Raw genomic sequence first — 110,752 nt, 5'->3', positions numbered from 1 at the left:
ATGTTTTTCTCCTCCCTTCAAGTGCTGATCACTTCAGTTAAAATAAAAATCCACCTTAAATTTACTGGTGAAATTTTATCTGATATTTTTCTTAACATTTCTACTGGAGTTGAATTAGAATGCAAAGCCAGTTGAACAAACACATTCCAAATTCATTATGAAACACACTTAAAGAAGGTTTTATTAAATTATATGTTATTCCATGCAAACTGACCGATTCAAAGGAAGGAAATAAATGCAAACATCTAAAAAAACCCTTCTATTATGCTATTGAAAGAAAAATGTGCTGTGGTGCTGTTTAAAAAAAGCTAAAGAACTAATTACCATCAAATAAGATGCAGTAGGAATATTTTTAGAATAATGGACTCTAATTAGTCCATTGCTCGTTGAAATAAATCTGAGGACATCATTAGCACATCTTATTGTATTAATTGTAGCTGCTCTGGGTTTGGTATAAGTGGGTTGTTATCTTGTGACAGTTGCATTGCAAATAATAATAATAATAATATAAAACCGAGAGTATTTTTATCTGGGGTAGTTGGCTGTATGTCTTCTGGGAGCCAAGGGGAGCAGTAATTACACCTTTTGAAAGAGAAATTTGGGCGTTGCAAGGAAGCCGCTGGTGCGGGGGAGGGGGTGTTCCTGCCCGCCAGGCCCCGCTCCGCGGAGAGGGCACAGCGAGTCCGGCCCGGGCTTTCCCGCCGCCCCCGGGCGCAGCGCTGCCGCGGCGGTCAGCTGCAAAGGCCGGAGCCGGATCGGGGCGGGGGGCGGCGCTCGGCACCCCGCCGGGGTCGCGGCCGGAGGCAGACCCGGTGGGGCGCTGTGCCTCGACTTGCGTCTCCCGCTGCCGAAACCCTGGAGACAAAATAATTAATACAAAAATAAATAAATAAAAATACCCCAAACGCCCCAGTAAAATACATGAATAAAGGAGGAGTGCAAAGCCCCCCGTGGCCCCTCAGCCGGCAGCCGCCCCGGGCCGCGCCCGGTGGGGCAGGGGGCGCTGGGGAGGGCCGGGCGGCGCTGGCCGCTCGCCCGCGGCGCTGCCTGTGCCTGCGCGGGGACCTAATAAAGCTATTTTGAAAGTGACCCCTCGGCCAGAGCGCGGGGAGGGAGCAGCGAGCCGGGCGCAGCTGTCCGGAATCATGACTGAAGATGACGGATTCCGTGGTGGTGGAGGGTCACGTCAAGTTGAGAGATGGAAAAAAGGTCCCCGCTCCTGGCGCCCCTTCGGCCCGGCCCCGCGGCGGGCAGGGGCCGGGGGTCCCCGACCGACACCCCCCTCCCCAGGAGGGAAGAGAGCCCGCTCTTCCCTCCTCCGGCCCTGGCTAACCCTCTCCTTTTGCCTCTCGTTGCAGTGGAAGAGTAGGTGGCTGGTGCTGCGCAAGCCCTCCCCGGTGGCAGGTAAGAGGGGGCCCGTCCCATGGGGGGCGGCAGCTGCGGGGGCGTCCCTCCGGCCACCCCGCGGTGGGGGGACAGGGTTTGGGGCCCCGGGGCAGGGACTTTACTAGGGCTCCCCTGGAGACTAGCTGCCGCCGGAGATCGCCCTCGGCGGGACGCCCCTTGAGCCGTCGCTGCTCTTTCAATTTTCTTTTTTTTTTTTTTTTTTTTTTTTACTTTTTTAAATCGGGGGAGCGGGCTGTAAATTATGTGGCAACGAACCAGGCGGCCTAATATAGGAGACGGCTGCTGCCTGAGCCCCCCGAGCGTAATGAGGGCGGAGGCGAGGGGAGAGCGCGGAGCGGAGCTGCGGCGTCTGCTCACGCCGGGGGCAGCTCTTCCCTCAGCGAGGCCGCGGGCGGGCGCGGACCCACCGCCCCCTCAGCGGCTGGCGGGAGCCTTGGGCCCGTGCCCCCGCGTAACGCCCGCCCTCGGTTTTTGAGTAGCTTCGTGTCAGGCGCTGACTAAAACCAAGGGGAAAGGTGACTCTTCAAGGCACAGCTAGTTGGCTCTGGCTTCCATTTAAAATGCATTTTTTTTTTAATATATATATTTTAAATTATTAGTATTTCTTCACGGTGATTGTTGGCTGTAAGAAAAGCTGGTGTTACAAGCTCAGTACTTATTTTTGATCAGTGTTTTGACATAAAATATCACTTCAATTTAAAAATAAAACGACATTTTGAATTAAAAAAAAAATCATTTCCATGCATCTGAAAGGGAAATTGAAAATGTAATTCAGAGTGATGGTTGTACTGCTGGAGAGGGAAAAGTAGGTTTCAGGTTTCCCCATCTATTCCTAACAGGGAAAACATTTGGGCCTAAAAGTATCTCTCTGCTGGGCAAAATGGTGCCTACTCTCAGAAAATGTGAATCTGCATAGCTGCAGAATGGATTATGGCATTTTTTCTACGTTGTTGCTGATAGATTGAAGGTTTCTTACTAATTGAAGCTCCTCAGACCTAACCCTTTGTTACCCGAGTTAGTTAGGTGTTGGCGTCTTAAATGCCTGTGCCTGGGCTGAATCTGTTAAACTGGGCGTGAACAGGTGTCTGTTCATCCTAGAGCTAGTGTCCAGACTTGTGAATGCAGGCCTGGATTTCTAACGTAAGACAGGTTTGAAGGGGCAAGGTGAGGGAGCTTGCTTTGAAAACTTACTGACTGATAATGTAGCTTACTCCTCAAAAATAGCACTTTTAATGTTGCTAAATTAGTCAGGTTTACCAGTGAAAGTGCCCAGTGATTTACTTTCCTTGGCCTGTCTGCCCTGTCTGTTCTTTCTTCAGATGCACAATTGTATTGCAGAATGCTTAAATATTGTAGTTGCAGCTGTTTTTGCTAACAGGTGCACAAAAACAATTGGGAGTCCACGCAAAGCTCTGCTTTAGTTAGCAGACGGTTCAGTCTTTCAGTCATTTTTCACCTCTTTGGAGTTTTGCCAGTTTTTTGCCCAGCTGAGAGCCACAGGGCACCTCGCCAGGGCTCTGAGCACCACACCCCGACATTCATAAAATGGTGCATAAGGGGGCTTTCTCCTTTGTGGTATGTAGGTCAGCCTAAGCGGTGGATCTTGCAGCTTTGATATTGACCATTAATTTCATTTAATGCTGAGTGCTGTGTAGTAAGATGGGAACCTGGAGGAAGAGGCGTGCTCTTGTTATAAACGCAAAAGGTGGGAGAGGGCTCTCCCCTTTTCCTTGAGTTTTGGGTTTGCTTGTGAAATTTGGTTTTCCCTTGGGACCCTGGCACTTGAATTACTTTCTTCTATTGCATAGTTACTGTGCAATAAGCACCTCTAGGCAGGTTTTAAAAACAAATGGTGATGCAAGCAAAATTAAAAAAAAAAGAAAAGAAAAGGTGTGGCACATAATGATTATTTAGCAATGGCTACTGTGTAACATCTAACTAGGAAACCTGAGCTGACGCTAACAATTTGGCAGTGCAGTCTGCTCGCCATTTAGTAGTTGAGTAATCTATGAACTACTGTAAGAATTTCATTTGTGGTTCAGTATGTTCTAATGGCACTATAGATGACAATAGCTGCTCCGTCTTTAGTGTTTGTAATGTGAACAGCTATCATAGTGTAACTTCTAATGCTCAGAATTAATGAGTCAGTCCCTTCCAGACTTGGGAGAGTATCTGAAAAACTACCAGATTTTTTAAAAGTAGAACAAGGAAAACTGTTTACTTACGTCCTTATTTCTGAGCCTGCAGACTACCCTTGAAACATGCCTTCAGTGTTTGCTCCTTGAAAACAAGGACTGCAAACTACCTGGGTGAAGGGTGGGAAAAGGAAACAGTTTTTACATTGACTTGATCAGACTGACCCTGCACCTTTGTATTGAAGCAGAGTACTGAGAAATGTGTTGTGTTCTATGTTCTGCCTCATCATCTCTGACAGTTTTGCTTCTTTTAGACTGTTTGCTCATGCTGGTGTACAAAGATAAATCTGAACGAGCAAAAGGGCATAAGGAGAGGAGCAGCATGACCTTAGAAGACATCTGTGGCTTGGATCCTGGGCTCTCCTATGAGGGCTTAAATCACACGCTTGCAATCATCTGTCTCTCTCAAGTTGTGATGCTGGGATTTGACAACAAGGAAACAATGTATGCGTGGGATGTTCGAATCCGCTACAGTTTGGGGGAAGGTAACCTTTGTCTTCTCACACTTTTTTTTTTTTTAATTTTTCTTTTTTCTTCTGGGGGGAAAAAAGGCAAAGAAAAGCATAGCTAAAATGCAAATAACACAGTACATTTAAGGAAAAGCCTGTCACTCGTTTGAGAATGAAGAGACTGGTCTTCCCCTTACATCTTAAAGCAGGTGTCCCTTATGATAGGTTTTGATTACAGTACTGCCCAGTATTGCTGGCTAACTATGAGACCTCTTAAGTCAGTTTTTTGTTTTGCCACTGAAGGCATGTAGCTTTGAAGCAATGTGATCAGACTTATACTTCTGGTCCTGCAATTTACTTGGGGATTTTGACAACATGATTCAGAGGGAGCCTGAATTAAGAGAAGCAGTGTCCTGAGTAGAACTTGGGTAGTTCAGTCCCAGTTTTCTGAGCTGCCTACTAGGTGTTGCATTGATAATGCTTATTGCTGCTAGTGTCCCTATTCAGGAAGAGATATCTTGCAATAAGGAGTGTCATCAGACACAGTCTTTCCAGCTAACTTCAGTCTTATGCGTCCTTTTATTTTCTTGGTTAGTAGCTCTAAAAGGTACAGTGGTGAACAAAGAGTGATAATACTGGTAATCCATAGTATCTGTCTTATGTTTGTTTAGTCATAACTAGGGAAGGAGGGTAACTGTGTGGGAGACACACACTAGCCATCCTAATCATTTGTTCAATATGCTTTGCCATCTGTTGCATTTGTGGACTTGTTCCTTTGCAGTACATATGTAGATGGCCTGGGAATTTATAGTAATGAATTGTAGACGTATCAGAAGAGAGAGGTATGGATGTACCACTTGGAGCTACCAAATATGAAACTTTACATAAGGGGAAAGGTTAGAGGGGGTTTCTGAACAATGTAGGCATGAGTAGCTGGAGTAGTTGGTACACTTTGATTAGCTGTATTGTGTTCCAGTTTTATTTCTTGACTAGGTTTGGGATCTATTTACAGCATAGACTTGTCCTAAAACCTGGAGGAGAATTTGAATTTGACAGGGTGGGTCCAGTTTTCATAATCTGGCACTGAGGCAGTGCTCTGGGATGGAGAGACTGTTTAATTTCAGTCTGGGTGTGAGGGTTATGGTTGTCGTAGGAGGAAATGATGAGCAATGAAAAGATTTTCTTTTAAAAAAAAAAGAAAGCTCTGAGTGGAGTAGGAATAGAGCCTATTGGATGATCATATGTGCAGCTATGGAGTAAAGATGGAGTGGGTAAGAATGTGTGTGAAGGTGAAGAAATGAAAAAAAAAATTGTAATTAGTTGAACTGGCAATAATTTGTAGAATGTTAATTGCAAAAAAGCTTAGGGGAAGGAGGATAGACCAGAGTATAGAAATTTATTTCAGGATTTTGGCTTCTTTCTACTAACAAAACTTGCACTGAAAGCTAAATGAAAATAACTCCAGTTTGAGTAGACAGAAAAGAAATAGAAAAGAGTGCAGACTTAGATGAAGACAGGATGGTGACTTTGTTTTTTCTTAAAGCATAGTAAGGGATTCTTTGTGTGCCTTGGAAGTAAGGTGACTGGATGATAAAAATAGATTATGGACAGATGACCTCAGAGTCTGGGAAGCAAAAAAAAAAAAAAAAAAAAAAAAAAAGAGTTGATGCTGTACTTGAGTGAGGACCAGAGAATGGAGGCATTTATTTGCACTGGAGTTCCCAGTGCTTTCTCCATTTTTAGCAGGTGAGGTGGATGTGATTCCTGGAATAAAAGAACCCAGATTAGATAAAAACAGGGGAATTGAGTGAGCTGAGGTATAGGTTAGGTGTGAGAAGAGTGCTTGAGCCCAGTACTCATTCTGAGGAAGTTAGCATACTGCAGGTCAGTAAGTAGCTGTGAGAGGAAGAGATTAGCTAAAGGAAATGAGGACCTTAAATAGTACCTTTCGTTCATAGGTATATTCAGCTCTGTATCTTATTATTTTTTTTCAGAATAAAGTAGATGGCTAGGGAGAATTTTGGAAAAAAAAATAAATATCCCAGTTTACCAGGAAAGCAGCTTATGGCAAAAGTTTCATGTCCAGATCTGGTTTTTCCTCTACTTTGGCTTTGTTCAGATTTGGATGTGCTGTTTTTTTAACAGTGATCTAGAATTTGAACTGCAGCTTTGTTTTTGGCAGCTGTTGTAATTTGCAACTGATTGTGTGAAGAGTGTGCTCCATTCCTCATTTATGAGGCAGAAAGAACCCTGATGCTTCTGGTCCCATGGTTTAATTGCCAGGAAAGTACCGAGCAGAGTTAATTGGGCAGAGCGGTCCAAATGGTATTAAAGATTTCTCATTGAAAGCTTTTCATCAAGTTGGTTTTGGTATCTTTTTTCATAGTTTATGTTTAAGCAGGTTGTGTAACAGCTGCGTGCCCAGAAGGGGACATTGTGTGACTATTGATTTGCTCCCTAGCAGGGACTACTGGCAAAGCTGTAAGTAGAGCTGTAGTTAGTTAGATCTATCTCTGTCTCCTTGCACATTTCACTCGAATGACTTTGTGGCTAATTCTGCTGGAGCCTAGGGACTTACAAACACACGTCATAGGTGAGGAGTTAGACTTACAGCTAAGATGGTAACTAAGAATATAGCAAGTATTTAGAAGAGAAGCAAGACTCAGACCTAGATGAAATTCATGATGCTTGAAGAAGCTTATGCAAGAAACTGGGAAGTGTGCTCCTAAGAAGTGAGACCATGAGGAAGCTAGCCTGTAGATTTCACAGGCAGGTAGCTGCTTGTATAATCTTTGATGGATAACCAAAAGCTAAATCTATGTGCTCCTGGATAAATGTTCCACTGAAAACCTCTGACTGGAAATGTAACAGTCCTGATGCTTCCCTGTGCCAAGGCAGACTCTTTTTTTTTTTCTTTTTTTTTTTTTTTTTTTTTTTTTTTGGTATGTGTCTAATCACAAAATGAAAGAAACTAGAGGAGTAGTGGAGGTCAACAGTTGTTTGAGAACGAGGTGCTTGCTCACTTAAGTTGCTCCCTTTGAGACACTGTGAGATCTGAGCCCTTGAAGTGCTCCCAATAGCTTATTATTCAAAATGCAGCAGCTTTGGAGGAGAAGATGGGAGACCAGCTTAGAACAGCTGCTACTTCAGGTAAGGACCCTTGCAAACCTGTAGATTTTGTAAATTTGAATGAGATAGGTGTTTCCTTTTTTCCTTCCACCCTTTTTAAAGCTTATGCTGTGAGATACAAAGAATTAAGTGAACATCTAAGCATGTTTATTACCTATGAATCACTTAATTTCCTAGTCATTTAAAAAGTCTGAGCATCTGCCATCGCTAACTCCCAAAAGATTCACAAAGGTGGGAAAATGTAGTTTTCCCCATTTTACTGCTAGGGAAAGAGTAAAGCAGTTTATTGAAGGTTACAGATGAGTCAGTAACAGCTCTGGTTAGAACTTGTCCGGTACTTTGAGCCTTGGCTTTTGGGCTCCTTGGGCACTGGTGTGTTTGTGTGTGTGTGTGTGTGTGCACGCATGTAGGAAAGGAGAGGCACAGGCTGTTTAGAGGAGGAGACAGACAAATCAATGTAGTGATGCAAGGATGGAAAAGGTAACTGAAGCGTGGGCTGGATAACTGACTAATTTGAGATAGGGAGTAGCCTGGAAGACTTAGTATAAATTAATATAATCTTACAACTTAATAATTTGTAGCATTAAGCCAAGATATGTTTTGTTTTCCAGTCCTAAACTGGCATAATAGAGTAATGAGCTTATAGCTACTTGCATGGGGTTGTGCAGGCACTACTGAAATCTTTATGTTAGAGCCTCGTGGTGTGGGCTGGGGCTGGTCCACATACCACAGCAGAACAGAATGACTTACGGAACATAAGTCATGGTACCTTATCTCTATTTTCTGTAGTAATTTTTTTTTCTTCCTTATCTGGTAGTTCATAGATTTCAAGTTTTTGTAGCACCTGGCACTAAACTAGAGAGTGGGCCTGCTACCCTGCATTTCTGCAATGACATTCTCGTCCTTGTAAAAGACCTTCCCCCTAGTGTCATGGGGCAGTGGAAGCTCTCAGATCTGCGTCGGTATGGAGCTGTCCCAAATGGATTCATCTTTGAAGGGGGTACCAGGTGCGGCTTCTGTAAGTACAAATGGAACCTGTCTTGTAAAAGTTGTTTGAAAAGTTTTGTAGAAATGCAAATGCTAGCCTCAAAGTGGAGTTTGCAGAACCAGCTGTGCTGCTTTGTCATACAGGCAGCCTCATATCAGAGGGTCTGCTCTACTGAGTACATTTCTGCAGGCTTCAACCTTGGTGTTCAGTAAAAATTTGACTCTGTGGAGTCCTGACTAAACATTGTCCTGTGGCTCTCCAGAAGATGTTTAGCCAGCTGTTGCTATTGGACTCAGAGCAAAAATAAGGTAATGAAATTTTATGGCTTGTGTCATGCAAGAGGTAAGGCAAAATGGTTCAATGTTCAGATTATTAAATTATGGTTATTTTATTGTTTGCAGAGGGAAAATGATATGAAGCTTTGACGTTACAGGTGGCATCGAGGCTCTTGTGTAAATGCTAATGTCTAAATCCCGTAGAGGACTTCTAACTCCTAAAAGATAGAAATTTCTGTCTGTTCCCTTCCCTGTTAGTAGCTTTGTTAATTTATAGGACCATGGGATTTGTGGGGTCAAAATGAGAGCAAGCAAGCTGAAGCTAGTTTCTGTAGCCTGGTAGCTTAGATAAACCTTTAGACAGGGAGAAGTTTCTTGTTCCAATGTTCAGTTTAGGACTTCTCCCATTCTCACTTCAGATAAAATGCAAAATACCCATGCAAGAGCTGAAAAGGAAAGTTAATTAATGGAGTGGTATAATATAATATACATAATTTAGAAAGGTTTTAACTTCAAAAGCAGAGTATGAAGCCATGCTGAATTGGTTATCTGTGAGTGCAAGTGGGCATGCAGATCACCAGTTCAGATGTGAAGTTGTTTGATTTGCATACTGAAATGTGACAATAATGGACTTCTTGAATTACCAAACTGAAAAAAATAGAAGGTTTCAGAGTTGATCCAAATCCAAAGATATTCTTCCTTGGGGCTTTTGAAAAAATTTGGTGAGGAAGGGGAAAGAAATTAACTGTTTTACTCTAGTGAGATATTTTTGTTTTGTCTGTTGAAAAGCACAGAGATGGTAAGTATGGACTCAACTATTATGTCCCAACTCCTAATTTAAGATGCTTGTCTCCAGTGTAGAAGATTCTGGTTCAAATCTTTCCCTGCCCAATGAAGAGGTTGGGGTTAACGAAGGGTTTCCACTGTCTGAAGGAATGAGTTATACGTATAGCCTGAGAAGAAACAAATCCATTTTCATTTAGGGATATTCTGTTTCAGTTAAAAAATGGTACAGGAACTGCAATGTGAGTGTCTTGTTTCTTAGTGGTGTGGTTTAGACTGAGTGCTAGATAATAGGTTATAGAGTATAGGGGGGAGTCAGCACAGTCATCTTTTACCCCTGTCTTGTAGATAGTGCACTTGATGCAGGCTAAACTTGAATCTGCAAGTTCGTGTAGGTCTGCTAACACCTGCAGTGTTGGTTTGAACAGGGCTTTTTCTATACAGAATAAAGCAATTGTTCATTTTTGTCACTGCAGGCAAGTACCACTTCAAATGCAAGCTGGGCTTCCACTGAATGTGTGCACTGCTATGCTATGCTGACATAATTTGGGTCTGTTTTTTGAATTGTTAACTGAAAATAGAAAACTTAAATTTGAATGAAACACTTCAGAATCAATACAGGGAGAAAATTTCCCAGAGTTGAACAACAGTGTGGGGTTTTTGTCTTTTAAAAAGCTGCTACACTTTCTGGAAAGCTTGTGTAGAGTATTAGTTTCTGAACTAATGAAATCTGAAATAATTGAACTATGGAAAACTTGTATTTAAAAAAAAAATACAGGGAGAAACCTGAATATAGCATCTCCAAAGGCACTCTTTTGAGGTCACCTAACTTCCAAGTATTCAGCATCAAGGCACTTCAGATGTAAGTGCCAAGAATGAAGGTCTGTTTCAGTAGGATCTAGTTAACATACTCAGTCCGAAATTATTGTGTTTAGTGAAACTTATCCGTTCTCTTCATATGCTTTTGTAATGAAATGGATCTATATTATCGACTATGTGCTGTTATGATCTGTATTTGTGACTGGAATGAAAAATATTAGATTATTAGTATATCACCCTGCATTTTCATGTATTGCTCATGTTACGTTGTTAAGGATGTATATTTCCCCAAATAAAATCAGACCAATAAGTAATATGAACTATTTTTATGTGATATAAAAATGTTCAGTAGCCCGTGTAGTGAAAATTATCACCTCAGTTTGTGCATTACACTTTCATTACCGTGTTTAGGGAATAACATTTTCAGTTGTTTTATTCTTAATTGAATTTTGTAGTAAATGCTAACATATGTTATAACATTACTAATACACTAGGAACTTCCATTTACTGTTAATTCATTTGAAAGAAAATTTTATGCTTTAATACATAGAGTATCACCAGTTCACAGTGATGCTCAAATTTTGAAAGCTAGCAAGTAAATGAACAAAAATATTAATCTGAAATAACTTTCTGTCAATTTTTGCTTAGTTGTTTGGTATTACAAATGAATGCTGTAATTTTATTTTGAAACATTAGTAGTGCTTTAGTATAGAGAATTTGTCGTAGTACTTGTGTTATTAAAGTGTTGAGACATTGCTGATCTGGTTATGCAGCATTGTTATAGAATGCTAATTAAGTTTCTACAATATAGTAAGAAGCTAATTTTTTAAGGAGATTGGAAAGAAACTTCCAGTTGGGATGTCCAAATGCTGAAATACCGCAGAATACTTGAGGTTGGGAGAGACTTTTGGAGGTTACCTTGTCCAAATCCCCTGCTCAAAGCAGGGCCAGCTACAGCAGATTGCCCAGGACCATATCCAATCAGGTTTTAAATATCTCCCAAGACAGAGCACTTCACAACCTCTGTGAGCAACTTCTTCCCTTATTCTGGTGTATCAGGTGCTCCTCCGGATTTTGTTTCTTCTGCAAACTTACTGAGGTTGCACCCTGTCCCACCGTGCAAGTCATTGATGAAGATGTTAAACAGCATTAGCCCCAAATCCTTGCATACACTAGTAGTGATTGGCCTCCAGCTGCACTTTGTGCTGCTGATCACAACCCTTTCAGCCTGGCAGTTCAGCCAGTTTTCAGTCCCCCTCACTGTTCATTTGTCTAGTTTGTAGTAGATCAGTTTGTCAATTTATATATTATAGGACATGACTTTAGAAAGAATTTCAGCACCAAAGCAAACAATATCTACTTGCTTCATCCACCAAACTGGTTGTTTTACCAGACTACCAGATTGATAAGGCATTATTTCCCTTCCGTAAATCCATAATAACTACTTCCAGTCAGCACCTTGAAAATGGCTTCTAGGGTTATTTGCACCTTCCATAGTTTGTGGCTCCCTGAATCCTCCTCCTTGAAGACAGAAGTGACATCTGCTTTTTTGTTGGTGTGTGGGTTTTTTTGTGTGTGTGTTGTTTTTTTTTGGTTTTTTTTTGCCAGACTTCAGGCATACTTTTCCACTTCCCAGTCTCCATGACCCTTCAAGGATAATAGAGAGTGTTCTTGTAATGACACTAACCAACTCCCTCAGCACCTGTGAATGCATTCCATAAGACCCTATGGGCCTGAATATGTTCTATTTGTTTAAATGTTCCTTAACGTGGTCCTATTCCACCAAGGGAAAGTTGTTGTTTTTCTAGACTTTTCTACAAGTATCAGGGGCCTGGGATTCCTGATGAGGGAATTGAATCTTGTCAGTAAAGACCAAGGTGAAGAAGACCTTGAGTACCTCAGTCTTTTTCACGTCCTTTGTCAAAAGGTCCACCATCTCATTCAGCAATAGGCTGAAGTTCTCCCTCGTTTTCCTTTTGCTGTTGATATACTTGCAGAAGCCCTTGTTGCCTTTCACGCCCCTCTCCAATTCCAGGCAGAGTTAGGCTTTCCTAACCCCATTCCTGTGTGCTTGTATTCCTGTGTCTGTATTCCTCCCGCAACATCTTGGTAACCCTGCTTCTTGCCCTATGTATGCTTTCTTTTTATGTTTGAGGTTTGTATGGAGTCCCATGTTCACCCATGCAGGCTTTCCTGCCACCTTTGCTTGGCTTGAACTTGCAGGAGGTGATCCTTGAAAATCAGCCAGCTTTCCTGGGTACGCTTCTCCCCAAGACTGTGTCGCATGGGGTTCTTCCTAAACTCCTGAACAGGCCAAAGTCTGCTACTGCAGACTGATTTTAGGAAGTGGGAGTGAAGATCTAATGGGTCCCTAGGAAAGCAGTTAAAAAATCCTAAACCAGATTCTTCTTTCACATGTGTGGCCTAACTGGAGAGAACACTCTAAAACATCACTAGAAAAGATGAAGTGGTGGTAGTGTTGCTCTGCATGTCTTTTCTGGTTGCCATACTTCTGTGGCATGGGAAACCCAGGTTCCTGGTCTCCTTCAGCCTGCAGGGCTTCAAATCTTTGGTTTCCTCCTGAGGAGTGGTTGGCACCCAAAGAAATAACAGTCCACTACAAGGCCTGAAAGTTGCCTCATTGTGTAACCAGGCATGCAAATGTCAATGGGATCAGAAGAGGAAAAATGGAGTATGTGTCTGTAGCCTTTAGACGGTGAGCGCAACTGCAGGGACAGACCCTAGATCTGGTTACTGCTTCTAAGTTAAGTGCTTAGTTGTCAGACTTAGATCTTAGTTGTATAAGAAAGCCCAGAAATAATGGGGTATATAAGTAAAGAACGTAAATTGAAGACTATTTAAATTGTGGCATTTCTTCTGTAATGTAACTTGTTCTAGATTTGATTTAGTTGCTGTGCTCCAAGAATTTAAACTGAATGGAGCTTACTGAGCGTTGCTGTATCTTATCTCCACATTGCAGAAAACCTGAATGGTACAATCCATAGGCCAAGGCACCAGACGCATAAGGAACATGTAGTATGAAATGTGGATGAATGATACAAAAATGTGAAACTGTAGGTGATAGAACCTGAAGTACCTGAATTACCTATATTATGCCCCCACTCCTCTTAAGCTTACACTAATTTCTGGTACAGGTATAAAAAGGAACAGATATGATTCCTTATCTTTCAAGGGGAACTGTTCTGCTTCCAGGAAGCAGTTGTGGTGAGGCATACACAAAGAATCTGAAACCTGCATGTCTGCCAGCTGTTTCTGAAGGTCCAGCACTGCTTTGAACACTGGTGTTGTAATGTCTCTGTAATGTTGTAATTAAAAAGAATTAAAGTGTGAATTAGGCTTAAAATGTGGTCTTGAGTTTTGTAGATCTCTTTGTATCTCTGATCTTTTTAATATTTTTAAAATTTCCAGCCTAAATTTGTGTTCTTTTACCCTAGATTGTTGTTGTACCAACGTTGTCCTTCAGTGTAATGTTGTTGTTGTAGTTGTGTGACCCACCCTGCTCCCTTACCTCCCTAAATATTGATAGAGCATTTATTTATGCTTTCTGTCACTTTTACTACATTAAAGAAACTCAGCTATATATCTTCCTGGTAAGATATAGGAGGTCTTCGGTAGCTCACCTACGTTCCTGATTTTTAAGTATGAATTAATTTTTTTTTGGTTACAGGTGACCAGAATTACAGATGAGTATTTTGGAAAGGGTCCCACTACATTGCTGAGCATTATATTAATGTGGTTTTTAAATGTGTGGTGGGTTTTTTTGTTTGTTTTTTTTTCCTTAAGAAATATCTGCTTTGATAGCTAAGAACCTTCAGTTGCCATGAAAGGGTGTTTTTTGCTTGTTCCCCTGTATGTGTGCAGTCGAAGGGAAGAAGGATGTGTTCATTTTGGTGCAAAATAGCCTGCCATGGTTGGAAACAGTTTTTCCATATTGAGCTGAAGCTTGTCCTGTTAAAGGAGCTGATGCCCTTAACTGAGTACTTAGACATATCTGCAGGCATAATGATATTTAAATATGTGTTTAGTCTAAATATTTAATGCTGCCACTAGAAGAAAATGCTTTTTGTAAATAGACACTAAATAAAAATATGACTCTGGTTATTTTTAACAGTAAAATGATGGTAAAGGAAAGATCATCTTTCTTCAGGTGTCTGACTTAGCTCATTGCTCTGAAATTCTTGAGAAATAGGACAAACAAATAGTGTTCAGGGAAAAAAACAGCAACTAACCAACCCTGGTATGTTATTACAGAAGTTTTGATTCTTAAACAAAAGCATTCTCCATTATCTTGTTATAGAAACATACAGTATTATGCAGACTATGATTAATGTTACTTTCCTACAGGTTAAACCATATCTTTCCTCATTTCTTCCTATGAAGCTCTGAATGCAGAGGATTAGTGAATTTCAATTTTAAATACCACTATATTAAATACTTCACTTAAAGGAACTGATGATCATGTGGCTAGATTGCCTTTTCTCTCCACAAAAACCCATGAAGCCCCAAACAGAAGCAGAGCTTAATTTTGGGTATTTCTGTGGTAGGACTAAGGTCTAAAAGGATATGAATCTGTTTTAGCTTGCTGTTTCTTGCTTCCTCACAATTCTTTACATAAATATAAAATACTTAATTATGTTTTTTAATTAGTTGCTCAGTACAGGTTTTGTTAACTCCAAAGGCTTTGGTGCTTAATCCAAGTAGAGGAAAATCATATGAGATAATGCTGAGATTTCAAACATTGTATCTAGGTGCATTTTCAAGCAGTTAACACCAGTTTATTCTAAAATAGAAAAAAAAAAAGCATTTATGTTTTGAATTTCTCTTGCTTTTAACATCACAATTGTACTGCTAGAGATTAGAAAATCCTTTCTTATGCTTCTGACAGCTGCAGATAAGTACATCTCTGGGGCCAAATTTGACTCCTCCAGCCTCTCAGTAGGTGAAGCTCAATCACACATACCATTTGCAAAAAACCACACATCTGGGCCTAGGAGTCGATTGAGAGGTTTACTTAAGAGGAACAGGCTGAAAAAAGGAGCCTCTCGCTTTCCTAAGTTGCTAGCTCAATTAGTGTGCACTGATTAAAATCACCAGTTGCCAGGAGGATCTTGACTTGGAGGGTAGTGTGAAAAAATTTCAGTAAGGTAATCAAAGGGTATGTTAATGCTGTGAGAATTCAGGCTCTCCAATGTTCAACTACTTCAGAATTAGCTTCCAGAACCCAATTTGAAGCTGCCTTCTGTTTTATAACAGCATCTCCTAGAAAAGAGGAACTTGTAGAACTCTTGGTGTCCTTGGAAAGAACAAATTATACTGCTGCTGCTATTGCAGGATAAGCAGGAGTAGTTCTGTGATTGTTTTATGAAATTAGGTGATTCTGTCTTTTTGTCTGTATGTCTGTGTTTCTGAGACTTCTGCAAGTGGCTTTTAAAAATTGTTCTGAAATAGTGGAAGTGGCTACCAGCATATCTGGAAGGTCGAAAGGAGAGGAGAAGCCCTATAGCAAATGGCAATTTATTTGAAAATTAGAAGTGGTAGAGGTGGTTGAACTGGGGCAATATCTGGAATTTCTTGAAAGATTCTGGGTTGCTGTCGTGGTTTAACCCCAGCTGGTAATTAAGTGCCACAGAGCCACTTGCTCACTCCCCCCTCACCTGGAGAGGTGAGCAGGAGAGTTGGAAAGGAATGCAAAACTTGAGGGTTGAAATAAGTACAATTTGATAATTGAAATAAAATAAAAGCTGACTGATGCCTAGCCCTAAGCAATGATCTGCTGGCCCCAGCCACCCCCTCCATCACCACCCCCCCCCCCTACCCCCCACCCCCCCATTTATATACTGAGCATGACGTCCCGTGGCATGGAATGCCTCTTTGGCTAGTTCAGGTCAGCTGGCCCAGCTGTGTGCTCTCCTAGCTTCCCATGGCCCTCCAGCCCTTTTGCTGGCAAGGCCTTTGAAACTAGGAAGTCCTTGACCTAGTACAAACACCACCCAGCAACAACCAAAAACATCAGTGTGTGCCATCAACATTGTCTTTACACCAAATCCAAAACGCAGCACTGCACCAGCTACTAAGAAGAAATTAATCCCAGCTGAAATCAGGACAGTTGCATAGGTTAAAACTTCTGTTTATGTGCAGATATTGTTCTGTTGCTGTCTCCTACTGCAGACAGCAAGTGTTCTTGTAGTTGTGCCCATGTCTTATTTGGCAGTAATAGGGACACCTATTGTCATTTTCAGCAGAGAGAAAAGCAGCCCGAGACACTTCCTAAAGGGGGTTGCTCAAGGTCAGGATTAAGACATACTGGTTGGACAACATGATGATTGCTGTGGTTCATACCTGTCCTGTAGCTCTAACTCTAGACTTCAGGCTCTAGTGTTGTCTGGCACCTGTTAGGAGTAATAATTCATGGGAAGGGACTGACTGTTCCTCCTTGCTTTCACACACAGTACAGAGATTGAAGTAATTTTTGGTTATTGTGCATTTTGAGGGTGTGTTTGCCCATGGGTTTGCTTTTTTAATATGTTGAGTGAAAATCAGCATTAGCAAGATTTAATAATACTTGGAAGTTTTATGAAATTGGCAACTTCTTTTAATGTTTGGGAGACGATACGATGCTCTACTTCTAACTGCCACAGAGGACTGGCTTAGTGTTTCAGCCTTGTGCAAGTGGCTGCAGGCTGCTTTTCCCCGTCTCTTACCCCATGGAGAGCATGAGTGAGTGAGCTCTTCAGTCTAGTAAACAGCTGCATGGTATTACAGTGATGCATACCACATATTCCTTGGCTTCCAAATGCTTGTGCACCGAATCTGTTCCAACACATGACTGAGATGTGTAATTTCTAGTAGTGAATTTCTCAGCTTTCTCGAGAAAGCAGAAAAATGTAATTGCTGACTTTTATGTATGCTTTAAAAACATAACTTAGTTAAGCCTTACCTATTAATTCATCTCATCTGATGTCTTTTGCAAGGACCCCCAGCCTTCTTCCTTCCCTTACAGTCTAATTCTACCTAGCGAAACAAGAAAGAAAATGTTTCTTGTGAGAGTCAATCAGCAATTATGGTGATCATGTGAATAACAGAATTCACAAAGAAATATTGTATGCATGTGGGTTTTTTGCATCCACTGTTTGCACTAGCTATTTAAAGGCTATCACATTTGTTTTTGGGATTTCCAAATGTGTGATAGTTCTTTGCAGAAATTAATCTTTGAGTTAAGCAGCCAGCTTGTGTGCATGCATTTACTTTTTTGTTTCCATTAAAGCAGGGGTCCTCAAACTACGGCCCGTGGGCTGGATATGCCCCCCCCCAGGGTCCTCAATCCGGCCCCCAGTATTTACAAACCCCCCCGCCGGGGGTTGGGGGGGGAAACCAAGCAGCCGCAGATGACTGCCTGCCACTGCATCCGCGCGCCAGCCCCCTGTTTAAAGAGTTTGAGGACCCCCGCATTAAAGTCAAAGGCTTGTAGAGCCTCTTAGGAGTTTAAGTAAGACTCTTCACAATGGTAAAAGAACAAAGCAGCCCAGATGTACTGTTCATGTACAGAAATATTTGAGGAATCCTCTTTTCCTGAATGGCAACATGGATGTGTAGGGTTCTGCTGAATTACCAAGCCACATAGTATATCACTGTGCCTGAGATATGATTGTCCTCCGTTATGTTGTCTCTATCCTGCTTACATATTGTCCATGGGATGGGAAGGTCATGTGTTCAGAGTCCAGCAAAGCCTTGTGCTGCCCTGCTCTGTCAAGAAAGGCGTGGCTTCTGGCATCAGTGTGATTCATGGGGGAAGAGTCATACCATCTAAGATTAGGCAAAGAGATTACCCTAGGTTCTTTCTGCTCTGTGGGGGGAGGAGGAGGCAGCTCAAAGGAAGAGCTGAATTTCAAATCATTCCTGAATAGATACTTAGCACCCAGCTTCTTCTAGTACAGTGTTCTCAGACTCTTTGGCATCTCCTGGGGAGGGGAAATGGGACAAGACTCTGAGTGAGTCACCACCAGAAACTTGCAGACCTGTCAGACTGTGTGATTAGTGTTGTAATCTCCTAGATGGTCTTTGATCCTGAAGCCAGGGGGTGTGTATGTGCCATGAGGAAATGTGGGACAAACTTGTTTTTAAAAACAGTAATAGAAAACAATACCATAGGAATGTAGAGTTAAGTAGGCTTTTCTGGTTTAAGTTTCATAAGCTGGTGTGTGGTCATTTTTTTCAGTTGCTTAAACATAGCTTCATGTTTTAATATTTGTCTAGCCCTAGTCTCAAGTAATATATTTGAGACCTTCTACTCCAGAAATGACTGGCAAGCCAGACCTTAAGTATGAATTTTGACTTGTAGTAGCGAGTGAATTCTAATTCCAGTTGAATTTATAGCAGTTCACCAAATGAAATAAACTGTACCAGGAAGAGGATTTATGAAGAAGTTTTGATCAGTAAGGTCTGAAGAGGAACAAACGTGGTGGAGTGACGAATCAAGTTACGAAGCTGCTGCTAACAATGTTGTCTTGACTAGATTTAAGCAGAGCAGGCAGAGACTTAGGTTTGACATAAATTGAGAATGAGAGAAGAGTGTGGACCAGAATATGCTTTTCCTGGAGTGGTTGGTTTACTACTTGCTGGCTAGATCTAATTTACTAAAACAGTTAATCTGGTTTGTGGTCCACTCTTTATTACCCCTTTTGTTTGAATCCCATAGCCCTTTGTCAAGCAGTCAGAAGTGTATCCATTGCTTAAGTAAATGTGAATATCCTGTTGGATATGGCAGGGAGTATGTATAGAAAGGGATGGGAATGCAGGTGTTCCGGTCAGGACTATTTTTGCTGCTTTGAATAAAACTGGCAAATATGTGTGTGACTCAGAATTGGCTAGAGACATGCAGAAGTCAATTTTGTCCAGTTTAGGGGCCCAGGTCCCTAAACTACTGCAGGTCTAAGGTTTGGTACTGGTTTTCTGGTGTGCATGGCTCTGGTGAACTGGCAGCACTTCTTAAGACCTATACACTAATTTAATTTCCTTTTGTGTATGGTTATTGTATTCTTTTTCCTGAAGTCACTAGTTACTGGGGTGGTCTTTTGCCTGGTGTTTTAAGATCTTTTTTTCTTTTTTTTTTTCTTTTTTTTCTTTTTTTCTTTTTTTTTTTCTGTTGTAAGTAGTATTTGGACTGAGAATTCTCAAATAAAATGTTCTGTGGAGCTCTTCTAGTCTTATGTGTTGTCCATGTAGCCATATATCATGCAGCTCAGAACTTGTTTGTTTATTTAGTGATTCTCATTCTAATTTTGCTTGGGGCTATTCTTAATGAATGGAAAGCAAAATATCAGAATAGAGCAAAGGGTAAAGATCTGATGACAACCTGTGGAGTTGTGTTACGTTCTGTTAATAATAGACACATAGGACTTAGTCTAGGAAAATGTATACTATAATCCAGCAATATAACCATATCCTAATTCATTGGGATATAAAAAGCTGCTCTTGCTTAAAATTACATAAAAGTAGAATGAACTTGGTTCATTTAGATGAAGACACTTTAAGTATCCCTGACACTTGCATAGCTAAGTTTTTTTCTAAAAAATTTTAGGGGTAAATAAGATTAAAATACCCAGACAACTATTGAGAATACGGCTTGTATTTTGCATTGCTCAAAGTGCCTGAATCTCAGAGAATTAGTATAAATTATTAGGTAGTTGTTGAGTTTATGTGTAAGGTTGTGATGGTGTGTGTGTGCTGACCTGAATTCTTTCTTTTTATTTCTTTTCTCTGAAGAGCGTGTCTTGTTGATATCTTTTCATGGCTTGCAATTAATACTCTTTTGGTTGCTATATTATAAATAGCTTCAGCTAAATATATTTCTAAAGTATCCAGGTGAACAATGCATATTTATGTTGTGCTTTCTTGCAGGGGCTGGTGTGTTTTTCCTTTCTTGTGCTGAAGGAGAGCAGATCAGCTTTCTCTTCGACTGTATCGTCCGTGGCATCTCCCCGACAAAAGGCCCTTTTGGTTTGCGTCCAGTTCTACCAGGTTAATATAGGAAGTATAGAGTAACCAAGCAAAGTAGGAACTTGCCATGTCTAGCACTTACTGCTGTGATTGTAAGAACAGCTTGCAGACACTAAGGGTGTAGAAAGTGCAAAGTTTTTTTCATGCTGAAATGTCACAGTGCAGATTTATCAGTTGAATGTACCGTGTTTCCCCCTGCTGCTCTAGCTCATTCATATTTCTGGTGATACTGCTAACTTTAGCCTTCTCTCATTTAACAGTACTAAAATATGGCAATTTGAATTGAAAGGAACCCTAATCATTAGTTTTAAACTTACACAGTTCAACTTGGATCCATGTCTGCATTACTATTTTAATAGCTTAATGGAAAACTAGCTTCTGGGACATTTTGAGTTCATCCAAATCACTTAGAACTAGGTCTTGCCAACCTTAGAAAACTTTATCAGATTCCACGTCATAATTCAGTTTTGCAGCTTGGGCTTCTTTTCTGATGTGCAAGGATTAAATTCCTTTTCCTATTCCATGGTAAACACTGCATGCGCTGTAATGTTCAGAGAAGAAATTAGATGGCATCCTACTAAGCTCTGTTACCTTTTGACTTTAGCAGAAAGAAAAACTGAGTCAGAATGATTGTCAAACAGGGCAAGAGTGTGGAAGTGAGGCTGCAGAAAAGTATCTGTGAATTGGCAGTGGGATATAGTGGGAATAGTCTGCAAGAATGGTGAAGGATGGGAAATAGAGTTTCTATTTAAGTGCTAAGCAGTTAATAGGTGTTTGACAGAGTTTTATTGCTGCTATAAGATTAAGGTAATTGTAGAAAGGAAATGTGATGGAAAAGATTAGATCTGGATGTGAAACTTGTGAAAATAAATTATGATGTTAGTTAAGGTAAATGCAGCAGACACAAGGCTCAGTTCATCTTTTCTTTCCCATAGTTATAAGACTGAAATAAATAAAATAATCAAGCAGAATAGTGGGAAATAAAACCTCATTCTGCTTATATGATGGTCTGTGTTTGCATTCAAACTAAGTGTAAAAAAAAAAAAGCAAACAATGAAAAAGCCAACAGAAACTCAAAAAACAGTGTCAACTTAAAGCTTTGCTATTGAATGCATATTTTTCTGCATATCTAAAACATTATACATATACAAGTCCTAAATCTTGCATTTAACAAAAATTTCTGTCCAGAAAAATTAAGCCTACTAGCAACTGTTCTGTTGTCTTTTTTTTTATTATTACTATTTTTTTAACTTTAATTTTAGATGGCACATTCTTTGAAAAATCTTTTTTTAGAGGCATATAGAAGTAAATCTGCTTTTGCATCTTCGTTACCATCTCTGGCATTTGTGGGTTGTTATACATAGCCACATACCTCATTTCCTTCCCTCCTTCAAGAGCTCTGACCTCACTGATGTGTAGAAAGTGGCTGTGGAGTATCTTGGGGATGATTTGGTATTGTTTTTGTAAGGGAAGACCTCTTTTCTGAGATCTTTTAATTTTTTTTTTCTGTGCTTGATGGGCTTGCTGATAAAATGAGGTGAAGATGTACTCAGCCATTTTATTTCACCTTGTTTCCCTAGACAGGAGCAGTGTCTGCAGGGAACTGTGCTCATACTCTTGCAGACTGCTCTGCAGCTCCTTTTTCATGCTATTTTGACCCCTTTGACTTATATTTCCCTGTATATTTACCCTTGTCTCTTCCAGTTTGTTGTCACCCCCTATGTACATGTCCCTTCATAGAACATTTTTATGGTTTATGTTCTTCATTTATTATCCTATGCAGAAGCTTGCACAGACCTGTTTAAGGCACGTGCACATGTACAATACTAGTGATTCACGCATAAATGGATTTCTGTATCAGGTATGCTGTTACACAGAATGTACTGTATTGCTTGAAAAGGTCAAGCCTTTACCAGCTGTAAAGTGTATCTGGTAAGAGTATTGAAATTCACTCAACCTTTTGAAAGGCTTAGTTATTAAATAGATTAATCATCTGCACACCTCAGGTAACTAGATCAAAAGCTCCAGATTGGGGATTCTACCTAGAAACATCTAGTCACTGTTACTCATATTTAATGCAATGCAGAATTCTACGCAGCCTCAGTTGTGCTTTATGTATGCAATGTTCTGCTTCTGTGTAATTTAAAATCATTTATAGGAAGCAGCCTTCTCTCCAGTTTGCTGCTCAAATTTGGCTTCTTGCTGTTGCCTGTACTTTTCCAACTTAAATATGCTTGAATAACTCTTTAGTATTTTCAAGAAAGGAAAATACACCAAGGGGAGCTGTACAGAGAAAAGAATGTAATGTGGTGAAAAAATGTCACATTGACAGTATTCTTGGATAACAGCACCCACAGCACAAATAGAATCCAGCGATGTTATGCTGTCAACATCTGCTTGGTCTGTTTTTGGAAAAAGGGTAATGAATGAAGCCAGTGGTTTCAGGTACAAACAGCTCAACCATATGGTTAAGTGGAGTGCTGAAATATTTAAGTGGTAGCATGAAATTAATAGGAAATGGTAGAGACTGGTTTGAAGAGGACGGAAAAACAACTAGTTTTCTTACTTCCCGTAGTGATTCTTTAAAAAATGTAAAATGCCCGGTGTCCAAAAGGAGCCTGTAAACTGCACGTGCAAGGGATATTTGCTCAAGTACTCAATATTCACACCTTTTTTTCAGGATTGTGGTTTTAAAAAATATACCTGACTTCCTTAAAAGTTTGGATATATGATTACTGTATGTATTTTATTATGTCATCTATAAAATATGTAGTGAAAATGCTGTGCAATGGAAGCATAAACTTGAGTGACCATTGCAAGGTATAATCTCTGGTCTAATCTCTTATAGTTGACCTGCTTTGAGCAGCGGGTTAGACTACAGAAGTCCTGAGATCCCTTCCAATCTGAATTATTCTGTGACTTTTTAGGAATAGATATCAAATGAATATGAATATTCTCATGATAAAAATAATTCTAGTATATGTATATCTGAAATAAAATGGAAAAAGACAATAACATTAGATGGTTTGCAGTCTATTACTGTGTGGTACTTACTTTGGGAGTCCATTAATTATGCAAAATTGTACCAAAATACTCATTGGTAGCTCCATTAGTAGAATGGAGGTTTTGATTTGTTAAAAGCTGCAGGATCAGGTCTCAAATTTAGGACATACGACACTGAGTGGGAATGCAAAGGTAGTGTAGGTATCTATATTTTTTCATGAGGTATATGTAGCATTTTAAATAAAGGACTTGAATGACAGAACGGCTTCTTTTCCCCAGCTACTAGTTGGAAAATAATTGCTGTAACTGACTACTTGCATAGTCTCTTCCACCCCCGGCCTTGAAAAGATATTTAGAAAACAGACCAAAGAATTTTATATTCTTGTCTTGACAGAAGTCTAGGTATTGACAACTAGTAATGGGTCACTGATTGCATGGTTTGTAATCTATACTGAATTTGCATGCATGTTATTTGAGAAATGTTTGTTTATCATGTGTGCTTTGAATTCCTTCTTTTTACTAGCAAGATTCATCTTGAATGCCAAACTTGAACATGGCAAAGGCCAATAGCTGATCGGTGGTGTCTTTGATCAGTGGGCAGATCAGTACTCTCTAAATCTGGCTAAGGCTACAGGACAGTCTAGTCCTGCAGGCTTGAAAGACCCAAAGTGTTATGTTCATAGTCTTGATGCTCTCTTTTAATTTTGGAAGCTTTTTCAGACTGCTTTGTGACTGATGAAAGTGTGCAGTGCTGCTTGCTGAGGATCTATCTGATGCTCTTTCTTTTTGTTGAAGCTTGATACACCTTTGGCCATTGCAAGACAGCTCTGTGGCTGCCTTCTGCAGTATCTGTACCAAGTGGATTCTCCTCAAACTTTTAGGACATCTTTTCATTCCTCCAGACATATTACAAGGTGTGGAGATGTTAGCATGAAGGTGAGGGTCCAGGCCTGATTTGCAAATGTGCCTAGAGTTACAGGAAGAAAGAAAGGAGAGATGTTCAGCCTAACTTACCTAACTTTGTTTAATGAAGTTATTAACCAATGCTGCATTTTAAAGATGCATATAATTAAGCATATCTTAGGTAGCTGCTGGCTTAACTTGATACAAAACACTTTTCTTGACAGGTGCTTACTGAACAAACCTAGAGATTTGAGTTACTGTGACACTTTATTTGTATGTTACCAAAGTATTCAAAATCTCCCACGATGAGCAGCTGATGTGGCTTAAATGCATATCCACCAATGTAATACAAAAATAAAATCTCCATCAGAGGCATTTTTAGTCCAGCCAGATTTCATGTAATCCTTCCCTTTTGCTCCAAAGCAGCGTTAAGAAGTTTTCAGTGACTGCCTTGCACAAAAGATTTCTCTTCATAGCAAGGGATCCATTGTTGTTTGGAAAATGATAAAACAATTCCATAATTGAAGGACCTGGGTGAATGCCTAGATTCCGTGGGAGTAAATCAAACAAGTAGCAGTAAATCACATTTGTTAGGAGTTTGGGAAATGAAGGTACTAATTGCTCTGAGAGTTGGAGATACTGATGGATGTTGCGTGGACAGTAGTTGTCTGAACTTCCTTGGACAGCTGCCTTGGTACTAGTCATGTTGCTTCTGTCCTCCTGAGTTAGTAATACCGCAAATTACTACACAGTTATTTAGAGGCTTTGTATTGTGCATGCTCAAGGTATAGGATCATGCCGACAAATCCAACTTTACTGTTGAAAACCCTTTGTTTTTATCATTTTTTAGGCCATATTTCTACAGTCATATGACAGGAAGTCATAGGTTAAGCCCTCCAATAAGGACTGGTCTCTATAAGGTGGCTGCCAATGACTTCAGTCCTTAGTCTGATCTTGTAGCAAAACCTGATTAGTGCATGGTAGTCTGTAACCAAACATACTGGTATAAGAATCTGCTGCTTCTGGGGCATAGTATTGTGTGTGTTTTCCATAGAAGTCTTGCTTATTAGCAGAGAAGATTAAGGGCAAACCAAAGATTTCAGTAAGATTGATGGACAGTTATTTTTTTTAAGCCTAAGACTTAAAGTTTATATATGTTTGGCAAGTTTTGAAGCTGTTTCTGTAGATATTTCCTAGTACTTGCTGAGAAAGGGTTCTAATCAATCTTCCACAAAATGCCAATGAGAGGTCCCAGCACATAACTATGAACCCAGTTTTATACATATCTCTTGTACACAGGCATTCCTTAAGGGGAAGTTTAAGTAAAAAATTGTCAATCCTGTGTCTAGAGATTTCATGTTGTTGCGTGAAACCTGTTGTGTTCTGTAGCTGTGTAGCTGATAGGGAATTTGGCTTCTAGAAGCAAGTGAACATGTGAAATGCAAACTGCCTCCCGATCTTGTATTCTATTACAGGCCATTTTTGCAAGATCAGTTGTTTGACCAGTTTGTTGGGGTTTTTTTAATTATATCTTTTGCTGTCTGTAAGAGGGATATTAGTTACTAAAAACCTAATAGTTCTGGATTTGCCCTAGTAACAGTCTGAAAATCTGTATTTATGAAGTAATCATATTCAGAGGAAAGTGGGAAGTCTCTTTCCTACAGGTAGTTCTTTGCTCTGGGAAGGGTTAGTGTCTGTCACATCTTGGTTTGACTAATTTGCTCATCTGTTATGCCAACTTTGTACGCAAAGTCCTTGTAGAACATCTTTGATGAACCTTTTTGGGCATAAGGGCATTTAACTACATACAGCAGAGTAACTGGAGCAGAGGACATTAAAAAATAGATTCAGGCAGCAGCCTGTAACACTATGTGCTACTGAGCAGATAGTTGCACAGACCTGTCTGGGTTGCACCATAGGTACTGGTGGCCAAATTTTGTGTTTCTTTTGGCAGAGGTCCATATGGAAGCATTGGGGGTTTTGTCTGAGTTCCACAGGTTTGAACAAGTCGGTGCTTAATATGAGTTATATTGCATCAGAAATAGGAATGGAGACCTAACAAAATAATCCATACCAAACAGCCCTCTTTTCTGTTCCTAAGCTGGGGAGGTGTCAGACACTGACACCAAGCACTGAGCACTGTTTGAGCTGGGAGACACAGAGGTCACAGACTCTGTTTGTCACAGGTGTTGTTGCCTTGTCCCTGTTAGAACATCTTTGCCTTCCAATATATGCTGTTATAGAAGGAATGTGTGTTTCTGGCTTGTTCGGCTAATCTTATCCAGATCCAGATCGCAGACTGCTAGAAGGAAACCCCCTCCACATGGGAAAGAAGGTTCAGCATTGTCATTTCTGTTCCTGTGATGCACTTGGACCTATCCAGGGCAGATCAGAAAGTTAATATGGTTAGGAGAGATGTAGCAGCTGGTTTCTCAGGTAGTTAATAACGTAGGGACTCCTGTGGAGCTTCAGCTCACCTGGTAATGCTCCTTCCCCTGGTGTGAGCTTGCTTTGACTGCTGTCTTGACAACATCAAACCCAAGTCTTTTAAAACTGGGATGAAAATGAAACTTTTCTTTCATCATTTCAACTGTTTTTTATCTTACTAACTCAACCACAGCAATATATAGCCCTTTTCATCGTTTCCCCCCCCTTATTAAATTATTCAATAATCACATGTTTTTGTGGTGTGCTACTACTACTTGGTTGATGAGATATACAAGAACAGCAGTCTTGAGGAAGCTAATCTGTTTTATCTGTCATTAATTACCTTCCCTATGCAATTAATACAAGCTACTGAAACTTCTGATGAGGAACAAGTTAGCAGACCATATCCTTTGCAACTGCTGGGCATGACACACTTGTCAGTGCTGTTTGAAAACACCTGTAAGATTTCTCTTGGGGTAATGGTTATGATTACTTGCAACATCTGGTTTTATTGTTGTGCCTGGCTGGAAAAAAAATGGTTTAGAGGAAACTGGCCTGTTTTACTGATGAAAGTTCTTCCACATTCTGTATAACTCCTGGTATTTCTCCTTTTATTGGAATAGAATGAGACTTCTTCTGTGAAGTAATTTCAGCTGGAATGGCAAACTGACTAAAATGTATGGGCAAAATCCCTGACAGTACATTTTAGTAGTGGTTTTTATAATTTTAACTTGTCTTGTATTAAACATGAAGACAGAGAGCCACCAGGCTGCTTATTTTATCTCTGACTTCTGAACATGAAGCTTGAAAGTAATGTCTTTGTAAATAGGTGATCTGGATTGCAAGGTGTCAGGTAGTTTTATCACTATGACTCTTGAGTTTATGATGTAGATTTGTAAATTTGTAGCATAAAAAGTTTGGTCTTTCTTGATGATAAAATTCCCAATGAGTTCAGTGAAGTCAGGACACGTTTTACTGGTCACATTACTTTTCAACTGCTCTAGACCTGCAACGTGCTAATTATCTTTCTAGCTATTGCCTTTGGCGCTGTGCTTTTCAGGGTTCTGTCCCTGGTGGTAACTCTTACAGACACTGGATATAATCTCTGAAAGTCTTTGAAGCTTAAAATTATAACTTATGTAGCATTTCTCTAGGATGTGCTTGAAGGCAGATTGTCCCATACATTTTCCAATCAGTGTTTTCCCTTCCTGTAGTAGTAGATCAAACAGGAACATAAGAATATCTAACAAAATAATGTGGTTTTTTTCTTTCCTTCTTTTTATATATTTTCCATGCTGCTTCTTTGTTATTTATTTTGTATTTCTTTTCAAAGATCCAAGTACAAATCCAGCCTATTCAGAAGAAAGATTGGCTCATGAAGCTTTGCAGTTAGAAAAGCGCTTGAGCTTGCTGTCCCATACAAGTCGCCAGGGCAGTGGAGGTAAGAAATTTAGCTAAGTAAAATTAATGGCGTTCCTTCCTTTCCAGGCTTTAGAAATAAGCACATGTAGATAATTATAAGATGGTGAACTTAAAAGAAAAATAATAGAGAAATGGTCAAGACATTTGATTTGGCTGCTGTTGCTTGTGGGGCAGTTCTTTAACAGTATTGCCTAAAGTCCATTGATGTAGACTGGAGTTTTTCAACTGACCAGTGCAAGTTTTGGGTCAAACATTGTTAATGCAGGAAGATCCTTTGGTATGCTGAGTCCTACTGAATTTGTGCATGTGCTACTTCAAAAGAACTGGCTGCATCAGGTTTGGTATCTGCTTATGTACTTCAGCCCATGAGATGGACTAACTTGTATAGTTCACCCATCAGGCTTACAGCACATTTTTTGTACTAAAACCTAGAACTCCTCTGCTTTGGTTCTAACTATTATTCTTGTTAATATTCTTGCTCTTTGTGGTACTATCTATGCATGTCCCTTCTGGAGTTATGTATCAAAGTAGAATTGCTCTCTAGCACTGGAGTGTAAAAGGGCCTCTGCCCTGAACTGCCATTTGAATTGTTTAGTAGCAGAAGTTATGTCCTCAAAACATGTGCCTTGCTTTTGACTCTAAAGCCTAAAAATGCCCCTGTGGAGATCCTCAGGAGCTTAATTATGTGCTTCTGTATATGTCCATGGCTACTTTAGTCTTGACACTGCTGAGTAATGTGGTTTGTGACTAAATTCTGCTGAGACTTCCTGAGGTTTTTCTTAGTTAGTATACAACTATTGGACTTGACTGGAGTGATGGAAAACAAATGAGACTTGATGGGGAAGCATGCCTGTTTGCTTTATCCACTGTGGTTAGAAAACGTGGGCCAACTTCATATACATGCCCTGCCTGAGATTGCTTGAATGGATGCCCTTATTCTCCTAAGAATGTTACAATCCTCAGAGAATGAGGAATCCTAGGTTTTCCTATTGTTTGGGTTTTGCATATGAAAATTAAATATTTGTGTTTATGGGAAATATTATAACAACAAGATTGTTCCTGTAGGTTTGGTCAGAGGACATTTGCCTAAATCTGGAGATGTAGGTTCTGCCACCGTCTTGGAGAACATGTAGCTCTACAGGGAGGACTTTCCTTCCAGAGTTTTGAAGTGCCTGAAATAGTTGTCTAAGAGAAGTGATTTCAAATAAATTCAACAATCTTATTTTTGAAATAAAAAAGATGTTTTTGTAAGCAGAAGAACTTTTATTTAACAAGTATATTTCTTCTGGGAATGCTGCTGAGAACTACACATATTTTTATAATTTGTGCCTTCTGTCTAGACAGCTGTATAATTTAATCTCAGGAGTTGCTCAGGGATCATGAGCCAGTGTCATGCAGTGGGGCACTGGGGAAAAAGAAAGAATTAGATTTCACAGGATAAACATAGCTATTTTGTGATAGTATGTATCAAGAATTACTCCATGAAGAGCAGGAGAATTGTTCTAAAATTTTCCCTCAACAGCTGAGAATAGAAATAGCTTAGTAACATCAGAAGCTCAGGTGACAATTTGCAGTGGACCCTTCCCCTTTCTACCCCATCTGGCAACTTAATGCCCATGGTTTAAAACTAATTAAATCAATGAAGATTAATACCTACAAAATTATGCTGCTGTCAACCTTTGTTTTCACATTGGTTTTATTAAGAAGGAAGGAAATATCATTGTGGACTGTGTGTCACTACAAGAACGTGGTTTTGTTTGCTTGTTTGTTTTTGTGCATTTGTTTGTCTGACATTTGTGTTTGTCCTTATGGCCTTTCATGCCAATGTTTGATTTTTTTCTTCCATATTCTGTCTTGATAGCAGTAGTTACCTGTAAAAGTGTCCTTCTTGCAAGTATCGGTGAGAAAAAAAAATATTCTTGCAATAGATGCATAAATGAATTATGGAAGATCTTTTTGTATGTAGTTATGTAAACATTTTTATAATAGTAGTATTCTCATTTTTTTGTTACAGTGATGTGTGGTTGCATTTTGGTATGGATATTATGCAGAAGTGCAAAAGAGCTGAGGAGAGAACAGGACAGTCTTAAGTTTGATTTTTATTTTTGTGGTCTCTACACATTCACTTTGGTGTCGTTCAAAGAAGATGTAGATAGAGAAAAAAGTACAAATAGGTTAATAATTTGTTTGATTCAGATCAAATTAAAACATGGAAATGTTTTATATGGCTTTGGGTTACAATAACAAGGTTTTCTTCAGAGCATCCTCAGCTATCTTGAGCATGGGACTTTCTGAATATTCCCTGTAATATAAGATAAAAGTATCTAAAATAAAACAAATGAACTGTATGGAAGTAAAATGTCATTGAAAAGGGGAGAACTTAGTGCATAAACTCTAAAAGTTTAGCCCTGAATGCATTATGTTCCACAGCGTGGTAGGGTTATGGCAAGGTAACATACTATTGGCATTTAATTTTTCCTGTGGGGAATATAAATTATTGCAGGAATTCTGGCTTTCTGACAGATGTTCCCCTTACAAAAAGCAGGTGGTATCTCAGGGTCCTTTCTGTTTGTACATACTTGCCATGCTTCAGTCTGTGTTTTAAACATAGGTCGATGTGTTTTCTTTTCTAGGAGATGATAGAAGTCTTTCAAGCTCATCTTCAGATACCAGCCACTCGGATGTTAGTGTTGGGAGCAGACTGACAATTTGGCCTGAACAGTCTTCAGCCAGCACTTCTCAAGAGAGTCATGGACTGGCAGCAGCAAAGGGCATTCATCTTGGGGAAGAAAAGACCCTTCCAGAAGGGGCACGTGGCACCACTAAACTGCCTCCAAAGCCCCTCCGATCAAGACAGCTACAGGAAATAGGTCGTCAGAGTTCTTCTGACAGTGGAATAGCTACTGGTAGTCACTCTTCTTACTCTGGAAGCTTCTCTTCCTATGCTGGCAGCTTGGACATTTGCCATGGTGATGAGTTTGGATCATTGCTAAGCTTGCCATTGAACTTTCCTTCGGATCAGAATTTATGTACTTGTCCTCACAGTGAGCTCCAGAGAGGTGTGGGATCAGAGTATCAGGTTCCCAGCTCTCTAAGACATGTTTATGATATACCCAGGAGTTTGTTACAGGCAGCTTCTAAAGATGTGCAACCAAAGAGTGCAGATTCCACGCTACCCAAGGACCAGGCCCTGTCAACTCAAGGTGCTAGTGACCCAAAACTGCGACTACCACACTTGGAAGCATGGAGGGTACCCGAGCGCAGCCAGGACAGAGGGAGGCCTTCATCCTTACTCACAGAAAGCAGCAAGGACTCAAGTGATGAGACATATGTGGATTTTGTTTCGAGGTGGTCAGACACAAAACCACAAGGACAGGTGTCAGACTCCAAAAGTAGTGAGTTGTCACCACCTAGGGGGCCCTCAGCTGACCCCTGTGATACATGTAGCCCCCACCCTGGGATGACAAGAGCTCTTTTTTCAGCTTGTCCAATCTGTGGTGGACTAAAGGTAAATACCTAACACTGAGCAGATGCTAACAAGCCTTACTTAATATAGCATGATTAATTTGAAATGGCTAAAGTTGCAGGTTATAAGTACTACTGTTTCCTTTATAATTTGAACAGGTAATAACTTCTGTGTTGTTTATGCTTAAGCTGAGAGGTTTAGCACACGGTTCCTCAAAATGTGTGCCTGATCAGGAAAACACTGAACAATATAGGCCGTCAATCATTACTTGTAAATTGGCCAATTTTGGCTTTGGATATATGTGGGTGGCTTACAGTGACAGAGCTAGAAGCTTTACAGGCACTGAGAGGGCTGAATTTGTCATATAGTTGTAATCTAGCATGAAGGACATCGATCTGTTTTACTGCTGGTATTTTAAAAGAAGGAAGAAGGGAGGTCAAATAGTGTGTACTTCTCTTTAAGGTGACCACAGTGCATATTTTTATTTTATTGATGTTTTTCTTTTCTTTACCATTGTAGTTTGAGCATGTCTTGCACAGGAAGCCAGATTAGCAAAGCTTCTCACTGGGGCAAGAGAAGATAGTCAAGTCAGCATGGCAATCCATAGCGGATTAACTAATGCAGTATTATGACTGGCCAATGACAGATACTTTAGAGGAGGTATACAATAACTCTTAGTGGTCTACTACCAGGACACCATATTTGCAGGAAAAATTATTTTTTATCAGCAGTCATGTAAAGACTTAAAACCCAAAGTATGGAGATTCATACGCTTTTCTAAACACATTTGCCAGTATCTGTTACTATGATTTTGATATTCTCATAAATTCTTTTTGAACTCTGCTGAATTCTTAGCTTTTTATAGGAGTAAGATATATACATTAATTGTACATTGCATGAAGAAAATGTATCTGTTTTTATCCATTCTGGAGAGGAATTTTTTTTGTGAATGTGTTTGCTAAACTTAGATGGTAAAGCTGCTTGTGTTGGTGAGCTGTTGAAAGGCTGGAAAAGTTAAGAGGGAGTGCTCAAATTACGGAATGTGTGAAGTAGGGATTCAGCAAGAGAGACTTTTGTTTGAGGAATTAAATACTGCCATTGAAGTGTGTGCATTTTAATTGAGCGTGTGAGATTACATAAATCACTGCTACGAAAAGGGTTCAAGTGTACAGTAAGTTACAAAAGAAAAATTAGAAGGTTATAAACTCGAGGGATTATTTTCTTCTCATGAGGTGTTTCATGCATTTGCATCATTGACTGCCTTCACCTTCACATCTAAAACTAGAAAATGCTGTCTGCCTGAGGCGCTTGTATAGCCTCCGTAACAGCACCGGAGATGTTACTTTGTCATGTACTTGCAGCATTAGGAGGTAGGGAGACACTGATGTGACAGGCCTCATAAGGTTGTGTCTACACTGATCATTAGGACCAGTGTTCTTCCATGACCATCCTTGCCAGCCATCTGTACCAAAGGCCCTCACTCGAACTTTAGCCTAAATCTGAAAACTTGGCTGGATGCGGAGGGCTGAGATTTAGCCTCCCACTTCTGTTCTTTCTGCAGCGCAGGCGGCAGGGTGCACAGCAGTGTATCTGCTGCTGGCTTCCTGCTGACTATAGTTAGAAAGGAGTTAGGAAAAATGCACAAGACTGATTCCTAGGAGGGCTCTCCTCTGGGATCAGAAAGCTCCAAGATGGCTTTGTCTTAAGCAGCAAGGAAATAATTAGTTAAGGTACAGTTAGTTAGCTTATGTGGTCTAAATGTTTCTGGGTGATCTGAATTGTCAGTTCAGACATGAATTTATCAAAGTTTACCCTAGGTATTTGTTGCAGACAGGAAGCTGAAAGTGAGTATTCTGTTGTGTATCTTCAAAGCCATTAAAGGCTAATTTATGTCACTTTTTTAACTGCCCGTTGACTCCAGCAACATACACACCCAAATCTTTTATTGCAAAATGTTATCAGGTTTCATGGTGTTTCTAGTTGCCTTAATAATATAGTTGGAAGGAATTTCAGGAACTGTAAATATTTAAACAAATTTAGTGAGAGAAACACTGGTGCAATCCTCTTAATAACTCTGTTTTAGCATGAGATATGCACATCTGTTTCTTATCCTTCCCCACCTGCACCCCCTGCCATTTGTAAGCAGTTGGGAAGGAAGTCTTACTAAATGGAATGATTCATGGGTTTATTTTTACTTTTGAAAGAAAAAAATAACCTTTTGATACATTGTCCTGAATTGTCAAGATGAGTTATTTTAGATGGACACCATTTTTGGCTTTTCTCATAATGAATACAGTGAAAGCTCAAATTCATATGCTGTAACTAAAAAATAATTTGTATTCCTTGTGCTATGAGCAGAATACATTTAAGATGCAGTTAAGGCCAGGAGGAGCTGATTTATGGATTAATGAAGACATCAGATTTTCATGTTTATTCCAATTCCGGTTCAAAATGCTTTAGCATGCCAGTGTTTGGAGTTCCTTTGCAATTTCAAGTTAACCTGTTAGTTAAATTGTGTTGATGGTTTTTAAATGCCTACTAATTAAACTGAGTGAGTGACCTGAGTAGAGGAAAGTCTACAGCAATAATAAAGGGTGTAAGCACTGGGTTTTTTTCTGCCTTGTATGTAAACTTTGGCAAATTGAGGTTAGATTTGGGCATGTTGTCTGTGTGTGTTGGAGTTCAGCATGTGAAGAGCTGGAGACATTGCAGGATGAAGACATGCATATGTGGAAAGCATGGTGGCATTTGTGATTGGGATTGACTTGGTTAAGAACCACCTGCTCCGCTAATGACAAGGATGATGATGAACATAGGGAGAACATACCCTGGGGAAGTGCCAAGGTTCAAACAGAAAATAGGGCAAGGAAGCCTTTCTGTTTCACTCTGGATGAAGAATAGAACCAGCCTGAAGAAAGTTACTAAAAATTGCTTCTCTTATTTCTCTATTGTATTTCATATTAGACACTGGGGATTAATAAGCAAGCATGCAGGGTGTTTTGCTTTCTGTTGTATGTTATTGTAGTGTGCTCAAGATGTCTTCCTTTACAAACTTCGCAAGGTGTGCCTTTGCTATGTAATTTTTTGCCTAGGTGATTTCAGTCTTATGGATGATTGCAGAGATGAATCCATTGTGTATTCTCAGTATATTTTAAGCTCAGAATGTTGGATTGTTACAGGATTTCTGAGTAAGCTGTAGAGCTATATTATTAGACTTGCTACGTTTTCAACTACTTAGCTGATAGTAATTTGATGAACAGACTTTCACTGTATGCTTATTGCTCTGTAACTTCATTTGATGCTATAGTTTGAGAAATTATGTCAAACTTTTTTATAGGGTGTCTTTTTTTTTTTTTTACACCACCATTGTTTGTAAATTTTCATAGAAGTCTGAAAAATAAAATTATTTTCCAACTGGTTTTGTCCTTTTCCATCTCACAAGTACTGGCTTTAGTTTTGCTTTGCTTTTTATCCCCTGACCTTCATCTTCTTGCAAGTTGAATTAATATGGAATGACTAGGGCTGTCTCTTTCACACTACTTAGTGTTATACTCAAATCACTGTTGACAGCTTGAAATATCTATTAGTTGGAATGACTTTTATGTACGTTTAGCCAACCGTAAATTCATATTTATGGCAGTGGGAGGTATTATGTATGTAGAAATACAGTCTTGGCTACTGCTTTGGTAGTTACCTTGCTATGATAGAGGAGGAAAGAAAGTGTCAGTTTTTGTGTGACTGTTATCATCAATCCAGTATTGGTATTCAGACACTCACTTTAGCTGATCATTTAAAATACCAAAACCTCCCTGGAGACATAGGTCCCAAATTCGGAGCCAGTCTATGCAAATCCTTTGTGACGTATTTGTGTAGTTCCTACTACTGCACTAACTGTATGCCTCAAACTTTGAATCTCCCGGATTATCTGTAGTAAGCAGAAATAAAGGAATGCTGTACTCACAATGTACAAAAGAGTTTAGGGGTTTTGTCAGGTAGCAGGATCCACACTGCCGAGTGAAGAACCCTTCCTAGGGTTCCAAGGATGCTTCCCTACACAATATAGGGAGATCTGGTACCTGCCTTGGGGGGATGTGGATCTTGGTTCAAGTGGGGAGTTGTTTTGATTGGCTGATAGCAACTTTACCTCATTTAGTCTGTTCCGTAGGAACTGCTTTATTTTGTGTTACAGCTTTAAAGGAAGACATGTGCATGTCTGTACTGTGATCCTTGAGCAGGCACTTTACTCAGTATATTTAGTCATGCAGCACCATGTCTTTGCAGGGCTTGTTAATTACACACAGCCTTTTATGAGTGCACAGTCTCTGGGTAGATCTAGAACTACTATGATTATCTGTGTTTCCACCGTGCGTTGTAGACCACGGAAAGACTAAGCTAAGAGAGAAGCAAGGCTCGTGTGTTCCTTAGAGAAGGGGCTTGGACTCTAAAAAACATAGTGCACTGAGGTCTGTTTTGTGGTCTTGCCTGGACTGGTTTAACTAAGGTCATGAACAGCCTGTTACTGGGTTGGGAATATAGCCTTGGCCTTCCAAATCCTGTACCAAACCCTTAATCCTGGGTTTAGCTGGTTTGTCTCCTTTCATTGTAGATGCTGCTTTTGCAAGTGGTAAAAGAGAGGGCCTATAAGGTGTAAATTTGTGTAGTGAGATTCGAGAAATAGCTGCGGACTACATTGTCACATCCATTTAACTGAGAATTATTTTTTTTTTGCTTTTAGTCAGGTACTTTTCTAATGTAGTATTAAAATAGATAGTGAAGAAATCACAGTATGTTGTTATATACAACTTCAGTGTAGCTTTTTCTTACTGTTGGAGCCATTACCTCCTTCCCCATGAGACTGAACACCTTATGTGTTTATCTCGTAGTGTGTTTATTTCCCTGCTTTCTCTGAAAGTATAGGAACATGATTATTCATAATTACACACCTTTTACAGCTCTTTTAAAAGATTGATTTTTTACTTCCTTTTTTTTTTTTTTTTTTTTTACAGTATTGATGTGTGATGCTGTAACATTTTATGCGTCTTCCTACCTTCAGAAAAGCTACAGGTTGTCTGAATCCTCAGTTGAGAAGGACACATTTGTCATCTTCTGCAGTGTTGGTTCTACTTGTACTTCTGCTCTCATCTCAGAGCTCTGGGCAGTTAGGCAGCACACACTGTCAAAACTGTAACAGGAACAGTTGGCACCTCAGAGGAATCTGGTAGTCAGTTGTCAGTATTATTGACCTGAATGACAAAGTGTTTGTGAAGCTCTTGTATGCTTTGATGACCATTGATTTTGGGTATTACTGGCTTTTGGCATGAATTAGAAAACTTGCATTTGTGCTCTCTTCTTTTAAGATTTAATTCCAATTGTTGTTCTTTCAGTCCTGACTGTGATACATTAACCTGCAGTGAGATGGATCTTCCATAACATGTATCACCGCTAAATGAGGTGACTGCACCGGACAATGATTTGGCAATCTGGCATTTTACTTACATTACAGTTATTGTAAAAGGCTCTGACATTTTTACAATAAAGTAGTGTTATTTTGGGGGCTTTTCACAGGTTCAAAGACATCTTTAAAAACACCAATTTCCCCACAACATCATTCTGAAAGAGAAGAAATCTATGACCATTGCTGTCCTTGACAATGAAACACAGTCATTTCTGGAGGTGGTTGTGCTGACAAAAGCACACAGCACTGTGCAAGTCAATGATTGGAGCAAAAATGTGTTCTCCAGTTGAAACTGGTAGAGGAAAGGGGCATAAAACAGATGGCTGTAGTGTCAGGGTTAGAGCTTGATTTGTTTTGTTTTCTTTTTTGTAGTTTTGGCCAGGACCCCAAGTCTATCACAGAGTTAACTCCCATCCTCTTACTAAGGTGCTGTTGGGTCTGCTTATACACTGTGTTGAAGTGTTGTTTATCAGCAGTTCACAGGCAAATAGAAGATATGGTTTTTTTCTTCTCAGTGTACCACTGTTATTTTATACAATATTATAATGCTTCTTGGCAATAGGCTTCACTCCCAAGTAATCAAGAAGAGAACCCAGCTCCCTTTCCCTTTGCTGTTGCTGGTAGGGGCTCATATAAGTGACCCAGCTCTTCCAAAGCTTTGCTTGGAGGAGGTCACTTCATGGGTATGACTTTGGATTTGAGATGTCATACTAAAATACAAGACATACTGATCCTACCAGAACTGTGCAGATCTGACTTGCTTTTGGCCCTGTAGGAGGCTGCCTTACCTCATACCTAAAAAGTAATACTGAAGATGCTCTCCATCTATCAGGAAAGAATCCCCGCCAGGATTTGCACTAGGAATAAAGTTTCTCACCTGGATTCAGAATAATAAGAATTAAGCTCTCAGCATTTCTTGGGATCAGGCACTAAGAACAGATAGCCTGTGGTCTCTAATGGGAAAACTGCTTGCCGCAGAAGCACTGGTAAGTGAAATGATACTAATAATGTCAAGAGAAGAGAGTGTCTTTCCTACCTGAGGGAATGTAGACAACATAGGTCAGCAGAATTCGTTCTTCTGTACTAAATAGAAGTGTTGCTGGATCACTTTTCTGTCAGAGAGCCAGTGAAGATATTGATAAAACGTGCCGTTGACCTTTTATACCCACCAGAATGAACAAATGGGAAAAACTACTTCCTCCCCTAAATATAATCAAGCTGGATAATAGCTTTTATTATTACTACAACTGATGGCTACTTCTTCCTCTGTTGGGAGCAATAGCTTTTCTGAAGAGAGAGAAAGAAATATTTTAAAGGAGGAGGAGTCTGATAATAAAAGCTGGAAAAAATTACTCCCTTTGGAATGTAGGGTTTGTGGTGTTTTTGGTTTTGATCCAGTTGTAAAGAGACTCATCAGATTGTTTGGAATGGGGCCAAAATGGGAAAATGGAAGGCTTTTTTCTGTCTGTCTTTTTTTCTAAATAGAAATCCATTTTTTCTGGAAGAATTCTACAGAATTCTGTAAAGTTTTACCACACTTTCTATCTTCATTTTCTAAAACGGAGAAAAGTAGAATTCACCTGCAGAGGAAGAAACCCTGAAAAGACATTAGGAAGGCATGGATTACATTAAGCTGAACTCAGAGGCAAGCAAATAATTCCGGTGACAGCCCTGGATTAAGATTCCTAGGCTTTATTCCCAGGTGGTTCATCTCCTTCTGCAAAATCATAAACAGTTACTTTAAAAAAACCTCAATTCCTGGACTTGCATTTCTGCAAAATGCTTGTGGTGTCTACCACCATTATATTTTTAAGACCATGGATTCAAGCAGCCTATGCAGAAAATATTCTGTTTTAACAGTCACCGATATCGAAGTAATTCTGTGGCTCAGAAGGAATTGGCAAGTGTCAGTAGGATAGCAATCATTTGGATGGGGTGTCTGGAGGGTTGACAGCAGCTCACTGCGAGTAGATGAGAGGACTGAAAATAGATGTTCAGTAGTTCCAACAAAATTACACAAACTGTGCTTATACTTGTCCACAACCCGTGACAAGACATATAAATGGAGTTAGTTTTGGTAGTTCAAGATGCTCAGTATTCTTATTACTTCAAGATATCTATGGAAATACTTTCAGTCTGGCTAGTAGCCCACATAGATTTGCAATCAGATTAGATCCTTAAGGTATTAGTTGTGTAGAGGTTGTGATGTAGGCAAATTCCTGTTTCCAGTATAACTGTGCAACCCTATACCAAGTTGTATTACTTTGTTTGTAAAAAGCAAATATTTTTTCTTAATATTGGCCTAGTAAAGTTTGATAGTAGGGTAACATCTTCATACAGGTAATGCGATTTTGGCATTTGTTAGCAAGAAAACGGCAAGTGTGGCAACAAATCCACTGAATAGAAAATTGTTTATTACCTGCTCCACAAAAAATTACACTGAAACCAATCTGAGGAATGAATCATTGAAGAATATTTATGTGTTCAGAACTGAATGAATACTTCCTTTAGGCTAAAAAGTCAGAAAATGTGGCTAAACCATTCTGGTATAGAAATGCCTGCCAAACAGTTTTCAAGGCATAGTGTTCTAAAGCTCCTCTTGCAATTTTGTCTATCGCTTTATTGTGCATAGTTATGAACGCTTCTGCTGAAATGCTACAGAACTTGTCTAGAGAACAAAAGAAAGGGCATTCTTTAAAAGTGTGTATAGTAGATGGGACTGCCAGCTTTACCTCCCATGCAATTGTACAGTCCTGGTGAAGGTCCCAGTGAGGTCAGCAGAACCTTGTTGCAGACTTCAGCAGGCTTTCCTCTGACTCTTAAAAACAGGGCCACTGAAATCAGTGTGATTAAAATGTTTGGATCGTAAGAGAATTGGGCTGGATGTGAGTTAAATAAAATGGATCTTTGATATCTATGACAGATTTCAATCCCTGTCCCATAGTAGAAGGAGTGGGGTTGATTGCTGTGGACCTCAGGAAATACAGAAAGAATGCTTATTAAACTTTGGTTTTCTTGCCTGTCAGATCCATTTTACAAACCTGCGTGATACGCTATAAAGCTAGTTGTCTGCTGCAGACTCCTGGCAGGAATTTGTGACAGCAAAGTGCAGGTGATGGTGTTTTGGAAACCCATCAATAGGAGGGGAAAGGATTCGCAGGGTGTGCAAGAGAGGTAAAAAGCTCGAGATCTGCACTGATGTAGGAATTTTGTGTTATGGTTTTATTATTGTGGCTCTGACCAGGTTACCTCAGTCTACCTAGTTATATAATATCTGTATCTGGAGAATGTTTACTTCCCAAGGCTATTGTTAGGACTGATGGGATGGTGTTTCTACAGTACTTTGGATGTGGACAATTCTATCCAAGTGCTAAAGATTATATTAAATGTGATGTTTTCCAGGCTGCAGTGAGAGAGACAGGAAGTTGTTTGCCTTTCAAGTGAACTGTGGACAGAAAAGGAACTCAATAAGAGTCACTAAAGAAGAAAATCAGCCTGCCAGGTTGGAGCAGCTACTCTACAATTTCTATTTATTTATTAATTTATTTATGTATTTATTTATTTAAATGCTGGGAATTCTATCACAACTTTATGATTTCAACAAATAGTTCAAAGCCATTTTCTACTTAATGAAGGATCAGAGAGCAGTGGCACTGAATACATGATTTCAACAGTTGTTTTTTTTTAATTGTGTGAAATTGAGCTTGATGAATGGTGTCTTTAAAGAACGGCAGAGTTACTGGAAAGAAGTTATTAACGCAGGAAGCTTTACACTTAGTGGATTCAGAAAATCTACAACTGCAGACATAGCAGTTGAAAATCAGCTCTTTCTAAGCATGGGATTAGCCTGAGGGTTGAGCAATTTTGTAGCAGTTAGAAAGGAGCAAGATACCAAGAACATGCTTGAAGATATGACTGAAATTCAAGTCAAGTTGTAACAACAGAGGAAAAGAAAAACATGAATGTATTATGTTTTTTAATGTATCCTTTTCTTAAATCCTTATTTAGGAGAGGCATATTGCACCAAATCAAATTTAGCAGATTTTTTTGATGCAATGAATTTTTTTTCCCCCTTTAATTCGTTTTTTAGGTCAAAAGCTATTTTGGCTGAATAGGGATTAGGTAAAACTCAGAGTTTTTTCCCTGTAAGAGGTTTGAGAGCAGATGACCCGTTCAAGCTGTCTAAGGATCTGCAGTTACGTATTTCAGCTAGTCAGTTGTCCCATCTTAAGTAGACACTCTTGAGTTTTCTTGGTGCTGGCTAAACTGAGCTCAAAGTATAGGAACGCTGGGTCAGAACCAAGGTGACACAATGAACCATTAAAGTTACTGCACCTGACTGAGCAAATCTTTTTTACAGTGTTAAAAATGCTCTTTATGCCACTTTTTACCAGTTGCACAAAATCTTTTCTGTTCCATTCCTAAATGACATTTTGGAAGGAAGGACTTCTTTGCATTCAAGCCATCCTTGCTAGTGTAATAACATTTTGAATCTTGAAGGGTCGCTTGAGAAACTCATAACTTGCTTCAGGGAGTAATTCAAACCGTGGGTGTAGGACAGAAGCATGGGGAAAAATGTTATGTGGAGCTACTCTTTCCAACCCCTCTGCTTCATCTCTAGTGAAGTTCAATGCATCAACAGGACTGTAACAACACAAAATTTTTGTGTGTGTGCAAAAGTTAGACTGAGTTTCCTCGGGTGGGATGGGGATGTTAAGATCAAAACAAGTGACTGTTAATATGATCCATGTGATAAATGACAGCCAGGATTGGGTGACTGAATACCAGAGTCTTACATACAGATTCTAGGCTGTAGTAAAAGTGCCTTTACTGCATACAAGCTCTGCTTGTATGTCTTCCTCAGCATTACCTTTTATGTATTTCCATGTTCCTTTCCTAAAACAGGACAGATGAAAGAAGGCAGTCCTTGAGACTTTCTCTGAAGCAGTTTGATCCTACACAAGTCCACAGGGTAGACTGAAAAGGGGCTTTTGGCTTTGTGCTCCTAGTCTTGTCACATGAAGATATTGGGCTATTCACAGTGTAAACTGCAGCAGCCAGCTGTCAATCAACTAAAATGACTGTTTCAACAGCTGGGAATCAGTGGGACATGAACTCTGGCTGTGTTCCCTCTCCCCTAGCCACATCCTCTGCAGTAGTCTGGATTCTGTGGAATCCTCTGCTAATTCAATGCTGATTGGAAGCAATTTTGAATGTACAAGAAATCTGAGCCTGGAAAATATTAAGGGAATAGAAACCTTTCCCAGATCTGGTTTATTACAAGGACAGAGAAGTGCTAAGTGGGCTATATCAGGGCTAGTAACTATATACTTGAATCCTCTGTAGCACGAGGAAAACATTTCCAGGTGAAGTCTGCCAATTCATCTCATTCCTTGAGACACGAAGTCAAGCAGAACACATGTGCTATGGAGGTGACTATTACATAAAGCTTTGAAAAACTACAGAAGTAATTATACATAATAATTTATAGCAAGTCTCTCCAATACAGGAGAAGCCTGTGAACACCCCCCGTGAATAGTTAAGTATCTGTATCCTTTGAAGCTTAATTATAGTTGCATTGCCTTTGACAAGCCATAATTTCAGTGATGGGCTGGGGATAAAGGAAAATCCTTGTCTTAAACTTACTATTTTGAGCTTACTCTCCCTTATTTGTCCTTCTAGTTCCACCCATTTCTTTCTAATGACGATAACTGATTATCTTGTTAATAACTTTTTTTCTGGGAGAAGTTGACTACTATTAGCTGTAAATGTGAGGTTGAAAAAGAAGGAAAACGGATGTGAAGATGATATTGCAAGATGTTCATTTTTATTCTTCATACGCTCATAATTAAGCCTACTCTAGTTCTCTCTCTGTGTGGAGCAGGATGCACAGGTTATAACAAGGATTCTTTTCTTCGTGTCTTTATGTGGAACGGGCTGGAAGGAAGGAATCAAATAACTAGTCTAATGTAAATTGGCATAGCTCCATCAGCTACAAAACAGGCCCAAGTGTATTTTTAGTGCAAGCACAAGCTAAACTCACACTGTGGAACAACACTCTTTGGGGGAAGTAGAAGAAGGAAAAGACTTAGGGCAGTCCATAGGTGAATGCTTCAAAATGGTAATTACCGCTTAACAAAAACTTTCTCCATCTCTGAGAATCTGTAGAGGTGGATTTAATTTGACTCTAACATCTGATATTTCACTTTGTCAGCTTTTGCAATATCTTCACATTTGAGTCCTTCCCTATTTACTGTTTGTCACTGTAGCTGTAGAGTTGTAGTTAAACTCTTTATATGCAAAACAGAATCCCTGTTCTTCCTGAACAGATGACTTGGATTTTAAATATCGTTGCAAGCAGAAAACTTGAGTGAAAGGGATACTTCATGCACTTTTGGTGGAATGGTGGAATTAATTTTCTGTTAAATGGTGGAATTAATTTTCTGTTAATCAGAAGCTTTTTGACAAGAACAATTGTGATAAGTTAGGCTACTTCTCAGCACAGTGGCATAAAAGCTGTTTTTCACTGAGAAGTGTAAAATGTCTCTTATGTATGTTGATTGAAGCTCATCCCCTTTTCCTCATCAGGGAAGGATTGTCTGTGTCAGGAAATGAATGGATTATTGGACCTTTTGTCTTACATGTCTCTTCCCGGTGTAAATTTGCTGTAAATTGCTCCTTTGCTAATCAAAAGAGCGAGACTATTTGAATCCCTTTGTGAGTACATGTGTGCATATGTGTATATGTTAATGATTGCCTTTTTCATTTATTTTCAGTCTCTCCAAGTTTCCTGCTAAACAGTACTTTATGTTGACTTAAAAACTTGAAATGGGCTGATGCTCCTACTGCAGCAGAACTCTGCTGTATCTACCGGGATGTGCTATTTTAAGAAAATGTATAACACCACTTCCCATTTGTCAAGCCCTCCTAATTTCACAGGTACTTGTGCAGTGCTGAGATGCTCAGTGGTGGCACAGTTACTCTTGTGAACTTTAAAATGCAAAAGAAATGGATCGTGTGAGATGTTGCATCCAGTGTACGTGCACTTTGCCTCTCCTGTTTCTTTTATGTGCTGAGCAAGAATGAGATGAGAACTCCACCCTGCTTATTATCTGTACAGTAGAGTCAAGTCTGCTGTTACGCATATGTGTTTGGGCTCCATTTGAGCCTTATTTTCAGTGGTACAGTAGTTTTGCTGGAGTCTCTGCCTTGAGTGGTTTTCACTTGGTGCAGAATGAGTGGAAATTAACAGATCTCTTGTACAAGGAAGCTCAGACTAGCAAATGTGGGGAAACTGAGTGTATTTTAAATATCAGCTGTTCTTGTAGTAGTGTAATGCTACCCCCTGTTGGAAATTGGAATACATGGAATATAAACCAGAATACATGGAATTGAAGCCTCTTTGTGTACATTACTTTGTTTCTGTTGCACTTGATAGGACTTCAGAAGTGCCGGTATTTATTTAAAAAAGAAAGAAAAAAAATTTTTTGGCGTAAATAGGAAAGATGTTTTCCCCAGTTATTGGAGCTAATTTAGTTTAAAATAGTCTTTTCATGTTAAAATAAGTTTATAGGCACAGATGTCTGCAATTTTACTGTCTTTCTGTAAGAACACAAATATATAACCTATTACAGTTAATGTTGATTTTTAGTCTACGTAAACATGTATCTATTCATAAAGGCCTTACCATTTCTAAAACAGAAACACAGCTAAAGCTGCTGTATACACTATTATACATGTGTTCACCTGTGAAAATGTGATTGGTTAAAGCAATGCTGTGGGTGCACTGCTGAACCTTCAACAGTCAGGAGGAATGTTTGTTTGAACTCTTCTGCTTAAGCACTATAACTGGAGTTTCTGTATGTACCTTAGGAGAGGTGGTTTAACTAAAAGGAGCCTAGCTGAATAAGGCTCGGAAAAGGGAATGTAATGTTGCAATGAAGACATCTCTAAAAAGTTGGCAACGCTATCTTGAATCATAAAATCTGCTGGATATCTTATGCTTAAGTTAAAAATTGTTCCTTTTCATAAAATTCCAGAACAGACCTTCTGCTACTCTAAATCATGACAGCTCAGCCAAGGAGTTAGGGGAAACAATGTAGCCGCTTCTTATTACCTGGACAAACTGGCCATCTTTATTTTGGCCCTAAGAATATGTGATATGCAGAACTTCAGATTATATCAGGGGTATCTGCCTTGGATCTTAGACCTCTCATTGGAGAAAAAAGGGTTTTATTTCTGATGGTGTATTTTAATGGCAATTGTGTAAGGACTCTTTCATCTCCTGAATGACAGAATGATTGTTATGAGATACATTTGGTGAAAGAAGAGGCAGTGAAGGCTAGTGTTAATACATTTTATTGTGTATCTAGCACCAGTTCACAGGTGTATTTGTTCAGGGTTCTGTGCTCTGAAATCAGGAGATGCTGTGCCCTAGTTGTTCAAGTTTGATGAATATACCCTATGACATTTGCATATGGTGTTTCTATTTTTCATGAAGAATTGTTTTTAGTTCTTCCCTTCTAACTCCTGCACTATTTATGCCCGTGTTTATCAAATATGTTGAATTAAAACTGGTCTTGGAGCCAATTTGCTACGTCTGCTAGGCATTTCTTCTGACTAGCTGAATTCCTCAGCCTGGTCCTGGCTCCTGCTATGGAAGACCTCCTGTATCATCAACTGGGAGTGAAATGTGTTCTGATTATGTTCCAGCGTCTTTGTGCTGTGAGGTCTCTCAGGAAGCTTAATGAGATCATCTGTTCAGCAATATTCATAATAATTCACGTCCGCCTTTTCATTTGAGTTGCTTATACAGATCTACCTAGAGGGTTTGCAATGGCAGTATCTCTCTCCACAGCTCATCACTGTATCTATCCTTACAAAACATCCATGCAATAATGAAGTGCTTCTCCCTGTACGGAAAACAGTACTGCTAATTTTTACCTGTGGTTAAGTAGGACAGATTTTCAAATTCACAGATGCATCTTGTTGGTCTGGAACAATCATAGCAATTTTTTGAAGACCCATGAAAAACTGAAACCTTATGAAATTAGTTTAAAAAATTGTAAGACAAACCCAAAATCTATGTTTGAGGGAGGTGGCAGATGTTTCTTAAGTTGTTGTGGTTTTGGGCATTTCTCTGTAACCACAAGCTGTCTGGCTGATACTGGTGTTAGTACAGTTTACAATGGCTTGGTGTTGTGTGCCTTCAGACTTTGCTGTCTACTTGGAATGAGTCTTATTGCTTTGTGCCTGTTGTACGTGCTCTTGGCTTTTTTTTTTTGTCTAGGAAGTATGCAAACTTGACTTGCAGTAGTGCTTCAGAACAAACACATCACTGATGTGTTTACACCGGGTATTTTATATGCATTGGATGGTATTGCATAGCTGTTTCCTCTAGAATTCTGTCTCAATACTTTTGTACATAATGAGATATGTATGTGATGTTAAAAGGATGTTATTTAGGTTGAAAAGTTAAGCCCCTCACTGTTAAGGAATTGACAGATTTACAGTTGCTCATGCCATCTTGATTTCACCCACACATGTCCCTCTCATGCAGTGAATGAGGCAGATGTCCTGTGGAAAAAATGATATGTGACCATGTAATTGCATTACAGCCCAGTTGTTCAGCACACTCCTAGTGTGGCTCTTTGGTATGAAGTCATTCTAGAGCAATTTTTGGTTTTGAAAAGCAAAGGACAAGAGCAAATCATGTGCCTTGTTGCTGTGTCAGCTTCCCCATGCCCATATGTTATTCATCGCAGAGCTTGAAAATTGACCCTTCAGCATTGTTACTGAGCCTCCCACCACCCGAATTGCAGGGCCGTCACTGCTAGCTGGCAGCTGGAGATGGCTTTTATCTCAGGGTGGAGGCTGTGCAGCTGGATCCAGGTACTGGCTTTTGTGGTAGCTGTGGCAGAGGACTCAGCCCAGCTTTTCTTTCTCTTCTTTGAGTGGACACTTTCAGAGCATGCTAAAGGCAAGGTGTGTCATTTTCAGAACTAATGGTTGTGTTCTGATGCCAGTGGTCATGTTCGGGATTGGGTGACAAAGGGCTCGTGGCTGCAGGTGGCTGGGAAGTCCACAGCAAGAAGCAGGAGGGCCTCTCTCAACAGAAGCATGCCAAAATCATAGCAGAAGAGTTCCTCTGTAAAAACATGAGAGAGAAGATGGGTACACAAATCTGGACTGGAACTAAACAATGCTTTTGATTCTTGTTTAAATAACGCCTGCAGCTTGTATGTGAGTTGAGCTGTGATTATCCCACAGGTTTTAGGACGTGTATTTTAATGTGAGGCAGAGCATGGCTTGCTAGTGCCACTGAAATCACCAGCTTCATGCTTAGAAAAATAGCTGATGTTTGGGGTTGGCTGAGCAAACCGAGATGTTTCTGAACTGACTTCAGCAATCTTTCTGTAAGCCGCCAGTTGGCTTGCAACAGATGAAGCTGAGTAATCAGAAGTTTGTGGCTGAAATTGGAGCCCCACACCTGAAGCATGCCATGGACAGGAGATTGTTTCGTTTGGAGATGTTACAAAGGATGGCAGAGTTGAATAGTTTTGTATCTTTTGTTCAGGACTTGATCAACTAACTACTAGGCGTTGTGAACCAGCCCATCAAAGCAGATGACCTTTAAAGGTTGCTCCATGTATCTGTATTTCTTGACCTTTCCTGGGAACTTGGATTTATTTTTTTTTGGTTGTTGTGGGTTTTTTTTTTATTTGTTTGTTGTTTGTTTGGGTTTTTTTGTGGTTTTTTTTTTCATTTGTTTGTTTTTGGTTTTGTTTTTGTGGTTTTTTTTTCCCCCTGTGGCAGCCTAAGCATTCCAGCTTTAAACTTCTTTGGTTATTTGCACCAAGAATAAGTCATAGTTTTTAATCCTCATGAGGAAAGTACCTTAGCTGTCAGTTTCATTAGGGACTGTTTTCTTTTTGCTTAAATATCTGGGCTTTGCATAACTTTGGACATGTTCAAGACTTTTCCATTTTCTAAAGGCAATTCACACTTCTGGTTTTGTGATGCTGATTTCAAAATCTTTATTCATGATTTCTCATTGGGTCCTTTGCTCCTTTGTGAAGTTTCTGACAGTTCAAGATACTATTGTTATAAACTATATAATGTAACTGTAATTTGCTGCCTCCCTCTACATACAAACTGCATGAAGCAGTCGGAAGGATTGTGATGAAGGGCCACCAGCTGTCTATAGCAGGCATGAGAGTGTTTGCTCGTTGTTAGTCTGCTTCACAGTTTCTGCTTTTCAGGGACCATCCTCTGGATATTGAGTCATGATTTTGATGGTTTTCTCTTGAAAAACGGGGTGTTTTGCATGACCTTGATACTGCATAATAGCCCTAAAATAAACAGAGAGGAGAAAAAAAATCTAGATCATATTCTCCGTGAATATTAAGCAGCCAACCAATGCTGCAATCCATCCTCTCTGTTTCTGAGTGCATTTCTGGTATGTGCTGAATAAAAATCTCACAGTGCAAATAGTTGCTTCTATTACTGTTGAGTATGAATTCCTCTTTCATAACAAGAAGAATCTGGGAGCCTCTCATTTAAGTTGAGCCTTTCTTCCTGTCTGAGCACCCAGACTGTGGCAAAATTTCATGCATGTGCTTAGCCCAAAGCAAATGACACCTAAAAGTCACAGAATCATAGAATAGTTGGGGTTGCAAGGGATCTTTAAAGGTCATCTAGTCCACCTCCCCTGCAATAAGCAGGGACATCTTCCACTAGATCAGGTTGCTCAGAGGTCTGTCCAACTTGACCTCGAATGTTTCCAAGGATGGACACCTACTGCTTCTCTGGGGAACCTGTTCCAGCGTTTCACCACCCTCACTGTAAGCATTTGTCTCTTAATCCAGTCTGAATCTACCCTCTTTTAGTTTAAAACATTACTTGTGATCATACCACAACAAGCCCTGCTAAAAAGTCTGTCCCCATCTTTTTTATAAGCCCCCTTTACGTATTGAAAGGCCTTATATATAAGGCCTTATTATAAGGTCTCTTCCTATATATATATCTATATATATATGTATATATAAGAAATGCAGCCTTCTCTTCTCCAAGCTGAACAACCCCAACTCTCTCAGCCTTTCCTCACCGGAGAGGTGCTCCAGCCCTCTGATCATCTTCGTGGCCCCTCTCTGGACTCGCTCCCACAAGTCTATGTCTTTCCTGTGCTGAGAACTCTAACTCTTACTAGGTTCAGAATAACGAAGCTATAAAAAGCTGGCAAACTTAGATGAGCAGAAAGAAAAGCTTTCTTTCTAAAGATACACAAAGAGAATTACATAAGCTGTGACTGATGAGGTGTGTCTGAAATGTTGACAGTTATCAGGCAAATGGCATTTCATTCCTCTTGCCAGTGATGATGGAGCCCAGCTTAGCCTTACAATCTACAGAAGGTGATCTATTTTTTCTTGGAAGCGTGGTTTCCTCCTTTTTAGGAGGAAAGATACAAAACAAAATTTTTTTGGTTCTTTGAAAATACACGTTTTCTATGGAACAGTTATATATCAGTTCCTACCCTTAGAGTCAGTAATGGGAGGGATTAGTCTTCAGACAATATTTTTCTTCTTTCTTATCTGTCCATCTGACTTGCAAGCTCCTGGTTCCTTTTTACAGCACAGAGATGAGCGTACAAGGCAGTTGTGATGCCTTTTGTTACTGTGAATCTGGCAAAACTTCTTCCAAAACCAGGAAATGGAGCAGTACAGAATCTTTGCTTCTTGATGTGCAGCTTATACTGGAAAATCTGGACTTTGGGGCTGATCTTGTGCCCAACGACTAAAACTGCCATTAGCAGCAGCAGAGCAGGGTTGGGTCTGTAGTCCACAGGAAGTGATTTGAGTATATAGAGAAACGTAGGCATAGTTTTCTTAATGCGGGACAGTACTTGTGTCTGATAATTTTTTGAAAATGAGAACTGATCTGATAAATCGTATGTTTCATGAAATTTAAAGTGAATGAAACTTTGAATGAAATAAGATTAAACTTAAAGGTGAAAGACAATGATATACCAAATATATATAGGGGGCGAGGGGGAAAATCCCATTTTGATTGTAAAAAGGATTATGCACTACGATGATTATTTGCACACACAGAAATAAATGCCAAGTCTTAGCTTCTGTTTAGCTGTTTAGGGCAACAGAGCTAATCCATGAATAATGATCCAGTGTATCAGACTAGTGGGTTCTCCTAACATCTATCATTGAAACCCTGCTCAGGATATTTGGAAGCAGAAAATAAAAAATGAATGCCATCTGACAGCAGCCAGATCACTACCAGAGTTAAAATAGCCCTGGACACATACTTCATGATGTGTGATATACAAGTGGTACATATCCGTTTACTGTGGGTGTTCTAGTGGTGAGGTTGTTTGAACTAACAACCATGCATCACATACTTCAGCACTCAGCTCTTGGGTCACAGATAAAAGAACCTACATTATTTTTATTAATTATTATTTTATTTTAATTGTATTTTAATTATATGAAATTTATAGAAATATTAGATATAAATATAGATATGAAAATAAATATTAAAATATATTTAACTTATATTCATGAGTAATATTATGAGATACACAGGATTTAGATACTCTGTTAGTTATAGCCTGAATATCATAGCAGGCATAAGAAAAGCATGTTGAGTGGGGTCACTTACTCTGTTTTTTCTTTGATGTAATCATAGAGTAGGTTGAGATATGTATTATACTTTGCATTTGAAAACCATACGTTTTACATTTGTACATTATGCCATAATAATTTAAAAAGTTTCTCCTACAGACAAAAGCATATTTGACAAAAGCAGTCTGGCAGAATTAAAAAAAAAAGCTTTTAAGTCTCTGGTACCTTTCTTTCCACTGAATTGCCTTAGTAGTAGCCATTGCATTAGCGAAGCCTCTGCCTTAGAGAGGATTGCAGCAGGAGGCCTCAGAGTTGCAGAAAGAATAGAATATGATTTATTGAAATGGAAATGAAGACAACAATCTTACAGACTAGAAAAACTACTTGATAACAAAAGACTGATTTTATTTTTTTTATTGTCTCAGACTGATTTTTTTATGTAATCACACTGATTCTTTTAGTTATTTGTTGTCCTTCATCTAGTCCCTATAACTTCGACAATATTTTATCAGTGTCCCACATCTGATGTAATGTCACACATCAAACTTCTGTTGGCCTTTTTGCATCTTTCTTTGTCAATTATAATCTAATCCTCAAACAATTATTTTGAAAGTATATTTATTTGATACTGTCTAGCCTTTATAAATTTTCTCATCTTACCTAACTTGTACATTTTTATGAAAAACATTTTAGAATTTATTTTATAAAAATGACTAGGAGTTCCAGGCATGGAATAGGACTCCACTGTTGAACAAACTGTACCTATGTTAACAAAATTATTTGTCTTTATTTTTCAGTTATTTCCATACATATATGATGCATAAAAGGCAAATGATGGTTTAAATTCTCACTCATATTCAGAGATCAGAAAGCCATGGTGACTGATTTTAACTTGCATTAAGTAGCATATCACCAAAAAAAATTATCTGCGACTGAAATGTTTTTAACTGTTTGGCATTGCTGACTTTTCAGTCCTCACTCTTGCAGAAGAGCTGTACTTGTGCAATGCTGAGACAGGGAAAAACAGCAAAACGTGATTTGCAAGTAAATCAGGTAGTTATAGCTTGAATTTACATGGGGAGCAGAGCTGTGTAGCTAGGAGGACCGTATGCTATTTTGCAGATAACAACTTTACTATGAGGTGAGAAGAAAACCAATCAGTATAAAACTATGCAGTTTATTCTTTGTTTCTTTGCATTACTGTTGCTTGTAACCTCTGTAATGATGAAAGAGGACTTCTTTGTGGGGGATTATGTATAAACAAAGAACCAAAATGCCATTTTTTCTTCAAAGAGCTTCCGGTCTCCTTTAGGGTTTTCTGCTTTCTACCCTTTATTTCTATCCGTGTTTTTCCCACAATTTCAGATATTCTGATGTGTAATGCATTTATGGAAAGAGAGTTAAAAATATTTTTCCAACTTGCTATCTAGTTTCATGCAACAAGCCTATGCCCTGAATGACAGCCAGGCTGTGCAGATTAATGAATCTAGAGGCAAAGGTGAGGAGGATAATTATTTTTCCCCTCCCAAACCAATTTTTGTTTGACTTTGTGAACTAAGTAATACACAGTTTGGCCCCCATACCGCAAAAGTTACAAAAAAGCCCCCCCAAACTTTTTGGTTTTGGAAGCAAAAAAGTTGCCAGAAAATGGTGAGATTCTTTCTTATTAGCAAGAGCTGATTTTTATGCGTTTCGACACTGAAGTCTGCCACTTTCTATTGCATTAAGTAAGCTAGTAGATGCTACCTTCAGAGGCAGCATAATGTGCTTTACATCCATAGACATAACGAGTCAGGGAAATTATTTTTTGGTATTCTATATCAGTAAACTCCTAACAAGTTACTGGGGGCATGAAAAAGCATTTTCCAATTCTGCTATAAACAGTAGTTGCAAAAAATTCGTAGAAATTCTACTGTAATGGAAAAATATTGTTACCTAAATATACAGAATGCTGCTTGTAATGGACTCCAAAGTCCTCTGTCCTTTATCTGTGCAGAAACTTCTGCGTATTCCCCAAATGAAAGCAGCAACTTCTGTGGTGTCACACAGTAACTATAGAAACAAATAACATTCACTATGGTTAAATTAATACAATAATCTATTTTTGAAATGCTGTGGGATGTTTTTTCTCTTCCATGAAATCTTGGTCATGTTTCTGATTTCCTCCCCCTCTGTTCTACTTTAAACAGTTGCTCAAATTCAGTGTATTATATATTAAAATATACAGCTAGCACAAAAGCTCAAGGAAATACTGAAGCTGTAGATTCCATGTTTGCAATAGGATCTGTTATTCCCCTATTGAAAGTTATTCTGTGTTGCAGATTTTAAAACAGTATATAAAAAAAGCCAACTTGCTCTTCCGCAATTGATCCAAGTAAACTATTTTAATGTATGTTTTATTGGCTGAAACAGAATCAGTCTAATCTTTCCTAATCTTTTTCTGGTTCATTTCAAGGTACAGGAAAGCCAAAAAAAGCCTTTCCATATAACTTTAACTCAAGTTGGATCTAGTTGCTAGCTCTGACAATTTTTTGTGAGGGTCACTTGTAATGAGCTTTATATCATAATAAGTTTGCCTGTAGTATGACTTGAACTTCTACATGGATAATCTACATAAATAATCTATTTTGGCTTCTATTGAAAAATTTTGGGAAGTCAACACGCTGCCTGTATAAGGGGAAGATATATGTAATGTATATATAAAGTTTTAAGTGTGTCTGAAAAGCCACCACTTTGTCAGAAGGCGCAGGAAACAGGCAGTTATCACAGGTCACAAGTCTGTGCCTTTAGGTGAAGAAAATTACTGTCAGGTGTCAATACAAAATGGAATTTTATTGTTTTGGAACTGAGCAGTATTATTGCTCAGCTCCAACAGGTATATAATGTTTTTCCACTTCAAAGTCCAGAAGACATGTTTCTTTATGAAAAAGAAAGGATCATGATGATGAATTCTTCTTCTCACCAAGATTGCAGAAATAAAAGAGATCTCTTTAGGAGAGTGGTGGTCAGTAGCACAGACCAGACTGACTGCAGCATAACTTGATGTTGATGTGCAGGAGCAGTGTTGATACCATCTGGAGATGGAAAAGCCAGAGTGTCGCCCAGACCAGCTTTGAATGACATAGATAGTATAAGCTGGGCAGAAACTTGGCCTGCAGCGTGTTTTGGAACACACTTACGCTTAAGTGTGAATGGGCACTGGTATTTATGCCTGACTGCTTTGATGTGCCCCAGCTGCCATTGTACCACTGTGGTACAAAAACCCATGAAACATCTGAGATGGCAAAAAGCTCTTCTAGAAATACCCTGATGTACAGGTGATATTTGAGGCAGTCTGGAGTCAATTTAAGCTCTATCTCGGTTTATGGAGCTGAGTCAAAAGCACACCAGGCTTCAGTCCATTCAAAGCATCTATCATTTTAAGCAAATATAGGCTTTTAATATACATCTGTTAGTCCTGTTATTCCAACTTGATATCATCTTCCTCTGAATATTGAATTTTCTTGCTTTTTGCTGCTTAATTCAGGATGGCTTCAATAGGGCTAAGCTTCACTGTGCCTGCTACAGTTGTTGCAAAGCTTCCAAAGCCAAGTTAGTTAACTTTTATAAGGTGCACAAATGTTTTGCAACTTACACGTTTTGAACACCTTTGTGTCTGAGCACCATTGCGTCTGTCCTGGATTTTAAAACCATTTGTTAAGTTTTTGTGATGATGATTTCTTTGCCATTCTCCTTATATGTTTTGAAGTTTCTATTTCTTATGAAGTTTTTTCATTCTAAAATTTTCTGTTTTCTTTAGGGAACAGCAATATTACAGTCTGGAGTCTTACCAGCTATACCAGGTAGGAGCCATTTAGTTACTTGATTTGTTAAAGAATAATGTTTAAGTCTCAAATTGTGACAAAAGAAACAGAAGATTTATGGAAGCTGAACTAAAGACTATGTTGAGAAGTACCTTGTTTGTGGTTGGTTTTGCTGCTGCAATTCATGAATGAAAATTATGGAATACATTGTAATCTGTAGCATTTTAAGTTGCAAAGATTAATATATTTATTTTTCCCTTTTGTAATTTGAAGAGGTTCAAAGTTGTCACTTTCTATACAAAGTTGTTTAGTGCCTTTTCTACTTACATAGTTGAAGAACGTCAAGAAAGTGTTCTTCCTAGGCTATACTAACATGAAGGGAAAATTTGATTTGTATGTTCAGTGTGTGCACCTAGTTTTTTAAATAACACAAAACCACTGGAATGGATTCTTACCAGAGCCAACATGGAGATGCTTCTGTCTTGTCAGTGGAACTAGTTAATGACCAACAAAATCAGTAACGGGAGGAAGCTGAGTATCTGGTCTGGAAAGATTATAGGCAAAAGTAATATGCTGACTATCTTTTCATTGTGCAAATAAGTTGTTTAGTATCTTCAAAATCTTTATATTCCTTAAATTATTTGCCTGATAATTCAGCAGATCCATTACATTCCTCAGGTTGCCTGCTTCCAATAGACACAGTACAGCTCTTTGTGCCTGGGTTTCATTATTACTTTTAAAAATCTTGGCGAATAATGTGAAGTATACCTGATAGATACTTGTGTGAACAAATCCAGTATGATACTTAGGATCAGGAGGTATATCTGGAGAAGGTTATAAGTAATGCTACTCCTTTGCCTGTCCTAGCAGGAGAAAAATCTGGAATCATTTAGCAGATCTTGTTCCTACTTATTCCACTAGAGTCAGCAGAATTGCTTTTGATTTGTAGAGGTGTAAGTAGAAGCACAAATTGGACCATTAACTCTAATTTTATCTTTCCTTCTGGTGCTCAACTTTCTAGTACTCTAATCAACCCAGGGAAACCAGAGCATTTATGATTCACATGTGTATAAATACAGGGGAACTTGGGTTTATAGCTGTGTTGTGGTCACAACATAATTGCTGTGTTAATTTCAGTGGCAAATTAATTGTGGATGCAAACAATACCTGGCAAAAGCTTAATCTCAGGCTATTCATGCAGATGAATGAGTTAGCTGTTTTGAAAAAAGCTATCATTAAGCAAATTGGGAATGTAGAAATACAGGACAGAAAGGGAAGATACAGGACTGGGGAAATTTGAGTGACTGGGTTTTCATGTCTGGTACGCTAGGAAATACTGTTGATGAAAAGAACTGAATACTTGTTGGAATAAGTATAAATGCTTCACGCAAATACAGCATCTAAAGCCAGTGACTGAAGTTTTTAGTTTTTATCTTTGTGGGGTTTCATCTCTCAAATGTTCTTGCATACCTTCGAACTTTATTCTTCAATACTACACTATTTTTCAGAATACAAAAGAAACCCATGTTTTCTCTGTCTCATTGCACTTTTATTATCCTCAGATATTTCATGTTAAAGTATTGTTTTCTGTATAAGTGAACATTTCAAGTATAATTGAACTTGATGTTGCAAAGCTTTCAAAATAACACTGTAGCCTTTGAGTACTTTGCTTCCACCATGTTTAATCCAAGCCATTAACTAAAGGTCCTTGGGTGCTGAGCAGTTACTCAAATAGTTCTGTTGGACTGAAGGAACAGCATTAGAAGCTTTCTGTTGGACTAAAGGAACAGTATTATAAGTTTTCTATGTTTTTCTATTATGATCTTTTAATCCATTGTTAAGGATAATATAAGGGCACACTAATTTGAGGTTACTTTCAAAACCTGTCTTGCACATGTACATGGCAAGATACCTCTACTAGCATGAATGATTATACAATGACCCAATATACAGTTATAATGCTTGCTAGTGTGGTGGTCCACTTAGTCATAAACACTTTTCTTTTTTTATCACAGAAAGTATTGCATTGTATTTTCATTCAAATACACTGTACGAATGCAAACTCACTTCTTCCAGTGCTATAGGTGCCCACATTTCCTGTGCAATGTTTTTGCTTTTGAATGCCTCAGTTCTGCAGCAAGAACTGGATTTAAAGAGTCAGGATCAATTATTTAAATACTTTTCAGTTTATTGGTAGTGAATGTGGGTGATGATATTCTTTTTCTACTGTTACTTGTGTATGCTGTGCAATAGACTCAGCAACTTCAGAGCAATGTGTCCATTTCTAATGGCAAGCTGAAAGTGTTCATAAATGTGGCAACAATTCCGAATTGTATTACTAGGTGGAAAAAAACAAGTTGGGGTGAATCATTTAATTCTCCTTTAAATAAGTTGGTTGCATTTGTTATAAATAGCTTTGTAAAGTTTGTTTGGGAAGAGAGACTGAATAGAATACTTGCATTTGTAGGAGGAAAGTTCCTATTGTTACCATAGTTTTGTACTACAGATCAAGGTAAGGGATTTTTTGGAGTTATATGATGTGGGGATGCCTGCTCTTAAGCATAGCAGACTGCATTTATGGTTATTATGGGCCAAAATACCAAGACAGGTCAGAGGTTCAAAAATCTGATTCAGATTTCCTGATTTCTGAGACTGCTGGATTCTGGAGGCAGAGTGTAGGTTTAGTACATTTAGTCTGAGAAGTTCTCCTGGGACTGTCCTGGTTTTGGCTGGGATGGAGTTAACTTCCTTCTTCGTAGCTGGTGCAGCGCTGTGTTTTGTTTTGGTGTGAGAACAATGCTGATAGCACATGGATGTTTTTGGTTGTTGCTGGGTAATGCTTATGCTAAGTCAAGGACTTTTCAGTTTCTCAGGCCCTGTCAGTGAAAGGGCTGGAGGGGCACAACAAACTGGGAGGGGACACAGCCAGGACAGCTGACCTGAACCAGCCACAGAGGTATTCCATACCATGGGATGGCATGTTCGGTATATAAATTTGGGTGTTTAGCCTGGGCCCGGGGGTTGTTGCTCAAGAACTGCCTGGGCATTGGTCAGTGGGTGGTGAGCAGCTGTCTTGTGCATAATTTTCTTTTCCTTTTTCCCTTCCCTTTGGATTTCCTTCCTCTCCCCTTCTCCTTCTGCTTCATTATAACTGTTATTATTATTGGGTTTTGTTTTATTTCAATTATTAAACTATTCTAATCTCAACCCTTGAGTTTTACATTCCTTTCCGATTCTCCTCCCCATCTCTCTGGGTGAGGGAGGGAGGGAGTGAGCAGCAGCGATGCCCAGCCAGTCTCCGAGCCATGACCCTTAGGAATACCTCTTTGGCTGGTTCAGGTCAGCTGTCGTGGCTGTGTCGCCTCCCAGTTTCTTGGCCCCCCCCAGCCATTTGGCTGGCAGAGCCTGAGGAGCTGAAAAGTCCTTGACTTAGTGTAAACATTACCCAGCAACAACTAAGAACATCGGTGTGCTATCAACATTGTTCTCACACCAAACCCAAAACACAGCACTGCACCAGCTACTAAGAAGAAAATTAGCTTTGTCCCAGCTGTAACCAGGACAGTAAGTCTAACAGGTGTTTGTTTATCTTGTTCTGCAATGAAAGTCCTTAATCCACCTTAAATCATCTGAAGTCTTTTGTTATTCTTACATTTAGAATGTATTTCCTAACAGTTGTGGTATTTCTTGCTGTAATTTAGGCATTTTATTTAAATCTTGTGTTTCTTTCTAACGTGTTGCAACAGCTTAGGTAAGAACCTCCAGCTCTTACTTGTAATGTCTTCATTCTCTCCATCAAAATATTTGAATTTTCTTGGTTGATTAGGACTCCGTCACAGCTCACCTGTTTTATGAATGTTATGTAAACCATGAGGTTGTTTTGTAGGGGGGAAAAATACCACTATTTCCTTAGTTGCCAACCCTTCCAAGTGAACTGAGCAGTCTGAAACCCAAGACTCCGATTTAGAGAAGCTAAGTTGAGAGCTGGAATGGGTTTGTAGAACTGCTTAGGGATGCTCTGCAATCCCTGGAAGGCATTTCATGCAGACTGTATGCACCATATTTCAGAAATTTGTGTCACTTCCTATTAGCTACAGGGAAGCTGATTGCCTAGGCATTCCCAGGAGCCAGACCTGACCTTGGGCATTTTCAATAATCAAATTAAACTTCTATAGTGGGAGGTCTGATCTCCCTGTACTTCTGTGCTACAGGCTTTGGCATTACAAAAATCAATAGCTGAATGGGAAAATAAGTTAACAAATATCCTCCCATGGAAGCAGCATACTTTAATATTAATAATTTTTGTGACTCTTAAATTATCTTTTTCTTTTTCTGTCTGTTCAGTTCCATTTTTCTGTATTCCACAGGAACAAATTCATCAGCATTGCAACAGACACTCTTGCTATCTGACAGCCTCTTTGCTTGTAATACCAAACCTACACAACGCTTGATGGAAAATGTTCTGAGAAGTTGAATTAAGGAATAAGCATAAAACAATGCTGTGGATTGGAATTCAGCTGAAATGTCAGCTTAATGCTGATTATGAACATTTTATCTCTATTAAATTGTTCTTAGGTAGATAGGGAGTCAAGGTAGAGAGATAGAATAAAGTTAAGTATATAACAGGTGATGGGTGCTGAAATTGAACTCTGCTGTCTGACAGCTTAGCTTTTGTGATAGAAAAATAGACTTTTTTTCATGCATTTTTAGAATTTTTATTGCAAACCCGTGCAGCCTGATGGTTCTGTTCCAGGCTTAGGAGTAAGCTTTCAAGGAATTAATTGAGAGCAGTAGGAAAGAAGAATCTGGGGTGTGCTGCATTGGTTGTTATTGTTTAGGCTGAAAATAATTTAGAATTCACAATTTTTTTCCCAGGAAGTATTCTGTCAGCTCTTCAGATGTAGAAAGACCAAGTACACAATGGTACTTTCATTGAGCCAGTAAAGGATTGTGCGCTGAGCCGTGTCCACCATAAATATGTAATATCTCATAGAGCTAAATGCTGTAATAGAAGAGCATTATTTTAATGAGAAACTGATGAATAGAACTCTGCCATAATATGGCATTCTCTTTCTTGATTGTGCTTTATTTTATAAGTACACTCAAAATAATTCTGTAGGGGAAGAAGTGTAGGAGCTTGGAAAAAGTAAGCCGATTAAAATACGTATTGCATTTACAAGGTAAACCTTGGCCTTGGTGACTACCTGAATTATTAGGGGCCTGACAGGAAGGGGGGAGGGGGAAAGTCACTGCAGTGAAACCAGGTGTTAGTGAATGATCCAAATGCTGTTGTTTCATCCTCTGGGCTGAGTAAATCCAGCAGGTTCTTGTTGCCTGTTTTGGGGGTGACAGAAGGTGGTAAGTCCATGTTACAGTGACTCTCTAGTCCTGTCTTTTCTGTATGCCTGAGCTGCTTCCCCATGGCTTCTCTGACACTGAAATGTGGGGGAATTACATATCCCAGCCTTCTAGAACAAAAAGGTGAGAAACTTTATTTGCAAACACAGTGATTGTTTAAACTTTTTTTCTATTAAAGAAACCCATTAACTGACCTTCATTTTTGGCCAGTGTAGATCCTGAGCTTCAGATGCATCAAGATTTTTGGAGTAAATTGTATGTAAAGCATCTTTGAAGGTATATTTTTCAAAAAACAGACACTGAGCTTCCTTGTACAGGAAAATGGTAATGATTATAGCTTAACACTTGCATTTTTTGGGGTGGGAGGCTAAGCAGGACTGGCCCTGCAGCATGGGAACATGAATAATAGCTAGAGGTAGATGTTCTTTTAGACACACTAAACAGGCATCTTTGTGGAGCAATATTTGAACAGTCAGGGTGCTTGAATGGATTTCTAGTTTTTTGTACTACTTTTGAAGTTGGCTGTTAGACAGGAGGCATTTCTGAATATGGTGAAATCTGTCAAGCATGTAAGGGTTTTTAAGCATCCCCTTCAGCTTTTATGTATTGCAGATAATGCCATTTGTATAGCAGAAAATATAAGAAATCACTTTGAAAATTGAAGAGTAACAAACTTAGGGAAGTTTTATAAGGCGGTTATACAACACCAGGAAGTCTCTTATTACATTTACACAAAAACCAAACCCCTCCTGGTGTGCTTGCAGCATTTCTCCTGTCAGTAGCTCTAGCCTTTGGATACAGTTTTAAGCAAGGTATCTGTTTTCAAAGGAGGAGATGGAAATGTTGCTTGGCTGAATGGATTAAAGTACTTCATAATGAAAGTTTTAATTCAACAGGAAGCAAGAATTAATCATAGAGCATAGTGTTTTCTTCTGTCCTGACTCTGTCAGCAAGTTTAATAGCCCAGATCTGCAAAGTTTGTGACTTGCTGTGTGAAGGCAAAGTAGAGGCTGAGCAGTAAGAAGTGATCACTTGGTAAATGCAGTGTAGTGTTGCATGGCCACGTAATGATAGGTGACAGGATTTGAAAATGTGAACTGTCTGGGCTCAGTTTATAGCATGTATACCAGCTTCCCTCTAGTTTTTTAATTTTTTTTCATGGCTTTTTCTTGTGGCACATGTGCTGTAAACAGTGCTTATTTTTGAAGAGTGGGCATAAAGAAATGACTATGAAGTTAGAAAAATGTTTCAAATAGTGGTTGTCTTCATTGAGCTACATCAGGCATTTGAGTCTAATCATATGTAGGAATGCAAAATATTCTGCAGCTTATTTTCATTTTGTCACATTTTCCATATCTTCTTCCTCTTACACATTGAGGAATGTAGAACAGAAATAACTTCTGATGAGCTACTCAGTTTTAACAAAGACTTGAGCGAGTCAGCCACACAGAACTGGATGGCAGGGTAAAATGAAAAAAATATTCTGAACAATCCCTTGTAAAACAAAAAGAATGATGAAAGGGAGTATCTGTCTCCTGCTGGATGCTTTATATACTCAGAAATTTATCTCGCTAACTTGCTTTTTCCATTCCTGCAAGTGTTATCTTAGGATTCATAAATGAGAAATGAGCCAGTTTACATCGTAGCTGTAAAGAAGAAGAACGAACATATCTAGGTCAATCCCTGCTGACATGTGTTTTCATGACATAGTTCAAAGCTTCAAAAAAAAAAAAAATCCACGTGAGATTTGACTATGTAAATATTTGTTAGCTGCCAAGTTTGAAAATGAGAAAAATGCAACAGGTCAAATCCTGAAGGATTAACATAGCTCTTTAAATGAGCTCCAAATGGGAAAACTTCAACTTGACCATAAAAGCGTTGGCGTATCTTACTTTAAATCTCCTTTCCTGTCCTGTGTGTTTTTCACAAATCCTAAAAATGTTGTGTAAAAATCTGTGTTTCCTCTGGAATGATTTCTGCTGATTTACATTAGGATTTTGAGGGAGAGAAAAAAACAAACCCAAAACATACTGGTTTTGTGATGAAGCTGCAATTGGCATAAAGCCGTAGTCTTTCTTCAAAGTAAGGTAAGGCTTTCAGCTGCATAAAGTGTATTCTGATATTCTTAATAATACAGAGACAGGCTGCCCTGAGCTGAAAAAAAGGAAAATCAGTTACAGTGAAAATATAAGTAGATCAGCTAGTCCAGGGCTGTCCTATTTTTGCATTTATTTTTGTCAGCAGTCTGGTTAAAATCAAAATTTCAAATAATGTTTTTAGTGGTTAAGTCCTCACCAGAGTATGTAAAGGTTCTACAACCTGATCTCAGTTGTTAAAATACCAAGTAAGTTTCTCAGTGTGGTATGCTTGAAAATTGTTTTCGTAGCCTTGGGTTGCCCTATATATGCTTTTCTGTACACAAAGACCACAAAACTAAAGGTTTTAGTTCAGTTGTGCACTTCTGAAATAGGTGTTTATTATTTTTTTAATCCATTCTCATCATTATGTGAAATAATCTGTGGTTTTTATTTAGATTTATTTTATAAAAGCATAACAATAATGTTATAAACTTGGAAATTAATAATTCAGGGGAAAAATGTACAAATATATACTTTATACAGGGGAAAAGTAAGAAACTGCTATTTTCTGTAGGCTTCTATGTCAGCAGTTTTCTTAAGTATTTGAGACTGCTATTTATCTTACAGAATTTCTTCATGTTGCATAAGAATTACAGTAATTTTTGGGCGCTCTTTTAAAAAAAATTCGCAGACAAATGCCTCACCTACTCAGAGACTATCCATCAGTTTAGAAAAGAGTGTTAATTTTATACCTGATCCCCAACACCCAGCAGTACATGGACAGCTGCCCTGTCACCAGTGGCAGGGTTACTCCTAAGCACAGCTTCCTACCTTATTTCTGTGAAGCACCATTTACTTGCACAAGAAGTTCCCTCAAAATGATTCATGTGAGGAAATATATGCCACTTATCTTGATTAAGGTGCCCACAGTGACAACACTAGAGGCAAGACATTCACAGCTGGATAGCAATAGTGCTAACTGAACAGGTAAGGATAATACTCATTAGTATGCTGATTAAATAAAGAAGGGATGTGTGTATGTAGACCAGCCACACTACGTGTGTACTACTCCATAGGTTTCTGAGCTGCTGGCTCTTGTTTCCTCAAACTTCCGTATCTAATAGTGTACCTGGGACAGCCTCCTGCTGCTCTGCGTGGGGCTGGGGAAAGGAGACTGACTGTGCCTCCTGACATACCCTTGGTAAACCTTTCTCGGCTGTAACCCTTGGAATGTTGCTTCCAAAGAACCAGCTATGCCCTGGATTCAAAGCCAATGGAAGGTAGATCCTTCACCTGCCCTTCACCCTGCCCCAGTTTGCACGTGGCTAAAACCGGACGGTGGACTACTGAAGTGCGATACAGTTCTTCCCGTTAACTTTAATAGGTTTTGGATCCGATCTAATGAGATTTTAATGAACACTTCAAACTTTTTGTTTCCAAAGCTCTTATGGATTGCAAAGGCAACTCCCCACTCATTTTTCATTGCCATTTTACTTCTCAGTTTAACAAAACTGTCTCTGTTAGGAAGGTAGTACTCACCACAAATGGGGAGGCCAGTATCCTCAACTTTTATAGAAGGCATCCTTTCTTTCTGAAGAAAGACAACAGCAGAATTAGATTATAATGCCATAACCTTGGGCTAAGAATTTGGGGGGTGGGGGTGGGGGGAAGGAATATTGCTTAAATGAAGAACAATGAGAAGAATTACAGTTACTGAAATTTTTCTTGATGTTTCAGAAACATTACTAAAATCGCTGATGCACAGCAGGTATTTAATAATAGCAACAGGTATTTAGATTTAATGTGATTATCTCTCTTTGAAAACAGGTAGTACTTCTGTCATGGCAGTTTCTGGATCTTTGAAAATGCATAGAGGGCACAGTCTCCAAGCTGGTAAGTATCAGTGGTTATGAGGTATGTGAGTGCATGTAAATTTAAACTAATTTAAACTGAAATTATTTTAAAGTTCAGAAGGTGTTAAAGGTAACGTATGACTTGATTCCCTATTGAAAGACTTACATATTTCTTTGGGTTTCTTGCTTTGCAGGGTTTTTGTTAGAAAGGCATTGACAGATGGGATAAGTTTAGAAGAGGCAGTGACAGATGAGATAAGTGTCAGAGCATAGACAGTAATCTTATTCACAGCAGTAAAATGCTGCCAGCACTTCAACAAAGGGCACCCAGCAAAAACATCGCACCTCAGGCCATGAGAAATCCTGTACCTCAGCAATGATATGTTGGGACCCCCCCTCCCACCCCCCCACCCCCCTTTAAAGGTACTTCTTCATGCTAACAGAGCAAAAACTCAACACCAGCAGATAAAATTATGTTTGTCATTCCAAATTATTCCCAATATATGCATCCTATGGACAGAACATTTTTACTTACCTTGTTTAAACTGGGGTGGAGTCAGATCACGAGGGAACCGGAGCATCTTTTTTCAGCTTAGTGTTTAGAAAGGACTAATGATGTTGTGCAACCTGACTTCTTGCAAAGATGATGATTTGCACTTGGAAAGCAAAGTTATCTTTGGAAGGGCTAGCTTAAGCATTTTCTGCAGAGCTTTGTCAGAAAACAAGAAGTTACCCATCATGCTGGAGGTGGAATTTTAACAAGAGTCTTCCAGATGCTCCCAAGATCACCCACACACTTCTCCCTGATTCATGCATTCAAGACAGCTTTGCTCCCACATTGATGTACAGCAAAACATACCGTTGACTCCAGTGGCCTTCAGTTTGAATACCTGTAGAAGTGTCCCAACGTTTATTTCCTTGGTGTTATACTCATTAGGAAAAGCTGGCATCACCATGACAGAAAAATCAACACTAGCCACTGTTTATACTTTCTGAGATTATTCAGTATGATTATCTGGGTTAGAAGGTTACAAGTCAAACCCAGAAAATCATATGCTCTCTTTACATTGTGCAAATTCCTAAATCCAAACCCCTTGATGGGCTTCCTGTATTCTAGGTCCTAAAGGTGGTTATGAGATGCTGATACTTCCTGCAGAACCTGGAACTCCTACTAGCCCTGAGGAACCTGGTGAGTCACAGATCTTTGCAGCCAGGTGCATCAGAGGACTCCATCAGAGGATTCTAGTAGCACCTTCTCTTTTCCTTTTTTTCCTTTTCTTTTTTTTTATTGTGGTCTCTTCTAAATATTTTTTCTTCAAGTATTGCCCTTTGAACATGTCAGCTTTACATGCATGCTCACACAGGTGCACACACACACACACACTTATCTCGGGGCTGTGTTTATGGTGTGGGTTTTCTTTCTGTGCTATTTATCGTGCATTTCTGAGAATGGTGCCCATATAGGGTAGAAAATACAAACAAGTAACACTTGCTGAAAGAAAGTTGAAAATATAATTTTCTTCTTCTTTCCTAAATTATACTATGTTTCCCTTCTCCCCCCCTCCTCCCCCCCATTTCAGTGCCACTGCCTTGCCTTTTCTACTCTTCTGTTACTTGCTTAACTACTTTTTTTTCTTCCTACCTTTTCCCCCTTGCTCTTCAAGCAATCATGATATTACACTGCTCCTTTCAGAATGTTGCAATCACGCATTTTGGTCTGTTTTTATCTCAAAGTCTCCTTCCATAATGATCTCAAATATTGGTCCTCTGACCCCTCTTTTAAGCATCTTCTACATCTGTCCACCCAGAACAAACTGCTGAAAAGACTGTCTTTGTCCATGGCACTCTCTGTGTGCCTTGTTTTCTTTGCAGGAGCTTTTGACTGTCTTATGCTTTTCAGAAAAACCTTTCTCTTCAAACAAACATAAGCCAGTTTTTAGTGTCTAATGGGTCTGGGTTTTTTTAATTGAAGGAAAACCAAAAAGCCAAGTATTTCTATGTTTACAAGGAAAGCACAGTTTCAATTAAGACAGAACTGACTAAACAACAGAGGACTTATCCTTTCCTTCCAGTTTGCCCGACTTTGTTCTTCATTTGTTTTTTTTCCTTTGGGAAGAATATTTGACTGTTGCCAGGGGTTTCTTTGTTCTGTGTGTTTCTTTTGCTTTTGTTGTACAAAGCCCTACCAATAAATACATTATTCTCCATGTGTGGTTTTTTAGTTCTCAGGAAAATCACTTGGCTTGTCTGCATCAGGTATGGCATACAGCTTCCTGAAACCTTTCAACTATTTAGCTCTATAGAGAAGTTTGCTAGTTGTCATGCCAGTAAGCTTTGAGGACACTTCATTTAAACTCCTGCTACATCACTTTAACAGTGCATAGAAAGACTTAGAAAAACATATATTTTCATTCATGACTGTTTCTGACTCTGTATCAGTACTTAAGACTGTAATCTGCTTACAACTTCAACTACTTGGGATGCAGGTTTTCAATGCTGTGGATCTGCTGAATCCCTTTTGGCACAGTCAGGCCAAATTCCTTTGAAATACTTCAGACAAAATAATTAAGAATAATTTCTGAGAACGATGTTTGATGAAGATATAGAAACTTCTGTTTGATTTTTTTTTAATTAATTTTCATTTTGTTTCTGACTTTGGAACAACAATTTGAAATTTGACCATCAGAAAAATGCTGTTACTTCACTGATGTTCCTATGTTTTCTTTATGAAAATCTGTCAGAAATTTGGCCAACTTTCCAGGCTTTTAGAATTTTGGACTGCATAGTAGACTCCTTTGATTTAAACAGGTTAAGCCTGAAGAGATTCCTTTATTCTGCAACCTTCTGTAGCCTCTGACAACTGTTACTGTTGCTGGACTTTGAGCTACCTCTGTTATTCATAATACAGTCCAAAAAGAAGAAAAAACTCCCCTTAATGGTTATTTCACAGCTGCTGTTGGTTGGATATAAGAAGTTATTCTCTTGTGCTCTAAAAAGCCCTGATCACCTATTGCCTCTCCATTCACATCTCAACTGTGTCTGAATGGGCAGAAAAGAAAAGCAGTGATTTGGACAAATGAAGTTTTGACACGAATTTTATGTGGGGAACAAGGAAGGGCTTAACGGGAGAACCTCGGCGAAAGGGAGAAAAGCGATACCATCTTTCCTCTGCACTCCTCTGTCCCAAATTGACTGAACAGCAGGAAGTGTTTATGGGTAAGAACTTTAACTGGACTTGACAGGCAGGTGATTACCAGCCTGCTGAGCAGGACAATGAGAATGTGGCTCAAAGCCTTGCCCAAGCACAGAGGGAATACAGGTTTGTGTCTGGGTCTCCTGTAGCACAGGTAATTCTGGGAAGTCCCTTAGTATTCATGGGTTGAAGAACTAGATGTAGGTGCCTGCTATCAAGAATGGGTTGAAAGCTGGAATGCCCGGTTGGCCAGAGAATGGAACATTAACCTTCTACCTTCCTTCTTAGTTTTACTTCTGACAAGATTAGAATAATCAAAAGTAGGGCTAAAAGAGGTCTTGAGAATTCATCCAGTACCTGAAATATTGTCTTTAAGTCAGAATCACTTTATAGAGAATTCTTTTCTGGTAGGTGTTAGTCTCTCCTATTTAGAAGTTTCTAGATGCAGAAATTCTTCAGCCTCTGTGGCATTTCCTCTGGTGTTCTGGTGATCTTTACTATTAGGAAGGTTTTCCCATGGGCTAATTGACTTTTTTTCCTGCAATAGAAGTATTAAATTACTTGGTCAGTCCTCGCTTGGCATTGTTCCTATCTTTTTCACTCATAGAAGCAGTCAGTGTTGTCTCCCCAGGCTTGCCTTCCCCTTAATTGAAACAGTTCTTCAGTCCCTGTTTTTGGGACATACTTTCTGAACTTCTAGTAATTACGATTCTTCTCTTGCAGATGATGTAATAGTTCACGCCTTCCTAGAACAGATTGCTTCATATAAGGTGTTACTAGCCTGAGTTACAGCTGAAAGCCCTGCGAGGTAGTGTCGGATACATTGCTTCTGTTTGAAAATTTCTGCAGTGTTGGCTTTCTGTCACAACACGGTGAGATCACTGGCTGTGGTCTGTGGTCTTCTGCATAGATCCTGGCTTCAGCAGTCTTCAGGGTCTTTTCTGCAGAAACCTTGGTCTTCTCATCTCCCATCTTGTAGCTGAGGAACGTACTGTTTGGCAAGCAGAGCTGTCACTGCTCAATGCTTGCTTTCAGAACATTAGATGGAACAGTGTGTTTGTATGAAATGGATCATGGGTCATTGCAAACAGTGTCTATGATAACATGTTCCTTATTTTAGAAGGGGCAGTGGGTTATTCAACTGATGTCCCTACACCAGACCGACCCCACAGCGAGGCAGCCACCTACGTCAATATTCCTGTCAGCCCTACTTCCAAAAAACAGCTTCATTACATGGAACTGGAACTTCAGGAACCTGGCACAAGCATAAGAGGTAAGGAAAGAGGTAAGGAAGTCTGCGGTTCTATCCCAACAGCACAGGATGCAGAAATGCAGACTGTATGGGCTATGGGGAATCTTAACCTCTCATCTGCCCTCAGGCTCTTGCTAACAGAGGAGTTGAACTCTGGCACAATTGTGAGGCAGTTCTTGTAACTGCCAACTCTTTTGGAAAAGATTTTTAAGTGATGAGGTTCTATAAGATATTGCATCCCTCTGACAGGTGCATTGAATATGCACTCTCTCTAAAGTGAACATTTCTCTGTCTGTGGAGTTTGACAGACAGTAATTTTCTCTGTGTTCTCAAGATTTTCAGTGCACACATTAGGACGATGCTTACTTAATTTTTCTTGCTTGACTTCAGAAACAGGGCTATGGGTGTAGGTGTAGGGGCCGTGCTCCTGAAGACACTGACTCTGGAGCCATGCAGCAAATGCTTAAGAATAGAACACAAGTGTTCTTCTATCCGCTCTCCATGAGGGTGTGTGACAGTGCTATAGAGAGGAAGCCAGACTGAGTATTTGATTTTTATTTTTAATTTTTTTTCTGGATCTGAGCATTATACTTCTAATGCTTAACTTGGACAATTAGCACATAAACATACAATATAGCTATCATGTATTGTCATTTAGAGATGCATTCCTCCTTACAGAAAGTCCCTAATCAGGTTCTGGCATTTAAGTGCTCACATGAATAGTTTTCATGTTTTCCATGAATAGTTTTCAGCTACTGACATTTTATTATACTTTTAATTTCAGCAATTTTACTAACTTTGAAATACTAGCACTTTTCCCATTGTTTGGTTTTGGTTTTTTTTATGGCTTTGTGGTTTTTTGTTTTGTTTTGTTTTAAATATATTTATCTGGACTTTACAACCAGATAGTTGTCTCTAGTTAAGTACTTCTAAGCATCTCCCAGACTTCAAAGTAATTCTTTGTCCAACATCCTGTTGAGATGTAAAAGTGACATTTCATCTTCATTTTAAAGACAGTGAACCAAGGCATTGAGAATGAAGAGCTGAATTTCATAAACTGACATAAACTTTAACTGTTAACTACCCCCTGAAGGTCAACTTGTATAAGTGTGGAGGCACATTCAGTGACCATAAACGTTTTTATTTTTGGATGCAAAAGTTTTTCCAGCCTCTAGATTTGTATGTCTGCATCTATACAGAACTATTTTACTTCTGAACAGAGAAGCTTTTTTCTCCCTTATTGCCAGTTATCAGACAAAATTGGCATTGTCTGAGGCTGATCCGGTAAAAGTTCAGAGTGCCTAATTCAGACAAAGAATCCTAATCCTGCCAACTGGCCTACCAAAGGTGTTTTCTTTTCAAATGCCAAATGTTCATTTACTGACTAGTAGCCTGCTGATGAAGCCTCCCACAAGTGGGAGAGCCGAGTTCAGTTTTGTCTTCTATCAGGTGGAGTAGGGGTAGAGATTCAAACCTGGGGCAGAAATACAAGTGGTTCATTTGCTTATTTGAAGAAAACCAGGTAGGTAAAATACATAGCTAACAAAGCTTTTGAGGTTTTTTCCCCCAGTTGTTGTTATCATCTTCCTCCCTTTATAGAGCTTGCCTTAAGACCAGATCAAGACAATCTAGGAAATCTGTGGAAGAAATGTCTCAATAGCTTAAACCTGGGTCAGTTTTACCCAGGAATACCAGGGTTATAGTCTTTTACAGGATTTCATTTGGTATTTCAGGAAGTGGATCATCCCGATATGCACAGATTGACATTGCAGCCACGGAGACAGCCCACAAAGTGGGAACACAGCATGCTCAGTGCCGGGAGGAACGTCTGCAGGAGCTAGAGCAGAAGAAGAAAGGGACTCAGCAGTGACCTGTCTAGGAAAGAAATTTTTGCTCACCATAAATTGGTACTAATTTATCTTCCCAAAGATTCACATTAATTGTAAAAAATACTCATACAAAATACTGCCATTGCTTATTGCATTTATACCAGATTCATTCCAATATCTTGATTCCTAATTGGAAAGCTGGTAGCATGAGGGGTGTGTGTGGTCTTCCTTTTTATTTTAATTTGGTTGTAAAGTCCAGATATTATTTTTTTCATATGCAATGAGAGATGTAAATTACCTTTTTCTATAATTCAAAAATCCTGGAGAACCTGGAACCAATTCCAGTGTTTATTAAATGTTGGCATTTTCTTTCAAAATAAGTAACTTGAATGTGTGCAGGTAAGGGAATGTGAGTGTGTGCGTGATAAGTGTACATATCTTTGCATGTGTGCCATATGTATGTATGTAAGCACACATTACTGTTAAAATATATGTATATATCTGAGCGTATAAATATGTAAAACCTCTATTAATATATTAATGGACTCTTACAAAAGCAAGAAAATTCAGTGCCTGATTTTTTGCAGGCACAATTTTGTTCAATTTATATGCTTATTTATGGACATGCTTAACTTTACCTATGGGTAATTCAGTGTTATACCTCACCAAGAGTTCTGCAGCTTTGGCTAAAGTTACTCAGTTTTAAAAGCTGCAGTGTCAGGGATTCATATGTGTATGCACACAGACATGAGCACACACAAACAGGTTATTTAATTTAATTATGTCTATAAACCAAAGTAATGTGAAGGGACATTCTGGGTGCTTCTGTTCTTAAAAAACTCTGTGACAAACCATAGGCTTTGATTTCATAGTTGCTGAGTTCCTGTAATTCTTAGCAATTCTCCTGGAGTTGAACGTATGTATCACTTTGAAAATCAGGTCTCGGGTTTCTCATACAGAATATCTTAAAATCAAAGTACTCAAAAGAAACACTTACTTTTGAAAACTGGGTTCTTTTATTTATACCTCCAAAACTATCCCTAATATAAAGCAGCATCAAAAGCAGATCATACACCTTGAATCTAAAACTTTCATTGAATAATTCCCTGCTGTCCCTAAATAGCATAAAACTAGTTCTGTGTAAGAGGATGATGTCTTCAGAGATGCTACATAGTTGAGGCACAACAGGATGTTATGTTGTAATATAGGTTTATCCACAAGTCTGTGACATCTTGCTTTTGTACAGTGAGATTGGATGATTCAAAATTTGACTTAGTTTCTTGTGTTGTGCATTGTCTATGTAATTCTTGTGTTCTATGTTTTTGTCCTGACACAAAATGTTATTTAAACAAAATGTTATCATAGTGACACTAGAATAACAAAGCAGTGTACTTACGAAGAAAAAAAATTGGCCTGTGTTAACTCCTGGAAGCCAAAGCTGATATGTTATCTGGAGTGATATCTTGGGTATTATGATTTTTTGACTGTGTCTTCTTAAGATACAATATCACAGCCCAGTTCTGCTTTTCAGATATGTGTTATAATTTATATCGGTGAGTGGAAGTTTTGTGCCAGTGAAGGTTTCACTAAGTGACATGGAATGAGAGGTATTTGTTTCTGAGGCAGAATTTAACTGATAAATTTATTTGAATGTAGCCTCAATAGTAATGTAAAATGTCAGAAATCTCTCAAATAAATAAAAATGTGTTTGAGAGTTGACAATTGCCATTGTCATCTGTCCTGTGCTAAGATACAGTTTTCTGTTTATCAGCCTGGCACATTTCTGAAAGGAAAAGAAATATTTCTTATGAGATTCCCATTTTAAAAGATTTTTCTCATTTGGCAAATGGACAGTGGTGATCTGCTTCGTAAACACATATTCAGTACAACTGGAATGGCCTGGACTTACAGCTCCTTAGGACCAGGTTTATGTAACTGAACTGCTATTCAGTCAAGGACCCACCACTGGAGGACTTGCAGGGTTAAAACTCTTGCTATGTGCCTATTTATGTTTAATGTTTAAAATGAGCATAGCTTGCCTGATGCACTGAAATACAGTGTTTTCCATCATGATATATGATGAAGTTGCAATATTTCTATTCTAAAAACCTATTTACCAGGAAAATATATTACCCAGGTTATCTACAAAGGCTGCCTTTCTGTGCATTGCTGAGAATCGCTTGCATTGAATCCTGGACTTGCAGCATGGGTAAAGATTTGATACAGTAGAAAAGGGCATTGGATTGCTGCTGGCCTTACAGGAGGGGTCACAAGTGTAAAAATATGTCTTTCAGGTTGAGCAGGGCTATGAATCTGTGCATGCACGTGGTTCTCTCTGCACATGTATTTGTGTATGTCATAGTAACTTCAGCTAGGAATAGCTAGGTGGCTGGATATAAATTTGTACTTATAGCCTTTGTTAATGTCAACATAGTTATCCTATAAGGCTTTCCACAAATGAAGTATTTTACTTTGTAAGATTCTGCTTCACTTGAGTAGGATAAATAGAAGAGAAGACTTTAACATGTCTTTTAAATTCACTTCATAATGCACTAAATTATGTTTAGAAGACTGAAGCAGGAGGCCAAACCTTATTGTTAAAAACTGGTGGGTGGTTGTTTTTGTAGTACCTTGCAGGTCTCCCTGACAAGTTATAGGCTTGACATTTCTGCTGAAGAAATTAAGTTTTCTCATTCGAACAACAGGAACTCGCAGAAATGGAAAACGTTTTTCCTAAATAAATAAAATAATGTGCCTTCTAGTTCCGGTAGCAAACTGGGGGAAATGGAAGTCAAACCATAATCCTATGAGCAGGCTTGTGCTCACCACATAGCTTGCATGGGTTAACTCTAGGACTGCTGTTAATGGACAAATAGTTAGGGATTTATTCACACACCTTGCACAAAACTTGTGCATAAGTGATCTAAAATACAGTTTGTGATCGCTATAGGATGATTGCAGATTCAGAGCTCTTTGCAAAAACCCCCAAAAGATCTCCCATGCTTTTGAAGATAAGTGTATCTTCATATCTTCTGCTGGTAAAAACAAAGGCTCATTTTTAATTTAAGATTCTACCAGAGTCAGATCTCCTCCTACCATTACCAGGAGTATGAGAAACTAATTACCAGAAGAACAAAACAATGTGATGTGGCTGATACTTCTGTGAGATGTTCCTGAAATACTTTTAACACAGCAGAAGTGCCAGTTTGGGGGCAGTGCTCTCGGTGGTAAGAAAACACTGTCAGCAGGTGCAGCATTTGGGCATAACCGTTAGTGTGTTGTATAGGTACCTCTTTCTTTCTGATAGTTCTACTCAGTAGGTTACTGCCAATGTAACTACTACTTCAGTGGGTTTTATGATGTTGCTCCAAGTTAACATGTGCTGCAGGAGAGAGGGCTGGAGTTTGGAGGCATGTAATTGCCCAACAATACAAACAGTTGTCTGGGTTTTAATAGCAGTCTGGCACCTAATTGTGGAAAATGCCAGTAGGTGTCTTTAGGCATCTAAATGCGTGGGAAAATCTGCCTCAAGAGTTGTTTTTAGCAAACAGCTTGGAAAAATCCTGCATTTTCCACCCTGCTGTAAGCAAACCAGGCTTTATTACTGTAGCTTGGAAAACCTGAATTTGTGTTATGAGTGATTAGATTTTTTTTCTGAGATGCTGAAACATGCACCCTTTGGTAAGTACCTTTTCTGGTTTGTCTGGGGTGACACACATATTATTGCTAAAATGACCACAGGAAGAAGACAGAATTTTATGGGTTACTAGCTACTCACTTCTGTTAAAATTATGCAATTTTTTCAGATGACAGTGCTGTTATATTTTTATGTCACCTTTTACCTGGGAAGATCCTCAGCTCTCATTCAGCCAGTCATACAAACATTATTTTGCAGCCTAGGTTGAAAGGAAATGTTAATTTAACATCATACAGCAAAGAGAACAAACAAAGCGGAGTAAGGATGGATGAATTAGAAGTTATTAAGGGAGATTTGTAAGAAGTAGCTCTGCAAATGTATTTTCAGTGTAGGTAGTAGAATTAAGGAAAAGTGCAATTTTTAAAAAAGTTGTATAGGTTCTGATGACTTCAGTTTTATGCTTTCCCTGAGCACCTGTATCAGCTAAATGTTCACAAGTCGTGGGGCCTGATGGGATTCATCCCAGAGGACTGAGGGAGCTAGCAGATGGACGGCAGGACCCTTCTCGATCGTCTACCAACGGTCTTGGCAGCCTGGGGATGTCTGTCCTGGGGTGCAGCAAACATGGTACAACCAGCCGGCCACAGACGTGATGTCCTGCTGCATTCAGCGCTGGGGCAGCCTCACCACGAGTACCGTGCGCAGCGCTGGGCCCCGCGGTTTGGGAAGGATGTGAAGGTCCCTGAATGTCTCCAGAGGAGGGCAACAGAGTTGGTGGCAGGGCTGGAAGGCATGTCCTGTGCAGAGTGGCTGAGGACATGGGGTTTGTCCAGTTTGGAGAAAAGGAGGCCGAGGGGCAACCTCATTGCTCCCTACAGCTCCCTAAAGAGGGGAGGCAGAGAGCGGGGTGCTGAGCTCTTCTCCCTGGGATCCAGTGAAAGGATGCATGGGCACGTCTTAAATCTGGGCCATTAGGGAGCATTTCTTTACCGAGAGGATGGTCAACACTGGAACAGGCTCCCCAGGGAGGTGGCCGATGCCCCGTGGCTGTCGGTGTTTAAGAGGCATTTGGACAATGACCATCATAACATGCTCTAACTTTTGGTCAGCCCTGAACTGGTCAGACACTTGGACTACATCATGGTAGGTCCCTTCCCACTGAAACAGTCTATATTCTATTCTATTCCGAAGATGACAGGCTTCAGGGTAGCCTCACTCTGAGGCTTAGGACAGCGATGAGCAGTTGGTTACAGATTAAAAGCAACTCTCCTGTGGACTCTTCTTTGAAAGGCTAGAACTGAACAACAGGAAAATATATGTAATTCACACCCTGGATTCTGACACAATAACTTTGTAAGACAGTGGGCAGGTTTAGGAAGGTGCAGCTGCCAAGTAAACTGAGTTTAGTAAAAACTTTAGGGTGAGTGAAAATTAATTTTAAAACTTACTTGCTTTCCGACATTTGTCTGCATCAGCGCATCTAGAAATAATTCAAATGTATTATCCCCACTGTGTACACAGAGGCGTATGTAACATCACTATGTTACTGAAACAATAAGTGTCAACTTATTTGAGGAATGTGCAGGGGGGGGTGGGATCAAGAAAGCAGATTTAGCATGACAGTAATTTGTCTCTACGTTACATTATACTGTTGTGAAATACTCCCCCCCCCCCAAAAAAAAAAAAAAAAAAAAAGCCCTAGCACCTGCTACTGCTGAAGTTAAATTTTACTCATCTGTGGGCTGAGCTGGCAATTTATGGATAGTTCATATACAGAAAATAGAGCAGATTGCATGCTCAGAAAGGAACCTGGCCTTTGGATACTGAAGTTTTATTATGTAATGGATTGCTCAGATTCATCACGCATCCATGTCTCTGCCTGCTACAGTTGGAAGATATGCCCCGTGGCCTGCCTTTGGCTGCTCTAACATTTGTCCTATTGCTATCAACAGCAGCGCTGCACACAAATTGAGAAGCCCAAGGAGGAATTCCTGTTGGGAAAGTTGTCCTTTGCCAGCTATTGTACTGACAGAGGAGTACGTGAGTCTGTAAAATGTAGTTTGGGCCACTGCTGGAGACCTGCCGGCTGGATTGTTGCTTCTTGTACAAAGCGTGGTTGTAGCAAGGAAGTGGAGCTTCCTGGGACAGGCTGAGGTTGCAGCTGTATCTGCTGTCAAACAGAAGATGGGCTGGCACTGTCTCTACCAGGAATGGAGTGGAAACCATGGGGTGGTTACATGCCGGTATACACTGTAAAGAGGCAGACTGTTGTGCTCTGTGTGCGCCAGTGTGTTGTTTCATTGCCCTTGTGTCAAGTCATGGAAGCAGTTCACTGACACTGTCTAGACTGTGGACAGAATTACCCTCCAGTCTGTTTTTCCCCTCTGTGGAAGTGCATGAAGCACAGTATGTGCATTGGGTGAGGGATGGTGGGAGCTGGGCCCTGACGGGACATGAAGGTGCATCTAGTCCTGCGTTCAGCTACCACTGCTATTTACCAACAGCTGGGAGATTTGCTAGAGATGGATCAGGTCTACTGAAAGCCCAGAACTGGTCTTAGGTGAATTTTTGCAATCTCTGTGCTTTTTATGGTGAATACCTGATAGTAGTGACTATAAGCGATAGCTGTGAGAATGCATTTCCTGCAGTGACTGGCCTTGAAGTCCCAGGTGGGCTGCTTTGGAGCTTTGCTGACACTACATACTCTTTCCAGCGTGCATACCTCTGGCCAAGCCCTCCTTTACACTGACAACATTTAACACGATTAGACCCTCTCATTCCTGTCCATCTGGCAAGTTTCAGCCTGCAGCTGGCCACATCTTCAGCTTGGCCCGTGACGGGAAGCCTGTCTCTTTCAGCATGGTGCTTGCCCTGAGCAGTGCAGGAAGAGCCAGAAGAAACTGGGTAACAGAAAACCTGGTGGCCAAGCAGCAAGGTTGTCCACATGAAAATGCCAGGCTGCTTAACCCTGCCCTTAGTCTCCACCATGTCACTGGAAAGCTGTAAGCAGTCAAAGCTGAAAAGGATGAGTTGTTCTGTTCCTTGGGTTTGAAGGAGCTGAAGAGAACTGCTGTTTATCATCAGTGTATGCCAGTGGCTAAATAGGCTCGCTCCTGTTTCTTCTGTAATCCTCGATATGCACTGTGGCAGTACTTTGATTTGGACTTGTGACTGTCCTATTTGGTTATATTGGCTGGTTTTTTCTTTCAAAAATTCTAGCATAGCCGTTGATACAGATGGCAATACAATAAGGAAAACAATTCCTAAGAACATCTTTGGAAGATCATGTTCTTATCCTGAATTAATAACTAATCATGAATGAAAACTTTGTTTTGCAGTTCTGCAAAGCTCTTTCCTCTGCAGGGGAATGAGGGTCACTTTGCACAAGACCTGAAACAATCCATCAGTGGTAAGGGTTTAGTGGCACCAGTGAACTGAGGCTAATGCAAACATTGTCCAAGACATATGTATCCCATATAGATTGTGGTTATTAGCTGCTTGAAGGAGGGCTTAGAGAAGGGTAACTCAGGTGTTCCAGGCCATGTTTACCGGTGTGGAAGGTGTTCAGCCTGTTGGGAAGTGGCTTTTGTGTAAAGAATCTGTGTCAGTTTGGGACAGATTAGGAAAAAGGTATAGCCTGAAAAATTCCTAACAAAAACTGGGAGAAAATTACTGCGTTTCCCGCTGCCGGTGGTCTGCTGTTGAACTGAAATAAGCAGTAACCCAATTCCTAAGCTCTTGCCATGGAAGTCTCTTCTTTCAGAGATGTGAGTTTTTGCACACAGTTCTTCTCTCTCCCCTTTTGTTTTCTTGAACTTCAAAATGGAACACATACTAGATCACCAGTGGCCCCAGGAAGTGGCGTGAATGAAGACTCTACACTATGACAGGGCATATTTGGAATTGTGAACGGGAGTCCCAGAACTGGGATCTGAATTGAGGTTGGAGAATGGGCCTTTCCCCATTGAAGGACCACTTACTTAATGGTTCTGGTTCAGATGTCACCTTGAATTAGAAACTGAGATTTGAATTTTGAGGTTAGACTCCTGGATCTAATGCCAAGCATTGCAAATTACTGGGTTTCATACAAAGGTTGCCAGTTCTCAGTGTGTTTCTTCTTAAAATAATGTAGCTCCCCTCCCTCTTTAAATTAAGTTGCCAGGAAAATCATAAATGAACATTAAATAGCATTTTGTTTTAGCAGGAGGCTTATTTCAAAGCGATTCAACGCTCAGTTTGCCCTACAGAAATCACCAGGTTTAAGTTGCAGTAGGCCAGTTATTGACAGGCAACCTTTGAGACTGAAAATGTTTAGTTTTATTAAAATGGATGTGTGCAGCTTTCTGATAAGTTAACATGTCGGTGAAGGAACAAAATATCTACGTTATATTAATGTATCCATTATTTTTACATTCACATGTTAAGCATTAACATCTGTGTACTGTTCTCTTTTTGATTTAGGAGAGTGTTCTTTTGTTGAGTGGTTCGGTAATATACATGAAGGTTTGGATATGAAAGTCCATTAAGGGCTACTGATAAAAGCAGCTGGGTTACAATTGTTGCTGTACCAATTATGGCTCAACTTGCTGTGGGTGAAAGTTTATAGATTTATTTTGGCCCACGTAGACAGATTTTATGAATGCTTCCATTTTATGACTGTGGATACTAGTAAAAGAAATCCACACAGTCCTTTGTTCTCTTGATTAACAACCTGCTTCCCAATAGGTGCTTTGTGAATGGCCTGAAATATACGTTAAATGTGTGTTGTATTTGAAAATGTTGATTCTGGTACTTAGAAGCTGTTTGTTAGTAAACACAATGTATATGGAAAATGCAGTCTTTGTTTTTCATAGCTCCCTTTTCTCTGTTACAAGGGTAGATCTGTTTCTATTGAAAGCAAGTGTCCATTCTACTCATTGACTTCTGTTTCGCATCTTTTTTTTTACTTATTTCTTCTATTCTCATTAAATGCTATGGAAAGAAAAAAATACATTTTACATTTAAAAATTACTTTAGAACTGCCTGTGTACTACTCACTAGTAGATTTCTGTATGTGAAACAACTTTTTAAACAAACTTGAAACCCAGCTACCTCTCTGAAGCAGTGCCAGATGATGACAGGGAAGGTCTGCGGATGGTATGTTGTGACCCAAGCATGCAACCTGTTCCCTCTGTCTGAGTTAGCCCCGAGCTGAACACAGTACTTGGGCTTGTGACAGGTGACCCTGGGTTAGGGCCTGCAGAGGAGCTCTCAGCAGCCCGGCTCCCTGTGTAATGCTCTGGTTTCTGGGCACTGTGGCATGCTGGACCCTGCCTGGGGACCTACATTCTTCCATGGAGTGTAACACTACTGGACTAATTCACCCAAACTCATGTAATGAATAAATGGCAGAACTGAAAATATGATGCTGGGGCACCTTTAGGGTCAGCAGGGCGAGATGCCTGCTTAAGCACAGATGCAGACCCCATGTGCTGGCATCTAGGCAGCATGCACACAGGTATGTGTCGTGTTCTTGTGCTGGGAGCTTGGGAGCTGCCTTCTGCTCTCCATTCAGGGCTTGAAGCCCTTATGAAGCCCCTCTAAATGCTCAGCCGAGACCAGCTGTTGAAGCAGCCACATCATGGAAACTAAGCTGGTTTCTCTGCCTCTTGCCTTCTGTCACCTTCTGTGCAAAAGCTGTATTATTACTCTGGCTCGAGGGAGCCCCACAGCCTACAAATGTAAATGATCTCTACTTGGTGAACTTAAATACTCTGGCTATTGCCTGATCTATCAGGCCTCAGAAGCCCTGGGGAGGGATGGGAGAAATCATTACAGCAATATATCACCCCCAGTGACTGTTCCACATTTGTCTTGGTAGAATGATATGCTCTTAGCTCCTCTACCAGTATGTAGGACATAAGTGTTTATTTTAAGAAAGACTTTGTTATTTTTGTTGTATTTAATGCCTTGTGTATTTATTTCCCTCTCATTTCCACATCCAACCTGTTTAATAAATAAAAATCTGTCCTACCTGAAATCACTGACATGTTTACTGAAATGGAGGTTCTTTTTCAGGGCAGAATTTGACAGACCATATGAAACATAAAACATTCTGATTTATTTTTTCCCCCTAAGAAATGCTGCTGTTGCCACTTTTGTATTTCAAATTCTTTCTCAGTGGTTTCAAAAAACTTGATAAATTGAATAATTACAAAAGGATCAGATAAAATACCAACTAAGGCAGAGGAGAACGTTCAACCACTGTTTAGAAGCTGTTAGTTCTTTCCTATTCAGATGTCCCTTCCATGCAATCTCATCTATGAACTCAATTATTCCCCTATCACTAGGTACAGGACAGGACTGCAGGCGTATTTCATTTACACCTTTTTTCTTGGCTTTGAATTTTTGTTGCTATTTACAGAAACACAAGAATGGTGACTCAAGCTATTTTTTAATGTTTAAAAGTCTCAAAGACTACCCACTCTTTTTGTTTTGGCCATATGAATTGTCTTTGGAGAATTAAAAACTGCAATAGTTAACAGACTTGTACATATATTGGTGTGTGTGAGGTGCAGACTCGAGTGAAATCAGACTTGACAACTTGCTAGCCTGTGCACTGTCCCCAGATCTCAAAAAGCAGGGAAAGACCCAAACAGCTCTGACAGGAATGGAGGCTATTCCTAATGTCTTCTCTATGCTGTTGCAGACGAACTCAGCTACAATTTCACGGGGAAGTTGGATTCAGGGGCAGCAACCACTGCTGTTTAATATTTTTTCTTCTCTAGGTTTCTGCAAACGATCTTTGGACCCAATGACTCATTAACAGCTATGTTAAGTATCTAAAGTGAGGTGACTGTGCTGACCTCAGTCTCCAACCTTTGCCACTGATGATCTGTGACTCATTCCTAATTTTAAATTACAGTGACATGTAAACATTTTGTCAGCCTCTTTTACTTTGAAGCACTTGCCCAGCATTCTCTCTGCTGGAGCCTACCTGGCCTTAAGCCTGGTTACTGTCACAGCGTGGTATGTCGTGACAAGGCACAGTCACCACTGCATGGTACAACCATCCCCTCTGTTTACAGCCTGTGCTGAAGCAGCTCTGCACTTGGAGACAACCATTATTACTGCTGACCCTGGTTACGTGTTCAGTGAATCCAGTACCCTGTGCTATTCCCAAGTTTTTCAGAAACTCTTCAACATATTTTATTTCAGGTATACACTGAAGATGAAAACCAGCTTTCTGCAATGCTGTGTGGACCATACAGCTACTTTGCCTGCCTTTATTGTAGGCTGAGATAGTCATGTTGCTTTCCCTTGTGCAACAGATTTCCCTCAGCAGAAGGTTCCGAACATTCTCAGTGAAAGCTCTTCCTTTTGTGTAGAGCCCAGCTAGGACTGCTGAGCAGAACTGCTCAGTGCTATGCTTAGTTACTTTCCTCTGCTGAAGTATTAGTGCATGTGTTCAAATTTTTCACCCAGGAGCCAGTGGTGTGAACCTCTCTCCACATCCAAGCTATAGCCACCAAACACCAAACTGACCTTGGTTGTGGATTTATGTCTTACTCCACCAAAGGGGAAAAACTGAAGGACAGAGTGAAGTCTGCTCCTTCCACATAGTATAGAGTACATTCCTGCTCTGCCTTCACCTTGAAAAATATGAAAAAAATAATGACAAAGATAAACCTGTGAGACAATGCATCTACCGCTATGTTAAAGAAGGCTGAATAGCCCTTAAAGTGATAGTCTGGGAAAGAAATGGTGTGTAGCATCTAGGAAAACAACACACCTGTTTTCTCATATAGATGTGTTTCTGTTATTTTTGGGTTTACTTTTTGTAGCCTACCAGACCAAGGGGATGTACACCATAAATTCTAAGGGTGACTGCTAATATTAATGTTAGCCTGTGTTCCTCCTGATAGACAATGATTCTCCGGAATGTAAGTAACCGTTAGCTTACGTTAAAATAAAACATACAAAAACCCCCAGTAACTTACTACTTCAAAGAAAGATACTCAGAAGCTCAAAGACTGCTGCCACAGTTTTGGTTCAGATCATTAGCACATTATGAAATAGTCTTTATGTACAGAACCATACAACTGTCAACCTACCATGGACCCAGGAACTGCATAAATAACATATAAAGTGGCTAATTCTGATTGAATGGATCTCTTCAACATTTCTCATGGAACAGGTATGGCAAGAGAGGTCAGAGAGCAGCTTCCTCATGCAGCACACTACAGTGCTGCAGTATGTGACAGAGCTTCTTAACCAAGCAGCTGTTAATGATTTACCTACACCAGGCCTTTGCCTTAACATTATTCCTGGAACAGTTTCATGGGAAAAACTCCTTAGAAACAAAGGGTCAGTATTATTATTATAGAAAATTTCAACCCAGGTGGCTAATGTTTGCCAAAGTTCTGGTGCCCAACAGAAAAATCTGGTCTCAAACAGGACAGTAATAATACTCTTTGCTAAAGACTGTACTGGAATATGTACTTCAAGAGAAGCTGCTTTAGAAAGCCTTTTGTCTATTCAGAACATAGAAACATATTCCTGTGGTGCAAAACTACCCCTCCTGTCTTAAAAACTGATGTGTGAGTCAACTTTAGTTTAAAGGAATAAGCAACACGCTTAAAAAACAGGTCTGGTTACTTCTCAGTAAATGAGAGGGAAGAAAAAGAAGCCTCACCAGTATCGTTTTGATTTTTTTAATGACTAAGTGTAACAAAACCAAGCAACCATGAACAAGGTAATTGTACACATGCATTCAGTAACTTCAGATGTGTTAGTCTGTAACTAAATTGTGTGACTTGACCTCAATACTTGTTTCTTCCTTCCTCTTCCTCCTCTTCTGACATGGACAATTCATATGCAGCTCTGAGCCTCTGCTCAGTCAGTAGAAGTATTTTAATTACCTTCAGTAGGAAATATAATAGGCCAGGCATTGAAATAAAAGACTTTTCTGGCCTCTGTTTTAACTTCCTGTACCTCAGTGTTTGCTTTCATTGATCAAATACCTTTCCTGACTAGTAGTGTTTTTTTTACTAGCAGGAATCCTTTGAGAGTTCCCGTATTTTTCCTTTTGACATGACTGCTTATTTCAAAGGCTGTTACTTCATTCAGATGTGAGATTTATATGATCCAAGATATGCAATTTAAATTATAATCTAATCTAATCATTTGATAGTGCAAATACAAAACTGGAAATTAAGTGGACCAAAAAAAAATTCTCTTACAGGACAACTCTGTTCAATCCTTACTATTTCAGAAGGACTCCTTGGTAAATTCTGTTCAAAAAACGCGTCATCTGTTTTGTGTTAATAGACCGATTCCATGTAGGAGAACAATTTTTTACAATTCGTTGTGTTGAAGGCCTTGAGAGATTCTACTGGATAAGTCTTGCAAGTGTTTCTTTACCTAACAGAAAAACAAAACACATCACACAAATTTTAGTAAGACAATAAATTGTCAATATCATATATTCAGTTTTTGCCATCAGTACATGTGACAACAGGAAGAGCATAGACCAGGGAGATTTCAGGCATTTTAGAATTAGGTCTATAAAACACAATTATGCATATCCTGAACTAACACGGAGCACAGGGGTGCCTTAAGCCCGCTTTGGAAGTCATTCGACTTGCATGAAAAATCAGCATTGGATAATACCCTCTACTACTGAGTTAAACTTTCAACATGTATGTACACTGGATCTATACAGACCTTATATCCTAGTTCTTTTGTCTTTTCTTCCAGCATGGCGTATTTCTCTTTGTTTCTGTTCAGATGATCCTTGTCTCCAGTTCCTTCTACATGCTTCAGCTTCTCGTGTGAAATCTCTAATTGTTTCTGATAATGATGGTGTTTTTCAATTTTTGCTTCAAAGTGTTTCAGCTCCTCCTAAGACAGCAAACACACACAGCTTCACAGGACTTTCTTTCCAAGGCTTCGTCTCTCTTTTCTTGCCAAGACATCCCTAATGCTATTTTACAAAGTCAAGCACAAAAGGCTTTTTCAGTTCCCTGCTTCTTAAGAATGTCTGGACAATACATTATCATCACCACCCAGACACCAATTTTGAAGGCAGGTGCTGAAAACATCCCACTGCAGAGTGCTCAAAATGAGACTCCTGATGGCTATGAGGTGCTAGGAGATGACGGCAGTGAATACCAAGTAAAAGTTTATACATCAGAGTAGGGGACGGGGGGGACAGAGGGAGACAATTTTTAAGAGAAGCCTCTTCTCAAAATCAGGTCCTGAATCTGCTATTTTCTGCTCAGACTTAAATGTTTTCTGGCTTTGCATCTGTTATGATGAGTTAGAAATAGGATGAATTAATTAACAAACTCAAAGCCCTCTTAGTTTGCCCCAAAGACAGTGGCCAGACTAACAATGGTGTTCAGGGATCTATCAGAGAGATTCTCAGACAACCTGGTATGCTGCAAGGGGGAGCAAAGAGTACGTAATGTCTCTGCCCACCGAAGTATGCTTGTTTTGCTGCTTTGAGGCAGTAAATTCAGTTTGTGCCTTGGGACATGTCCTCTGTGAAAAGTATGGGAAGAGTTCAAAGTGTTATGCCACTTATGGCAGCAGTTCTACGCATTACATTACTGAGAAAATCTCAGACAAACCCTACAGTGAAATCCCTGTTTGACAGAGCCCACTTAGCTTTGGTCACTGGTATCAGTCCTGGTGGCTGACAAAATTCCTCTCAAAACAATTAAAAAAAATAAAAATCCATCATCCTAATTCTTCAGTTTTTTAAAGAGTTTTTTTCTCAGCATTTCTGACAAAATAGTTTCCTTTTGCTGTAGAACACTCCAGTCTGTTTTACATACTCCCTTCAGGACCTCAGTCTGGGGTTTTACTGCTCTGATAAATCTCAGATGATGTACCAGCAGAGCAGCACTTGCATCTTTCATTATGAAACCCTTAAGAAGGCTGGTACTGTGTCTAGTCAGGAGAAGACACAACTTCAGCTACTCAAGCAAGGCTGAATGGAATCGGCACATTAATTCTTTAATTCTGCTTTAATGGACTTTATAAATAGGCAGATGTTTCACTGTGATTCTTACTGTCTTACTTTTGTTAGGATGTCCCAACATCCACAGAACAAGACAGATTTGGTCTGGTGAAGAGAGTTTGTATGAATGAAGATTTCTACTAAACCAGAAAAATTAGTAAGCAGATACATGTTCTTGCTTATGGAATTGGGTCTTTCTTTTTCACTGCGGCAGATATGAAGGCCAAATTACCTCTCAAGCAACTGTACAATCCTGATTAAAATGTCCCACTGAGGTCAGCAGAAGCCTTGTTGCTGACTTCAAGCAGGCTTTCCTCTGACAGCCTTAAAAGCAGGGCCACTGAAATCAGTGTAATTAAAACGTTTACTTCGTAAGAGAACTGGGCTGCATGCGAGTTAAAAGATGAAAGATGGATCTTTGATACCTAAGACAGATTTCAATCCCTGTCCCAGGCAGTTAAAACTCTCTCATTAACTTATCCAGAAAAGAAGCTCAAGGTGTCCCTAGCCATGTCCTGGAGCATAAGACATCGTAAGTACATGCATCTCCATGAAGAAGCCCTGAAAAGTTATTTCTCCAGCCTATCAATCAAAATCTATCCTGATAAACAGGCAAAGTCAGATGAAAAAAAACACATTTTCTCAATGCAATTTGAACTAAACAAAACCAGTATGAACCCCACAGGAATTAATTTCTGTATTTCACTGAAAAGTGGCCTTTATCATGGTACTTTCGGGTCAGTTCAACACCGCTCCAATATAGTTAGCAGTGCAAGAGGTGGGCATGAGAGGGAAATTCTTGGGTATATGGAGTACACTGCTTCTCAAAGAATTACATTAAGACGTCAGGTAAGAGAGGGAAACCTGGTGCACTGCAATCAAACAAGCAGTTTGTTTGATCTTCCAAAGATTTAAAATATGCAACACTTGCTTTGATGGGAATCAGAATTGTCATATTGCTTATAATAACAGAACCATGCATGTGACTGGTTACATACATGTTTATATATATGAAATATTAAGAAAGAAGCACGACTTTTTTATGATGTCTTAGGGGCAATACAGAAGTGGCTGCACTCAGAGTAACATCGAGTATTTCTTTATGCGGGAAAATATTTTTCTGTAAGATATCTAACTGGAATTCTACTTACCCGAAAAGATTCAAGTTCTTTCTCAGTGAAATTGGCTGATTTGGCCATGTCCCACAAATCAATCACTCTCGGTTCTTCGAATTCTGAAAAAACACATACCACTAAATGAAAATCTGGACACAATGCTTTTATGCCCAGCTTCTATGAAAGATGACTATGCTTTCTTACATACACACACACAAACATATTCAGCACCACATTACTAATAGGTCTATTTAAATGAAAAAGGAGAAAAATCCAAGCACCTAATGTAAAACTACATTATTGCTGCAGCAAGTATTTTTGAAAAAGCAGTAAGCCCCTAAGAACTGAGTATTGGCATTGGCAACCCTGCATGTTGTCTCTTACCTGCCCTCCTGGGGCTGAAGGTTTAACATTCCTTCTCATATGGGCATGAAAGACAGAACTATATTCTTTAGAGGTTGTCCCTATCCTTTTACTAGGCTTCTAGTGTTTGCTTCTAGATAGAACAGGCTGGTTGTATCTCTTCAGCCCACTGTGGTCACACCATGTACTGTGATACTGTGACTACATCTTACAACTTGCCCACTGATTTTTGATTTCAAAAAATTAAATTAATTCCAAATATACATAAAAAACTGTGTCATACCACTGTTTGTGTCATATCCCTGGTGACTGACTTTACGCAAACGCTCAAACCCCTGATTGATGCTTCTTAGCTTGTCTTTGAGTTCTCTGTGTTTGTTGTGCAAGATTTCCTCTTTCACCAGGTTCTCTTCAGATGGGTTGATAACATTTTTGTGGATATCTGTCGAAGAAGAAAAGTGTTATTAATTGTGGGTCAAATCCTGATCGTTCAAAAGCTCCTCAAATCTGAGGTGAATAAAAGATGCTAAGTTCATAGCATTTGAGCTGAGTGTAAATAAAGCATCAATAACACACTTTAAGAAGCAGTAATTCCTTTTGCACATCAATATTAAGACCAGTGCCCTGCAGTGCTCTGGAGGGCGATACTGCAGAAATGCCTTTTAAGTCCTGTTGGCCACCAGCCAAGATTTTAGTAAGGAAACGTTCTTATTTTCCTAGGTTAGCAATATCCCAAGGAAATGGGATAGGGATGGCTGATGAGTCCGGTGCCCTCTTCCCTGGGCATTTTATGAACCAAACAGGGCATCTGATGTTGAAATAAATTCCAGCAGCTTCCAGCTTAGACTCTACAATGCAAACATAAAACTGCCTATAAGCTTTAGAATGCTTTTGCTCTAACAATTTTAGCTAGGATTAGTACAGCTAGCTGGATTCAGGTCCTCGATGCTTTAATACACCTGAGGCTAGGTGCCTAAGATAATCAAGTATATCCTCTTGTGCTCCCAGCTGGTAAAGTAAACCATGCATGTTCTGCAGACTTTAGGACCACATTTTGCAGCAGTGGATCTAAGCTTGCTGTATAATTTCCAGTAAACTACTATAGCCATCACTGCTAATCTGGTGGTATCCTCCCTGCTTGAAATGCAGGCAGAACCAGAAAACTGAAATGGCAACATTTTTATTAGCTGGCAAGATTTTTGGCAGCTACTGCAGAATCGAACCCAGCAAGTATCTGGAAACGTCAGAATCTGCAAGCAGTTCTAACAGCAATGTCAGACTTCAAGAGTTTCAAAGAAACTTGGAAACAATGGAAGCAATGGGCAGAGAAGAGTTGTACTGATGTCAAAATATCAGAGAAATGTTCAGGCACCTTCTGTTCTGCTCACGGTCTCCAGCAGAATATTGTATTCACGAATCTTTTCCTTGTGATGCTTAAATTCTCGCCAAAGCTTATCCAACTCGTCGTCAGAGAACTTCCCAGAGTTCTTGGCCTGAAAGAAACATGAGCTCACTATGCTTTCCAACCCAAGTGCTTTTAAGTGCACTCAACTGCTGAAACTTCTTCCCACTTTCCAGCACATTTAGAAAATCATTAAGTCCAGCTCTTCCCTAAGATCTTTTGTTTTAAATCCCTTTATACTAGTTTGAGGTCAGGATTTAGACACTGACAGATATGGTGGCTTTAATCATGCCAAAAGGAAGTTTACTTCAGACTTGCAAAGCCAGACCTGCTATGGACTACCAAGTGAAAAGCGTCTGTCATTTCTATTCCATGGGAAACAATTTAATACAGAAATAAGCGTCTTGGAGGTCCACATGTTACTGTAAGGTGACTTGTTTGCATGAGGGATGCAGCCTGATACTAAGGACAGTCTTTACTTAATCTTACTGGCAAGTGAAGATTTCATCACTACTGTGCATTTGCTCTGCAGTGAATTGTTCATCACTAGACTACTTCTTAGCAATTAGGGAAGCACTGGTCACACAGCTAGGTCACTAGCCACAAAAATAACTTACTTGCTGCAATGCATGATCAAAAATGAATGTTTTTGAACACCTATTCAGCCCCAACCCTTTTTTTTTTTTGCTTAGCGAATTTTCTATCTAACGCACTTTACTGTTCCTCAAAGCACATGACATCATGTCCCTTGACAAAGCTGTATCTAGTTACAGTAACATTTTAAAACTCAGCAAACCTTTTTCTCTGCTTTACTACCACCATACTAGACTGGTGTAAGAATTCCTTTCTTGTACCTGACTACTTGTTTCTTAAAACTTCACTTATTTAATTTTTGAAGACTATGACTTCGTTAGTTTTAACTGCCCAGACTGACATAACACTTTCTATTTTTTATGCATTAATGCAAGTCCTGGAAATTTTCACTTGAATAACAGGTTGGGAAAGTCCTTATTTAACACCTCCCACTATACATTTCACTTTTAAACAGTCTATGAAATGATTCTATTTTAAATGCATCTTTTTAAAAAAGTCCAGAAACAATAAAACCAGGAAAAACACCACAGGTATACTACCACACACTCTAACAGTCACACAAAGGGAAACCATTATTCAGTGAAATTTAAGGGAAAACTCTGTTTGTCCTCAGTGGACCCAGGATCTTACCCCCCATGCAGACTGATACAGGTGTTTTCTCTGGCAAAGACAACTTACCACACCTGGTGACCTGGATGCAGGTGGGACGCCCTTAGAGCACAAAGATGTGAGCCACAGACCACAGCAGTTTGGCCAGTACTTAAAAGCAGATTAGTAAAGCTATTTAATTCCAAGTCTGCGGGCTCTCAGAAGACACAGACAATAGTTCAATGAAGAAACACTGATTTCCTATGCTCCAGTTCCCAGAAACCTTACACACCTTGCTCCATAATTTTTCCAATCTTGGATCATCTAGTGTATCGCTTTCTGTACCATCTTTAATGTAGTTGGTATCAGCTAGTTGAGAGTCCTTTTTTCCATTCATTCCATATTTAGTCATAATGACTGCAAGGGAATAGAAGATACAGAAACGTTAGAACTAACTATGGATGTACGGAAGGTGAGACACTGGCCGCATCCTTGACTTGCAGAGGAGGATTTTGCAGCTCACAGTGGAAAAACTTCACAGTTTAAGACACAGAGGTCCCAAGTTTAATGATCTTTTCTGAAAACATCAGGGGCAAAGGAATCTGTTAGCCTTCTGCAGCTCCCTACTGACCTCCAAAGAACTTGGGTGTGCTCAGTGTCCGGAAAGACAACCTGCTATTTAATGGTTCAAACACAAACACAAGTGTCTTAATTATGTATGCACCTGAGGCAAAGTTTAAACTTCTGCAAAGGTATACCTTACCATTCAAGTTGCATCTAAGTTTGGCTTCTTTCAAAGATATACTTTACCATTTAAGTTGCGTCTGAGTTTGGCTTCTTTCTCTCCATCTTCATCTAGCCCTTCAGCCTTCAATTTTTTCCAGCTTAGCTCATCCTTTTCTTGTATTTTTAGATCACTGTGCAACTCTGCCAGTTTCACAGCAGAGAGATGAAGCTAACAAGAACAGAGAAAGGTTTGTATTTAGTTATGTGGAGTCACCTCTTGCTGCAGTCTTACCTCAGAAGTCAGTATAAATGTGTAGACAGCATAGCACCGCATTTTTTTCTTTTACTCTAATGCTACTTATCTATCTGACTTTAAGGGCCTTAAGGTATAAGCCACTGCATACATAACATCTCTTGCCTATGAATGTGACTACGTACCCAGCGTACTACTGTTAACACACAGTGATCACATAGCCTTCTCTCTCAGCTCTTCAGCTACTTGGACAACAGTGAAACTACCTAAGGGTTAAAAATTTGTGTCTGTCTTTAGTATTCCTTTAAGTAACGTTCAAACGGGATTTCCCCCCATGTTTAATGAGACCACCTTCTAAAAATTATTCTACCTTTAAAATGTCCAGTACTGATAACAAAGAATGTAAAAAAAAAAAATGATTGAAACAATTCAGTTTCATTAATTCACAGAAGGCAATAATAACCAAATTTCTGAAACAATACACCATTGCCACCATATGTGCTTTCCTGCAGACCACCTTCAAGCATACAGTTAGAGCATGTCAGTAAACTTTGTCAGTATGGTTTTGCAGACTACCAGGACACTGAGGATGGCCTTACAGGTCAGAGAGCCACTTCATTTACTATGATCAAAGTGCAAAATTTTCTAAGGTCACTTCTTAACATGGTTGATGTGCATTAAAAATATACAAAACCTAGAGGTATTCCTGACTCACATAACAGAACAAAAAGGTAAGATACTGAGGTTGAAGCTGTGGAAAAAAGGAAATAATTAAATGAATGGTAGGTCAACTTGAAATTTCATGAAATATAGAGAAAACAGGAAGAGACAATGACTAATAAGCAGCTGGCTAAGCAGCACTGCTGTAAGTTGAGGCTGAACTTCTAGATTTTAGACACTTTAGTTATTCACTTTAAAACAAAGATATGTAACAAACCATATCAGTGCTTCACAACTTCTTTTGTGTGTGTGTGCATGCATATTAATAACAAAAAGGCGAGGTAAGCAAAAGCCCAAAGAGAGAAGATCAAAAAACATGAGCAGTGTGACTTCCAGTACAGTTCTGCCTGAGCTGCCTGAGTCCTTCTACCTCTGACCACTGAGCAGCCAGCTCCTGGGAGCTCATCTCCAGCTCTGAACCACCCAGGCTCATCTGTCCTAGGATAGGCTTATTTACTGGGGGGGGAGTCTTTTTTTGTCATTAAAATCAGATTACAGATTATAAAAAATCTAATTGTTAGTGAGGAAGTAGTATGTTTAATAAACATGGACTCAGAACTCAGTATTATTTTTAAACATCAGAATGATACTGAAAAGATTCAGCCATTCATTTGAATGTCAGCAGGTTATCTGAAAGTAACTAGGAAAAATGTCACTATTTTGAGCGAATACCCTAAATTCCTATTGACAGGATTTCAGGAACCTATGCACATTATTTTTCTGCTTTCAGCTTAGGCTGTCCTGATAGTTAGTCTTGTGCTACTGAATATAATAATTTTAATTTTTAAGCTAAGATTTTTTTCCTGTAACTTCCACTTGGCTCACTGAAATGATTTACTATAAAATCTGGAGTAGTTAGAATCACAGGTAAATATAAAATTTATAGAACGTTTTAAAACTTCTGATCCCTTTAATATTAAAGCAAAGGAGCATCCCCGTTTTCTTCTTTACCATCTGCTTTTGGGGAACTGCTTGATAAAAGGGAAGCACTTAGAAGGAGACACTTTATGATTTTTAGTATGCCCTATAGTCAAAAAAACTTAATCATGTACTTATTTGCTTTTCTGAAGCAGGATGGCCTGGACAGCCAGTGTGTCATTGCTGCAGTGGCACTGAGTAACAATGCTTTACTTGTCAAGAATTGCACTGTGATGCTTCAGGAGGAACACTGAGTGAAAAGTTTCCTATAAATTGTGAAGGAAATGACTGATCATCTCAGTAATTCTGTACTCTAATGTCAGCATTCAAATACCATGACTTAAGATGTATTTAGGCTGAGCAAACCCAGGAAAAAAAATCACCAGCAATAACTTAGGTAACAATTAATTCAGCTTCCAAGTACTGCAAAACCAGGAAAATACAATCTGTTGAATGTATGACTTTATCATCAGAGACGTGCTACTGTATAAAGTAGTTTACATAATGCAGTTTACATTAGACACTCTCTGCAGTTACTGCAATCTCATAAACATATACAGTTTTGTGTTTTCTGAAAGTTCCAGAGAAGAATATCAGAACTTCTAAACACAGAGTCTGGAGACAACCCATCATCAATCAAACATTTTAAACTCTTAATAAAACCTAAGGAACTATATTAAGCCCATTGTTGCTTAAGGGAAAAAAAGAAAAGGTTAATTTCTCCCAATTCCAATAATTTGTTTATGATTCTTACAATTTAATATGAAACTCAAGTAACTGTCCTTTTAAACATTATAAATCATTTGAAACCTGTTGGAAGCCCCTTGTCTGTCCCATTTATATAGCACTGAAACGAATACATAGGCTAATTTAAAGCATATAGTTCAAGAACTGCTTCCTTCAAGGCCATCTCATGTAGGACCCTGAATGACACCAGGTAAAAAATGTCAACAGGTAAGACTGCACATCGCTTTACTAACATTAGTCCTATGTCTGAATAACTTAACAAGAAGCAGAGGTGAAAAGCTGTTTAATGATTAAATAAGAAAGCACCAAGTGCCTTAGGCTCATTCCTTATTCCTTATGCTGCCTGGACATTAACACCCAAGTCAGGTACCTGGCAATTCTGGGAATAAGTGCTGGAAAGCTGTGAAACAGTACAACAATTCATCATCTGCTCTTTGCCTTGCTACAATCATTACCTGCAATATCATTACCTACAACCATGCTTCTGAGAGGAAAGGGCTCTTTACTACAAATTTTTAAGGTGTAACATGCCCTAGATCCTGGAGTCCACTGCTGCTTTGGGATGGCCAGGAAGCCCTGATAACAAGTGATGCTAGAACCATGCCAATGGCAACAACCCCAGCACAATGGATTGTTAGAGACTAGTAGGTGTAACCACACACATTGTGAAACCTACATAATATTTGTCACTGGTTCAATTAACTACAGAATTAGGGTCTAAGAACTCGTCTACTAAAATAACTCTTTAAAGTTTTTATATAAAACATATACCTCTGAAAAGAGATACTGGAGAAAGATCAAATCCTCCCTACCTCAGGAAACAGGAAATAATTCTGGCTTGTCAGCTTCTGGTTCCCGCTTGGTAATGTTTTGGGGCTTTCTGAAGGACTGCTCATTCAACTGTGTGTTGAAATGCTGAATTGCAATACCCATCTTTTACATCAAAACAAAGAGGTTCCTTATTTTCAGTCCTATGTCCACCACTACCAAAATGAAGGGAAGAGAGTCCAGCACTGGCACACACAAGTATCTCAAAGCAGGTCTAACATACAGGCATAGTTGTCCTCTTATTTCAGACCTTGCCCAGACATACTGAAAAATCACTTTCTGAAACACAGGCTGAGTGTTGATTGTACTCAAAAGTGAAATTTAGATGGTGGCAAATTCAGTTCAAGTAGGTGTTGTGTCTCTAAAATCTGGCTCACACATATAGAATTTACTAAAGCTTAGCTCTTCACTCTAACAGAGTTAATATCATTTTACATTTTAGCGTCTTAATGTAGATGACGTAAAGCATCTCAAATTTGAATTCCAGAAGATCCAGGTATGAAAATTAAAAAAGAGGTAATTGGAAAAATAAGAGCAAACTGACAATACTACTATTATAGCTTGTTTCTAGTCTTCATGTTGTTTATTCTTCAGCTGTCAGTTCACAGCTGGAGTCTCATTATCACAAACTGCCCTATCCTTCACCCCATCCTTCTCCCATTGAGGGAAGGAGTATTTTTGATACCTTTTTCTGGCACACTGGAAGGCAGCATTATGGCAGGGCTTCTGTATTTTGACTGAACATCAGGCTGTCCTGCCTCTAACTCAATAGTTCAGGCTGGGTCCAGGATACAGAAAATTCAGAATTAATATTAACTACATTCCTTTGCCTGAAAGAACTGAACCTTTGCCAGCCATGACCCTAACAGAGTTTGACAATCTTCAGGGGATAATACGGGTGTGCTCCTTCGCTCCTGTTGGTGCTGTTCTGCTTAGCTGTAGTTAAATATTTCACTGTAATTAAATATTTTTACTGTATTTTCACTTTAATTAAATATTTTTTTAGCTCAGAATGAGAGAAACTCAAGTATCACTGTCAAAATTAAGGCTCTCATCTGGCAATGATGATACCCATTTGCTGGTCCTTCCACACGTGACTGTATCACTTGATATAAATTAAAGTGACATAACCACAAAGGTGCAGGGTTTTTTACTCTCCTGTACAGTGAACTCCTGTCCTGTACAAAGTAGGAATTAAGGCCACTGCGTTCTGACAGATGAGAGCATCACCCCTTAACAAAAGTGCTAAAGCACTGAACCAGCAAGTGCAGGAGCCAGTCTCGGCTCCTCCCTGGTACCAGAGGGACAACACTCTCTTCCACTTCCTGGGCCTGTATGGCAAGAGTAACACTGCCCATGACACAGATACATATAGCTGGAGAGAGGAAGAAGATACCTCCAGAGAGAAGGCCTTACACAGCACCACTATTCCCAGTCGCCTGGGACAGCACCCTGGGACAGCAAGGTGGTGTGGCTCCTGCTCTGAGCTGCCCGTCAGGGGCAGCCAGGCCTGAACACCAAACAAAAGCCACGGCAGCCCGGAGACCCAACACCAAGCCGGGGCCTGTCGAGACGACGCCGGGCCGGACAGCCTCGGTTTCTCCTCACACACGAGTCCACCGCTCCAACCGTTGCCCGCGCCGCTTCTCCCGCCGCACCCCATCTCCTGAGGCTGCTGACAGGGAAGGAGTGTCCGAAGCGGCCAAGCCCGACCCTGGGTCCCCCGCAGAGCTCAGCCAGAGCACCACCACTAAGGCGCCGCCGCCGATCCCTCCCACGCCGCCTCACTCACCCGCTGCGCCTTCTCCCAGACCTGATTCAGCCTCACCACCCGGAACTCCCCGGCCTCTCGCCGCTTGGCGCCGGCGGCCGCCAACCCCTCGTTGGCCTCTCGAGAATATTTGCTGGCCTGGACGCTAGCAGCAAGGAGGAGCGCGGCACCGACAGCCGCCAGAGCCTGCGCCGCCGCCATGTCGCGCCGGGCGGGGAACTACGAGTCCCGAGATGCCGTACGGCTTCCCGCCCTCGGCCTCCGGCGGGCGGCCACTGGGGCGCGGGCTCCGCGCCCTCCTCAGTGAGGGAGAGGGGCGTCTGTGTAGAAAAACAGGCTGAAAATCCAGTTTAGGTTGAAAATCCAGTGTCTGCTTTGGGGTATGGGTAGCGTAAGAGATTTAGGTTTGGGCTGTTCCTCTTTAAGCGGCCTCGTGTCATTCTTCTGTGTTTGCTTCACAAAATGTGAAAATATGCCCAATGTGGCAGTGACTTTTTTTTTTTTTTTTTTTTTTTGGTCTGTCTTAACTACACAAAATGCTCTCCTGCACCATGTGTGTCCCTCAGTGAGATGCTGCCATTAGCTGTACGAGGAAAGAGAGACATGATGGGTTTGAACACCACCCCTTCGACAGAACAAAGTTTTCACATATTAGTAAAATGTTGAAAAGTATACAGAAGAAAAGGCAGCTCAGGAGGGCTGGAAGGCCAGAATGGGGACCAGTTCCCCAGTACTTGCTATGAGGGGAAGAAGGACTCTGCCCTCCCTTGGAGGTGGTAGTGGAGGGCACCTCTGCCCAGGACAGCACATAGGGGTTGATGGTGTGGGGAGAGGAAGGATTGTGAGAAATGTAATAATGAGTAGAGTGGGTTGTTACTGAGGAGTGAGCTGGGGGAACAGCACTGAGGCTGGTGGTGTGTGCTGAGAGCACAGCTCCTGGGCAGGAGTGCCCTGTCCTGCATGGCACTGACCTCCTCTCACAGTGCTTCCTCCTCAGGTAGGCAGCCAAGAAGTGCAGTAGGCAATGGGAAATCTTTGGAGGGGATTAAGTCAAGCTGTATTAAGAAAAAAAAAAATCACGATGCTGTGAAAATGCTCAATATTTAATCTAGGGTTGGATATATCCTCCCCAGTTTTGAAAAAATCCACTAAAATTGAATGCTGCTATGAAAGAAGTGCAGGGTATGGAGAGCACACTCCATGTGGGTGTTTCTGAGGGGAAGGTGGTGAAGAAAGCTGTTCCTTCTCTTGTCTTCTTGATGAATCCTCTTCTGCACACTGCAGAGCTTATGTAGTACAGAGTCTTTGGCATAGTTGGGAACTTCTGTGTTGAGTTTGTTTAGCAAGGTTAGTGCTAGGCTTGCTTGCCTGAGTCTAGCTGGGGGAAGCAAAAGTTTACTTCATAAATTCAGCTCAGATCTCATGTATGACCTTGAGAAAATTAAAGTTTATCTCTGTAGTACTGTCAACACCAAGCTTTCATGCATTATAAATCAGTCCTATGAAAACAAATAAATTGCCTAAACTAGAATGAGATTTCTGAAAACAGTGCCGTGAGGAGGATTTTTACTGGGCTCTCATTTTTGCCTTGTAAGCACTATAAACATTTTGTCTTTTTTCTGCATTTTCCTAAGTCAATACAGAGATTATCAGTCACATGAACCTAGAAGCCGTTGCTATCAGTCTTAAGTTGGAGAAGCAGGCAAAAGTATTGCAGTATGTACTGCACTGAAGAGCAGCTGAAGTAAGCGTTGAAGTATACATTGAAGTATAGTGAAATGATGATGGGAAAAGCAGCCCATAAACCTTACCCAAATCTTGCAGAGCTGTTCACATCAATTTTAGGATCTAGAGCTTCTTTTAGTCTCATTATTATAGTGTATATACATAGTGTTTAATCATTTTGGAACATGGAACGATGGTTTCGTCTTGTCTGTCATTTGAACTATTGATTGAGTTTTCTGGCTCTACAAATGAGTTCAGCCTGTATGCTATATAAACTCTTACAGGTTCCCACTGTGGCGCTGAGCATAGTTGTGCATAGCTTTATGCATTTATTTGCTTGAGTTTTTGAGCAACACTGAGAAAATTTTAATAGGTAAGGGATGCGGCACCATTAGTGCTTGTGCTGGCTTGTTGGATCTTGTTCTCCAGTGCCTTTATGTCTGTGTCACACGACCACACTTGGTCTTGTTTTGTGTGTCCTGGCCCAAGTGCTTAATTCTCACAAGTAAAAAGCCGAAATAATTCTATGGAATTCAGTGGAGAGACTTTGGATTTACGTTGTTGTTCATGAGGCCAAACTCATCACAGGGTGCACCATAGTGTAAATAAGAAACATGCAGTGTGAGGTAATGAAAAATCAGGTCCATTGTTACCCTTTCCTGTGCACTTGTGGTCAAATTCTCCCTTAATTTTTTCCTAGCAGAACTGAAAAGCAGTTCATCTGAATCCCTGATACTGTGCCAAAACTGATATAACCAGTGGAACTGTTAAGCTATTGCAGACTCTATTGTTTGCATTGTTCCAGAGGGCTGTAGCTGAGTTGATGGACCATTGCTTTTTGTGTATTTGTTCTTTATTATCTTAAAGAAAAAGAAATTCTAACAAAACATAATGTAGACCACATTCAGAAGTCTGTCTTCTGCCCTCTGCTCACTTGAAAAACAAAATTAGAGAGATTTGGAATGAGGATGACATTGCAAAGCAGTGAAGAGATCAGAGAAAGTCTTAGTTAAAAGAAAGCGGAAAGTCCAATGGCACTTACAGAACAGTGCAGGGCTTCTGTTAGAATGAAGGAGAGGAGGACTTGGAAGCTTACGTTCTAGGGCTTGAATGTGATTTAAATTACATTCTTCTGAGTACAGTGTGTTAAAGGAGAAGATCAGCAGATCTTCTCCTTTAAGAGTCAGTATGACAGCTGGACCAGCTGCTTCTGGTTTCAGTTTTACCAAAAACAGTTCACATTGAATTTGTGCCTTCACATATTCTAGATGCATCTAACATTTTTTTTTTTTTGAGAGTGATAGAAACTGTCCAGTGTTTCAAATACTCTGTTGCAGAGGTCTGGAAATGACAGCGGTTGTGGCCTTTCTCATCTCAATCTTCCACCTTAGAGATATGGTCTGCAGGCTGAGCTCAGCCAGCAAAAATGCAGGGCAGATAGGATAGGTGTGGTGGGTTTGCAGGAGTGCTGCTGGCTTTGTCCAATTATCCCTCACTTGGCCTCCCCAGGACCCTGCTGAGGGTATACCGAAGTGATGTCTGTAAACCTTTTGCAAACAATAACCTTAGCCCAAAATCTGTCCTGGCTGGAAAACCATGTGTTAGATGTTTCCCAGGGTGCCTTTCCCTCCCCTCTCGGATACCACAGATATCTCTGTGTAGTACACAGAAGGGCCCCAGAAGTTTTAGGACTTATCCCATGCTCCACTCCTGGCCAAACTAAATTTTAACAGAGAACAGCACCATTGCATATTTTTTGTTCCATCCATGTAAGACTGACAAGGTGAAACGTAAAAGCTTATTTATATGATCCTCTGTCCCCTCTGTAATGACGGTTTTCTTAAGCATTGGTAAAATTCCCACCAAACACATCACCTCTTCCCAATGACATCCCTCATCCCATCTATAAAAAAAAAAAAGTTCTACAGGCAGTGGGCTAACCTTTCTACCTTTCACCTTTTTACCAGCCATCACAAACTTTTTACAAATAGACTTTTCATACAGTCTGGACAACTTGTCCCTGAATTCCTTCTTCACTTTTATCTTGGGCTTTTCAGCTTCTACAGGTTGATCACCTTTCTTCTTATCGTCTGGGATTTTGATTTCTTCAGAAGGCGGTTTTGATTAACTTATAGTGCCTTGTCCTTTCACCTCTTGGGTCACACTGGACAGTAACCTGAGTGAGCTTTTAGCAGCAGCAGATCTAGAATACAGCGCTAATACATTACTCTGTGTGCCAACAAGCTTCACAACATCCTTGTGGTTGCTCATTTCTTCTACAACTGGAGACACCTTCAACGAGCACATAAACACTGGCAAGAATACCACCAGGCCGAGCAGCAGCCACAGCAGGAGCCGCCTGCGGCACCATGCTGCTCCCGTGCCTTCCCCCAGCACAGCCATCACTGCTGTCTGGCCGAACTCACTGCCACTGTGGGCTGCTGCCACGTCTGGCCATGTAGTCTGCTGCTATCACCCGTTACCCTCAGTCTCTTAACCCCACAGCAGTCAGGCTTCCTTCTCTTTGATCCCAAGAGCTCACCTTTACCAGCGTCTGATCCAGACCCCCAGGCTCTTCCCACCTATCTCAACGTGATCTGGATCGCAGACTATTCCTGCCTGTCTCCACTTCATTGGGTGCTGCCATCACCGCTCAAAATTTCAAACATCCCCCAGCACAGCCATAATCACTGCCACCCCTCATCACACCCATAATAATTACACTCATAATCTGAAGGCCCTCACACAGGGCACCAATTGTTACAGCCCTCTCCAAACTAGCCAGTTGCAACAAGGTCTTTTACCATCTCAGACCAGCGTACTCTTCATACCTGTCCCTCTGCTGCCTTCTTACCTCTCCTCACCCAGAGCATGCATTCTCTGCTCCTTCCTCCCCTCTCAGTGGGTGCCAGCAGAAGCATCTCCTCCCTCCAGCTGTTAACTGCTAATGCCCCATCTCCTCCCTGACACTGGTGTATGTGCTTTTTTTGGGCTAAGCCAGTAAAGAGAGCCTATCACAGAATCATCCAATCCTAGAATGATTTGGGTTGGAAGGGTCCTTGAAGATCATCCAGCTCCACATCCCCACCCCCATCCCCATCATGGGCAGGGACACCTTCCACTAGATCAGGTTGCTCAAAGCCCCATCCAACCTGGCCTTGAATGCGTCCAAGGAGAGGACATCCACATCTTCTCTGGGCAACCTGTTCCAGTTTCTGTGGCACAGAGGTGACAGCTCAGTCACAGCCCTCCGCCCTAGCCCTGGCTCTCGCTCTGTGGGGTGGCTGCACTCACTTGAACTCCCCAAAAAACTGGGAGATGCAGCATCACTCACGCCACAGGGGAAGTGGAAATTTTGGGTGCATCACTGGCCCCAGATGCTGACTGAGTCATCCCACAGCCATTAAATGTAGCACCCCTGGGGATGGCGCAGAGCCAGCCGGTGTCAGTACCGCACACCCCTGGGGAACACAGTTCGCCCTTGCCCAGCTGGTGGGCTGCCTGGCTGGTAACACTAGACCACTGATAAAGCCATGTACCGTCTCAAAATCCCCAATTTCTGCAGAAATGGGCCTTGTTGGATAAATGAGGATCTGGTGGGCTACTTGCAACCAGCTGCCAGGACATTCCTGTGAGGTTGCTGGCCTGTGCAGTTCCAGACACAGGGCATGGGAACCATGGTGGGGATGTATTTCCCTTGGCCTCCATGCCACCTGCTTCCCTTGGCCTCCATGCCACCTGCTTCAGCTTCAGTGAGATGTCAGGGAAGAGAAAGCTGTAGAAGCCTTCTTCATTGTCCCCTCTCTGGCACAGCCCACTGGCTTGGTACTGCAAGAGGGGAAAAGAAGGTGTGTGTCAGGGGCTGTTGGTGGGTATGGGGCTGGGGACTGGGGAGTGTCAAGCCCCAGTGACTCACCAAGCGGTTCTCATGGATGCAGAACCTGTCATGCCAGCACAACTGTCCCCTGACTTTGGGTTGCAGTCAGCCTGCTGGCACAGCCTGCACACTGCTGGAGGATGGCAGCACTGTCACCCCCAGCACTGTGCTAGGGTGCCAGTGCGGGTAACACTGGGAGCGGGATGGGGGAGAGGCCAGAGCACATTCCCACAGTGTGGGGGCCTCTTGTGCAGCTGGGCATCTGGCAAAATCCCCTCTGGCAGGTGCCTGAGGGGATCCTCTTCGTTCACTGTAGAGAGCTTTATGGCAAGTGCTGGAGGCCACGATGCCTGTGAAGGACCTTGAAGGCTGAATGCACAGAAAGTAAGATAAAGTTGGCTGAACGCCCAGAAGAGAAACGGGGTATGAAGCAAGGCTGAAGCAGATGCAGGGTGCAGCGTCGGTGGCTGGCTGAGAACATGAAACACACAGAGATAAGAGGGAAGAGAGAAAAGAAGTGCAAGAAGTTCAGTGTGTTTGTATCTTAGCAATTAACCAATGAAATACAGCTAAGACGTGTGTGAACAGTATTGATTAACCAATGATATTTTAGTATGGTGCCTTAGGATATAAAAGCATGGGTTATGGATTAATAAATGGTCTTCTGATCAGCATTCAGGAGTCTGTCATTCACCTCCTCAGTTCACCTTCATCCTTGGGGACCTGATGCTTTGTTTTGGTGGGAGGGGGGGAGGCACACAGGAGGGTCCTGCCTGCTCCTCCAGCAGCAGTGTGGGGTAGTGTGTGTGGGGCTGTGGCACCCCCACAGTGCTGGATTCTCAGCTCCATCACTGCAAGGGGCTGCCGTGAAGGATATGGCTGGGCGTGGGGACATTGGTGCAGTCGAGGATCAACCTGATCCTGCAGTGTTTCGGGCAAACACGTCACTGAGCTAGTGGCAGATGCCCAGGGGGCTGCCTCACTTGGAGTGCTTGTGACTTGGCTCTGCACATGCTGTGCAGGGAGAGCCCTGAGAAACAGGCAACCCCTGGGTGAGATGCTGATATCACCCCATGGGGATTTCTGGGTTATACTGGGGGACAGGAGCTGAGCCAGGGCTGGGGAAGGGGAAGCACCGTGGGAGCTGTCATAGGGCAGAGGCCACCCTGCCTGGGTGACAGCAGTCAAACCAAGGCAGGGGGAGGGGAAGGGGGTCCCTGTGGGTCCCTTCTGTCTAATCATGGCTCCAGCAGGGACTTCAGAGACAGCCAAAGGGTCCAAACACTCTATTTAGGCATCAAAACTCCTGACTCCTCATTAACAGGCATACTGACACCTTTAAAAGTGCTTTTGTATTTTCACTTTATTAGGAAACAAAATTTAGTTTAAAAAATGTATGTCAATTAGAATCAATTTTCCTGTTGAAGAAGTATGCAACTCAAGCACTCTGTTGGGCATCTGGTGCCGGGGCCCAAGCCTGCTGCATTGGGGCAGCAGCAGGGAAGGGTCAGTACTCCAGTGACTCGAAGTGCTTCATAAGCTCCTGCACCCAGGATGCCTTGGCGTCTGCACACATCTCCTTCCCCTTCTTGGTGACCAGACTGCCAGGAAAAAAACATCAGGTCGCTTGGCCGGGGCGGTGGAATGCCTGTGCTGGGTCTCGCTGGCAGTGCCCTGGGTGTTGCTGGCTGTGTTCCCTTCCCCTTCCCAACCACCCTTGGACACACTGGGGTGCTGCTGGGGCTGTTGCACCCTGACCCCCGTCAGTGCTGGGTACTCACACCACCGCTGGCTGGCTGCATATGCTGCTGGTCCTGTAGATGGAGCTGATGAATCTGCGTGAGACCCGACGAGACGTGTAGGAGAAGCAGCAGGCAGTGGGGTTGGTGTCTGTGGGGACAGAGACCCCCTGCTGTAGGAAAGGCTCTGCCTTGGGCTCCCAGGGGATTTGCTGTCACCTGTGCTGTATCCCTCAGGGACACCCCCTGGAAGCTTCCATCTCTGAGGCTGAGTCCCAGCACTGGTGATGACCACTCACTCCCAGCCCTTCCCATGGACATGAGGGTCCCATCAGTGGGGACGGGGCTCTCTCTTGGAGGGGGACCGCAAACCTGGCTTCTGGGTAGATGCAGCAATGCCAGAGTCATGAGGATGGGCCTCAGCCAAGGAGCAGATGGCCACAAGGAGCAGAGCAGCCAGGGTGGCTGCGAGGACCTTCATGATGCTGCAGGCTGAGGGAACCACGAGTGGAGCTGGAGCTGGGGTGGCTGCAGGGCTCTCCTGCACAATGCTTGGCCCCTGCTGCTGCTGCCTTCCTTTTATCCCCTGGCTGCTGGATGGGTCCAAGGTTTCAAGGAAAGAAAATGAGTGCATCATACTGGGGAAGTTACGGCAGGATTGCCCAATTTTTCAGAGCTGGAGAAAGCAAGGGAACTGTAGAAAGGGAAGCAGCAGCCACAGGGCTGTAACTTTCAGATTCAAGACAGAAGAGGTCTTGTGAGGACCGGCTGAGGAAACTGCAGTTGTTTAGCCTGGAGAAAATGAGGCTCAGGGGAGACCTAATCACTCTCTACAACTACCTGAAAGGAGGTTGTAGCAAGGTGGATCTTGGTCTCTTTTTTCCCCAGGTAACAAGTGCTAAGACGAGAAGAAATGGCCTCAAGTTGTGCCATTTAGAGGAGGTTTACATTGGATATTAGAAAAAAATTCTTCACTGAAAGGATTGTCAAGCGCTGGAGCAGGCTGCCCAGGGAGGTGGTGGAGTCACCATCCCTGGAGGTATTTAAAAGATGTGGAGGTATTTAAAATATGTGGCACTTAGGGACATGGTTTAGTGGTGGACTTGGTAGTGTTAGGTTAATGGTTGGACACTATGATCTCAAGGGTCTTTTTCAACCTCAACAAGTGCATCATACCAGGGAGATTATGTCAGGATCACCCAGTTTTGCTGAGCTGGAGAAGGCAAGAAAACCACAGAAGAGGAAGTGCCGGACACAGGGCTGCAACTTTCAGATTCCATTTGGGCACCTGGTAGGGACTGGCCATAGCCCAAGCAGCTGTGACAGCAGCTCTGCCGCTGGTGTGATGACCCCACCAGCCAAGAGCCAGGCTCGGGCATGAAGCTCCATAACTAGAGCCCTGAGGAAAATCAGGGCAAGGCCAGAGAAAGGGGAAAAAAAAAGGAGGAAGTAGCAAGTTTTCCAGCTTGCTTTCTGAGCGGGCACTGGTGAGGGTGTTTGGGAATTACCCTCTGTGACTGCAAATGCTTCCCCTTTTTCAGTCATGCTGTGTTCTGCTTGAGGTTTCATCTGCAAGGCTGCAATGAGCTGGCTCAGTGGGTGCCAGCAGAAGCATCTCCTCCCTCCAGCTGTTAACTGCTAATGCCCCATCTCCTACCTGACACTGGTGTATGTGCTTTTTTGGGGCTAAGCCAGTAAAGAGAGCCTACACTGGGTGAAGTGATCCTGCTTGGAAAGAAGTGAGCAAGCAATAATTGCAACAACCTGACTGCCACAAGGCTGCAGACCACAGCTAAAATGAAAATGCTTAGACAGAGAAGTGTAAATCCTCTGTTCACCCTAGTGACAGAGAAGGTGTCAGGCCAGGCTGCAGCCTGGGACCACTGCTCCATCTCTGCAGCAAGGCAATGGAGTCCAGTCACAGAATCATCCAATCCTAGAATGATTTGGGTTGGAAGGGTCCTTGAAGATCATCCAGCTCCACATCCCCACCCCCATCCCCATCATGGGCAGGGACACCTTCCACTAGATCAGGTTGCTCAAAGCCCCATCCAACCTGGCCTTGAATGTGTCCAAGGAGAGGACATCCACATCTTCTCTGGGCAACCTGTTCCAGTTTCTCACCATCCTCAGAGTAAGGAATTTCTTCTTAAAATCTGCTCTAAATCTACCCTCTTCCAGCTTTAATTGTTACCCCATGTCCTGTCACTATACTTCCTGGTAAAGAGTCCCTTCCCATCTTTCCTGAAGGCCCCCTTTACATACTGGAAGGCTGCTATGTCTACCTGGAGCCTTCTCCAGGCTGAACAACCCCAACTATCTTGGCCTGATCTCACTGGGGAGGTGTTCCATCCCCCTGATCACCTTTGTGGCCCTCCTTTGGACTTATTCAAGAAGGTCCATGTCTTCTGCTGGGGGCCCCAGAGCTGAACTTCTAGCACAAGCCTGAAATACATGATTCATACTTTTATCAGATTTGAATATAATTATCAGCTCTTTTTATCCCTCCTTCTCTCCTTTCTGATGGTTAGAAGATCCACAAATAATGTAAGTTCTGCTCTCCCAGTTCACTTTGTTCCTTCTGCTGTCCTTAAACTTAACCTGTAAAAAGGCTGTAGCCTTAAATACAAACTAAACATATCCATTATCCCTCATCACTTCTTCAGCTTTGCAGATATGCATAATCCACCATTGAAATGAAATTACCGATGTGTGATTTCCTAAAGTATAATATATACTCTAAGAAAGTCCTAACTTGTATTATGACAAACCTGGACCCATTTGAAAAGATACTCCATTAGTATATTTTACGGTCAATGCTCCATTCCATCCTGTTGTGGTCTGAGTAACTTGAATTCTGCTAACTTTCTGCCAGCTTCTCTATATTTAAAAACATGGAAATGTCTTACACGTGTTTAACAGAACCTTAAGCATAATCTTGAGACCACTACAAAGATCAAAAAATGGAAATAACTATTAATATCTGCAGGCCCTGATTTTATCCTTGCTTTTGTAAGTCTGCAGTATCCCAACAGTATATGCAAATCATAAACTCGTATTTTCCTAAATTTTTATCTAGGTAATAACACAAGCTGAAGCCTGAGCTAGGTGACCCATTCCTGTTCTGAAACTGATTTAATTGCTTTAATATAATATACCCTTGTCTCTGCTGAGACCATTCAGCAGCATACTGGGCAACAAATTACGCCCTACTATTTCTCTTTAACCTAACACCAATTGTTAACCACTGCTAACCATCTCCTTAAACACAACCTTTCTTGTCTGTCCTGGTAAAAGGTACATGTACACTTGTCTTTTAGTTCTAATTTAAATAATTTTATGTAGGGAAGGCAAATAACTTTTGAAACTACATTATCTGGGGTTTTGGGTTTTTTTTTGTAGGCTGCTTTTGAGGTTGTGCTCCCTTTTAGTCAAGATAGAAGCTGCCCTTTGACCTTTTATCTTCAATGAGTTAATATAATAAATAGATTTTATTTGTGCTTATCTGAATTGGACAAGTGTATCCAAACTATAAAAGCAATAGTAGCCTCTTGGCTATACTGTGTATTATAGTTGTAGTCCTATTCAGAAAGATGCATTACAAAAACCAATGAATGTTCTGAGAATGAGAGGCAATTGTGAATTCTGAATTTCTTGATTAAGATTACTTATCAGGCACCTATTTTATCTGTGCTGTAACTGTGGTTTTCCTCATTTAGAAGATAAATCTAGATCTCAGCACTATTTAGTGCTTTAGTAAATTAGCCATATAAAAACAGATCTCTTGTACAGGTACTCAATCAAAGACTAACTTTGTCTTCCAAAATGTCCATTTGGAATAGATGCAGTAGTATAATGCCCTTCATAAAGAATGTAGTAGCAAGCAAGAAAAATAAGCTATCTACCATCTAATTCAAAATTTCCCCCAGTTAAAGTTTTCTGTACAGTTTTGCTCACATGTATGAAGCCTTGCATTTTCTGGATTTTAGGGTAATTTTTTTTAAGCAGTTGGCCTTAAAACAACCTCACAACTTTGTGATAATTAAATATTACGGAATAAAAGTAGAATATATAAATGAGTCTCCAAATAGTCAAGGTTTGCCTGTAGCTTCACCTGAGATACCACAATGCCTTTGCATACCAACATCAGTCCCAATATGTTGCCTGTTTTTGACAGCAGGTAAATAATACTGTTTTGGTCTTAATCACTCTAGATTTCACTCTCCTGAACATCTTTACTTTTTCTCGTGGTTTGTGTGTTAGTAGTGTTTAGCCAAGGTTGATCCAAGATAACTGGAGATCCTCCATCCATGGGTTAAAATCATCTGTTTTGTTCTGCAAGAGAGTATATAGTCTTCCTATATTACAAGATATGGTCCCAAAGAAGTATAAGAAAAGTGATGAGAAGGCAAAACTGGCTTGAAAGCATCTGCCTATCCCATTTTAATGGTGTCAGCAAACCAAAGCTTCCTGTGGTACATATCACAGCAGTTAGCTACAGCCTGATCTCTGTCTGGTGTCTGCCTCTCAGTATGGTTTTGTAAACATGGAGGGATTGTATTTCTTCTTTTCATTTCTTTTAGTAACAGAAGAGAAAGCATCCTTCTGGATCTTGTACATCCATTTTCACAGAGGTATATATTTCCATATACTCTAATTCGCCTTAAATTAAAGAGCATTTAGTCAAGTGTGCTTTAGGTTTTCCAGGACAAAACAGCAGAGATATGTATCTGGACTAACTGAGCAGAAATCTCTCATCAAAGACACAAGCCTTTTTGTCAAGAGATTAGGTCTTTTCCTTCACTGTGTGCTGTTCTGTAAATCTCAGACCAAGGTCAGAGTCAGCTTTTAGACGTCAGGTTTCGGCTACTTCAGGAGGGCTAACAGGACCTGGATTCCTCTGATACCCTTAAGGAGTCTGCGATAGCTCACTGTGATGGAAAGTTGCAGCTGTCATAAAAGCACTTCATACACTCATTCCTCAAACGGCCCACAGGCTTACAGCTGTGTCTAAGACATCATTGTAAACCTTCCTTCTCCGTGCCAACTCCGTTTTTAGCTCAGAGGGGCAGTCTTCCTCACAGCATCTGTCTCAGTGATCCTCTGCATGGGTGACTCTCAGTACCCTATCCAAGCAAACCCAGATAATGTGTCATTTTCTAGCATCAGAAGTTTTAGGTCTGCTTTGTTCCAAGTCTGAATTGTAGGAAAACTACTCTGTTGTAGTGTGGATGAAACCATTTTGTGTTTTTTTTTTAAAATAATTTTGTCCATTTAAATTCAGTTAAGCTAGGTAACCGTTTTCTTTTTTCTGAAATAGTATCTTTATTTTCCTTGAATTTATTTGTGTGCATTCAAGCAGGAAGTTAAATAATGTCAAACTGAAGAAAATGAATTGCATAATATGCTGAAAAGATGAATTGAGGAAATGTTTGTTATTACATTAACTTCTTACTTACATCCTTAATGTGAATTACTGGAACGTCAAAGAGAACTAACCACCTTGGAATTTATTTTTAAATACATATTCTCATAAAGTGGATCCTTTCTTCTATGCACTTAATTTTAGTGAAAGAATAAAGCAAGTGTTGGTATAATATTATTGCAAAACATGTCTCTAGAGTAGTTAATTCTTGTAAGTGGCAACAGCTTTCTATTGCCATTATCTTCCTGAAATCACTTCCTTAGCTAAACTGTTTAGAGCTGATGCTAAAGACAGGTGTATGAAAACCAGCTTATGAATTTTGCCCTTCTAGAGATTGTCTTTGTGGCTTATTAAAGTGAACGTTGACTTGTTCTGGAGAGAAACAAAATACTGTCATAGTTTAACCCTAGTTGGTAATTAAGTGCCACACAGCCACTCAGCCACTCCCCCCTCACCCAGAAGGATGGGGAGGAGAATTGGAAAGGAATGTAAAACTTGAGGGTTGAGATAAGAACATTTTAATAATTGAAATAGAACAAAAAGTGCAAGAACAATAATAACAATAATAGCTATAATGAAAAAGAGGGGGAAAGAATAAAATCCAAAGGAAAGGAAAAAAGAAAACAAGTGATGCACAATACAACTGCTCACCACCCACTGACCGATGCCCAGCCAGGCCTGGAGCAATGATCTGCAGATCCCACCCAACGCCCCAAGTTTATATTTTCAGCATGATGTCCCATGGTGTGGAATATCTCTTTGGCTAGTTTGGGTCACCTGTCCTGGCTGTGTCCCCTTCCAGTTTCTTGTGCCCTCCTGGCCTCTCGCTAACTGAAAAGTCCTTAACTTAGTATAAGCATTACCCAGCAACAACTGAAAACATAGGTGTGCTATAGACATTGTTCTCACACAAAAACAAAACACAGCACTGCACCAGCTACTAAGCAGAAAATTAACTCTATCCCAGCCAAACTGGCATTCTTGGCTGTTTGTTTTAGTGCTCCTGGCTACAGCTGTAGATGACTTCTGGCTGCAGTGGTGAATCCACCTTTCCTTTTTATCCAATTCCCGACACATGTTTTTATAGACTCTTTCTTTCTTCGTAAGTGTGGAGGGGATAATAAGGATTTTGTAGCTGGAATCTTGACCTTTTCCAATGAGACAGAGTTTAGGTACTGAGTAAGTTCAAAATTTGAAATAAGAGATGATTTCTCAAGCACTTAGAGTCCCAGAGAACATCTTTGTTTTATTATCTTGGTACCAGCATGGACTTAACTGTTGTGGGACTACTTGCTTTTTTAATATTAAACATATAGGTAATTTTTAAATAGAATTTAGGCTGTCAATTATGAGTAGATCAAAGAATCTAAAATAAATAAACAAATTGCTAACAGGTATCTCACCTGCCAGTGAAGTGCAGCTCCTTTCTGACGTGAAGCTCATCAGTGCAACTCATGGTTGGGTCTAGTTCAATAAAAAATGCAAAAGCAGTTTAAAGAAACAGAATATGAAATAACAAAAAAGATTCTGGAAGACATCAACTGCCATGTCTTTGAATACCATGTATTTAAGTGGTGTATTTTCTCTCATGAAACTATTACAAATAGTTCTTTGTAACTCTGTTCCTCCTGAATGATCTTTTCTGGAATTCAGCAGTGCAGTGTAGAAACAAACCTGACAGTCATGCTCCTTTACATCAGTTTTCTGTCAGAGTAAACGTGTCCTTTTTTTGTCAGGAATTTAGTTAAGGAGTCCTTAAAAGTACTGTTGCAGTTTAACTTGATCCCTGTTTCTCCTACAGAAGTGTAGTACAGTGATCCTGATGGCTTCTAGACTGCTAATTGTCACTGTGAGATGTGACAGCAGGAGGTCTTGAGTATTGAGCATGTACATGTGTGTTCATGTTTGGCTGAGCTGCTGCCTTGATTCATTTCTGTCTCTTGCTTCTCTGCATCTCTTGTTTCTTCTTCCTCTTCCCATCTAACTTTGGCTATGTTGTTCCTTGTTTACATACATTCATGAGTTTCCTTCATTTTTTTTCTTTAGTGTTCACATCACAACTTATTAACTATACCTGCATAATACATGCTTTCATCCCTTTATTTCCCTCCTATTCCTGCTCCATTGCATATATACCTTTCTATAGGGGAACGAAGACAGTGGGTTGATTGACATTGATAATATGCAGCTGTGGCCTTGCTTTGATGATGTGCAGCTGTGATCCTACAGCAAAGCAGTTAAATAGCTCTGAGGATCATGGGAAAAAAACTGGATGAAGTAGAGACAAGGAGCATGGTCTGGTCTCTGGAGGATAGAGAAACAGCATGAACAGTAGAGTTTGTCCAATGGTAAAACTTTTTGCTGCTTACTCTTTTATTTGTGTTGTGTTATTTCCTGACCGCTGTAAAGTCAATCACAACAATTGGTGTCCTGTGTGAGGTGAACTGATTTGTACATTTGAAGTTTCTATGAGACTGTAGGTAATGAGCTGTGACAGCAGTGCCCAATGTAGCTGAAACAGGTGGGGAGAGCCTGCAATCTGGATCATGTAACAGATGCAGGGAGAGGTGAGCTGTTGGGGACTAATGGTTATGAGTTTGCATATGTTCTCAAGCAGTAGCAAAAGCCTTTAAAGAACTCTATAACTTCATAGATGAAAGCACACAAGTACAAAAGGTCATTGGAGGAAAGCCTATGGTAGTTATAATCTTTTTTTGAGAAAGACCGCTGTTCGGGGTGATTTACAGAATAAAGGTGTGAAAGTTGACTTTAGCATATAGAAAAAACATAAAGTTATATGCTTGAGCGGGCCAAGAAGTGCTGAAGGGAGTCACCTTAGCTGAGCAAATCTGTCTGGCCTCCATTACAATTGTGTGGTAATTAGAGAGCCAGGAGCCAAGTCATATTTCAAAGAGTGAGAGCCCTTTTTTTGCTGCCAGTGCAAAACTAGACTTCAGGCTGGAAAAGCAGTCAGAACGGTTGGAAGAACAGTAAGGAAATAGTAATACAGGCAAGACCTATAGTCAAGTGACCATAGATGGAATTGTAATAGCTGTTTATAAAGCTGGCTTGTGTACTTATCCTCCTGATGTTGTGGTAAATGTGTCTAGTGAGGACTTAAAACACATCGGTGGCCTTGCTGAGGCACTGTTAAAAGCAGCCGGTCCAGAACTGCAACAGGAGTGTGATGAGCTGGTGAGGAAGAATGGGGGTTTGCAGCCTGGGTGCACAGTTATCACGGGCCCTGGGAAACTCCCCTGCAAGAACATCGTTCATGCTGTTGGTCCCAGGTGGAGGAAAGATGAAGCAGAGAATTTTGTGTTCTTGTTAAGAAAGACAAGGAAGAAAAGTTTGCAACCAGCTGAAAACAGGATAACTCGGACAATGATTCCATTGACACTGATAAACCTTTTGATCCAGGTCCTATAGATCTGGAAAAGGAACCAGACCTTCCCCACCCCGATGACTTGATTATATTTTGGGGGAGGCTGAAAGGGAGTCTGGGGGATCAGTGGCAAGAATGCAAGTGGGAGGCACTTAAATGAGGGGATTTGGGAGTCGTGGTGGCATGACCAGTATTT

General features: G+C 40.4%; 3 protein-coding genes across 6 annotated transcripts; 1 reads left to right on the top strand and 2 right to left on the bottom strand.

Annotated features, from left to right (window-relative positions):
* The first annotated feature begins 803 nt into the window (after positions 1-803).
* DOK7 (docking protein 7) lies at positions 804-79,394 on the top strand. 4 transcript variants are annotated; one of them, XM_056338974.1, is made up of 12 exons: positions 808-1,209; positions 1,359-1,404; positions 3,842-4,087; positions 7,998-8,198; positions 19,964-20,083; positions 27,729-27,836; positions 30,451-31,325; positions 54,172-54,214; positions 63,439-63,504; positions 64,582-64,653; positions 67,778-67,930; positions 69,643-79,394. In XM_056338974.1, the coding sequence occupies exons 1-12, from the start codon at positions 1,156-1,158 to the stop codon at positions 69,777-69,779; spliced, it is 2,121 nt and encodes a 706-aa protein (XP_056194949.1). In that variant the 5' UTR covers positions 808-1,155; the 3' UTR covers positions 69,780-79,394. The 4 variants fall into 4 exon arrangements, with proteins under 4 accessions (XP_056194966.1, XP_056194949.1, XP_056194957.1 ...); XM_056338982.1 differs by having other exon boundaries at positions 810-1,209; positions 3,857-4,087; XM_056338991.1 differs by lacking the exon at positions 19,964-20,083 and having other exon boundaries at positions 804-1,209.
* Positions 79,395-82,054: 2,660 nt separating this feature from the next.
* On the bottom strand, positions 82,055-94,645 carry LRPAP1 (LDL receptor related protein associated protein 1). Its single transcript, XM_056339016.1, has 8 exons — positions 94,427-94,645; positions 89,253-89,397; positions 88,735-88,859; positions 87,231-87,351; positions 86,142-86,300; positions 85,532-85,614; positions 83,081-83,257; positions 82,055-82,777 (listed from the first exon to the last, which is right to left on the bottom strand). The coding sequence occupies exons 1-8, from the start codon at positions 94,604-94,606 to the stop codon at positions 82,712-82,714; spliced, it is 1,056 nt and encodes a 351-aa protein (XP_056194991.1). The 5' UTR covers positions 94,607-94,645; the 3' UTR covers positions 82,055-82,711.
* A 6,707-nt stretch (positions 94,646-101,352) lies between these two features.
* LOC130149990 (C-C motif chemokine 4-like) lies at positions 101,353-102,398 on the bottom strand. The gene is made up of 3 exons (XM_056340386.1): positions 102,119-102,398; positions 101,789-101,897; positions 101,353-101,608 (listed from the first exon to the last, which is right to left on the bottom strand). Exons 1-3 carry the CDS (start codon positions 102,381-102,383, stop codon positions 101,515-101,517), a joined length of 468 nt encoding a protein of 155 aa, XP_056196361.1. The 5' UTR covers positions 102,384-102,398; the 3' UTR covers positions 101,353-101,514.
* Between the last annotated feature and the right edge of the window lie 8,354 nt (positions 102,399-110,752).

Source organism: Falco biarmicus, chromosome 1, assembly GCF_023638135.1.
Source record: "Falco biarmicus isolate bFalBia1 chromosome 1, bFalBia1.pri, whole genome shotgun sequence".
NCBI lineage: Eukaryota > Metazoa > Chordata > Aves > Falconiformes > Falconidae > Falco > Falco biarmicus.
The sequence above is the reverse complement of the archived record's forward strand: the minus strand, read 5'-3'. Positions and strand labels throughout refer to the sequence as shown.

Excerpts from the sequence above, each read along its gene's own strand:
- DOK7 (XM_056338974.1), top strand. The coding sequence starts at position 1,156 with ATGACGGATTCCGTGGTGGTGGAGGGTCACGTCAAGTTGAGAGATGGA. Across the intron at positions 8,199-19,963 it reads GGGTACCAGGTGCGGCTTCT|GGGCTGGTGTGTTTTTCCTT; the intron begins GTAAGTACAAAT and ends GCTTTCTTGCAG. Across the intron at positions 64,654-67,777 it reads TACTAGCCCTGAGGAACCTG|AAGGGGCAGTGGGTTATTCA; the intron begins GTGAGTCACAGA and ends TCCTTATTTTAG.
- LRPAP1 (XM_056339016.1), bottom strand. The coding sequence starts at position 94,606 with ATGGCGGCGGCGCAGGCTCTGGCGGCTGTCGGTGCCGCGCTCCTCCTT. Across the intron at positions 85,615-86,141 it reads GGGATATGACACAAACAGTG|AATTCGAAGAACCGAGAGTG; the intron begins GTATGACACAGT and ends GTGTTTTTTCAG. Across the intron at positions 83,258-85,531 it reads AAGAACTTGAATCTTTTCGG|GAGGAGCTGAAACACTTTGA; the intron begins GTAAGTAGAATT and ends TTGCTGTCTTAG.
- LOC130149990 (XM_056340386.1), bottom strand. The coding sequence starts at position 102,383 with ATGATGCACTCATTTTCTTTCCTTGAAACCTTGGACCCATCCAGCAGC. Across the intron at positions 101,898-102,118 it reads TGCATCTACCCAGAAGCCAG|ACACCAACCCCACTGCCTGC; the intron begins GTTTGCGGTCCC and ends CTGTCCCCACAG. Across the intron at positions 101,609-101,788 it reads TGCAGCCAGCCAGCGGTGGT|TCTGGTCACCAAGAAGGGGA; the intron begins GTGAGTACCCAG and ends TTTTCCTGGCAG.